Source organism: Phacochoerus africanus, chromosome 2 (genome assembly GCF_016906955.1).
Source record: "Phacochoerus africanus isolate WHEZ1 chromosome 2, ROS_Pafr_v1, whole genome shotgun sequence".
In the NCBI taxonomy this organism is placed as follows: domain Eukaryota; kingdom Metazoa; phylum Chordata; class Mammalia; order Artiodactyla; family Suidae; genus Phacochoerus; species Phacochoerus africanus.
Genome location: NC_062545.1, coordinates 188,526,500 through 188,638,046, shown reverse-complemented (window position 1 = coordinate 188,638,046; position 111,547 = coordinate 188,526,500). Strand labels below are relative to the sequence as shown.

The 111,547-nt window shown below is 39.9% G+C and overlaps 3 long non-coding RNA genes across 3 annotated transcripts; all 3 read left to right on the top strand.

Annotated features, from left to right (window-relative positions):
• The first annotated feature begins 21,939 nt into the window (after window positions 1-21,939).
• Window positions 21,940-88,001, top strand: LOC125119867 (uncharacterized). Its single transcript, XR_007133194.1, has 5 exons — window positions 21,940-22,011; window positions 81,987-82,084; window positions 82,953-83,047; window positions 86,996-87,179; window positions 87,948-88,001. It is a non-coding gene; the product is annotated as an uncharacterized LOC125119867 (long non-coding RNA).
• A 3,631-nt stretch (window positions 88,002-91,632) lies between these two features.
• Window positions 91,633-102,261, top strand: LOC125121240 (uncharacterized). Its single transcript, XR_007133412.1, has 3 exons — window positions 91,633-91,990; window positions 96,405-96,464; window positions 101,874-102,261. It is a non-coding gene; the product is annotated as an uncharacterized LOC125121240 (long non-coding RNA).
• A 2,726-nt stretch (window positions 102,262-104,987) lies between these two features.
• On the top strand, window positions 104,988-111,305 carry LOC125119866 (uncharacterized). The gene is made up of 3 exons (XR_007133193.1): window positions 104,988-105,644; window positions 106,936-106,972; window positions 111,149-111,305. It is a non-coding gene; the product is annotated as an uncharacterized LOC125119866 (long non-coding RNA).
• Window positions 111,306-111,547: the final 242 nt, after the last annotated feature.

Here is a 111,547-nt window from a genome sequence, read left to right as displayed (position 1 = left end):
GGTAGTACTGAGGAGAGAGCTCAAGAGCCTAGATTTTGGGATATTGTTTTATTTCTTGATCTGGGCACAGATAAAGGAATGTGTTCACTTTGTAATAATTCATAGAGAAGTATATTTACAACGTGCACTTTTCTGAATTTGTATTCTAATAAAGAGATTGTTTAAAGTAATTGAATGAAACAAATACTTTGGTTTTGTATTCATAATCATTAATGGCTCTATTAATAAATAATGCAAAATCTAGGGCACATTTTCTAGAACTTTCTGAATATACTATACCTCCTGACTTGTGCATTTGTTGAATAATTTACATCATATGACCTCAGAGGATAAGACCTACTGCAGTAGTTCCTGTGTACATGGATTAAAACTCATGCACAGGAGTTCCCATTGTGGCTCAGCTGCAGTTGTATCCATGAGAATGCAGGTTCAATCCCTGGCCTTGCTCAGTGGGTAGAGGATCTGGCATTGCCATGAGCTTTGGTGTAGGTTGTAGATGTGGCTCGGATCTGGCATTGCTGTGGCTGTGGTGTAGGCCGGCAGCTGTAGCTCCAATTCAACTCCTAGCCTGGAAACTTGCATATGCCCTGGGTGCGGGCCTAAAAAAGAAAAAAAAAATGTGTATGTATATATATTTTTTTCTTCTCATTTTTAAAGTAATGTATACATGCTGTAGATAATTCAGACATTACAGAAATATACAGTGTAATATAACCAGAAAGGCATAATGTAGTGTACCACTCCTTTATTGACGTGATCTACAAAAGGTCAACTTTAAAAAAATATAAAAACTCTAACAATTCAAATTCAACTTCTTGAATTCTCTTCAAACCTAAGGGTTGTATTGGTTAATAAAGCTTAACTGCATGCTTGGGATAACCAAAGAACAGCTCCAAAAGTGATTTACTCTGCCATTGGCAGTGATTTTTCTCAGGTTCATGAGCCCCAAATTCAATAGAGACCCTGTGGAGTTTCTGTCAGGCTCCCAGACGTTGAGGCTAATTTAATGCCCATCAACAAAACTCTTCAAGAACTTTCATGCTTCAAATCCAGACTCAAAGAGGCTCTTTCTGCTCCACCCCATACTCCTGATTCCAGGGCCCATTCATTTTTCTGCTTTAAAATGATTGAGAGAGGGACTAGAAGGTCAGTCACAGTAGAGTGGATTTCTCAAAGCCCGCATTAGTTCATTTTAATAACACCACAGAGGACACCGAGAGTCCTATCTGAATATCCACATAGGAAAGCATTTCTTCAGTGCTTCAAGAGCCCAGCACAGCCAACACCATATCTAGTTGCTAAACAGAACGTCTCATGGTGATTGCTAATACTTATGGAACATTTACTTTATGCCAGATGTCATTTTAACAATTTTACCTTTAATCTACATGGAGACTCTATGAGGTAGATACTAATATTGTCATTTTATGGATGAAAGAGTTGAGGAATGGAGTGAAAAAGCAAATTCACCCACGTTGGAGAAGGTAGAACCAGGACTGAACATGGGTGGTTAGCCATTGGTACCTGTACTCTTAACCACCATGTTAACAATTCTTGGGAAATCAGCTGCTCAGATGATAGTATCTGGATTTGGACTTTTTTTTTTTTTTTTTGTCTTTTTGCTATTTCTTGGGCCGCTCCTGCGGCATATGGAGATTCCCAGGCTAGGGGTCTAATCGGAGCTGTAGCCACCAGCCTACACCAGGGCCACAGCAACGTGTGATCCGAGCCGCGTCTGCAACCTGCACCACAGCTCACGGCAACGCCGGATTGTCAACCCACTGAGCAAGGGCAGGGACTGAACCCGCAACCTCATGGTTCCCAGTCGGATTCATTAACCACTGCGCCACGACGGGAACTCCTGGATTTGGACTTCTGATGACTTCACATCTTTCTCCAAGAACAACTAATGAACTATTAATTTCATGTAATGAGAAACCAGAATAATTTTCCCCAAAGGGTACATCTTAGAGTAGAATGGATTTATCTACTACCAGAAACCCAAGCTATCCAGCAACCCCCAAAAGCCAGATCATTTCACAAAACAAATAAATCCCAATAATCCTGCTCAGAGCTCAACTCTTGTTAGTAGTCGTGCTATGAATTTTGATTGGGGTAGCTTCTCAAACTTGTTCTTAAGAAGAAGTTCATACTTTTCACACTTGAATATGCAGCCAGTTGAACATGGGTGTGGCCCTTCATTGCATGAGCAAAGGTTGAAAATACCTGAACCAGCAGGAATTTAAGGAGTGAGGTTTTTTTGTTATTTAGAGCAGCGGGTGAGAATTTATAGGCCAGCTGGTAATAATGTTGCCTAAATGGTGGGCTAGTCCAGACCCAAATCTTCATCCAGGTTCAGAGATGGGCAATAAAAATGACTTGAACAATTTTAAGGTTACTTTGACCCAATTAACAAACCTGCAAATGAACAGCAATACAAGTGTGTGAATGGAGAGGCCTCAGTATCTCCTTTGTTCTTGATGAAAGAGTACCCAAAGTCCAGAAGTCAACATGGCATGTTTCCAGTGATGAATCACCACATAACTCTACCTCCTAGAGTCTTATTAGCCTAGGAAAAAGGTCCTATCAGCACGCAAGGGTTTATTTTATTATTCACCTGATACAATAACTATTTACTGAACACATGTGCTAGGAGTTGTTCTAGGCACATGGAATACTTCTGCAAACAAAAGTCCTAGATGTTGTTGAGCATACTTTCTAGCAGTAGAAGCCAATCAATACAACTAATAAGTAAATTCTACATTATATTAGAAGGTGGCTGCTAAGTGCTTTGGCAGAAAAAATAGATGAGAGTGTAGAGAAAAAGAAGAGTTGGCAGGGAAGAGTTTCTGTTTTAAATATGGTGGTCAGGGTGGCAGAATTAGTTTAAGTTGTGTGCAGTCTGTAGTTGCACAAGGTCCATACTCAGAAGGGATTGTACTGGATTAGATGCTTTGCTAACATCATCTTGAGATTCTCAGTAATTTTATTTTTGAACTCATGTTTTTAAAGTGAAGTCTGATGGGACAATGCAGTATGTATAAGCAGAGGAGATGTGCACACTTTTCGTATCTGGTATGTCTGTTGAGATTCTAATTGAAACTGCAATATATTGGTATTAATTTGAGGAAAATTCAGAATTTTCTATTAAGTTCTTTCCATTCAAGAAGATGGTATGCTTTTCTGTCTGGTTTTATGTCTTCCAATGATATTTTATAAATCTTTTCTGTTTAGAGTCAGCACATTTCTTTTGTAATTTATTTAAATTCTGTTTTAATTCATAGCACTTTTTTGAGGGAATGGGGAACAGTCATTTTGATTCAAGGCACATCTTTTTTATATTAAAAAAGTCAGAATTTTTGGAGTTCCTAACAGCTCAGTGAGTTAAGGATCCGGTGTTGTCACTGCAGTGGCTTGAGTCACTGTTGTGGGCGGGTTTGGTCCCTGGCCTAGGGACTTCTGGATGCTGTGGACACAGCTCCCTTCCCCCCCCCCAAAAAAAAAAAAAACCCAGTATTTTTGTCTTTTGACTTAAAATCATAGGAGAAGAGAGAAAGTTTTGGAGTAGGGAAATATACTACTAGAAACAAAAGAGTCTTTTTGTTTCCTGGCATGTTGTATTCCTGGCCATCCTTTGCTTGCAAATGTATTCTCTTTGAGATGCATTGAAATTTGATAAATAACTCCTTTCAGAGGAATCAGTGAGTCTCAAAGTTAGAGAAGTAGTGGGTAAGGAAAAGCCATGAGAACAGACTGCTCTGTGTGGTTACTTACTGGGATAGTCATGGCTATCAGCAAGACCAAAGGGAAGTAGCCAGAGAGGTCTGTGACCCCATGGCCTCTTGTGTTGGTTCTACATATGTACCTTTGACACCAATGGCCACTGAGAACTAAATGTGAACAGCAGCACAAGCAGGGACCACAGGGGCTGATGTGATGTGTGGCCCAGGCCTGATAAATATAAACCAAGGAAAAAGAAGCTCATCCCAGATCAAGAAGGCTGTAAAATTTTATTATAAACCTCAATGGACACATTTAGTCAGCAGAAATATTTTCAGCGGCAGTGTAGAGTGTGCAGATGCACAGAGATGAAGCAGCTAGATGAAAACGGGAAAATCTGAAAAGCAGCAATGGCATCAGGGCAGAAAGAGGTGAACATTCTATACTAACCTAACAAATTAGCTGTGCACCAAATGCACCACTTTAGTGGACACCCGCATGTTATTTACTCTTATGGATGTAGTTTCTTACCAATAAGGAATTGATAAATGGCCAATTCCTTGTAAACTTTCATTTGCAGTATTCAAGAGAGATCTTCATTCAGGTGTTAGAACAGGGAAAAAAAAAAAAAAAAAAAGGAATCGTTTGCATCCAACTAAAGTTCAAGCCATGACACTGATTTCTATTAGAACCCTTAAATGTCAGGCCCTGGTTTCATTGATCACTGCTGTTTTTAGGGTCTGGGAAGCTAGAGTGGAAGGCTGCTATTTGGCAACACTATCCAGAATGGCAGCGGCACTCTTGAGCATTCAGTTTTCAGCTGAGCATTGTGAGAACCACAGGCAGGTCAGGAGTTAAGCATGTCAAATTGCATACACAAAGTAAAAAAGAGGGAGAAAGAAATGTTACCAGCATATTTTTAAACAATAGACATGAAAATGTTGGCTCTTCTGGGTATGGAAAAAAATTTCCTTTTCATACATATTGACAGCCAGAGAGGGTTATTATTGAGAATATGGGTAAAGTTACTGCCAGTTTCTACTGGTACTCATATTTAAAAAGAAACTATGGAAACCAGGAGAAGGAATATTAATTAAGTTCAAATGTCTCTGCCAGGAGTGGATGAATGAATTCAATGAAGCAACCTGTTGGGTTGTAATTCAGTGTTTTGTTAGCAATTTAATAGAATGCAGAACTTGTCATAAGTTAACACTTTGTTTTAATAATCTTATTAAAAGGTTATTTCTTGGTAAGATTAGCTCCAGAATGTGATATTGTTTTGAATTTAAAGAACCATTATATATTTTCTTTCTTTTTCACAATTTTAAATAGCCACTGTCTTGGTTATTAATAAAAATATGTAACACATTTATGTGTTAAAAAGCACAAAATAATATAGACAAATGTGTCTTTTTCACTCTAGAATGTCTCCCTGCAGCCCCTAAATAACTAAAGAAACCTGTTATTAGTTTCTTGTATATAGTTTAGAGATATTATTTGCACATCTCTAATACACATTCACAAAATCTGTTGTTATAACTCTTCAAAAGTTCCCTATTATACTTATATTCAAGGCCCTCTGATGATCACATCTTTGGGGTATTATTCACCTAGAACACATGCCTTCAAAAAATATTTTCCAATAATGAAAGTAATATGGATGTCTGGAGAGGGTAACGCTAATAAGAAAATACAAAATGAGAAAACTTATTCACCTGAATAAACCCAGAGAGTTTACAAGTAAGGCTTCACTGGTCACTGCAGAGTTTAAAGGAAGTTTCCACTTCACAGTGTGAATATGTTGTGGTTGCCTGGGTCCTTAGACTAATTTGCTTCTTTCTGGTGGGGAGGATAGCAGTGTTGAGCAAACACTGACTCAACCGAAAATCAGTTCTATTTAAATGTGAAGCTGTGTTCTAAACACAAGCAGAGTCTGCTGAAGGGCTCTAAACATTAAGCTGCATGCCTTGCTGAGTTTTATTCCAAATAGACAACAGCAGATGGTAACAATGCACTTCTCATAGATGGTAGGAGGGAGGCAGTCTTGTTTCAAGTAATACTATTTCTGGGCGATAATCCAAAATGCGCAGTAGGCAGAAGTTAAAAGGAAGCGCTTGCTTTTAGGTTTTTAAAATATATCCCTTAATCCTGGGTGATGATTGACAATCATGATTTAGAGTATGAGGGGCCTCTCTTTAATCTGGCAAGTTTGATGTTATTTGCGTATCTAGTAGGGCTTTTATTCAACTAAAACTAAGTGGAAGCCTGTGCAATTGATGCCGCATTTCAGAATTGATTCCTGGCCTGGTACTCTATTTACAGATTAGTAAGTACACAGGATCTGTCCTCCTCCTCATCTTTTTGAAATTTAAAGGCTCTAAAAGGCACATTTACAATTAAAATGTTTCTTGCTGTGTACAACTATGACCAGGAGATGACTTTTTTCCCTAGAATTTAATTTCTTGAGAAAAGAAGCAGTCTGTGAGATTATAATTCTGATTTGATTCTTAAAATATAGTATTAGCCATTGGCATTTACAAATGATAACAAATGTTGTTATTCCTGCCTTCGTGTTGTTTTTCAAGAGTTCTTGGGAGAAATTTTAGTGAATTATCTCCAAGACTTCTGTTCCTATTAAAGGGTTTCTAGGGAATCTTTTGTAACAAAAAGATCAGTGTTCAGCCTGTGTATTCCTGTTATTTTATCATTTTTGACGATAAATTTATTTAAAAGTGCACATTATTAAAATATAATTAAGTTATAAACTCCAAAAGCAAGATATAGCTAAGGAAAGGAAGTGTATGGGAATAAAATTTAACAGATGAATTTGACAGCAGTAACAATAACAAGTGGTCTTCACGGAGGCACTTAAGCTCTGATGTTAATGTCTTTGTCACAATTGCATTAAACAAAGCAAAATGGCTTATGAGAAGGAAGAGAGAGCTATACGTGAAGCCCAAGTGATTTAGTATTTGACCTGTGTTCTCATTATGATGTTTTTAGTTATATAATTTGGTGAGATTTTTTAAGAAGTAAAACATTCATTACAGAAAATTTGGAGAATACAGGAAAGTATAAAAAGAAAATAAACATTACCCTCAACCCTAATTTTTTCACAGGCAGTCACTGGCTTGTGAAGTCGTCAGTTTTCTCCCCTTATCTTGCTTTAATCCATATTTAAGGGCTAAAATATACCTCTCACACTCATCCTGGCTGCTGGGAGGGTGTGGAAGTGTTCAGGAAGGGTCCCTTGCAGCTTCTGGAGTGGGAGTACGTGACGCAAATTGCTACAGGTTTGGTCTGTTTTGTAGCTGCATTAGCAGAGCTTTCTTCCCATAGAAGCCCCAGTAATGGGAACCTTTGTGTTTAGAATATATTCTAACCTAATAGGTGAATGTTGATAATACTTCTTTCTATTAACATTTCAAAAGCTCATTTTTGCTGTGGAATCATGTGTTTGATATTTAAAGGCTAATAAAATAAATCCAAGTGATAGAAAAATAGTATGAAAATCATATGGAATATCCATTGCAAACAGTTATTAAACCCAAATTTCCTTTTTTCCTTTGGGCCTTCAGTTTCTTGCCAGTAAATGATTGAGTGATTGGGAAAATGAAAACAGTACTTGCCTACAGCTTTGCTCAGTTTATTCATAAGAATTGCATAGGTTAACTCATCTTAATAAGAGTTTTCTGGGGAAGAATAGTAGGTTGACAGAAGTCTACAGGCTCCAAAATGAAATCCCAACCCCTCCAAATGCCAAATCCAGATAAGAGTCAAGGACCTGCCTCTCCAATCAGCAATGGCCATCAATCCCAGAAATCTATCCTGTCCCATGGTTTTCGGTCTCCTTGGCATGCTCTTCCCCTCCCTCCTTCTCACCCTCTCATCCCTGGCTGCATTCTTCCTTGGAGATGCTGCTCAGATGTCTCCCCTGAAACCTTTGCTCCTGCTCCTGGCAGGGTCCCTGGCACCTCCCTCCACACTTCCAGGGCTCTTCACACACACACACACACACACACACACACACACACACACACACACACTTCCAGGGCTCTTCACACACACACACACACCCTCCACTGCAGTTCTCCACTGCAGTTCTCATCTCCTGGCAGGGTCCCTGGCACCTCCCTCCACACTTCCAGGGCTCTTCTCACACACACACCCTCCACTGCAGTTCTCATCCCCTCTGGTTTCTACCATTTATTTACTAACTGTCTCTTCCTTACCTGTGAGCTCCCACAGCTTAGCAGTGTTAAATGATTTGTTGACTGACTGACTTACTAAATAGATGAATAAATAAATGGATGAATGAACTTACTCATAAGATAAAGGTGTCTAGTGCCCAGCCTAGCAGCACAGTGCAGATAGTAGCAGTATTAACAGTAGTATTGCTGTTACTCTTACTGAATAGTTATCAGATATTGTGTTCAGTGCTTTAATGAATTACTCATTTATGGTGATATTATTATCCTTATTTTACAGAGGAGGAAACTCTGAGGCTAAGAAGGAGTAAATTCTTATCCAAAGGTATACAACCAATAGCTCAAAGAGAGGGGCTCAGATTCATGCTGTGTCATTCCAAAGCCTGTGTACTTCCCCTTTATTAAATAGTGCCTTTTTCTGCAGCAGGCAGTCAATACTTGTTGAATGAATCAATGGAAAAAACAAATAGGCCCTCTTCCTATATGTGAGAAGTTTTGGTAAAAAGTAAGTAAAACTTAGCACAGGTATAAGTGCTCAAGAAATGGCAGTGCCATTGGTTTTGTTATTTAATCATACGTTTTGTCTGGAAGCATCCAATCTAAACAGCATCAGTGAAAATCTGACTTGAAATTAGGGCTGGATTGACCTGTATGAGCACCGTGTATGTCGAATATACTTGTTCAATATTTATTTAGTGGGGAGGGGTCAACACTGGCAAGAATGCTTTCTTTTCTCTCTTTTAATTTCTTCTAAAAGCTTATCTACTTTACTAAAAATGGGGCCATGTTACAGTTTACCCTTTATGTTAGGAGGCATGTAGAGAGACCCGAGTTCACTGGCAACACATTTTGTGGTACTTTTAGCACTTCTAATATATTGGTACCACAGGCATTAGTCTGATTGGTACACTCCATAATCTGGCTCTGGTTAAAGAGGGCTATTATTATGGCAAGTGCCAAAAGATGTCACAAGTTCCAGGTGATATACATGACTCAGCAAATCTCAACCCTAGTTTTGAATCAGCTAATTTGAGGAGTTTAAAAAAATCTTCGGAGTTCCTGTCGTGGCTCAGTGGTTAACGAATTCCAACTAGGAACCATAAGGTTGCGGGTTCGATCCCTGGCCTTGCTCAGTGGGTTAAGGATCTGGCATTGCTGTGAGCTGTGGTGTCGGTCGCAGACAGCTCAGATCCCGTGTTGCTGTGGCTGTGGCTTAGGCTGGCGGCTGCAGCTCCAATTGGACCCCTAACCTGGGAACCTCCATATGCCACAGGAGCAGCCCTAGAAAAGGCAAAAAGACCAAAAAAAACAAAACAAACGAACAACTTCAGATTCCTCACACCCGATCTCAGAGTTTCTGATTAAGGAGACCTAGGGAGGGTTGTGGTTGACACATGTATTTTTAGGAAGCTTAGCACTGTGAATTGAGATTTGCAGCCCATGTCCAGAACTGATGACTTTGGTATATAGCTGTAAACTTTCCTTACCCTGAATCTTTGAAAGCAGGATGGCAGACAAAAAGGGAGTAGGGATTTTTTCCCAGCCCTGAGGGTGAAAGGATTCTGACTGTGGGTATGCTGATTGGTTTAACAGATATAGTGTGGTGGTTCTCCAAGTTGACTTTTCTTTGGACTCACCCTGGGGCAGTTAAAAAGAAAAAAACCTGAGTTCATGGGCAACACAGTTCTGTAGTATTTTCAAAGCTCCTAATATATTGATGCCATGGGCTCTCACCCCTAAGGGCACTGATCTGTTGGTCTGAGGAGTGCCCTAGATCTCAGGATTTTTTAAAGCTCCCAGGTGATTCAGAGTTGGCCAGCCAACAGTCTAGTTGAAGAGACTACATCATATGTCGGGTAATTGACTCTTTGCAGTACCCCTTCAATAAAGGTATCCTCTTGGACTGATCCTTCTGCCACTCCCAGAGTCTAACCCTCATATGTTTCAAAAGCAAGGGGAAGGAGAGGCAGTAAGAATGGCTAAAATGAAGGAATCTCTGGATTTCTAGAATTTCTAGGTAGGATCTTAGGAAGCCTATTGTGGAGACACTTCTTTGTTGTGTACCTTTATTCTCATTAAGAAGCTCTTGACTTTAATTTAACTCCCTAAACTAAGGTGTAGGCTAGCCAATAGGAGTAGTTCATTTGGCAATCAATTATCTCCATAAAAATGAATATGTTGGCATTTTGTTTTGTGTATGAGCCAACTCACGAAGTCCTGATCACAGTGATAAAACTGTGGTGCAGAGCTCACCAAGCTGAGAGCCAGACCCAGCTTTCTGGATGATCCTACCACACTGTCCCCAAGTGAGGCTTGTGCAGAAAGAGACATTGATTTCATTTTAAACCCATCTCTTTACAGGAAGACCCAGGGATCATCCCACGGCATTTACCATGTTAAATAAACCCAGGCCTCTTACTCCCTTAGCTGAATGCTGGAAATCATGGACAGGTTTTTGATTCAGGCCTAAGAGGGAAAATAATCTGACAGTTTGAAGGGAAAATAGAGATAACTGAAGTGTCCAAGTGCAGGCATGAACACCAAATAAAGGGCAGTGTCTCTGATGATAGCACAATCCTAAGCCTAATGCACCTGTTTGAAGGCCCCTGCAGTGTCCAGTCCCATGAAGCTTACTAGTGGAAATGAGAGCCTTAGGATACCAACGGTGGTTTTAACACAGGGTCTTCTCTCTCCAATCTTCCCTCTACTCTGCATCAATCTTCTGGCTGGCCTGCCTGAAAATCTCACCATTTAGGCTTTGTTATTTGTTATAAAATACAATTACTATCTCTAGGAAGGGTAATAAGCCTTCCCATTAATGTCTGTACAATGGTTCTCGCCCCCGGCTACATGTTAGAATCACTTGGAGGGATTTTTGTTTTGTTTTAAATACTGAAGCCAGAGTTTCATTGTCAGAGATTCTGATTCAGTTGGTCTAGGGTAGGGCCTACACATTGGGGTGTGTGTGTGTGTGTGTGTGTGTGTGTGTGTGCGTGTGTGTATTATTTTTTTTTTTTAATGAAAGGTGATTTTAATGTGCGGCCAAAGTTGAGAATCACTGGTCTAGAGTGTGAAAAATTTGATCATATCCTTTCCGGAGGGCAGATTTTGATTGGGAAGAAATGAAAACTGAGTCCTTGGGCAAAGAGAGGTAGGGAGAAATACCTGGGGTTTTTATAGGAAGATGGGGAGAGTAAAGATTAGGAATGAGGAGGTGGTGCTGAAAATAAACTTCTATTTTTCAGTTTTGCCTAGGGCTGGCTCTGACCCAGGACATAAGAGAGATAAGAAGCGAGGAGGAGAATGAGCTTATGAGAAAAGTGCATCTTCATGAATACATATTTAAAAACTGTCTCAACAAGCATTCTCAACATCACTGGGTTTCAGAAATTGACCACTTCTAACAAAGCACTTTTAATTCCTGTAGCACTGATTCTTCCTGAAAAATCCTAAAATAAAAACTAGTACAGAATTGAATATTAAAATATGTCTATGGGGGTAGTGGTGAGTGAGGTGTTTGCTCAAGGATCTCTCAAGACTGTTTATGTAAGAACCTTGAAGTGTGTCCTCAGAGAAATGTCTTATTTTGTTATTGTGAAATCACTGTCGATGTCTTTAAAAAAAAGATCCAGTTTTATCTTGTTTTAGTTTGCTTCTTCATCGTTTGCTAGCCAAATAGCTTGCCCCTTGCCCCATTCACTTGTCTCTTTGCCTGACACGAAGAATTTTAATTAGTTTTGTTGATTGTCCTTCTGGCTTGTGTGTGTGTAGAACATTTTTCAGGGCTGCTGTGGTGCATCTGGTCCACGGCCTCTGAGAGGCAGTGTGGCATCATGAACTGAGCTTCTGCTTTGGGGGTTTTAATCTCAAGTCTTTGATCTGCGGCAAACCTTATTTGATTTCCATCTCCTCATCTGTAAAATGGGACCACTGCTAATACACTGGCAGAATTATGAGCATTGAATGGCAATGTTTGTGAAAATTGCCTTGTAAACTATAAAACATGCTGTGCAAGGGATTTTTATTTTCCCCTACCAGAGCCCTCCCACAGGGAAGACCTATTAAAGCTCTTCAGGATAGCATGAAAGGGGGCCAGATTATTTGAGGATATTTTTAAGACATCTGCTCTTGGTTTATGAATCACTTCAGAACAAGTGGTCTGAGAACACCCTCTGGCCTTCCTGAAGCCACAGTTGGGTAGTCATCATCACCGGCCCCTGTACACTTCATTTATGAGGTGCTCTGCCCCAGAATCTGACTTCAGAGAGATATGTATGGACTGGTGGGTAGGGCTCTAGCTTAGGCCACTTCAGTTTGTGATAAGCAGAGTGAGCCTTATGGCTCTGAAAATACAGGACCAGAGTTTCCTTTCAAGATCATCATCTTAGCTTTGGGTCCACCAGTCTCTCAGCCCTTGAAAGGCCCTTTCCAGTCTGTAATTACTTGGGGATTTGAGTGTCTCCAAAACATCAATCCAAAACAATCTCTGAGCAAGAGCTTTATAGGTCAGACTTGTGGTTCATCAGTGTTGTATGATGGACTCTGCTATGCAAATGCAAATCAGTAGGAAATATTGAGGTTTGCTTATTCGTTCCTTTCTAGCTGTCGTCTTGATCTAGGACACTGGTTCTCAGAATGTGATCCCCAGACCACCACCAGCAGCATCACCAAGGGAACTTATTAAAAATGCAAATAAATCATCAGCTCCATCCTACATCTTCTGCATTAGAAACTCTGGGGTGGAGCAAGCAATCTGTGGTAGAAGAAGCCCTCCAGGTGATTCTGATTCACTATTAAGTTTGAGAACCACTGATGGAGAAGTCAGTTACACAGCTGTGACCACCTGTGTTCTCTCCTGGGTTCACTGGAGGTAGAAAGGATCATCTTCAAGTGCTTCTCTTTGGTATCTTCATTGTAGTCACCCCGTGAAGGAACATTAGCAATGGCCCTGTGCTATCACAGTAGCCTGGCTGGCTGGCACTGGGTTCTCCATCCAGCTAACTGCTCTCTCAGAGCTTTGCTTCATCCACTTCCTGGATTCAGCTGCCTTTACTTTCAGACCTAACAATTTTTGGAAGAAAAGCGTATGAGTTCTCTTCCTTGGTAAATGTGCATTTTGTTATCTGACCTCAAGAAATAGCATGAAATTAACTTATTTCCCCTACCCTTGGTTAAAAGAAATGTAATTTTGTTCTGTGGCTCTTCACACATTTGGTAATATCTGACCATAAATAGTTTTAGGACTAGAGAGGGTCAAGCAAATAAAACAGCCTTGCCCATAGGCTGGGGAAAAAAATTCTGCCCAACAAATTTAAATTGCCTCTCCTTTGATCGTAACGCATATTGGTGGCCTGAAGGAGGATAGTACCAGTGTGCTGAAGGCTAAAATTTCCATTTATATCACTTTTACTTTACCCACCAGAGTGGCTATCTAAGGGGCTGTTGGTCATACTCTCTAAGTAGGGTTGTGTGTCAGTTTCTGCTTTCAAAATGTGCTGGAGATCTGTATAAATTTTCTGCCAATCGCCAGTGTCATGTATTTTCTTCTTTTGCATATGATCACCACTGTGATATTAATATCTGAGTAGTAACATAAGGGAGATATGGGAACAATATTTTCCTTACCTTGTTTTTGGTCTTGAGCCCTAAACAGTTGTTTCGCAGAAGGTTATAATTGAAAAGGCCCATTCAGGACATACAAATTTAATGGTGGCTTCTGACTGTTATTCAACTCCAAGATTCACTGAGATAGGCCTCATTAAATAAGATCCCCTCTTAATTTGGTCACACATTCAAGATTCTACTATGTGGCAATGAGCCCTTCACCAGAGCTTTACCAGTAAAGCAAATATACTAGATTCTTTCATTTTCTCACCACCAGTTACCTTCAAGGGAGAGCCAGTGATCTTTGACTTTCACCCCAATTTTATTAATCCAATTTTTGTCTTCATTAATGATCATAATGTGACAAGTGAGGGCTGAAAAAATTAACTGGCTTGAGTCACAGTATTACAAGGAAATGGCCAAGGCAGGCCTGTTCAACTACCTGCTGGGTTCTGGGTAAAAATGAACCATCCAAACCCTTCTTTTTCCCACCTGTGGGCAATATTTCACCCTAGCTTATATATCAACTGGGAATAATTCTGGGTCTTGTGGCTCTCCAGGCCTGATAAGACTACGATAGCAGTTCTAAAAGTCTCCCAGATAATTATCTCTCTTTGCATTGACTGAACAGAAGGGACTGGGCTGGGGGATATAGGATTGTGAGACCCCATCCTCTGCTTCCCAGCTTCCCAGTGTTCTTCCATGAAGCCTCACCCTCTCCCCACAAAACCTTAGACATGGAGTTCCCTTGTGTTGCAGTGGTTAAGGCATTGTCACTGCAACAGTTCGAGTTGTTGCTGTGGCCAGTTTCAATCCCTAACCTGGACACTTCCCCCCGCCCCCCCAAAAGTTGTAATATTAACCAGCCCTGTTTGAGAATGAGGGCTGGAAGAAGACAGGAGTCGATTGCAAGTCTTGGTACATCCAAACTGACTGGGGTTTTCTGTATAAGATTGTCAGTACTTTCGAGGTCAAAAGATGCTCAATTTATGTTTGATAACTTGAATTGAAAATATAGGTAGCATACCCCCAGGAGAATAAGTTAATCTTTATTAAACCCTTAACTTTTAAAGAGTTATTCTTTATCTTCTACCTCATTTTATTCCTGCAGTTTTGCATTCTGGTAGGTTAGGACCTCTTTCATGGCCTCCACTTTTCAGATGAGGAACTTGAGGCACAGGGTAGACAGGTGGTCTAAAATCACACAGCTGGACAGAAGTGGGGATGAGACCCAAATCAGTGCTCATGATTTCTAGCACAAAGCCTTTGCTCCTCCCTTGAAGCAATCAGTTACATACATAGTGTGCCAGTTCCATACCTGGGATGCTGCAAACTTTGTCCTCCTTCCCCTCAACCAAAAGAATAATCCAAACAGTATTCCAGCATCAATAAAAAAGAAATACCTGTTGAGGGAGTTCCCTTTGTGGCTCAGTAGTTAATGAACTTGGCTAGGATCCATGAGGATGTGGGTTTGATCCCTGGCCTTGTTGAGTGGGTTAAGGATCCAGCGTTGCCGTGAGATGTGCTGTAGGTTGCAGATGCAGCTCTGATCCTGTGTTGCTGTGGCTGTGGTGTAGGCCAGCAGCTGTAGCTCTAATTCAACCCCTAGCCTGGGAACTTCCATATGCCACAGATTTGGTCCTAAAAACAAAACAAAACAAAAACTTGTTGAAAGAGAGTCAAATGAACAAAATGAAAATTGGACTCAAAAGAGGAGAGTTTTTTTGTTTGTTTGTTTTGTTTTGTTTTTCCTTAAAGGAGGACAGTCTTAGGGGTTCTGTAATACAGCATGTTAAGGATTTGGCGTAGTCACTGCAGTGGCTTGGGTTGCTGCTGTGGCATGGGTTTTTTTGTTTGTTTGTTTGTTTTTTGTCATTTTTGCTATTTCTTTGGGCCGCTTCCTTGGCGTATGGAGGTTCCCAGGTTAGGGGTCTAATTGGAGCTGTAGCCGCCGGCCTACGCCAGAGCCACAGCAACACAGGATCCGAGCCACATCTGCAACCTACACGACAGCTCACGGCAACGCCGGATCGTTAACCCACTGAGCAAGGGCAGGGACCGAACCCGCAATCTCACGGTTCCTAGTCGGATTCGTTAACCACTGCGTGTGGCATGGATTTGATCCCTGGACTGGGAACTTCCATATGCCATGAATGGGGGGGGGGGGACAATTTTAAGTTTTTGGCAATGGTTTTATTCCTAGTCATGAACCCAGCAATGCTTTATTAACTTCCCATGCTCTGTTCCTTCATTGTGGGCTTGGGAAGCTCCCTTCACATTCTCCTTGAGTTCACAGGTAAAAATGTATATATTTGGTTCGTTGTGCATGCTTTAGAATTATTTTCTGTGTCTAGAAGAGATTTTACAGGGCAGAAGCCACTCGCTTATGTACTTATTTCATTATTACACGGCCAAATGTTATTTAAAAATACTTAAATATTTGGAAGAAGTATTTTTTTCCTCTAATGAGAAAGAACATTTTGTCACTGTTTTCTCATCTTTTTTTTTAACCTCCAAAGAAATAGAGATCTTGTATTAACTCTATGAGTTGCCTTTTTAAAAATTATTCATTATTTAAGTCAACCAGGCAAGTACGTATTGTTGCTAGTCTGAGATTGTGTGAATAAAGAATGATGATTTTATTTTATAACTGGAGTACTCCCTGGAGAAAGTAACTGGCAAAAATGTCTTGGTATTTAAGTTCAAGGTTGGGTTTTTAATGATTTGACTGTGAAGTGTATAAATTAAAAAATCAGATCTTTGGAACAGTCTGTCCTGAATTCAGCCATCAGATGTGGTGTTTTTGTTAGTCTTAGAGTAGACCTAACAAGAGGCTTCTTTCTGGTTGCCACAAAGCTATTCAATAAGCTGCTATTCAATAAGTTGACCTGTGTTATTCATCTAGGTCAGGGGGTCATCAAAATTTTTCTGTAAAGGGCCAGGTAATAAATATCATAGGTCCTGCAGGCATGGTATAATGAGAAATATATTTGATCCTTATACCCGTTCCTGGCACAGAGCTCCTACAACCTGTGTAATTTCCTGAGTTATAGGGGTGCTAGGAGCATCTTTTGTTCTAAAATTTGGTCTTTGACTCAAGTTCCTGATAAAAGAGACCTTCTAAGACCTTTGGAATCTCTGGAGTGGCATGAATGTCGTTTTTTTTTTTACTTTTTTTGGGTCTTTTTTTGTTTGTTTTTGTCTTTTCTAGGGCCACACGCTCGGTATATGGAGGTTCCCAGGCTAGGGGTCTAATTGGAGCTGTAGCCGCTGGCCTACACCACAGTCACAGCAACGCGGGATCTGCGTCGCGTCTGCGACCTAGACCAATGCCGGATCCCCAACCCACTCAGCCACGATGGGAACTCCTGAATGTTGTTTTGTATACTAGTGAGAGCGATGGCATCTGGGGAGCCTCTATAGATAGATTCAGGATGGGGGCTGATCACAAGAAAGACCAAATCATACTTAGAGGCTTGGAACTTGCAGCCCCACCCTCCATCCTCTGGGGCTGGAAATCGAGTTCATAATCGATCATGCCTCATGATGGAAACTCCATAAAAATCTCTAAACTATGGGGTTTGGAGAGCTTCTGTGTTGGTGAACATATCCACATGCTGGGAGGGTGGCGCACCCCAACTTCATGAGGAAAGAAGCTCCTCTGCTTAGGACCCTTTCAGACCTCATCCCATGTATCTCTTCACCTGGCTGCTCATCTGTATCCTTTATTATATAATAAACTAATAGATCTAAGCGTTCCTCTGAGTTTCATGAGCCAGTATAGCAAACTGTCAGACCTTAGGAAGGGTTTATAGAAACTCCCAATTTGTAACCTGTTGGTCAGGAGCGTAGGTAACAACCTGGGACTTATGATTGGCTTCTGAAGTGATGGAAATCCTCTGGTACTGAGCCTGTAACTTGCATTAACTGGCCAGTTAGTGTCAGAATTGAATTGTGGGACACCCAGTTGGTGTTTGGAGAGTTAGAGAATTAGTTGGTGTGTGGAAAACACCCACATATTTGGGGTGGGAAGTGTTATAAGTAGAAAAGGGAAATACAGTTTTTCCTTTAGTGGGTCATATGATTTCTGTCACAAGTATTTAACTCGGCCATTGTAGAGTAAAAGTATCTGTAGAAAATATGTAAACAAATGTGTTTGGATGCGTTACAATAAAACTTTATTTACAAAAATGGCCAGTGGGCTAGAATTTGGCCCCTGGGCTATGGTTTGCTGACCTCTGATATAGGAGCTTCTTGGAATAATTTTTAAAATTTCGAACTGTAGAAAATTATATCGAGTAAAAATAAAAAGGTCAATCATAAGAAGCTTTATGATTCTGACTCCTGTGAGCAGAACTATTCCTTAATTTTTTATTTTTAAATTTAATTTTACTGGAGTATAGTTGATTTACAATGTTGTATTAGTTTCAGGTATACAGCAAAGTGAATCAGTCATACATATATACATTTTTTTGCCCATATAGGTTTTTATGAACAATTTAGTAAATTTTCCTGTGCTATATAGCAGGTTCTTGGCAATCATCTGTTTTATACAGTAGTGTGCATATGTTATTCTCAGCCTCCCAATTCTTTCCTCTCTCCAGTAATTTCATCTAGGGTAACCATAAGATTGGTTTTGGAATCTGTGTTTTATATATAAAGTTCTTTTGTGTCATTTTTCGGAACTGTTCCTTTAAATGAGGGACTTCCTGCCCTCACATTGGAAATTAGGGTGCTTCATTTTGAAATACAACTTTTAAATGAGGGATATTCCTCATGAAAACATGTATTATATATGTATATATTTGCATATATATTCATATGTTGTATCTATATATCTAATCTATATTAGATAATATGTTGTATGTATATATATTAGATAATATATTGTATCTGTATATCTGATATATTTATACTACAACAACTTCTTTGAACTTTATTTTTAGTAGCTACTTTCACAAAGACCGAGACTGGGTCCCTCTTTGTCCTTCTCTAAACTCATAGTGGAGCAAGCATCCCAGATCCACCATATGTCTGTTAATAATTCTAGAGTTGGTCTATTCCAGGTGAGAGCTGTCCCATGGGGAAGTGTGTGGGTATCTATGGCTGTCAGGCTATTCTGTGCCAAAGTGGTCATTTGCCAGGTTGTTTGATCAAGGTAAAGAGTGATAGGGAGTTCTCACTGTGGCTCAGTGGGTTATGAACCCAACTAGTATCTGTGAGGATGTGGGTTCAATCCCTGGCCTTGCTCAATGGGTTAAGGATCCAGTGTTGGTGTAGGTCATGGATGCAGCTTGGATCCCGAGTTGCTGTAACTGCTGTGTAGGCCGGCAGCTGCAGCTCTGATTCAACCTCTGGCCTAGAAACTTACTCATGCAGCAGATGAGGCCTTAAAAAGCCAAAAAAAAAAAAAAAAATGGTAAAGAGGGATAGTAATCAGAGCCCAGGTCACAAAGGCAAAGGCTGGAATCGGCAGGCTAGGTAGATAGGCTAAGTTTAGAGCACTGAAAGAGAGAAAGTGTAGAACAGTTTAGGAGGCAGTTTGGAGGCAAATTCTATGCACCCTGGGCATCTACTGGGATGTCCTTTCTCAAGGGCAGCTTGGCACCTTTTGCTGGTTGGAGGCTGATTTTTACAGTGAATGAACTCTGTGGGCTATGATAGTGACCCATTCTAGGGATTTGCAGAGTCCTGAGGGGTCAGTTCCTTTGGATCCACAGCATGATGTTGACTAGCCAGAAAGAAGACAAGTAAAATCTATCATCAAACTGATATTAAGCACTTTCATTGTTTGTTTAGTGGCATTTCCAACATGAGTTAGGGCTTTAGATATTCTTGGAGACAGTCAAGGTTAAAAACAAGCTCTCTGAAGTTCAACTGTCAGGGTTCAAACATCAGCCTCACCATTTATTAGCTGGTAATGGTGTTGTGTAAAATAACCTAATCTGTCTAAAATTATTGACTCTGTAAAATAATCCATTCTTCTTTATGAAATGGTGTGAGCTCCTGCCTGCCTCCTCCACTGCCCCACCCCCAACTCCACAAATTTTTCTCGGGCTGCCACAAATTGCTGGATGGAATCATATGAATTCTAAATTACTTTTTTAAATTGACATTACTTGCTGCAAGCCAACTACTTCATAAGCTGTGTCAGCTAAAGGTCTCCCCACCACTTAGTCTGAAGTTTTTGCTGTCATATCTGTCCTGTTAATTTAAGCAGAAACTGTAATTAGATGTAAGTGGTCCTGTTCCCACAGAAATGAATGGCAGCATCTGTAGAGAGACAACCGTTCCAAACCCTTTTGGCTACCAGTGCTCTACAAGTTAGCAGTATGGAGTGAGGCCCAGATCCAGACTTCTGTCGGCCTAATTTTATATCTGTGGACGCACAACACTAAATCCAATATTTCTAATGCCTTGCTGTGATGGGTGCAAAGCCAAGCACATTCCAAACTTTTGTGTTGATGACTCCTCCTGAGAAGGACACTATGTATATGTGTGTGTGTGTTTTCTATTTTCCTAGATCACTAGCATAGATAGCAAAAAATAAATAGCAATTTGATAAGTAGCTCTGTGCAAAACCAGCAACAGTAAAAAAGTTGTGTTTATAACTGAGCAGTGGAATCCAGAGATATTTTGAATAAATATGTTTAGTTCTTTTGTTTACTTCTCTGATAAAGGAACGAACTGCTTATATCCTGAAAGTTTGGACGATGATAGAGTCAAGTGCCAGGGCCTCCTGTGTGTGTGGGGATATGTTTGCCAGAAGAGTTATTTATGGTATACAAGTTTATATCTAGGGAGTCCAAGAAATCTATATTGAGACAATTCATACTGTCCTTAAACTTCAGTACAACAAAACTGGCAGTTGTTGAATATCTACCCCTTATCTACACCACACTAGACACTGTAGGGTACACAAGAGTGATAGAAAACGTGAGCTTTCAGTTTGGCCGGGGGTTCAAATACACGGACTCAAAGTTAACTGTCTAAAATTGAGTATAATAATAAGACTAAAATCCTCTTCATGGTAAGAGAATCATGCTCCAATAAATTCATTTGCTTAAAACCTGGCATCATATTGCAAGATTAATGAAATGGCCAGAATGAGGTTGCCCAAGTAGCCATTTGGGAGTTCCAGGGGTCTTTGCCATCTAAATCCACTCTAGTCCTGGCCACAATTTGGTGCCACCTGGTGGCAGTTGTCCACTCCAGCTTAAATGTACATGGAATGATTCTGGGCCCTGTGGTTGATGGGATTTCCAGGAAAGAGGCAGTGATTCCAGGAGTCTCCCAGTAAGTTGGCACCCATTTGGTTAGCTCAATCCAGGGAAATTGGGGATGTAGAGACTACACTTGGCTTCCCCGATTCCTGATGGGGTTACCTGCTTTCTTGCTTCCTGATGGGGTTACCTTCTTCCCTGCTTCTTGATGGGGCTCATTTCTAAGCAGCCCGCCTTCCCACCCACCAGTAACTTTGAGAACAGGACTGGGAAGGCAATGGCAGCTACTCATTATTTTGTTATTGTTTTGTAAAACAAATTTTAATTTTTTTATTTTAAAAACTTGGAGAGTAGTTATTTCCAATGTAGGTAGGTGGTAGCAGCAACAGTTTCTTGAAAGAAGTTAGACTTGTGTCTTCACAAAAATGTGAAATACAGTTTGTCAGGAAAGACAAACTTTATAATATCAAGTAAAGATATTATTCTGGTTGATTTTGCAGTCTTTCTAGAAAACAGGTACCTAACTTAGCATGTATTTGATCAAATAAGATACATTTGGGGAACTTGGGGACCTTTTAGGGTTATAGTAAGGGTAAGAGTCTGTATTGGTATCTGATGGTGTTTGCTGTTTTTAAAATATTTGATGGCCTTTAAGCACTTTTGGCACTAGAGAAAATGCTTTTCTTCACAGATAGATAGTTGGCTGTACTAATGCATGGCAAAACACCATCCCCTGTGACAGGTTTGAATATAAAAGCTCAAGGAGAAGGGTGGGGGAGGGCGAAGATAAAGAGAAAGAGAAAAAGTGCCCCAATGCGTGCCTAAGAATTAAATATTAAGTTACCCTGGATTTTTCTAATTTAAAAAATGGGCTTGCCCTTTATGTAAACGGAGCAGGTTTGCCTGGAAATTTGATTTTAGTTGGGTCTCAATCAGGCAAATTACAGATACTCCAGGGATCAGACAGGAAATTTAAGTTTATATCATTTGTGTAACTCATTCTTAGCAAAGGTTTACTTTCTGGTTGATTCACTTGCTGTTACCTCTTCCCTTGGTGATTTTCCTATTTTTCCCTATGGTTAATGCTTTGATTTTTTTTTTTTTTTATGTACTGCTTTTTAATCTTTAAAGTGCCATGCAGGCAAGAATTAATCTCTGGTGGAATTTTTCCATTTTGTAGATGGAAGAGATAGCAGAGGAGATGTAGATGGATTGTCTGGGACTCCAAAGTGGAATGTTTTCAGAGCTGGGATTTGGTGAGCAGTCCAACCCCTAGAAATTCTGAGGCAACTTTAAATGTTTGTTTGTTCCCGGACTGTAGCTCCTCTTGAACCACATCTGTGAGTATATGTGTTTGTATGATGATAGGGGAAAAGGATGAAGGGTGACAAATGGGTAGAGTTAAATGGTATGTTTTCAACTGGTGCAATTATAAATATATATATTCAAACAAGAAACCTGCTGATGGTCTTAGATATAATAGAAAGTTCTCTGAGCAATTGCTTTATCCCTTTGGGGCACAGTGCCCTCATCTATAAAAACAGAAACAAAGACAAAAATATTTACAGAGCAGCTGTACATTACCATATGCCTGAAATTGAATTAGGTACATTCATGATGGTCACTGAATTTCCCAAAGCCCAGTGTGTTAGATAAAGGATACTCAGATGCCGTGACTTGTTTAAGATTTGTCTGGTTCGTTTAACTGTGAACAGAAGAGTCTTATCCCTGGGCCTAGATCCAGTGCTCTTTCTGTCACAACATAGCTCCCTCATAGAGGGCAAGAACAACTGATCTTGCAGGTGCTAGATGACTCTAATGTAACATGGTCCCATGATGATGGAGAGGATATAATTCGGTGAGTCTAAGTAGAATATAAGAAATAATTCACGAGCAGTCATCATTGTGATGGTTCATTGAGTCTAGAGGAGTGGTTCTCTACCTTGACTTTACATCAGCATCATCTTGTGAACATAAAAAAAAAAGCTAATACTTAGGTCTGTCCTCAGAAACATTAAGTCATGAGAGAGGATCCAGACATCAGTCTTTTCAGGTCTCTCCCAGCAATTCCAATATGCATCCAAGGTGGAGTACAACAGCTTTAGACTTAGAAATTCATACCAGTGTACTTCCTTTCTTGAGGTTGGTTGACCTACTCTCTCTCTCCTGCACCTCATTTTCCTTTGCTCTTAGCCGGTGAAAGGACAGCAGCCTTCATCTTCCTTGCTCATTCTCCTTCCCATTTGCAACAGAGCATGATTGCTGTAGGGGAGGGAAGAAGGAAAATTAATAACAACAGGCATAAACAACAAACACTGGCAACAGGTCTGTTTCTGACAAAGACTTAGCGGTGCATAATCATGACATGCCAAAACATTAGCAAGGAAGCTACTCACGCGTGACTGGCTCTGGTGGCTTTGGCAGCAGATAGTAACAGGCTCTAGGGAGTGGCTTTTCCACCCAGAGCAGCCCCTCACTTAGAGAGGGGGGTGTTGTGGCTTTCCTTTAGGGGGAGAAACAAAAGGGACATGCAGTGTCAAAGTATTCCCATGCTCAAAATGACCCAACACCATATGGGATTCTATGAGCTAGAAAAGAGTTGATTAAAATTTCAACCCTCTTCACAGACCAAAAGGGATTTTATCCCCCAATCTGGCATATTTAGACTGTGACTGCTTCTAGAGCTGGATTATGCCCTCATGAAAATGAGTCTTAATAATTTCCATGGGTTCTTGTTCAGAGTTAGGCCTGTCTAGGAATCTGAATTTAAACTCTGACCGTTGGAAATCCACACTTCTTGTAATAATAAATATGGCAGAATTATAAGCAAAGATGCAGGTCACCTTTTTAAGTTAAAAATATATGTGCATTTCATAAATAAAGTGACAACAGTGGGGCTGGGTAGTATTTGGAAAAGGATTTCTCACATTTTTTCAACATTAAATGTGTAAAGAGTAGTTTTAAATGACTCAGTTTTTTTCTGGGGCTCTCAGTTGGGTGAGTGAGGAACAGTGAAAGTGAAAATCTAGGTGTTTCCAAATTTAAGAGTGGTTTCCCCCAACTCTCAGATTGTCAGAGAGAATAAAAGTGCTCTTTCATTTTTCCCAGCACTTGGAGTTGTTTCAATTATTAGTGACCGACAAGCAGTAAGAAATGCTTTTAATAGTTTTTAGCCTTTTTGTGGTGAAATACACACACACACACCAGAAAACTGCAAAAAATAATAATAATGTTTAGCCCAATGATCTATCACAATTAACATTTGTGGATCTGCCACCAGGCCAAAGAATAGAATGTGGCAAGCCCTCCTGTAGCAAATTTTCTCAGGTAGAAGAAGGCCATCATTTTGAAATTCTATATTTCTTCCTGGAAAAGTAAGAACATAAACATTTGAAGCTAGTTTTTGAAAGACTCCTAAGGGGTCGGGGAAGGAAAGTTAGTGGGAAATGTCGAGTTCATCTCTGTGCCAACTAGAACTTTCCTTGGTGCCCGAACATATTTTTGTGCCTTTGCCCCTGCTCTTCGTCTGTGTGGAGAGCCTTCACCCTGTGGACTGTAAAAAGGAGCTGAAAATACCTTTTTAACCAAAGAATTACAATTATGTAAGTTAAATGTTAACTAAGGCCCAAGTACCCTAGTCCTTGTGAAGACTTATGTTCTGAGAAGCCCAGCAATCACAAGAAATGAAAACAATTCTAATTCTTACCTAAATCACTTAAAGAACATTTTAGGAGGGATATGACATATCCCATAGTGGCCAAAATCCTCTGTCCCCTTCTCACTTCTTCCATATCCTGTAGCAGTTCCAGAGACTCTCACTTACCAACACCCCCAGAAATGTATTTCCAGATACTTCATACTGTGGTGTTTTCTCCCTTTGTATTCTTCCTCTTTTTCTCTGTACTGTCTTGTGTAGACCGATTAAACTATCTCATGTTTCTAAAGAAATTCCTTTTAGCTTTTCCCATCCCCTAGATTTTTTACAACAAAGGAAAGCAATGGAAATAGTCCTATTGTAAGATTCTTAACCCCCTTTCCTCTTTCTTTTCTTCTTCTGTCTACTTATTCTTCAAATTCCATCTCGCAAAGAGCCCAAACTGGTTTGGCAAATGCCTGAGTACACTTAGAGGATGAGAGAGTGGGGAGAAGTGGACGACATTCTTTTAGCTGGTGGGGGGTGATATGTTTGTGTGTGCATGTATGTGTGGGTGTGAATGGGAGACTGGGGCTTATCTCAGAAATGATTAATTGACTTGAACTGAATTAAAAAAAAATTGAATGAGGGTAAAGGTTAGGGGTACAACATCTTAACCTCTAAAAAGTGAGTAGGACAGTCTATTAAAGGGTTAAAAGTATTGAAAGACTATCCTACATGGATCAAAGGTTGACTCTGGGAGGTTCCTGAAGACTTGGGTGTTGGGTGTTAGGAGTGAGGTAGGGAGGGAGGATCTGAAAGAAAGGAAAAGGCCAAGTTATATGTTTGGGTAGGGGTAGTCTTCCTCATGGTTCTTTTTTTTCCCCCACTGAAATCTGTGGCTGATCATATCCACATCTGCCTCATGTAAGACAAAGTTGGAGGAGCTCAAATCAATCAGACCAGTAGGATGGAGGACATGGAAACAAACCTGTCCATGAGCAGCCATCATAGCCATGGGCTGTGACCACCTGGGTAGTGAATGTGATGAGAAATAAAAAGTGGCCAGTCAAGTCATGGACATGAGGCCAAGTAGACGGTGGATGATTCCTTTTTCTAAAGCATTAGATGACCTAAGAGAAAAATGCAGCCTTGGTATCAAATATAGGAACATGAAGATAAGAGCAACAGAGCCCACGTAATGTAAGACAATGCCCAGATGCCTAGGCTACTTAAGAGAAAAAGAAGTGATTTTCAGAGTACAGTCACAAAAAAAGATCTCAATGTTTTATTCAGTAAAATTAGCTCTAAAAACCCCATGGTGTGATTCAGACATTCTGAAATAATGCCTGTGTTTCTGAAATTTCAATTAAAGACCCCTTCTGGAATTATCCATAGTAGAAAGACCTAAATCTAATTCCACCCAGTAGAACGTCTCTTTGGTCCAAACATCGCCCAGTAGGGACTGCTGTACAAGTGATGTCCTGATGGGGTTGATGCCTCAGACAGCCCCCTGGAATTCCTAAGGGTACTGATTCTGACTTTGTAGCTCCTCAGTTCACGACTTCAGGTTTATGACTAATTGCAACTACTCATACTCACCAGGCTTTATGGAAGGACACGTAGAGTCAAGTCACCCTCTTTAGCTTCCCTCTTCTTGTCAGTGGGACCACCAGATTCATAAGCTTTTTTTATCCCTAACGTCTTCATTTCCTTTGCTCCCCCTAACCTGTGTCCTATATGCATGCTTCTTGTATCTTTTAAAAAGATTGTCTCTGAAATCTAGGCCTGCCCCTATTATTTGATGGACACAGAGCAAGAATAAACTAACAGTGGCCCATATACCCTGTGTCTAAACACTTAAAAGTTATAAAAAAAAAAAATTTAGCTTACAAGCTGTTGTCCTTTTGCCTGAACAAATGATACCTTCATAATGGCATGATAGCAAGGTGTGAGTGAAGCTATATGGTTTATATGTGACTGAAAGTTGGCAAAATATCAAAAACAATGGAATTTAATTATAATTGCACATGTCTGAGTGTATTGTTAGATGAGTGGTAAAATAAAGGTATACATGTTTCATAAATTATTATACGTATTTAATATAATTTTTGTCTTTTCATCAAAATCATTGATTATAATTGAGATTTTTTACATAATTTGTCTTCTATGAACAGGGGTGACCTAAAAGATTAAAAAAATAAAGTGTACATATTTTGACTATATTTTCACCAAAAATGTGAAGTAAAAATAAGCATTAAAGCATTTTGAATTTATTTTTAAAGTGTTTTCCAAAAAATTATTTTCTTCAAAATATTTAAATTTATGTATTAGAGTTTAAAAGGCAAAATACAAATAATAATGAATTTCAGTGTTTTAACGCAAAATTATTTGTATAAAGCTAACCTTTTAACTTAATTTTTTAAAATGGATTCAATTTCAATACTCTTGTCAAAATGAAACTATTAGCAATGGTGAAAGATCTTTAATACATACATGTTATATTTAGATCCTCAAATTTAAGAGTAAATGAATTGTTTAATATAGCAAAATGTTCTTCAGCTTCCACATGCAATTATTTTAAATATACAGTAATCTATGAGGATTCTAAAACCACAGCTGGAATACAAAGAGAAGCAGGAAAATGGACACTGAAAACTCCTATTAAAAGATATCTTTTATGCAAGCATCTGTCATTCATGCTAGGAGGAGGCTTTATAAGTTACTGTCTTTTCTTGAATCTAAGCACTCCTGCTGCTCAAGTCTTCCTGTACTCCAAAGCTGTGTCTGTCTCTGATGCAGCGGCACAACTTACAACCTTCATGGTATTGGATACTGGACAGCGTTGCGTTCTGTTTTAAGGGCATAGAGCAAGAAAGGTGGAAAAGCATCTGGGTCTAAGAGGTGTTAGTTGTCAGAGTGAATGTTTAGAGCTGTGGATTGTGCTGAGCTGGTGCGAAGCATTGGACCCAGGAAGACATGTCCATGTACTCTTTACTAAATTTAATTTTTTTGAATATTGTGATATGTAGGTCCATCTCATGTTTGGGATCCCAGCCCTCTTGCCTGGATCTAAGGGTGGAACTGTCTTGATAAGTCTCTTCCTCTCCATTTCTTAATTCTGGTTCTAGTTATCTTATGTCATGATATTGAAACAGCGTTAACCACCTATGGGTTTTTCTCTTACCAAGCTATCTGAATCATGTATAAAATGAGTTTTCTAATGTTCTTTGACCTACCATATCATTTCTTACCTTAGAGCTTAGTGGTTACCTGATGCCTGCTGGATTAAAGCCTAAATATTAACAAACTGTCTTATCTCATCAAATTCATCTCTACTGTTTACTAATGAATGCCCTTTGCTTAACCAAGCTGCTCTCTTTGTACCGCTGCCCCAAACTTTTAGTTGTCATTCTTTGATGAGTAATTTTGCTCACAAACATCCCCACTTTTTTTTAACCCATATAATCTTGGCTAAAATAATAGCAAACATCTTTTGGCTTATATACATGAACTTCTGTTAGATGTCTTGTGCATTTTTTCCAGCTAGATTATGTTTTGTCTTCCTAAGTGTTAGTTGTATAAAAGGAGGGTGATTTTATTCTTCTTTGTTCTTCTAAGACTGTATTTCAATTACAAGAGTAAATATTTATATTTTAAATAAAAGTTTAGAAATGTATGAAGAAAAATGTGAAACTCTCTACCACTTCCACTCTCATTTCCCAATAGAAATATCCATCAATAATTTAGTTTGTTGTTTCAGAAGTTTTCATGTATAAATGCTTACAAATATTTTTATATACAGTTTGAAATTTTTGTTGTATGTATTTATTTATTTATTTTTGGCTGTGCCTGTGGCAAGTGGAAATTCCCAGGCCGGGAACTGAACCCATGTCACAGCAGTGACAGTGTTGGATCCCTAACCTACTAGGCCACTAGGGAACTCCTGTATACACTTTTTTAAAAAGCAAAGATGGTAGTAATCATCTCAAATATATTTTTTATGATCTTCTTTATTTGCATAACACTATGTCCTGGATGACTTTCCAGGTCAACCCATCAGACTATCTCACTCTTTAAAAGCTTCATATAAGAACTATTAAATGAATATAAAATCCCAACTATAAATGAGGATAAGAATAGTATATATTTCAAAGGGTTATGGTGGGAATTAAAAATATTAAGACATTTGAAGTGCTTAGAATGTTTCTTGCACATAGTAAGGACAAATACATGTTACCTGTGTAATAGTAAACAATTTAATAATTATTAATTTATTGCCTTTTTTGCCAATTTTTACAAATAATTCTTCAATGAACATCCTTACATGTGCTGTTGCACACTAAACAATACTAATACATCTTTTCATCAACAGAGTATGAGAATCCAGTATGGAAATTTCTAAACATTTGTTGTATTTCTGATTATAAAAGTGATATATGCTCATTGGAGAGAATTTGGAAAATATAAAATATCTCAAAGCCCTGCCATTCCAAGATAAAATCACTATTAATATTTTAATGTATTTCATTGGGAATCATTTTGTTGATAAGTGTATGTACTTGTCCAACATGTTATAGAGAAAGCACTTTCCCATGATATGTAATATTTTATCACATAAATATACTATCATTTACTTAACTATTCTCAATTTGTTGGAATTCCAGATTTTTCAACATATAAATAGGTCTTAGCTTTTGGACTAAGTTTTTGTTCATGTTTCAGTTTACTTAAAACATGAAGGATATAAACTTTAAAAAATTTTTTTGTCTTTTTTTTTGATCCTCAAAATTTCTTTTAATTTTTTAAAATTATGGTTGATGTACAATGTTGTTATTTTTGCTGTACTGCAAAGTGACTCATATATATATATATACATACACACACACAAAGAATTTTTTCCATTCCTTATTCATCAACAGCTCTAATTATTGAAATAATCATTTTTTATTTAATGATTTTTATTTTTTTCTATTATAGCTGGTTTACATGTGTTCTGTCAATTTTCTACTGTACAGCAAGGTGTCCCAGTCACACATAAACATAAATATTTCTTTTTCTCACATTATCATGCTCCATCATAAGTGACTAGATATAGTTTCCACTGCAATTTTTTTGTCTTTTTAGGGCTGCACCCACAGCATATGGAAGTTCCCAGGTTAGGGGTCGAATTGGAGCTGCAGTAGCAGTGGAAGATCCAAGCTGTGTCTGTGACCTACACTGGAGCCCACGACAATGCTGGATCCTTGACCCACTGAGCAAGGCCAGGGATCGAACTGCGTCCTCATAGAGGCTAGTCTGGTTCGTTACTGCTGCAAGCCATAATGGGAACTCCAAGGATACAAACTTCTGATTGCCAGGAACGTTCTCAACAACATCAGCATGTTCCTGTTCCAGGAATCACATGGAGAAGTCAGCTTCTACTTTTCTAGTTTGGAAACATTTACCAGATCCCTCTTTCCCCATCTTTCCCAGGGCTAGCCTATAGCAGCAATCTCATCTGCAGACAACATGCTAGCTATTCTTTTCTGTCATTAAGACTCTGGTGGTCTGCAGGCTGGACTCACTCTGTATTTAGTGCTTATCTAATAATATCACTCTTCGTAATCCTTCGCTCACATTCTTTGTGCCAACACATCATCCTCTTTTTGGATATCACTTTAGTGAACCATAGAAGATTGAAATCTCAGCAAATCTAAATTCTGTTTTCTGCTCAGGTAGGGACTAGAGGTGTGACATTGGGAAGTGATTTATCCCTTCTGTGCTCAGTGTCCTAATCAACAAACCAGAGGTGTATGTAATGGGCCTTTTTGCAGTATAATATTTATGGTATTTTTGTAGTAAGTCACATCACTACAAGTGGTTAGGAAGTTAGAAATTCACATGCATGCTTATAATGACAACATATGGTTCATGATTTTTTTTGCCCTGCCAAAGGAAAGGTCTAATTTGTAGATCAAGCTGCCGATTTTAGCATTTCTTTGGGCTCTGAAGCTAGCACTATCTTTATGGTGTAACCATGTCATGAGGTAGGCAGTGAGAAGGGTGTGAAAGAAGAGAGGGGCCTGGCAGATTATGACAAGGAGCTTGAAGCACAGTGTACCTGTCAAGTGTGTTGATAGCTCTGGTCAAGGATTCACATACCAGGAAGTCAGGTACAAAATAACACAATTTCTTTAGCCATAGGCAGAGAGTTTGTCGGCTCCTTTCTTCCTGCTTTCATCCATATGCAAGCAAGTGATAACATGTACTAAGTTAAATAATGCATGGTACTTCAACTATTCTTACTTCCTATCCTTTGGTTATTGTAATTACATGTAATTTTGTGACGGATTTTCTATTTTTTAAGAAATCGCACTTTTGTACTTGATCCAGCTAACAGGATTTTCTTACATTACTTCATAAAGAGACCATCTTTTAAACTTCTAATGTTATTTCTTATTCATTAGTACATTTGCCTGTGGGGTATGTTCATAAATGGGTTAAAGTTACAAAGTTATGCTTATAAAAGCTCATGGTAATTTGGAGTATCAGGAGGATTTATTAATTTTGAAATCTTAAAAGAGCAAAAGCTAAAATGAGATTGGATTAAGTATATTCTTGCATGCAGTTATTCTAAACACCCTTAAGGACCAAAGACTAACTTACAGAGGACATTATGCAAATGTGAATATATCTCTAAGTGCCTCATAGGCTTGCTGATGTAATATTTTACATGGTTAGTTAAGTACATCAAGTAAAAGGTTTGACCTTGATAGAGTAAAAAGGTGCTTATTTCAAAATAACTCAGTTGTTTTCCAGGCCATTGCAGAGCAGTCAACATAAGGTGAATATAATCTAGAATTTCATCATTAGTATCTTAGTCAGCTAAGTATCTGCTTCACAGGAAACCAAATATATGCTTTATGGTACCCCCATATCTCCTGTATTCATCTAAATACCACATGTGCTTGAATGCTTCCTAGGGACTGTTCTGTGGCAATGTGAAGAAATCATTCTCAGTCATGACTGACACCAAGAAAGGAAGTTAAAAAATTTTTAAGATTCCCAGGTTTCACTTAATCAGATTATTTATTTATTTATTTATTTATTTATTTATTTATTTGAAGGGTGGCCCAAAGAATCATGAGCTTTTAAAACTTTTTCATATGAATCCCATGGTTTGGTTTAGGAAACAACAAGGGCCTCCTCAACTGCAATTTTCTGGTCTGATGTGGTATTTTTGCATCTTTCCTTTTGCTACGTTATCACCTCAATATGATAAATAGATATGCTTTTCTGGGATTTATAGTTTCTATGTTAATATAAGAAGAAGAAAGTGTTAATGGGGGTCCTGTGCCTTAGGCTCTAGAAACTTGGAACAAAGGGACCATTCTGGGACACTTTGGCTCATCCATTATTAATTGTCATCTACTTGCTGTGCCCACATCTGGAGTTGGCTGAAAGTAAGGAAGAAGTTTAGGGTGGAGGAGGCAGGAGAATGTTACAAAGACACCTAAACATTCATGACTTTGCCTCTGGTAGACTTTTTCCCAAAAAGAACTTAAAGAAATCCATTCATTGATCATTAATCACTAATTAATCACTACCTTATATAAGCATTTACTTTTTAAAATTTATTCAACAAATATCTACAACACATTTGTAGGGTACATAGTTCTGTGCTTGCCAAAGGGTTGGTGGTTTTAGAAACTTTCTAAATATTCTTTACCCTGTTCATTAGCAATGGGCAAGGAGAAAGCAATAAAAATCTCATTGACAAACTTATTTTAAAAATTATTTCCAGGAGTTCCCGCCCTGGCTCAGTGGTTACGAATCCGACTAGGAACCATGAGGTTGAGGGTTCAATCCCTGACCTTGCTCAGTGGGTTAAGGATCCGGCGTTGCCGTGGGCTGTGGTGTAGGTCCCAGACGAGGATCGGATGCCGAGTTGCTGTGGCTCTGGCGCAGGCTGGCTACAGCTCCGATTAGACCCCTAGCCTGGGAACCTCCATGTGCCTCGGGAGCGGCCCCAGAAAAAAAAGCAAAAAGGCAAAAATAAATAAATAAAATAAAATAAAATAAATTATTCCAGTTGTGTGTGGACCATGAGAGATGCAAATTTCTCATTTTAACCTAATTGCCGTCTTCCTCATCTTAATAAGAAATGTTGGTATTTCTTTTTTTCTTTTTCTTTTTCTTTTTTTTTGTCTTTTTGCCATTTCTTGGGCCACTCCTGTGGCATATGGAGGTTCCCAGGCTAGGGGTCTAATCGGAGCTGTAGCTGCCAGACTATGCCAGAGCCATAGCAACATGGGATCTGAGCCGCGTCTGCAACCTACACCACAGCTCATGACAACGCCAGATCCTTAATCCACTGAGCAAGGCCAGGGATCAAACCTGCAACCTTATGGTTCCTAGTCGGATTCGTTAACCACTAACACACGATGGGAACTCTGAAATGTTGGTATTTCTTTCTGATCATTTTAAGCATCACTAATGCCCCAACAGACTGAAATTGGGACAATTGGCAGGTGAAAAAAACGGTTGATGGTAGAAGCAAAATGCAATTTCTTCCACTATAATTCTCCACAAGCTGTGTAAACTCTCCTCAGTTAAACAAACATTTTTTAAAGACAAAGATTTTACATTTTTATCCAAACACTGCTGGTAGCAACTGCTCACTTTCACTCTTTTGGAGCCTTCCCAAACAGCCAGGAGATTTGCATTTTCTTTATTAGTCTCAGCAGTATGCTTCCTTCCAAAAAAGAGAGAAAATGAAAACCTTGCATTTCCCTGAATGCTGAGTAGAATAACATGACTATATTCCAGGTGGCCTAGTGAATAAATATGCAATTATTATTATTATTATTATTGATTTATGTAGCAGACCTCCCAAGCATTTGAACTCCACACACCACCATTTAAAATGTGTCATACCTGCATACCAAGAGGAGAGACCTTGAGTTGAACCTTCACAGTAGTCAATGGATCACCGAACGTGTTCTCAAATTGGAGTCAGTGGGGCAAATCCTGTAGTTGGAGCCAGTGAAAATTTGAAAGAAATATACACTCATAGATTATAGATGTTTATTTCTGTGGAGGGCTGTGGGTTTCTAAATTTCACACTTTTTCAGGAATGTAGATGTTTAATTTCTCCTTGGGAAATATCAGTCACATATGTAAAATGAAGGCCCAAAGTGAGCAAAATGCAAAGGAGAAGAATGTATTATGAGTGACAAGGTGGGTAATGAGCTGTGGTTCAATATGGGCTTCTGTTATCAACTGGCTGTGTGTCCTTGGACATGTCACTTAACTTTGTGCCTCATTTTCCCCATCTAAAAATGGGGATTAGTATGTGAGAATGTGATAAGTGAATGTGTGTACACTGTTTAGAATAGTGCAGAACAACATTGTAAATGCTCAATAAATCCTCGTGATTAATTGCTATCATATATAACCTAGCGTTAGGACATTTTCAAGAAACCACTAAAATGTAACTCTTTTTTTTTTTTTTTTAAGGTGGGGCATATGGAAATTCCCAGGCTAGGGATCAAATCAGAGCTACAGCTGCCATCCACAGGCACAGCCACAACCACAGCCACTCCAGATCCGAGCTGCCTCTGAGACCCATACCATGGCTTGTGGCACTCAGGATCCTTAGCCTACTGAGCAGGGCCAGGGATTGAACCTGCATCCTTATGGATGTTAGTTGGGTTTGTTTCCACTGAGCCACAATGGGAACTTTGAATGTAACCATTCTGATTGGCCTGCCCAGTTACCTTATTCCCACCCACCATTCTCACTCCCCGGAGACGTTCGGCAGGTAGCCCTCCACATTCCCAGGGTAAGAAGATGCATGGCTTTGGGCTTGCCATGAGGTTGATCCCATATGGTTCTTTTATTCACTCTGAGAGTCACCCACTTGAGGTGCATGCAAGCTGCCACCCTTGGGAGTATCTGTATTCCCACAAATACCACCCTTCCTGCCCATGCCTTTTCCACTTAAATTGTTCCTTATCCCTTACCTGCAGGTCTACCAGACCATGATACTGGATACATAGGAGCTTCCCAGTCCATACTTACTGACTGGTTGGCTGATAGATATGATTAAGAAAAATTAAGGCAAAATAAACATTGGGTGAAACTTTGAGAATAATTTTTTAAAACAATTTTTATTTTATTTTATTTTATTTTTTGCTTTTTAGGGCTGCATCTGCAGCATATGGAGGTTCCTAGGCTACGGGTCGAATTGGAGCTATAGATGCCAGCTTATACCACAGCCACAGCAACACCAGATCCAAGCCACCTCTGCAACCTACACCACAGCTCACGGCAATGCCAGATCCTTAACCCACTGAGCAAGGCCAGGGATCGAATCCGCAACCTCATGGTTCCTAGTTGGTTTTGTTTCCACTGTGCCACAATGGGAACTCCTTTGAGAACAATTTTAAAGAAAAAGTGCAGTGAGGAATGCCTAGAAAGATGAGAAGTGCCTCCAGAATTGTTTTTCATTAGTTGGATTGTGTCTGTATGTTCTTTATATATGGGTGTGCCTTAGGCTACAGGTGTCCACAGCATCAAAATTCAGACTAAATCTTGAGGCCACCCTACAAAGATATGATTATGAGGGGAATCCCTTGTCTGGTTCACAACACACCCCAATTCAAAGTTCTTTACTCATTGGAATTATGTTTTTACTTTGGTGATTATTTTCATGTCAGTGAAGAGCGAAGAGTAATGAGACCCTCAGTTTGACTCCATAGTATCCCTCATGAGCTTATTGGAACATCCAATGGCATGTTCACTTTTATTTGAAGGGTAACTAAAAGTCTTTTTTAAAAAAAGAATTTAGGAAAATTAGGGGAATAGGGGTCACACAGCGGAGGGTAATTTGTTTAAGATCACAGTGGCAGTCAGTGGCAGAATCTAGATATACTCCTAGCTCCTAGAGAGTGGGCCTGCACACATCAGTTCCTAAGGAGAGACTTCAGTTGGTCTTACTGTAGCACATGTATATCTCTTGGACCAGTCCATATGGTCAGTGCCAAAGGACACCATAATTGGGCAAGTCTGAGTCACATGTTTGGCTCTATGGCCCAAAGTGAAGTGACTTGCCATGGTTGAAAACTCTTCAAAAAAATCTCTTAAAATAGGGAGTTCTCATGTTGCGCAGTGGGTGAAGAATCCGACTGCAGTGGCTTGGGTTGCTGCAGAGGTGTGGGTTTGATCCCTGGCACAGGACTTCCATATGTTGTGGGTGTGGCTGTAAGATAACAAGTTTTTAAAAATCATTTAAAATAAACAAGTAAGTAGGGGAGTTCCCCTTGTGGCTCAGCAGTAACAAACCCAACTAGTATCCATGAGGATGTGGATTCAATCCCTGGCCTCACTTAGCTGGTTAAGGATCCAGTGTTGCTGTGAGCTGTGGTGTAGGTCGCAGACGCAGGTCAGATCTGGCATTGCTGTGGTTGTGGCATAGACCAGCTCCGATTTGACCCCTAGCCTGGGACCTTCCATGTGCTGTGGGTGAGGCCCTAAAAAGACCAAAATAAATAAATAAATAAATAAACAAGGAAATAGGGATGATTTTCCAAGAAAGGAAGAGGAAGAAAGAAACATACCAAGCATACCAAAACGAGGGTTCCACTAGCCACTCTAGAATGTTTTATAATAGTGCAGTGTTGGTGATACAGTGGTGAGCAGAGCTGCCTTCCAGAATGTTTTGGAATAAAACTTGGCAGCTTGCGGAGGTGGGGGTGGAGGTGGGGGAGGCAGGTGGATGCCAGGATCATCTGACATGCAGTAAAGCAGCTCTGTAGCATGCACCTTTACTCAGTGACTCATACTGGATCTGGTTCTGGGCATTCAACGGCACTAACTGCTGTCTTTTCTAGCCCAGCACAACTTACAAAGTTGATTGCTTCTCCCCACACATGTGAGGCTACTGAGGCATGTGAGCTAGTGAGGTGAGCTACATGTAAGAAGTAGCAGGCAGGTTGGCTTCCTTATGGGCATGTTTGGGAATGCCACTGGCTGGACCCATGGCACAAATTCCATCTCTCAGAATGGAAGGTATTCTGGACTGTGATAAGCTGTAAAACCAACAAACACCCTTGCCTTTGCATGGGCTGGTTTTGGCTCAGAATTCTATTCATTCATTCAGTAATTGTTTCTTGAGGTCCTACCATATGTCTGGCATTTTGATATGAGTAGTTACATTGCTCTTGCACTGTGGTGATTGCAGTCTATTATAGAGGATAGACACTAACCAAAGAATTAACTGGTTACCTTCTCAGTTTGGTCATTTCAACCCTTGCTCCTTTACCTATACTCCATGCAGTAGCCAAACTGCCTTTTAACAACCTATATCAAATCACACAATTCTCCTGTTTAAAAATCCTTCAATGACTTTCATTTCTCCATAAATAAAATCCCTCTTTTTATTATGATCATTTTTTCCAGCTTTATTGGGATGTAATTGGCATATAACATTGTGTACATTTAAGGTGTACAAGGTGTTGACTTGATACATATATTTTGCAAAATGATTACCACTGTAGTGTTGGTTAACACCTCCATCATGCCACATAATCACCCTTTCTTTTTTGTGGTGAGAATATTTAAGATCTATTCTCTTTATACAATAAATAATATAAATGTGTATGTTATAAGTATATAATACAGCATTATTAACAACAATCACCATGCTGTACATTAGATCCCCAGAACTTATTCATATGACACCTGGAAATTTGTACTCTTTGACCAACATTTCCCCATATCCAGCCCCTGGTAGCCACCATTCTATTCTGTTTTTTCAGGTCAGCTTTTTTAGGTTCCACATGTGAGATCATACAGTATTTATCTTAAGATTTCTTTTACTTAGAATAATGCCTGTGTTGTTTGTAAATGGCTGAATAATATTCTTTATATATATATGTATCACATATATTCACACATACATATATACATATATGTGTACACACGCACACACACACACATCTTCTTTGGCCATTCATCTGTTGATGAATGTTTAAGTTGTTTTCATATCTTGGCTATTGCAAATAATGCTGTAGTGAGCAATGGAGGGCATATATCTTTTTGAGATCCTGTTCTCTTTCCTTTGGATGCATGCCCAGAAGTAGGATTCCTGGATCATATGATAGTTCTATTTTTAATTTTTTGAGGAACCTCAAAAATTATCCATGAATTATTCATAGTGGCTGCACTAATTTTCATTTCCACTAACAGTACACAAGGGTTCCTCTTTCTTCACATTCTCTCCAAATTTTGTTGTCCTTTTCTTTTTGGTAACAGCCATTCTAACAGGTGTGAGATGATATCTCATTGTGGTTTCGATTTGCATCTCTGGGAGTAAAATCCTAACATTTACCACCACGACCTTGAAGGCCCTCTGGGACATGGCTCCATCTGAGCACCCACTTTCTCTGCCTTCCTGCACTGGCAACACTGCATCCTCCCTGCTCCTTGCCTGCTCCGTCCCTGTCTTGCCTAGCACTGGCTCTTCCTGTGGTTCTGCACATGACTAGCTCTTTGTCACCCTTTGTGTCTCAACTCAAATGCTACCTCCTCAGAGAGGCCTTCCCTGATCAGCCATATAAGAGTTCTCTTTCCACACGTGCACCTGCATGTTCATTGCAGCACTATTCACAATAGCCAGGACATGGAAACAACCCAAATGTCCATCCACAGATGATTGGATTCAGAAGATGTGGTATATATACACAATGGAATACTACTCATCCATAAAAAAGAATGCCATAAGGCCATTTGCAGCAACATGGATGGAACTAGAGAATCTCATCCTGAGTGAAATGAGCCAGAAAGACAAAGACAAATACCATATGATATCACTTATAACTGGAATCTACTATCCAGCACAAATGAACATCTCCTCAGAAAAGAAAATCATGGACTTGGAGAAGAGACTTGTGGCTGCCTGATGGGAGGGGGAGGGAGTGGGAGGGATCGGGAGCTTGGGCTTATCAGACACAAGTTAGAATAGATTTACAAGGAGATCCTGCTGAATAGCATTGAGAACTTTGTCTAGATACTCATGTTGCAACAGAAGAAAGGGTGGGGGAAAAAATGTAATTGTAATGTATACATGTAAGGATAACCTGACCCCCTTGCTGTACAGTGGGAAAATAAAAAAAATTATTAAAAAAAAAAGAGTTCTCTTTCCTATGTCTTCTCCATCATTAGTCCCTTCACAACACTTATCACAATTATCTGCTATTATCTTTTTTCATTCTCTTCCTTAATTCTGTTCCCTCCTAGAAGATAGAATTCAGGGTCCTCATTGGTCTTATTCGGGACTTCATTTCTGGTCTGGGTAGCTGGTGAGCTCTCATGTCTGTGAGGTGATCTCTTTAACAGCCACCTCCAGAGCCACCTCCTCCTCCATGAAGCCTTCCTTGAGCAGCATTGATTTCTGCCTCCATGGTGCATCACCATGCCTCCTGCACACCTCAGTTACAGCACTTGCCATTACTAGGCTGTAATTGCTTCTCTCCATGCCTGGCTTCTCTGCTAGCACACAGCTCAATGCAATCAGGGACTAAGACTTATCTCTGGATACCCGAAGCTAAGTAGTGGTCCTCTGCACATAGCAGGGGCTCTGCTGCTTAGTGATGGAATGAAAGCAACTCCAATTAATCAGCAGTCTGTATCTGCGTGTTTGTGTATTCATTAGGGAAAGGAGGGGTGGAGAACTACAGAAAGGACTGTCGTTCTTTCAGCTTTATTTGCTGTATTGATGGGGTAGGAGTCCTGTGAGGGCAAAGCTTTATGAACAGAAGACTGGCAAGAAGCAGACTTGCAAAGAAAGAAAACCTATTTTCAAGCATTTTGGATTCAGTTAATAACCTCTGGTGGGTTAAAAAAGAAAAAAACTATGACGGGAGAACCAGGAGACAGGTACTTGACAGTATTCCTTTAATACTGTCCCTATTCCTTGATACATTGTCTTCTTGCTGAAGTATCAATGTTGTGAGAGACAAGGGGGAAAACATCATCTTCAAACTGTAATGAATCTAAAATGAAAACAAGCCACACAGTTGGCCAACACTGCTTTAAAATTGCACATCAAGAACACTCCCAGTGACAAACACTTTCAAGGCAAACAAACCAAACAGAAATTAAAAAATCTCTGTGGGGTATAAATATGTAATTACACTCACACAGGGAGCATTTTATCAGGTAAACCATCCCACTTTGTTAATTGAAATGCTCCAGCACTGGGCTTTTTTGACAAAGCCTCTGAATCTGTATGGATAGTGTGTTAGACCTGCTGCTTCACCGGGCTCTTCCTAGCTGGGGTTAACTGCCTCCAAGCCATTTCCCATGCAGCTGGGAGGTCATTTCTTAAGCCTCTCTTTTGTTTGTTTGCTTCTGTTTCCATCTAGCTGAATGTCACCAGGATGCAGACTGGTTTGGAATTCTAAATATCTGAAACACAGTTATTTTCAAAATCAAGACTAATAGTTTACTTTTATATAGCTCATTTGAAATACATAGATAAGTAATCCTCTGTGGTAATTTCGAAACCTTAAGACAACAAAAAAGAGAAGTTCCAGGATAATACATTAGTATAGTGAGGAGTGTTGAGCTAGTAATTCCTTTTCCTGGGTTCTGCTTCAGGCTCTGCTCCAACTAGGTGTATAGCCATAGGCCATCATCAGAAATAAAGGCTGGTTTGAGTGTTAAAAATTCCTTTCCACCCCAAGGACTATGATTTGTTATCTAACAGTACTGCCTCTTCTTGAGGTTGATTTTGTTTTGTTGAGAAGTTAGATTATTAATTCAGTGAAATCCTTATCAAGCTGTGGAAAAGTCACCCCACTGAGGCTCCCTGTCCCTTCTCTGGGGTGTCTGGTGCTCTGGCCTTTCTTTAGACCCTGCTTGGCCAATGCTGTGCCACAGGTGCCAGGGGCACTGCTGCAGATTTATTGGGTGACCTCAGTGCCTTCACTATGACCATGCCACCAAGGTGTAATGGGGGGCTGGGAATGCAGGGAGGTGTCTGGGAGAGGCTGGAATAGAAATCCAAGTCCAAACACAGGTCTATATGGTATAGGTAGAACCTCTCTGGATTTTCCAGTTCCCAGGACCATATTAGTTTTCCAGTTCTACTAAAATAAATTACAGGCTCAGTGGCATAAAACTACAAATTTATTCTCTCACAGTTCTGGAGGCCAGAGGTCTGAAATCAAAGGCAGTACTTCTGTTAAAGGCTCTAGGGAGATTCTGTTCCTTGCCTTTTCCAGCTTTGGGTGGCCCCAAGAATCTTTGGGTTAGAATTTTATCATTTTGATCTCTTCCCTCTCCCCCTTATATTGCCTCCTCCTCTGCTGTCTCTGTGTCTTCCCTCTCTCTCTTTTTTGTGTGTGTGTGTGTGTGTCTGAGCACACTTGTCATTAGATTTAGGGCCCACCCTGGTAATCCAGGATCATCTCATCTCTCAAGGTCTTTACTTTAATTATATCTGCACAAATCCTTTTTCAAAATAAGATAACATTCATAGGTTTTGGGAATTTGGATGTGGGCATAGCTGTTTAGGGCCACCAGCCAACCTACTGCCCATTAGTCTCTGTCCCAAGATTTCTAAATCAGTAGCGTAGAAAGTCTGGGTCTAGTGATTAAATGCATACATAAATGATTATTATATAATTCATCCCCAAATCTCCTTAGCCTGTAATTTATTTATAATGAATTGCTGGAAAGTGGCAGGAATAAGACATGAATGCATTTGGGGTTTCATGAGGAAGAAAGGAGAGGACAGACATTAGGTCTGGTGTGGGGCACTTTATGATCTCTGCAAGGCACCATTGGTGCCGCAAAGATAGACAGAGAGTACCCTACCCTTGAGCAACTCATAGTACAGTACGTCAAAAAGGTAGGAGAACCAGGGACATGGAAAAAAAGGAGAGTGAGATATGGTTCCTAATGAGATAGGCTAGCAATTAGGTTTTTCTCCAGCTCTCAAATATTTCTTCTGAAGCACGCTTTAGAAATGCACCACTTTTCTTGGGAGGTGAATGACTAGAGAGGCACCTAGAGCATGTCTTCTCTTCTCCAAAGATGATCTGGTCACAAGTGAAGGTACCTGGGAAGCTGAATCTGAAATGGAGATTAGCACGCAGGATGTTAGGAGTGCTCTTGAGATTAACTGAGGAAGGGAAGGGCAAGGGTTGCACAGAGGGCAAAGCTGAGCTGGAATACAGACTCAGTCAAGGTCTCAATAGATGTCCAAGATGCTCAGGAGCTCAGATGATCCTTCAGAGTTGCCCCTGGATGGACAGGGCCTTTGAACCACACATTGGTCAGTCATTGGATATGTGCCCATGTAAAGAAGTTCTCTTCAGCCAGGATTCCCAGAGAGGGCTGACAGCTAAGGGCTATGTCCCAGCAACTGAGGGACTCAGTTCTTCAGTCCTGAAGGAGGACGTGGGCCGGCATGTCATGGTGTCCACTACAAATCCTTGCTCAGATTTTAGCATCCCCAGACTCCATGGCACCATTCCGTATAACCTTTACAAATTTTTGAAGATGAATCTTACCCAAAAGGTTGGTGCTATCCACATAAATTCTTCTGTCTGGTTACATTCATAAGTTTGCTATTGAAGGGGAGAGGGGGACCAGTGCTGCAGAACAGAGCTGAGGTCAGCCACAGGGACTCAGAGAAAAGCAAGCTTGGTCCTCAAACTTCTCATTGCACATGTGCTGGCTCTGCCATGCCCAGGAGATGGGACAGTGCCTCTGGCGGCTCCACAATTTTACATTACTTTCTTGGTGTTACTTTCTCTCTCTAGATAAATCAGCATATAATTGAGAAATTTCCTCAACCTGGAGGGAAAGAGGGGAATTCTAATATGAAGTTCTATCTCTATGCCCCTGTTTTCTGGGAGCATCTTGTCCTGTTTCTCCCAGCTTCCCAATACAGTTTCCAGTTTTAATTTTGCAACACAGCTGGCTTCAGAGTCTGCACTCTCTCAGGACAATCTGTATATTCCTTTGCCAGGGTGCCTGGGTCCTGGGTCCTGGGTCCATAACCTCGTCTCCTGGTTCTGCCATTTTTATGCCGAGTGAGCATAGGCAAATTAGCTCACCCCTCTGACACAGCTCCTTCTTGTAAAATGGTGATAATAATAGTTGTATTTTATACATGTTTATATACACATGTACATGTAGGTATAGTATATATTAATAGATGTTAATATATTGTCAGATATGATGCAATTCCTTGCTCAAAGCAAATGCCCCATGTTAGCCCTTATTAATGTCATTGTCATCAAGTTGTCCTTGGGTGTCATCTTCTGTGAGGCTGACAGTTGAGGGTCCCTGTTTCCTCATCTTTTCTTGCTCTTTATCATTACCTCTTCTTGGGCTAGCTTTTCCACCCTCCATTGTGGAGGATCCCTGGTCCTCTCCAGCATACAGCCCTCTTCCCCACCTCTGTATGCCTACAGGGCTTTCCTCCTGGATTCCAGAGTTTATCTCCTGTGTTGTGTCATTAGTCATCAGGCTACATTTGCAACTTTAGTCTCTCCAAGATCAAGGAACACCATCATCAGCAGTTTTGGAGGGAAAATCAAACTCTAGCCATGATGAACTGAAACCTATGAAACTGAGATGCCTCTAAAGAACAGGTCACTCTTTGCAGTAAAGCAAAGATGAATTACATACCAACAGCTCTGCTCTCTGGGTCACTCCCTTCCTTCCTTTTTCTACCAGAGCACCCCACCTCCTGGACAAAATTTCCCAGGGACTTTTTGTTGCTTTCCTCCCTCTCTTCTCACTCTAGGTCCCTTTCTCCACCAGCCCTCTCCCTCCTCCCCTCATTTCTTTCTTTCACAGATAATTTATTAAGCAACTTCCATGTGTAGGGCACTGGAGACCATTGGTGAGCAGGATGAGTAAGGCACTTAACAGTTCAACAGGAAAGACAAAAATAGGCGACTGAAATGAGCTAGGAAGTGTGCTGTGAAGGGGGATTGGGGGATGCATGGGAGTACCTGGCTGGGAGAATTTCTTTTCTAAAAAGAAAATGGAATTACTGAAAGGGAAATCCACAGGTCCTGTGAACCTTCTCTCTAGGCCTGCTAGATACATGGCTAAAACACAAATGCAGGTGCAGGACTCATCATAAAATCAGAATGGAAACTATGTTTTGTCTTTACCAAAGGATGGGTCATAGATGTGTAGAGTTGTCTCAGAAAAGATTCTAAAGATCTGGGTCTGTTTCAGCTGGAAAGAGGATCAAGATTGATCAATACCACCTGTCCTGGGCAGATTCAGGAATAGTAGCAATGATTTCTCTGACTATTTGGTATCCTTGGACATGATTCTTCTTTCAGATAATTGCAGCATAAGACATTTGGGTAACTGAGTGAAGTTGTTGTAGAGGAGATCCCTTCCAGAGATTCCTCAGTGTCAGTACATGACCTTCTACCTACCTCTCATGGTAGAAGTTTCCTTCCAGCTTTAAGAGTTGTAAGTCTAAATATTTCAGGCCCTCAAGGAATTAGCAAGGGATATGTTTAAGGGCAACTGGGAGCATAAAGTTTCACAGCCCCTCAAAAACACACAAGTGCTTTCTTTATAGACCTGGTTGGTCCACCAGCTACCCAAACAGAATACCATGATTACTGATTTCTCATTCCGCCCACCATCCCAAAAGAAAAGTAGATTAAAGCCATTTCACACCAGAGTTCTGAAGAGGCAATTTGCTTGTAAAGACTATGCCTGGAGTCTATCAAATTGCAGGTGTACTTGTATATCGGGTTTCACTGCCTCCTGACCAGGCAGTAATCAGCCTGTACACTTGACCCAACCTGAGAGTTTCTAAAAGGAAAACATAGAGCCCTCCAGCATCACTCAGATTATTCGCATGTCAAAGATATTCTCACCGCTCTAGTCAGCATCTAGTTACTCAACTGAGTATACATTTTCCCCTCTAAGTTCAGTCAAAGGTTAACTTCTACAAAGGAAACTGTCAAAACCTGACATCATGTGCGGTTTGCAATGTGGTGGTAACATTAAACGGACAAACATGCTCCCCTCTCTCAGTCTTCGGGTTATGGTGGAACCAACACATGTTTGAGTTCTGAGCAAAAGCTGGCCTGTGGCAACTTGCTTGGGAAGCAAGGCTCACCCCAGCAGGCAAAACACAACAAACAAATGTGGCTTAAAATAATGAGTTCCCATGCAGAGCAATCCATGCAGTGTTTTCCTAGACAAGCTGTTTGAAGCTTTCTTTTTACATAAAGAAATGGGCTGATGGACAGGGAGAGGAGGCTGGAGAGATAGGTTGAGAAAGGAGGCTGGAATTTTTCAACATATTATAAAGCAAAGCTAAGAAAGCAGGTATTGGTCTCAAAGTCCCAGAAAGGCCATATGAAGCCAAAATTTCCTGTGAACAATTAAAAGTTTTGCTCTATCCAAGTGTCTTTTAATGGTCCAATCATATTCCATTTCCATTGAAAAATATGTTTTATTTGATAGTGCTCTCCCATTAGGAAAGCTTGCTGTAATTTTTTTTTTTTTTTTTTACTAAAGCCAGCATGTATTCTGATACTAAGGACAGGTAAAGTTTTGGCAGAAGTCTCCACAAGCCAGGAGGAGCTTTTGGAAGATGTTAGCTTTTGCCCAATGAGCATATTGCCAGAAACATTTGGATGGGTGGGACAGCCAAAGTAGCCAAAAGTATTTTTGCCTGAGAATAGATTTTAACCAAGAGCTGTCAATCCTAAACACATTTAAAATTAGAATATGGGAGTTCCCATTGTGGGTCAGCGGTAACAAACCTGACTAGTATCCATGAGGATGTTGGTTCTATCCCTGGCCCTGCTCAGTGGGTTAAAGATCTGGCATTGCAGTGAACTGTGGTATAGGTCGCAGATGAGGCTCCGATCTGGTGTTGCTGTGGCTGTGGTATAGGCCGGCAGCTGCACCTCAGATTCGACCTCTAGCCTGGAAACTTCCATGTGCCACGGGTGTTGCCCTAAATAGAATAAATAAATAAATAAAATCAGAATATTACATGCAAGTGTATCTGGAGAATTGTAATAATCCAAATACGTTTCAGGTTTTTGTAAGATACTTATTGTAAAGGCAATGATGTCAGTTTAATTTCAGTTTCCCTAAAAAACAAGGTCTCAAGGCACTTTTTTCTTTTACTATTTTACAAAATAGTCATCTCTGAAGGGAGGGTTACCATTCTTTCATGCATCCCAACCTGAATCTATTTTATGATCATGTTGAAAATTGTTAGCTTTCCAACATACTTATTGTATAGAAACAGAATTAATCTAGGTCTTGCTTCATTTAATAGAGCTTGGGAGCCCTGATGCCCATTCAATTAATTAATAATGGAAGAAGAGTCCAAATATCAGCCATTCCTAAAAGCTCTTCAGCATGAACAGAGGAAGATAAGCATTTCATTAGTGCAATGACCACTTGCATCTAATTCTTTGATGTGCCCTAGATAAGCAACTTGAAATGTAATTACAAGGGCATTCTTGGGAGGTGGTTGCCAGCTGTCATAAAGAGAAATGACTCTTGTGGGTTTTTTAATTCTAATAACTTAATTCAAATAGATTCCCATTGAATTGACTACATTTTCATCTATAAAAATATTTAGAAACCAATTAGCAACAATTATGCATCAGATAAATTTCTTAAACCACTCTACTGTCCAAAGGTTAAAGTATTTAGAATTCCATGTATCAAAACTGCCCTTGGGGAATTTCTTCCATGGTAACAGAAAATTTCACCAAACTTGGAATGGGGAACGTATAAGCCCATTCTCTATTCCAATTCATCTGCCTCCCACAAGAGTTTCTAGCTTTAAAACACCTCCAATAGTGAGCAGCTTTAAAAACAACCTATTCTCTTTTGGAGAGTTGTAATTTTAAAAAAAAATTTACATATGTTATATCCAAATCTTCTTCCTTGTAATTTCTACCAATTAATTTATGCACTATCTTCTGGAGTCACACTGAAGGAGCCTATTAAAATTCATGTTTTCCCAGGATAATCATCCACAATATCTTCTTTTCTCACAGTTTCTCTTTTTAAGACCCCCTACTCCCATAACTCTCTCTTGCGTTCAAACCCCAGCTTCCTTACTCTCTTAGCTGGCTGATCTTGGAACCATAACCAGCATCATTTAAAGTAACAGATTGCTCATCGATTTTTTCAAGTGGGAACCATAATATCAACAATTTAAAAGGTTGTCATATGTACTAAGTAAAGAATCAAATGTAGTATATGCTCAAGAATGTGTATTTTCCTTTCCATCTTAAAGGTACCTATAACCAAATGAGATGAAATAAGGTGTTTGGGAGCACTATCCTTCTATTAATGTAATGTGTAGGTTGGTGTCTTCCTCAGCTCTGTCATACTGATGACTAACTAATATTGCATCCTATGGACTGAATCGTCTCCATCCAAAATTCATATATTGAAACTCTCACCTCAAATTTGACTGTATTTGAAGAGATGATTAATAGTAAATGAGGTCAAAGGACTTGGACCCTAGTGTGATAGAATTGGTGTCTTTATGGGAAGAGGAAGACAGACCATCTCTCTCTTGCTCTCTCACTCTCTCTCCATGCTACAGAGAAAAGGTGAAGTGAGGTTGCAATGAGAAGGTGCCATATGCAGGCCAGAAAGAAAGACCTTATCAGAAACTGAGTTTGCTGGCACTTTGATTATGGATCAGAACTGTAAGAAAATAATTATCTGCCATTTAAGCCACCCAGTCTGTGGTATTTTATGATGGCAGCCTGAGCAGATTAATACATGATACTTACTGTCAGTCAAAGTCTCTGCATTTCCCCTTCATATGCTGCTGTCAAGTCATGTCTAACTAACACACCTAATGCTATGTGATAGAGGGGTGCTCAACACTATTTTTAAAATAATGCAGAAATAATTCTTCCAGCCAAAAGTAATGGAACCTTACCCAGAACCTATGTCATCTTATCAGGTTACACTGACAGAATTATAAAAATTATGAAAATATGGAACCACATTTTGCTTCTCTCCAGACTTCTTTTTTTTTTTTTTCTTTTTTAGGGCCACACCTGTGGTACATGGAAGTTCCCAGGCTAGGGGTTGAATTAGCGCTGCAGCTGCCGGCCACAGCCACAGCAACACAGGATCCAAGCCACATCTGCGACCTACAAAACAGCTTACAGCAATGCCATATCCTTAACCCACTGAGCAAGGCCCCAAATTGAACCCACATCCTCACAGACACTGTATTGTGTTCTTAACCTGCTACACCACAATGGGAATGCCCAGTGTTTTTTTTGACTAGAGTTTTGTTTCTTTTTTATATAGTCATCATCATAATATATGCACTAGTTTTGTGTCCTGTTTTTACTTATTATGAAAAATACATTAATTTTATTATAAACACTCAATGTGCATGTGAAGTGAATGCATAATATTTTATATAATTGGTATTATGATTTTATAACTGTCTCCTTATGTTGAACATTACTTTCCTTCCAGTGCTTTTCTCTTATGATATGGATATGACAGAATTAATTTTTACATATATAGATCTTGCCATATTTTGGATTATTTCCTTAGGTTTTCAGAAGTGGATTATTGGGTCATGAGAATTTTAAGACACTTGATAGATTACCCAACTGCTTTCCAATGGATTATATCCATTTACACTCTCAAATACTATTTTACCTACCCCCTGCCAATTTTTCATAAATTTTAAAATTTATAGGGAGCACTGTTCATAGTATTTAAGTTGCTTTTCCTGGCATCTGCTTTGTGGTATGGTGTGCTTATTACTCTGTTGCCATGCTCTGTCTTCTGCTAGGAGACTGTCAAAGTTGCCCACGTCTTTGGGATATTTATAGCTCTACCCAAGTTCTCCAGGCATTAGCCTGTGAATTCCCTTGTTGAGTGGGCCAGAGACTATAGTTCTCTTGACAGTATTTGTAATTAACAGCTTGATTCTCTGCTCCCAGCCACCTCCATTCTAACGCCTAATAGTAAGTGCAACTACTCTGCTGTTACTGTTGTTGTTTTTGAGCAGTAGTTATGCACTGTGCGTGAGTGTAAGCACTCCACATGTCACATTTCGTTTGGTCCTTACTGCAACCCACTGGGATGCGTGTTACCATCCCCAATGTACAAATGAGTGCTTAGCTGAAAGTTAGCAAGCTCAGTGACTTCCTTAAGGACAGTTAAATACTAAGTAACTGAGATTAGAACAATGGCTATATCTTATTTCCCATTCCAGGTTTTTAGGCATTCTGTGTAATGCCTCTCAGCCCCTGAGCTGCTCACCTCTAGGTTCACTCCATCCTTAGGTTCTAGAACCATTCTGAGTCAAGGGTAATGAAGGCACTCTAGCCCTGCATCTGAAGTCACTCTTGCTCTAGACCAGCTCTTATCTTGTACTTGATTTACACCAAATGGACTTCTGCTCAGTGATAGAGCTGAAAAGATGTCCAGGGGTTGCGGGGGCAGCAGGGGGATTGGACTAAGGAGAACATTCACTAAAAGTGAGACTTGGCAAACACTGAAAGAAGGTCGTCTCAGGGTGGTGACCTATTTTAGATGTTCCCTACCCAGATGGTAAAATCTGACCACACTTCAGCTTCTGCTTCTATCTTTTCCTTGTGACCAAATCTCTACTTTGTTTTTAATTCCAAGGACTATGCTCTTGCCTCAGTTTCTTGGAGCTGATTCCTGGTCTTGATAAATTTCCCATTAGCTTAGCTTCTCTAAGATTTGCAAAGGAACAGTAAGTTCTGACTATTTATGTATTGGCAGGAAATGGGAGAATACAAGTAAAAAAGCTATTGAGTTTTGGAACAGGGGTGGAATATAAGGCTAAATTCACTGACATGAGGATTTTCATCCCATTACTCAAGACTCAATATTATGCCAAGTACTTGTGGAGCTAGTCTAAATATTTTCTGGAATAGTTCTTGTATTTCAAGATGTCTTCTGAAATAAGATGGAGATGTCAGAACTTCTGTAGCCAAAAGGACTCAGAAGGCTCAGGGATGTAAGGTTTTAGAATAGACTTATGACATATAAACTCACAACCTATCAGCTGACTATATTCCCTGGGAGAGTCCAGAAGACCCTGTCTTTGTTTTAGTAATAAATTCACTGGTAAGGAAGACACTCTCACTTCTGAAAAGCTTGTTAGTGGCTATATTGTATGGCTGTGCTGATGTTTAGAGAGGAGGCTTCAGCTTTAGAACTGAGTTCCCTACTGTCATTGGGGATAATAGGATTGGGGAATAGCAGGAATCAGGTAGAAACTCTTAACTGTGGGTAGTAGATACTATAGTCCTCTGCTCAGATCCCATTTCTGGGACCGGTGTACACTGCTGCTGGGAATATTCGTGGCTAACAGGTCACCAAGAAATGCCTCCCCCAGGGCTATGACCCTCCCCCAGTCACCTCTGGCTAATAACTGAAGATGCAGAAGTACAAAGGCCTGGCTTCCTTGCCTCAATTCTTAGCAAGTCTCAAGGGCTGTCCTGGTTCTAGAGCTCTCTGTCCAATCAGCTGAGACCTCAGTGACAGTTGCATTGTGGAACAGCTTCATCCTCTGCCCAGCCCTTTCCTCTTAATTCCCTTCAGATGTAGCTCCAGAAGGGACTCCCCAGTAAACCTTCTGCATGCAGCTTTTCACTTAGTGTGTGTTTCCAGGGATCCCAGTCTAACACAGTTGGTATCACAAGTGTTCTAGGAACCAGACTCTAAAAGCAAACTTTCGTGCTGGACCACTCAGCAGCCAGCTAGCAATAACTCTATCACAGATAGTTGGTGGAACATGGTTAGCCCCTGGCAGCATTCTGTCACAGTGCAATTGCTAAAACTTCCACCAGTGATAAATTAAGATGGAAGACCAGTGAAAGGGGATGCACTATCTGATGCAAGCTCTATTGTGCAAGAAGTGTGAGAAAAATTATTCTATGAAAACAATGGAATTGTGTGGCTATTGTTGAGTGCCACTGATTACTTGAAGAGAGAAAAAGTTAGATTTTAGTGATTAATAGCCAATGCAAGGCAAAATGTGAAAGCTAGAGGGCCTGCTTGGTAACATTTAAGTGGACCCTAATGTTTTGCAGACAGATGAAGAACCAGACTCAGAACTTAATCATAAAAGTAGTGGAGAGTCACACCAAGCTTAGGGTGGACCCTGCAATTCGAGATGGGGCCACCTAGATATAAGTATTTAAAAACTTGGAAACTTCCATATTCCCTGAAGCCACTGGGCTTGCAGAAAGGGGCCCTTCCCCTTATCAGGAGGGACCCCCTTGAAGAACATATAGAAGACTCAAATCATACAAATGCCTTAAAAGAACATGCTATCTCCCTCTTGCCTCCCTTCCTGTGCTCCATTTCCCTTCCAAATAACCAGACTGATAGCAAAGATCAAATCTCAGCATAGCCTGGCTAAGGATATGCTAGGCTGGGTAGGGAGGAGAAACTAAATACAGAAGGAGCTCTGACCAGGGGATGCATCGGACTGGCTCCTGGAGGTGCTAAATAAAGAAGGTAGCACCTAAAGTTGATTAAGGGAGAGTTTATGACATGGGATTTGATAGACTGTGAAGGATTCCAAAGACCATGCTAATATAGTATTAGGAATGCTCTTGGAAGCTTGGGAAAAGTGATGGCTACAGTAAGTGAAGAGAAGGTACCAGAACTTCCATGGCAGGTACAGGAAAGTATCAAAATATACAAAAAAGTGGCTATGCTAAAGTAGATATACTGCATAAGTCTAAAGACTCTTACTAAGTAGTCTACCTTCAGCAGGAAAGTAAGGAGTACCAGTGTCATTGAGAAGCTCAGTGGTAGCTGTCCTCAGCTCAGGCCAGGAATGGTGGTGGAGATGCCGTTAAAGAACTGTGTTCTCTGAAAACAGAAAGGATTATAGCCATCAGTCGCTAAACATCAGAAGCAAGGTAGGTGCAATTACTGCTGTTAACAGTAAGGTCAGAGTGGTACCAGGAAAGATCTGCCTTATAGGGGTCTATAAGATGGTTAATTGCCAGGATCAGGCAGGGCTACTGCTATACAGTGGCGTCAGGGGAGACTGTAGTTGGTGTTCATATACCCATTGGTGTGTCTCTTGGTGCTTCTATGTCCAATTTTAACAATATGTACAGTAGTACAGTAGCCATGGCCTGAGAAGGGCATGATAGCCAGAGATTCCAGTGTCTTAGAAATGAATACGAATCACCCCACTAGGCAAGCCACCCAGACCAGTAGAAATTGAAAATGGGTGGTAGAGGAGGAGGATGATGAGCATTAGTTATGGCCTCCTATTTACACATGAATTGTCCACTCTATGTGGAGGGAGAATTGTCCATGGTATGTACATATGCTCCTGGTCAATGGCAATAGTTTGGTCAACGTGGGGTCTAGAAGGAACAGAACTGGAAGACTGGTGACAAGGAAGTCTGGAGAAGGGATATGTAGATACCTTGTGAGAATAGCCCAAATTATGCATATCTTGAGGCTCATGTGAATGACCTCCAGAAGAGGCTCTTAATAAACAGGTGAAGAGTTAGACCTGCCCTGTGGATGTCAGCCAGCCTATCTCCATAGCCATCCTGATGCTTGCTTAATGACCCATGAATATCATAATCATGGTAGAAGGGATTGAGGCTTTGTGTGGACCCAATACCATGGACTCCTCTCATTAAGTCTGAGCTAGCACCTGCCACTGCTGCCAGCAGCAGAGATGCACACTGAGCTCTCAATGTGCCACCATTTCTTCATGAAACCAGCCGGCCACCTGGTGGTAGGTCAACTCACCTAACCCCTTTCACCTGGGAGGGGTAGCAGTTCCTCCTTACTGGAGCTTGCCTTGCCTGCTTACAGTGCCTCCACTAACACTATCTTCTGATCCTTTGACATTGTGTCTCCCACAAATTGTCTCAGGCCAAGGGACCCATTTTATGGAGGAAAAAAAGAGCTGTGAAAATAGCCTCATCACCAAAGGATTACCATGTGCTTCATCACTCAGCAGTAGCCTACTGTATTAAGTGGTAGAACAGCCTGTTGAAGTCTTGGCTAAGGTGTTAGTTGGCTGGGGGCAACATCTTGCATGGTTGGGGCACTGTCTTCTGGAAAGTGGTATATGCATTAGACCACTGGCTGACATATGGTACTTTATCTCCAATATCTAGAATATTTGGGTCCACAAAGCAAGGTTAAAAAGGGCATCTCTACTGACTGTCACACTCAATGACCCATTTGTGAAATCTGTGCTTCCTGTTATCATAGTATATGTAGACTCGATATAATATGTATGTGTTTATATGTGTGTGTGGGCATGCATACATAATAAATATAATGACCATGTTGTAATTCGTACATTCGAGACCCTGGAGATAGCGAACATGCCTTCCATTTAAAGCAGTGCGTTACATTTATGCCGATTTAATCATTAACATTAGTAAGAGGCCAATTATACTGTTCAAGAGTAAGATGTTTTATGAGCAAATGACAAAAAGATACATGTAATCATTGCAATGCCAGTTTACCATCAGATAGGATGTGCAATAATCCCTTTAGCAAGCTTAAGCTTTTACATATTAATGGCAATATCGGAGAGCAGGAAGGCTCCTTTTACAGCATTGCTGAGGTCCTTACAATAGAGAAATGCCTTTGCTTCTTGGCCTGATTGCTGGTATGTGCTGGGAAAATAATGCTGTTTCATGGGCTCTTCCCTCCCCACTACTGGGGCCTGGAGTGGTTTTTTTAAAAGCCATGTGGTATAACGATGAATAATGAGGAGGGGAAAAATTCATTTAGACATTTGGCAACATCTTTGTGGCACTCAGTATGGGTCTCATATAGAGTAGATTTGCCCTGCAGAGAAACGCTGGCAACGCTTTATTCTTAAACATGCGATTAACCAGCTGCCAGAGACAATAGAACATTTAAAATTCCCTTTCCAATGACCATGTTACCATCTATAGGTCTCAGAGCTACTAAAATGTATTTAAAATTGAGCTGCAGGGCGCAAAAGCGTGTTTCCTCACAAGTAAAACAAAGGGTTTGAGTTAGATTATAGCTTCAACAATCCTACTCTGGACAATACTTCACAATGTAAAGGCAAATTAAAGTAGCAAAGAAAAGCAACCTGTTGACTTAGAGAAGTGAAGAAGAAATGAAAGAAAACAAATCAATAATAAATCCAAAGGAAAATATCTTTCTTGGTTAAACAATAAAGGCTACCCTCATCCTTTCTGAGGATGAGCTGAGGAAAAATTTGAAGATATTCATTCTTGGGTATCTGGTGGACAAAACATCTGCCTTTTCTTTTGAGCTTGCAAATTATAGAGAAGACAACCCAAACATGGACCAAGAGTGAGTAGGATAACAAAGTGTGGAGGTCTATCCAACAACAATGAATAAGGAACAACACAGATAAATCTCACAAATACAACACCAAGAAAGAGAAAGCCATGAAAAAATACATACTTCATGATTCCACTTGTAGTTCAGAAACGAGGACAACTGGAGTGTTGTTTAGGATACAGACATAGGTGGTGGAGTTGTAGGGGAGAAATAAGGCAATGAGCATCACAGAGCTCTGGATGGAGGTTCCCTCTTGGTCGGGGGTGGCAGATACTGATGGGGCTATGATGGCAAATCAGTCCATAGGGCTGCTATAGAGCCCTTACACTCATTTTTTTGACCTGATAGTAGTCACATGACTTTTGCTTAATAATATTTGTGAAACTGTATAAATGTATTTTTATGTCCCTTGCTCCTTTTTTTAGCCATGCCTGTGGTATGTGGAAGTTCCTGGGCCAGGAATCAAACCTGTGCCACAGTGGTGACCCAAGCTGCTACAGTGACATGCCAGGTCTTTAACCCACTGCACCACAGAGGAACTCCTTTGTGTCCTTTTCTTTCTTTCTTTTTTTTTTAACTTTATTTTTTTTATTACTCAAATGAATTTATCATATCTGTAGTTATATAATTATCATAACAATCTGATTTCACAGGATTTCCATCTCACAGTCCAAGCACATCCTCCCACCCCCCAAACTGTCTCCTCCGGAGACCATAAGTTTTTCAATGTCCGTGAGCCAGCATCTCTTCTGCAAAGAGTGTCCTTTTCTGTATATACCTTGTTTCACAGAAAACACAAGAGGTAGAGGAAAATACACTTTAAAACATTATCTGCATTACCCAGAGCAATCTAATTTTAACATATCCTTTTAAAAATTAAATAGGAATTCCTGCAGTTTAGCATATCCTTTTAAAAATTAAATAGGAGTTCCTGCAGACCATCAGGCTCAGTGGTCAAGAATCTGATGGTGGTGGCTTGGGTCACTGTGGAGACACCAGTTCAGTCCCAGCCCCGCACAGGGGGTTAAAAGGATCCAGCATTGCCACAGCTGCATTGTAGGTTGCAGCTGTGGCTCCCATTCAGTCTCCTGGCATGGGAACTTCCATGTGCCATGGATGTAGCCATTAAAAAAAAAATTAAATTAATTAATTTACTCTACAGGTAAAAGTAGTATCTCCCTTGTGCGCTTCTCAGTCCCAACCTCCTTCCTCCCATTTGAAGCAACTACAACATGAACTTGGGGTCTGTTCCTTCACTCCTTCTTTGTATAATTTTCTATTCATAGTGTTCCCATAAATAGCATGTTCCCTTGTGTATTTTTGAACTTTATATCAATCCTTTGATGCATGTATTATTCTGCCAACTTGTTATTTACACTTGACCTTGTCTGTGAGATCCATCTTTGTTCATATGTATTATAGATAAGGGGCTCTGCTTCTCCATGCCTCAGTTTCCTCATCAGCAAATACGGAAATAATAATGTTATCCACCACACTGGGTTGTTATGAGGCTGAAGTGATGTATTTTTTATAATGTATAAAAATCATCTGACATATAGTTAGGGCTGTATCTGTATCTGTATTTATCTTACATAAATAATCTAATTCACTAAGCTAATTAATTAATCTAATTAATTTTACCTGCTACATACAGTGCCATCATTTCCTCATCCATTTATCTGTCTATTCCTCACTGATGGATATTTAGAGATTTCCATAATACTAAAGTTATAAACAAGGCTGTAGTAAACCACTGTATGTTCTTGTCTTTAAAAGATATCCATTTGGCATCTCCCCCAGACCCTCAGGAGCCAATGTGTTTTCTTTTTTTTTTTTTTTAACATTTTATTTTTATTTTTATTTTGTTTTGCCAGTGTGTTTTCTGATTCTGACTTTGATAAGAATGAGAAAGAAACCTCAAAACAAAGCAAGTTCCTTTGGAACTTGGAATTCAAGGGCTGTCATTAAAATCTAGGGCTTCTAAGGATGCCAGAGCAGCTGAGGGGAGGAAGAGAATCGCTAACATACACTGGCACTCAGTGTTAAATATTTTACCTATGTTATCTTATTGGTATAGGTGGCAAATATTATCTCCATTTGTCAGATGAGAAAACTGAGGCTTGAATAGTTAAAGAACATGGTTAAGATCACACAAGCTGGTTGGGGAGGAGGTGACATTCAGAATAGAAAATAGAAGGAATAAAGGTAGGGAAAAAAATAGGTTAAGAGTCTACCTCGGGGGGGGGGGGGGAATAAAAAGGATAATTGGCTGTATCCCAAAGGCCTACATCTTATAAAATCCTATCATATTTCAGCCAAGGCCCAGGCAGGATTTCACCCTCCAGATGACCATGCTCCTTGTTCAGCATCTCTGCCTTACTCTGCCCTTCTCAAAGGCCCAAATGGTGCTGGAGGCTTTTAAGGGGGCTATAGAAGGAGAAAGAACTGGGGTGGGAGACTAGAAGGAGATACGCTACAGAGATGATTATTGAAAGTTGACAGCTGCCAAACACACTGTGTCCCTGGCAACACCTGTTGAGTCGGCCGCCGTGATGGAGAGTCAGATGAAGAAAGACAGCTGTATACATGCCAACAGCAGCAGGATGCTGTGCTGGGCTCGTGCTCTGCCAGCAGAAGATGTGCCAAACTCGCTGGCCCAGATTCAAATGGCTGGGTGTCGACTCGGTTTGCCAGCAAATAAGCCCAGGGAATACATTTGCATTAACACCGCTCAGCCACCTCCCCCAGCTCCCACCTCCCCATCCCTCCCCTGCCGCACAGAACATAGTTCCTCTTTCCAGAATGTCATCTTCAGGCTGCTTTTCAGAACCTGTATTTCAGTGGAACATGAGGTAAGCCAGATGCTGTCCTGAATTGCCTTGAAGGAAGCCAGCATCAGCAGTCGAGAGCAAGACAAAAAACTCCATTTCAGGTTTTTGGCACTTGGCTAGAAAAATATGCTGGGTAATTTTAATTTTTTGTGTGTGAAAAGAAAGAATAGATGAGGTTTTACATTTTATCTCATGCAAACATTATGCTCACCCAGACCCTTCCTTTATTTGAACACCTTGAAATTTTGGGGAGTCTCAGCTAAGCTGAAAGAGTTTCACAATTGCAGCGGGATGTTATAGGAAAGTTAGGTTCTGCCTACAAAATTGCTTCCTGAGATGGAGAAGCGTCAGATAGTGTCTAGTTTCTTCTTATCTTTTCTCAAGACTCCAGGGTTACCCTGGAGGAATAAGAAGTCTCAGATCTGTATGAGGGAGTTTTTCTCTGCACAGACCACTGTGATTTAGAAAAGAGATCTAGCTATATATATATTATAGCATATATCATTTCAGCCACTTCATGCCAGCATGCAGTAGAGGTGTTGAGAGAGATAAAGCCTTAAGGAAGAGAGAAGCTTTGTGGATTACTGTTTTTGATAGGCTTTCTCCCAGAGGTCTTAATGAGTAACTAGACCTCAAATGATAGAAATTACCCCGTTCTTCTTCTTTCTGACCTTCTAACATTGTGAGAGCATGAGCGTGCACCACGCGCACGTGCACAACACACACCACTCCTTGATAAAAACTTTCACTTCATTTTGGTGTAGGGTTTATGAAAGAAGATCATTAACACTCTTGATTCTTTTCTCTCTCAACAATGTTACATTTTTCTGAGTAGCTTTCAGTTAAAATAATTAAGTAATGTCAGAGATTCCCAGTTAAGTAGCGTGGTTTGTTTGTTTTTTGTTTTTTTTTTGTTTTTTTTTTGTTTTTGTTTTTTGTTTTTTTTTTTGTTTTTTTTTTGTCTTTCTGCTATTTCTTTGGGCCACTTCCATGGCATATGGAGGTTCCCAGGCTAGGGGTCTAATCAGAACTGTAGCCGCCGGCCTACGCCAGAGCCACAGCAACGCAGGATCCGAGCCGCGTCTGCAACCTACACCACAGCTCACGGCGACGCCGGATTGCTAACCCACTGAGCAAGGGCAGGGATCGAACCCGCAACCTCATGGTTCCTAGTCGGATTCGTTAATCACTGCGCCACGACGGGAACTCCAAGTAGCGTGTTTTGAGTAAAAAATTTGTCTTAGCAATTAATCTCCCACATATACTTATATGTACATAAAGGAGATTGTCTCAAATAATAGTCAAAGACTGGGAAGACCCTAAAGGCCCATGGGTAGAGCATATCTCCTTGATAGTACATCCATAAAAAGAGCATTATGCAACTGTTGAGAAGCATGAATTAGCTCCATGTGTGTAGACATAGGCTAACCTTTGAGACATATAGAAGGTAAGAAGTGAGGTGAAGAATAATGTATATAATGTACTATCATTTGTGTAAAAATAGAAAAGAAATGCACGTATATGCATGTATATGTTTATATGTAGGCTATGTCTGGAGAAAAGCAAGAAGCATTTAACAGTGGTTAACTCTGGGAATGGGAGTCAAGTGATCTGACACTTGGGTTTTACTGGGTATTGTTTCATACTGTTTGAATATTTCTGTTATTGTGTACATGTGCCAAATTTTCAATAGGGTAAAAAAGTAAATTAGTAAAATAAACTAATTTCTCACTGTGGTCTAAAGTTGACTACCAGAGATTTAATATCTCTTTGTGTTAGTTTGATGTCACACACAACTAGTTTGACCATTATTACAGATTAGTAACTTGATTAGTTGATTCAACTGTCTAGTGACTAATTAGAAAATATGAGTCAATGTAGTCAAAAGATCTATTATAAGTTTAAATTGTGATGAGATTCTTTTTCTTCCACAGCCACATAAATTAGCTCAGATGAATTGTTGCTCACCGTGAATGAAATAAGATTGCTTTTAATGACTTAATTGCCATAATTCTGAAAAAGCATTTGCACCCCAGTCCCTTGAATTGCATTTTGAAAGCATTTTGATGCCTTCAGCACTATTCTTGTATATTCATATTCACATGACTCCCATTTGTAATAAATAATGGGAAGAACTAGTGAAAATTTTCATGTGTCCAAGAATATATTTGAAATGTCCATCTATCTTCACATCAAAATGCTCTCTCTCTCTTCCATAGACCATATGTCATCATTGAGAGGGAATTTTTGCCTGCAGAGATCATAAGATATCAAAATTCTGATATTTCCTTTGAATCAAGGAATGTCAAACTTTTATTTTTTTATTTTTTTGTCTTTTTGCTGTTTCTTCGGCCGCTCCTGCAGCATATGGAGGTTCCCAGGCTAGGGGTCTAATTGGAGCTGTAGCTCCCGGCCTACGCCAGAGCCACAGCAACGTGGGAACTGAGCCGCATCTGCAACCTACACCACAGCTCACGGCAACGCCGGATCGCTAACCCACTGAGCAAGGGCAGGGATCAAACCCGCAACCTCATGGTTCCTAGTCAGATTCGTTCACCACTGCACCACGACGGGAACTCCAGAATGTCAAACTTTTAATCAGAGGTGAATTTGTTCCCTTCAGGGAACATGGAGTCAGAAAATATGAGTTTCTGTCAAATTAACCTCCCATTTCTCCTAGTTTCAATACAATATAAACTGAGCAAAATAGTCCCCACATTGTAGGACCATTCAGAGAACCACATGAGCTCATGGGTAATGAAAGACCACTTTGAAAGTGTGATGCTCTAGTAATTTTTATTGGATATCACATTCATTTAGGGTAAGAATAAAGTGAATTTTATTTCAAATTTCTTTGCTGAATCTTATTTCTCTACAGTTGTCAGTGTTTTCAAGTAAATTTATGTGTCTGCCATTTCCAAGGGCAGCTTGCTCCAAGAGAACAATGCTGTGGCAGCACCCAGTCAGAGTGAGCCTAAGATGAACCACCAGGTACACGTGCCAGATAGATAACTCTGAGGCCACTGGACTTAGCCCATTCTTGTGGGTTTATGTGTGTACAAGGGCAGAATCCTGGACAGTGCAAATGCATTTTATGAGAGTACAGTTTTACGCTTACATAATCTTAAATTCATGCAAAAAATTTTGATTTAGATACCTTGAGTAAGATATAAGTGGAGTTCCTTGATCATGTTTTGACCCCTTAAGCCCTGCCCTTTAATTTCACTTGCTTTTTTTTGGCTTTTTGTCTTTTTAGAGCATATGAAGGTTCCCAGGCTAGGGGTCAAATTGGAGCAACAGCTGCCGGCCTATGCCAGAGCCACAGCAACGCCAGATCCGAGCCATGTCTTTGACCTGCACCATAGCTCATGGCAATGCCAGATCCTTAACCCACTGAGTGAGGCCAGGGATCGAACCCGCAACCTCATGGTTCCTAATTGGATTTGTTTCTGCTGCACCCTGACGGGAACTCCTTCACTTGTTGTTGTTGTTGTTGTTGTTTTAGGGCTGCACTCACAGCATATGGATGTCCACAGGTGAGGGGTCGAATCACAGAGCTACAGCTGCCGGCCTATGCCACAGCCACAACAATGCCAGATCCAAGTCACGTCTGCAGCCTGCACCACAGCTCATGGCAACGCAGGATCCCTGACCCACTGAACGAGGCCAAGGATCACACCCACATCCTCATGGATACTGGTCCGATTCGTTTCTGCTGCGCCACAATGGGAACTCCAATTGCACTTGTTTTAACTGTATTTTATTTGATAAACTAATTACTTCTCTGTATTTCTCTTTATTGATAGACAGTATTTCCTATTGAGAATTTGCCTCTAATTATAGTGGTTTTAAGTTGGAAGACAGTACTGAGGCATTATATCTCATCTTCCGGGACAAGAGTTTTAAAACACATGTGTTTTTAAAGTGGCAGAACATTTTGTTCAAAAGAAATAGTAGGCAGATATCCAGTATGTTTTTGTTGTTTTTTTAAAGGGCAAAGTGGAGCTGAAGTAAGTGTGTGTGTATGTGTGTGTGTGTGTGTGTGTGTGTGTGTGTGTGTATGAAACGATATGGAGTCCAACTTATAGAACCACCCCTTCGCCAATGCTCTCTTGTGACAATTTCCATTAGTGGTCAGTGGAATGGAATGAGTATACCCACGATGTTCGATCCTTTTGCTGAGGCTGAGCTGAAATAATGCATTAGATCATGTTCAGCTATATATCTTGTACAGATATAAAAAAGAGCTGAGTGTAAGTTCAGAGATGGAAATGGTTCCCCTGGGATTTCTTTTACAGCTCTCTGGTCATTATGAGTCATGCCAGGATTACAGAGTTTGGGATTTGAAGACATTTATAATAGAAAATATGATAAGAGAACTTTCAATGGCAGGCTTCAGAGACAGGCTCACAGCAAAAAATGCAGGTTGTTAGGTGAAATAGTTTCTAAACTTCTGTGTACAAAGGTGAAGTTAAAGTCATTCTATATTAAAAAGTACCATGAAATGTTCATTTTCTTCTGGGACTAGAATAATCCCTTTTATACCATATATTTCAGTTTTATCTGTGTGTCATTGTATAGTGACGTTTTCCTTATTGACTATGAGTCATCCAGCTGCTCACCTTGGCATAAGATAATCGAACTAATAGTTATTTATCTTGAAATGTATATTAAATTAAGACTTTTATGTCCATGCTCCTCTGCTCAAATAAATTCAAAAGTGAATGGAGTGAAAGGCAATTTACATCTGACATTGTTAGCCTCTAATATCTAAGAAAAGCATTGAAATTTTTATTTCACAAAGAGAAACCAAAAGAACTATTGAAAATCTTGTTAAAGGAAAAGCAGAGTTCACTTTAAAACTCTACTGATAGAGGACCATGCATGTCTCTTGGCATATTTAACATGAAAAACACTCTATCAAGTATCAACTTTTTGTGCAATTTAGACTAGGTATTGGGTTTTTAAAAATTTTTTTATTTTTTTGCTTTGTACGGCCACACCCACGGCATATGGAGGTTCCCAGGCCAAGGGTCCAATCGGAGCTACAGCTGCCAGCCTACACCACAGCCACAGCAACACAGGATCCAAGCCGCATCTGTGACCTACACCACAGCTCATGGCAACGCCAGATCCTTAACCCACTGAACGAGGCCAGAGATTGAACCCGAAACTTCAAGGTTCCTAGTCGGATTCATTTTCGCTGAGCCACAACAGGAACTCCAGGGATTATTTTTTATAAGCTTTTCATCCTAGGAAGGCTTCATATAAACTCAGTTTAAAAATCTCCACTTGCTAATTATATCTTTGTTCTAATCATGTTACTCTTTGCATAGCCTTAGAACTTTTGTATTTCATTATATTTTACATCTTGTCTTTTTTGCTTTTGTTAATGTACTGCTTCAAAAATTTAAGGTGTCTTATATGTGAACACTTTATCTCTGCAACTAGACTATAAACTCCATGAAGGCATGTACTTCTTCAATGTCGTCGAAGATTAACAAGTTTAGTCTTCTGCATCACAAAATCTGTGCACCATGCAGAAAATGCATGCTTACTACCACTTGGAACCCTCTTCTTCTTCTTCTTCTTTTTTGCTTTTTTGGGGCTGCACTCCTGGCGTATGGAGGTTCCCAGGCTAGGGGTCTAATTGGAACTACAGCTGCCGGCCTACACCACAACCACAGAAACACCAGATTTGAGCCATGTCTGCAACCTACACCATGCTCATGGCGATGCCAGATCCTTAACCCACTGAGCAAAGCCAAGGATCAAACCTGAAACATCATGGTTCCTAGTCGGATTCATTTCCGCTGCGCCACTATGGGAACTCCCTTCTTCCTTTTAACATGAGAACACTCCTCAGCTTACTCAGTTGGTTTACATTCGGAGAAAACAAACTGATTTACCACTCTGAGTAAGCAACATTCAGTAAGAAGGTAAATCCGTTGCTGCAGAAATAATATAAATTGCAAATCAAAGTGAAATACAAGTGGTTTTTGTATTATCCACTCTCTGTGGTCCTTAAATAGAAATCATTATCATCCGATTAAAATTACATACATTATAAAGAAGTAATATTTTAAATAGGCTCTAAATACCTGTGACTTTAGAACTGTTGAATGATCTTGCCTCAGGACAAATTGGCTGGTTCGTTATACCTTTATGCATTTCTTTCTGTAAAGTGCATTTATTACTCTTTTATTTGTATTCTGATAAATCCATAGGGTTTTTAAGTGGCTGTGTGGTTTTATTTTTTTAATTTTTTAAAATTATTGGATTTATAATGTTCTGTCAATTTTTGCTGCACAGCAAAGTGACCCAGCTATACATCCACATACATTCTTTTTTTCACATTATCCTCCATCATGTTCCATCACACATGACCAGATATAGTTCCTTGTGCTATGCGGCAGAATCTCATTACTTATCCATTCCAAATCAATAGTTTGCATCTACTAACCCCAGACTCCCAGTATCTCCCAGTCCCTCCCCCTCCCTCTTGGCAACCACAAGTCTGTTCTTCATGCCCATAAGTTTATTTCTTTTCTGTAGATAGGTTCATTTGTGCCATATATTAGATTCCAGTTATAAGTGATATCATGTGGTATTTGTCTTTTTCCTTCTGACTTACTTCACTTACTATGAGAATCTCTAATTCCATGCATGTTGCTACAAATGGCATTATTTTGTCCTTTTTTATGGCTGAGTAGTATTCCACTATGTATATGTACCACATCTTCTTAATCCATTCTTCTGTCAGGGGACATTTAGGTTGTTTCCATGTCTTGGCTATTGTGAACAGTGCTGCAGTGAACATAGGGGTACATGTATCTTTTTCAGTGAAAACTTTGTCTGGATATATGCCTAGGAGTGGGATTGCTGGATCATATGGTAGTTCTATATTTAGTTTTCTGAGGAACCTCCATACTGTTTTCCATAGTAGTTGTACCTAATTGTGGTTTTAGAATAGGCATTATCTATATTGTTATTTTCAATTTATGTCTTGGTATTGTTTCATTTGGCTGTACTGTATAAAGGAAATTGTACTCTGGTTTAAAATCAAGAGGGATATTTCTTCCTTCCTGTGTTGAAATTTTGTCTCATCCTGTGGTTATCATCAGTCTTTCTAAGCCTCCTTATTGGTAGCAGATTATCAACAAGGACATACAATGGGATCTTAGTTTGGATCCTATAATACCCAGCTGTGTGATCACATAACCTAGGGTAAGTTTCTTAACTTCTGCAATCGTCAATTTCCTCATCTATAAAATGAAGATAATAGAGATCATAAAGACTAAATAAGATACTTAGTATTTTATTATGTCACATGCTTAGTACGATTGCAGATCCACATTAAGCATTTGATGTGTTTTAGCTGTTCTGATTAGCAGATGCTCCTCTAAGTTTTTATTTGATTCCCAGAAAAGTCAGCTCAGCTGTCCAATTCCAGCCCACTTCTCTGGACACAGTCATGGAAAGTGTGCTTCACAGTAATACCAACTGTATTGGGTCAAGTCCCCAGCTTTCTCTCCCTTCATTTAGGTGGGATAACCTACACAAATCTGCAAATAAGTGAGCCAGTGTCAAAGTAGGAGCTTTGGAAGTACTTGTGAATAGTAAATCTTACAGTAGATTGTCTTTAAGTAGCAGTAGCACTTACTTGTAGCATTGACTTATAGCATTTACTTGTTCCACACCTTGTTGCCTATCTCCCAATTTCAGAGTGCCTTTCATTTGGCTGTGAGAACCGTCCAGTCCTTTCCCAGGGCACCAAATGAAATCATGTGAACCGAAGCACTCACAGATAGCCCTTCAAATCAATGGAGTTGAGAAGCTCTAGCACCACATCTTTTGTTGAAAACCCAGATCACTAAGATAGTGGGCACACTGTTAATTGGCTAGCATGACTATAAATAAATAAAAATCTGACTATAAATAAATTGAAAAATGTTAAGTGATTTAGAGCAGTGCAGAGAAAGAACCTAAAAATGGAGCCATTGTTTCTTGATCCTTCTGTCCTCCTGAGCTGTTGTTTTTTTAATCTAACCTTAATCTCAACAGTAAATTTCAGATATTGGCAAAGTGTCCCTCAGCTGCTCAGGTTTCCACTCATCTTTTTTTTTTTAATTAGAATTTTATTATTTCTAAAAATTAAGAAATATTAAAGTACAAACAAAAAAAATTTAATAAATATGCCACCATGAAATGACAACTGTTGATGTATTTTCTAATATTGTTCTGTGGCATATTTCATATCTATTTTTAAATAAGAAAAAACACTATTTTACTAAAAATGAAACATACACATAGAAAAGAATCAGACATTGACAAATAATTTTGAATATTTTAAAATCACCCCTCCCTAATAAGGTAAAATAAAAGGAGCTCCCTGGTGGTCTAGTAGTTATGATTCAGCACTTTCACTGCTATGGCCCAGGTTCGTCCCTGGTCTGGGAACTGAGATCCCACATCAAGCCTCTGCATGCCATGGCTAAAAATAAATAAATAAATAAAATTTATAATTTTTCTAAAATTAAAAAAATAAAGTCACCTCAAATTCAATCACTTAGAAATAATATTATTACTTTAGATGAGCATATTTTCAGATACTTCTATGTGTATACACTTGCAAGTAGAGAGAAGGTGGAGGGAGAGAGAAAATGCTTTTATAAAATGGAGACCATTATGTAGAAGTTTTTTTAGGTTTTATTGAATTATAGTTGATTTACAATGTTGTGATAATTTCTACTGTACAACAAAATGATTCAGTTATACATATACACACATCCATTCTTTTTCAGATTCTTTTCCTGTATAGATTATCACAGAATATTGGATAGAGTTCCCAGCAGGTCCCTATTGGCCAATCATTCCATGTACCACAGTCTGCATATGCCAATGCCACACCTCAAATCCATCCCTCCCCCACCCCAAAACCTGTCTCCTTTGTTTTCAAAGTCAGTGAGTAATAACACAAAAACAAAATACATATAATTTTGGAGAAAGACTTTAGAAATTGTGAAACAGGAGTTCCCGTTATGGAGCAGTGGTTAGCGAATCCAATTAGGAACCATGAAGTTTTGGGTTCAATCCCTGGCCTTGCTCAGTGGGTTAAGGATCCGGTGTTGCCATGAGCTGTGGTGTAGTTTGCAGATGCGGCTAGGATTCCTTGTTGCTGTGGCTCTGGTGTAGGCCAGCAACTACAGCTCCTATTAGACCCCTAGCCTGGGAATCTCCATGTGCTGTGGGAGTGGCCCTAGAAAAGGCAAAAAGACAAAAAGAAAAAAAAAAGGAATTGTGAAACGAACTAAATATGTTTTCATGGTAAGAATTAACATTTTCCACATGATCTAAGTTGAAAAAAAAAAGATTATAACAAACTTAAAATTGAAGTTGCATTATATTTCAATATTAGACATCACCAATTAAGCTTTTCTGTAAAATAAGAGGCTATTTGCATTCTTACATGCTCTCTTATCCTCTATGCTCATGTCCCAATTTTTGTGTTATTATTTGTACAATGCCCGGTCTGTAATATTGAGATTCTGTTCTTTTTTTTTTTTTTAATTTTCCCAATACATGTTTTTTTCTGCTGTACAGCATGGTGACCCAGTTACACATACATATATATGTTCTTTTTTCTCACATTATCATGCTCCATCACAGGTGACTAGACATAGTTCCCAGTGCTACACTGCAGGATCTCATTGCTTATCCATTCCAAAGGCAATAGTCTACATCTATTAACCCCAAGCTCCCAATCCATCCTACTCCCTCCCCCTCCCCCTTGGCAACTGCAAGTCTATTCTCCAAGTCCATGATTTTCTTTTCTGTGGAAAGGTTCATTTGTGCCATATGTTAGATTCCAGATATAAGTGATATCATATGGTATTTGTCTTTCTCTTTCTGACTTATTTCACTCAGTATGAGAGTCTCTAGTTCCATCCATGCTGCTGCAGATGGCATTATTTTGTTCTTTTTATGGCTAAGTAGTATTCCATTGTATATATACATTCTGTTCTTTAAAAATGTGTCATAATGTCATTTAATAGATTTATATAACTATAATGCTCATTGCCAGTCCTCTTACAACAGCGTCCATTCTAAGTTATAAATTTTGACTAATCTCAGAATAAGATGAATTTAATCATCAAGTAGTGTTTTTCCAGATGAGATCAGGCATGTTCAGGGTGGTATGTCCATAGACAAGTATTTTTTTCCAGAAGGGTATATGGATGCTTTATTTCTGAGGGTTCCTCCCCTCCTTAGTATGAATATATTTACCTGTAGCTTTCATGTAAGAATAACATTTGCCTCATTGGATAAGAGTTGGATCACATATTCTTTTCTTCAGAACTCTGATCTGCGTATATTTGTGCAACCACCACCACAATCAATATATAGAACTATTTCATCACCGTTTATAGTCATACCCACTTTTCATCTCCACCATCAATCTTAACCCCTGTCAATCACTCATCTCTTCTCCATCTCTATACTTTTGTCATGTTGAGACTGTTATTTAAATAGAATCAGCCTTAAGATGGACTTTTTCCTCTTTGAAATGCCTTTGAGGTCCACGGATGGTGTTTTCTTTACTGTGCAGTAGCCATTCACTGGTTTTCTTTCTCCTTCTGATAAACCTTGCTAATTTTCCTTTGGAAGATCAATTGTCTTCTATTCTTAGTACTCTCACCACCATACTCCCAACCCTAAGCTCCTGAGATGGTTGCATAACCAAAACCCATTCTCAGATTGCTCCTGGTGTGAGGGGAAAGGATAGTAATGGAGATAGGTATTATACTCCCTACAGTACACTATGTTAAATCTTCTAGTAGTGACAGTACAGAGAAAGAGGGTAAAAATAATAAAATTCCGACAGGAAATTTGGATAACCTTCTCAGAGGAGGTTTTGGATTGAGTCTTGAAGGCTAAGTAATATCTTTCTGGTAGAGAAAGTGGAGAGGGTGAAAAAAACATCATCATTGACAGTGAAAGAGTAAGAACAGATACACATACCCATATGTTAAAAGACATATAAAAAATATATGAAGATTATGTGTACCGTTCTCTGAAAATACCGCTGCAGGTGAGAACTCAGAAGAAATGTATGAACTAAGCATATTTGCTGCTATTTAATTTAGAATGATAATTATTTAGCTAAAACTACTTGCTTTGATTAAAGACTATAAACAAATCAAATTATGTATGGATTTGAGAAGAGTGTTCAAATTTCATTAAACATGCATATTAAGAACTTCAAATTATTAAAAAATATATCTCATTAAAAGATTTATTTGAACAAGTTGAAGTTTAAAGAGAAGGATAATTGATAAATTTACCAACTCTTTTTTTCTGGCTTGTTTGGTTTTTAGACATATTTCATCCACGCACTTCTTTCTCTCTGTCAGCCTTGGTATATGAATAGAAACTCTGCAGAGAGGGTTTACAACAATCATTTGGCAGAATAGTAATAGAAATCTGTCTGCATATTAACTGACATTCTTCTACTCAGTTGCTGAAGCATATATTTTGGATTGACCCATCAACATTTAATCTCCTTTTTGTGTGCTTTCCTATACTGCAGAAACTAGAAATCTAAGAACTACATTTCCTAGACTCCTTTGCAGCTAGGGACTCAAATGTACTTTGGTTTTTATAAGATATGTTTACTAAAAACTGAGTTAAGAAGAAATAACAGATCTACTGCTTTGGGCTGTTTCTGGAATCTGTTTGTTTGACCATCTCACCCATTCCATTGGCCATGCTTATATAATGTAATAATTCCATTTCTGCCTCAGTGAACCAGAGTAGATTCTGTTCTCTGTAACTGAACCCTCATTAATAGTGCTACCTTTGGTCAAAGTTTCTGGATTTGCTTTTTAAAAAATATATAATAATAATCACTTCGGTATGAGTTTATGTATTAAAGTAGAATTTGGTGCTGAGCACCCAAAAAAGTTTTTATTTTAAAATAAAATGCATTGCTTTTTTATTTGTTAAAATGGAAACAGTTTTATAGCTTTAGTTTTAAATGAACATGTGAACATAATGTTAGACAACAGTAAAAAGAGTAAGAAAAATAGCAAAAGTTCATTTACATTTTACCTGAGATAATCACCATTCTTCTTCTGTGCTTGGAGATACATAAAACACATATTTTATGAAATCAAAAACATGCCAAAATTTTGCTCTGTAATATGATTTTCACCTGATATGTTGTGAACATATTTTCATATCAAATCTGCATATTAATATCAAAGGCTGATATTAAATTCTTGTAGACATTGTATATTTTCTATATATATTTATAACCCACCCCCTATTTTTGAATATTCATTTTGTTTTAAATTTTCTGCTGTTAGGAACAAAGCCAAAATGAACATTTTTTTTCATTTCTTTTTATTTATTTCCTCAGTGTAAATTCATAGAGGAGAAATTTCTAAGTCTACTTTAAAGATTTTTGATATGCATTGCCAGATTGCCCTCTACAAAGATTGTATCAATTTCCAAGGTCACCAGCAACCTTGCTAGTGCCCATTATTTTGCATGTCACCAGTGTTAGATGTAAATGGTCTGAGGGTCTAACAGGAAAGCCAGAATCTCATTTTGTTGTTTCTTCCTCTCCTTCTCATCATAAATGAAAAAAAAAAAAAGCCCTATTTCTTTAGTTGTACATACATATATTTTTTCTTCCCCCTGAAGATCACTATTTTATGTTTTTGCCTCCTTTAGTTCGGGATTATTATCCAGACATCTTCCTTATCGTGATGCTGAATGTAGCTATAGGTTGAAAAACTGCAGTTTTTCTTCAAGTGTTTTGAAACAGTATGTCTGAAGCTGAAGCTGAATCAGATGGCACATTTCATGTGCTTTCTGACTTTGTAGTTTCTGTAGCATTCTCTACAGTGACACTCTAGGATGTAGAGGGGCCAGTGTCATAGCTTTAAACATTCAGCCTCCTGGAGGAGAGCCCCCTGGCAATCTGTGTATGGTTCTGTGGTATAAGTTATCAGGGCTTATTTGATGGCTACCTCTGGATACACAGAGTCTCTCTTCAAACAGCCACAGGGCTCATTGCTATTATTAATCTGTCTCTGTTGCCAGATTCATAGCTTCAGAGTAAGAAAATATTATCTGAGCAAATATTTAAGCAGAATTCTCTACACTGTTATGCTTCATTAAAGAACAGTTTTCATTCGGTTTGTTCTGGAGTAAAATGAAATGCTCCAAATCAATATACTCTCAGTTTTTCCCAGCATTTTTTTTTTCCCCCACAGTCAGAAGACAAGGGTTTCTCAGGAAGAAAGGCTTTATGATGAACCTCCCCTTCTCTTATCCATGGCCCTCTGCCAAAATTTGGTCTGTGGCAGGAAAACACTGTGACAGGAATGGATGAAATAAAGGATGTTTATGAGCACCCTTGTGCGAAGTAGTTACATATGAGTGAGTGACACCCATCTACCAGCGGCTGAAGCATATGCTTTGAATTGGCTCACTCAGTGTTCAGCCTCCTTCTTGTGTGCTTTCTAGTGTTGCAAAATTTTTGCATATTTGACTGGATTGGAAAGTGTAATTGTGTCCTCTGTTCAGGATCCTATGGTGATATCGGGCCAGCACTCCTGTCCTTAAACATTATCTTGCCTTCCGTCTTCTGCTTCGATTGTCCCCTCCTTATTTCTCTTTTGAAGATACATGCTATAGAAAGCACTAGGGCAAAGTGACTGCAAAAACAAAAACCAAAACCTTGATATTAAAATTATTGATTTGGGCAGACCTTCCGTGCCTGCCTGTTTGCACCTCTCACAAGCATTCTATCTTAATAAATCTATTTCTTGTGTAAAATAAAATAAACTAAAATTGATTTGGATGACTCGTGTTAAATAAACAAACGAGTGTGATTTATCAGGGGGAAAAAACCAACCCCAGAAATCTGTGTTCTTAAAATATCTAATCACTAATTTTTTTTTTTTTCTTTTTAGGGCCACACCCATGGCATATGGAAGTTCCTAGACTAGGGGTCAAAACGGAGCTGCAGCTGCTGGCCTACACCACAGCCACAGCAACTGAGCCGGATCTGAGCTGTGTCTGCAACCTATACCACAGCTCATGGCAATGCTGGATGCTTAACCCACTGAGTGAGGCCAGGGATCAAACCTGCATCCTTATGAATATTACTGGGATTTTTAACCTGCTGAGCCACAGTGGGAACTCCTAATAACTAACATTTTTGAGGGTATTGGGGAGTGTGTCTTTCTGGTGTGGTTCACATTGGCATAGATGATTTGAGGAAATTTTTGAGTTTGTAAAACTGCTGTTTGAAGAGCAGTGTCTTCTTTTGTTGTCCATGTCTCTTAATGTTATTGTTGATAATAACCTTATTGCTGATGAACTTATGGAAAGTCTCAGAATGGCAAACCCTTCAAACTCCTTTTCTGTTCATCTTGGGTAAGGGAAATTCAGAGCCAGTAAACCAGATCCCTTTTCTCTTAAGAATTTTCCCCCTTATATTTTTACATTCATGCCCACTGAAAAATGCCTGTTGCTAATTCCTCCTACCTTCTGAGTTTTCAGAAGGGCCACACTATCAGTATCTTCAGGCAGATGAATCAATTCTGTTATTTAGTAACTTCAGTAAAAGTTGTGGTGTATTTTTGTAATAAATTGCTTAGAATCTATCAGAATTTGGTCATATGGATACTTTTTCAACACACATAAGGAAGGAAAACCACAATTTATTATTTTGGATCATAGAATTGTATTTAGAATAACAGATAAAATATCTAACTTTTATCTTATATTTTAAAATAGACATTTTATTATATTAAGAAAAACATCTGGCTCTATCTTGTTATTTCTTTATCACAAAGAAGAGAGAAGTGAAATCCGTATTTAAAAGGCTATGGAACATTGTGCATTTAAAGTACTCAGCAAGTTATTCCCTAAAGCACTCCATATGATATGTAAATCTTTTGATCTTTCACAAAATGCATGAATACTATAAAGAATAATGAGTACCAGCTTGGAAAATACAATATTGACTGTCAATGTAGTGCACTTAGCCACAATTATTATTTGCATGGCTTCTGCAACATAACTGGAGGGGATACTTCTGTGAATATGTTAAGTACATGCCAGTGTCTGCTAAAGAAGATCTAATTTTATAAGAAAGACTTCTTTTTCCCTTTCTCTTTCCATGAGTTATTCTTTTTTTCAAAACCATTTTCTCAATATAGAAAGAATCTTTTGGAAAGGGTGGAATTGACTAGAATTTAAAAGGAGAAGCTCTGCTACCCTGTTGTTATTAATTACCATATGATGGATAAAATAACTTGGCTTTGGAGAGTATCACTCTATGATACCCTGCAGAAAGAATATTTAAGTCATTGTAAGCTGTATTTTTATAGAAATCTTTATTTAAAACTCACCCAGCAATCAGAATGATTTTTCTTCTTCAAATTTAGTTTGGAGAATAGTTTAATTCACATTCCTAAACATTTTAGAAATTACAAATGTTTCAACTTGTTCAATAGGATTGATTTGAAATAAGGCAATTTTTTAATATTTCAGTTAAAAATTTGATATTTGAATTTACTTGGTTTAGTCAAGGTAATGAACTATTTTGTTATTGTGGCTGATTGTGTTTATGATGTGATAGGACCTGGTTAGTTAATCCAGTCCTAAAAATGCAATGCTGCTCTCTAAAGACAAATGGTTCACTGGTAGGGGCAATATACCATGTGATTTGACAGTAGCTGATATACAAATGGGAAGAAAAATTGATTCCCATGATGAAGCATGTGATCCTAAGATGTGTTAGTGTCTCAATCTATACAGAGAACATAAATTCATAAAACTCTTCTTGGATGCATGGAACTCTATTTGGATGCATGGCCATATTAAACACTTTAAACTTTCATTTTTAAGAGTATGTGAATAAGAGTTCCCGCTGTGGCATAGCACTGGGATTAGTGGCGTCTGGGGAGTGCTGGGACACAGGTTCCATCTCCCGCCCAGCACAGCGGGTTAAGGATCCAGTGTTGCCACAGCTGCAGTTTAGGTCGTGACTGCAGCTCAGATCTGATCGCTGGCTCAGGACCTCTACATACTGCAGAGAGACCAAAACTGAAAAAAAAAAAAAAGTATCTGAATAGATTTTGATTCTAAAATGTATATGGAAATGCAAAGGACCTGTAATATCTTGTAAGATCTTTAAAAATAAGTGCAAAGTTGGAGAACTTTGCTATCTGATTTTATGATTTATTATGAAGCAAACAATATTCAAAATATGTAGTATTGGCATACAGACAGATAAATAAGCAATGAGGCTGAATCGAGCCCACACTTACTGCCATTTGATTTTTGATAAAAGTACCAAAATAATCGAATTTGGAAAGAAAGTATTTTCAACAGCGGGTGCTGAAACAACTGGATATCCATATGGGAACATTTAAAAAGAATATTGATCTTACATCACATCATACGGAAATATCAATTCAAGATGGATCATAGACTTAAATGTAAAAGATAGAACACTAATGATTTTTAAAGTAAAAGATAATATTTTTGCAACTCGAGGGTAGGCAAATGCTTCTTAGGCAGGACACAGAGAACATAGACAATAAAAGAGAAAAATCTGTTAAATTAGATTTCACCAGATTTATTTCCTTCCTTCCTTCTTTCCTTCCTTCGTTCTTTTAGGGCAATACCCATGGCATATGGAAGTTCTCAGGCTAAGGGTTGAATCGGAGCTGCAGCTGCCAGCCCATGCCACAGACACAGTAATGCCAGATCTGAGCCACATTTGTGACCTACACCACAGCTCACGGCAACGCCAAATCCCCAAATGACTGAGCGAGGCCAGGAATCAAACCCACATCCTCATGAATTCTAGTCAGATTTGTTTCCACTGCACCACGAAGGGAAATCCCTAGATTTCACCAAATTTAAACCTCTGCTCATCAAAAGACATTATTAAGAAACAGAACAGACAAATCACAGATCAGGAGAAGATATTTCCAAAATATATGTCTGACAAAGAATAAACATCCAGAATGTATAAAGAACTCATAAAACTCAAAATATAAACAACCCAATTTAAAAATTAGAAACTGATTTGAATGGTAACCTGAAAAATAGAGATACACAAATGGCTAATGAGTACACAAAAATGTGCTTATCATCATTATTTATAAAGAAAATGCAAATTTAAGACACAACAGAATACCATTACACACCTACCAGAATGGTTAAAATTTAGGAATTCTTATTGTGGCTCAGCAGTAATGAACCCGACTAGTATCCATGAGGACACAGGTTCGGTCCCTGGCCACACTCAGCAGATTAAGGATCTGGTGTTGCTGTGAGCTGTGGTGTAGGTCACAGACACAGCTTGGGTCCCACATGGCTATGGCTGTTGCATAGGCCAGCAGCTGTGGCTCCGATTTGAACCCTAGTCTGGGAACTTCCATATGACACAGGAGTGGCCCTAAAAATTAAAAAAAAATTAAAAGACTGATATAAGCAAATATTAGTGAGAATGTAGAATAAGTGAAACTCTCATCCATTCTTGGTGCGAATGTAAAATGGTATAGCCTCTTTGGAAAACAGCCTAACAATTTCTTCTAAAACTAAATATACACATGTCTTATGTCCCAACAATTCCATTCCTGGATATTTGCCTAAGAGAAGTGAAAACATATATTTTTAAAAACTTACAAGAATAAAAGCTTTTATTCAATACAGCCTCAAACTGGAAACTGCCCTGGTGTCCATCAACAAGAGAATTTTGGTAATTTATTGAATGGTATGCTACTCAACAGTAAAAAAGGAGCAAATTATTAAACTGTGCAGTATGTGAGAATTTCAAAAGCATTATGCAGAGTAAAAGAAGCCAGGCATAAAAGAATGTATACTGTACAATTCTGTATACAGGAAGTTCTAGAACACACAAAACTGGTCTGTGGTGCTTCTGGTCTGGAGAAGATTGATGATGTTCTCTATCTAATGGGGGTTTAGGCTATACAGGGGTATGCATTTGGCAAAATTAATTAAATCACACTATGATCATTTAATTGTAAGAAAAATTTTACCTCAAAAGTTAAAAATTCAAGAACAAATATTTAACTCTGTAATATTCATGCTCTGTTCTTTAGGAGTAACGCATAATGATATCTGCTGCTTACCTTGAAATGCATCCAAAGAATTAGATTAATGGATAGACTCATGTGTGATAAAGCAAGTAGAGTGACATGTTCATAATGGAATCTAGGTGGAGGGTGCATAACTACTCACTGTATAATCCTTTCAGTTTTCCTGTATGTTTGAAAATAGTTGTAATAAAATGTTGGGGAAAAGTATATGAGTAGCTTTCACTACTGTAGACTACACTTTATTTTGTATTCGCTTAATGTTTCAGAGAAAGATTATGCAGATTGAGCTGTTTTCTCATTTATCTCACTTAGCTGGTGAGTAAAACATTTAAAGTGCAATGACAACTAAGCTTGCCAATAATAACAATATAATCTAGTAAATTTAAACACATAGGAAAGGTTCAGCCCTCTATGCCAGTGGTTTCAAACTTGGCCAGTTTCTGGATTGCATGAGGGAATTTATGAAAATATAGATTCCATGGCCTCACCCAGATTATGGAATATCTGAGAGTAAGGACAGAATTCTCATAGCACCTGGATGATTCTGCTGCAGCTCAGGTGTTGAGAAGCAGTTGTGAACAGTGGCTCAAACAAGGGCATGTTTCACCATGCATTTCCCTTGCATTTCCCAGAGCAGGCAACTTCAGGGTTTTGGAAATTCCAGAAAGGACTCATCTGCTTCATGATCTGGCAACCTGAACATTGCTAACGTGGCACACTATGAAAATCAAGCTGGAGGTCTGGCATCACAAGGCATTTCAAAAAAACAAAAAACAAAAACACTCTAGAGACCATTCAACAGTGAGGAACCAGGTGCTCAGAGAGGCCCTGAGCACCCAGAAGTTCATGGACGAGCTGGGCTTGAAAGCCAAGTTCACTTCTACCAAGCAGTGCTGTTTCTCTCTGCCACCTAATCTCTAAGTTTCTCATTAAGGAGAAATTACCAAAGCCCTTTTTATTTTACCCTTCTGTCCTTACAAAAGAATATAATGTTTTAAAATGCACCATATAAATAACTGCTCAAATTATCCCATTACCCCCTAAATTTTTAACCTTTTAGAATTTGAGAAATAATTGATGTATATATAACGTTGTATTTGTTTCAGGTGTACAATATAATTCAATATTTGTGTATATACTGTGAAATGATCACCACCATAAGTATAGTTGACTGAATTTTTAACTTTTAAAGAAACGGACAATCTGCTGTTGGTGTATGTGGTTTAATTATGAAATAATCCAGATGATTATTTTATACTAGGTTACACCTCCACTTACTACTTAAACTGTCAAATCCTTCCTTTCTCTCCATATTCACCAGATTTTTGATCCATCATGGACCATTCATTTCCTTCAGCATACAAACACTTTGTTTAATAATGTCTCTCTCTTATTCTCACTTTTCTCCTTCTCTTGACAGCAAAACTTCTTGAAAGAGGTATGTATACTCATCACGTATTTCTCTCTTTCCATTTTCTTTGAACCCACTCCCATTAGGCATTTTGCTCCCAACTGTCCACTAGAACTACTTCTAGCCAAGTCATTACTTTTAGACTGTCAATTACTATCATAAATGAAAAGATTTCCCCAAAAGCTAAGAGTAAATTTTCTCAGTTCTTATATCTATTGTTTGTCCTAGGCTTGTAGATGTAAAAAGATGGATAAGACTGATTCTGTCTTCATGTGAACTTATGGCATAATTGCCCTTTATTTCATAGAATTAACCTAAAAAGCTAATGGTGAAAAGGGTTCATGAAAGTTTCCAAATGGGACATTTTTTAAACAAATGAGACTTTGTAAATAGCATTGATACATTTATAACTTAGATTATAAACTTGTTCTATAAATGTGGCTGCTGAAGTAATTGATTTGTTTGTCATTCCCCGGTGAGTTTGCATAATCTTCAAAGAATGCCATCAGCTCCCCTGGTTTTCAGGCCTTTGCACTTGGACTGAAATTGCACCACTGGCTCGCTTTCTTTTTCTTTCTTTCTTTCTTTCTTTCTTTCTTTCTTTCTTTCTTTCTTTCTTTCTTTCTTTCTTTCTTTCTTTCTTTCTTTCTTTCTCTCTCTCTCTCTCTCTCTCTCTCTCTCTCTCTCTCTCTCTCTTTCTTTCTTTCTTTTTACTTTTTGTCTTTTTAGGGCCGCACCTTCAACATATGGAAGTTCCCAGGCTAGGGGTCAAATTGGAGCTGTAGCTGCTGGCCTACACCACAGCCACATCAACGCAGAATCCGAGCCACATCTGTGACCTATACCACAGCTCACAATAATGCTGGATCCTTAACCCACTGAGCAAGGCCAGGGGTTGAACCTGCATCCTCATGGATTCTAGTCAGATTGGTTTCCACTGAGCCATGGCAGGAACTCTGCACCATTGGCTTTCCTAGGTCTCCGCATGCAATTGGCAGATTGTGGGTCTTCTCAGCCTCCATAATCATGTGAGCTGATTCCTAGAATCAATATCCTTTTAAGTATATCTATATTATTTGTGTGTGTGTGTTTGTGTACGCTGTTGGTTCTGTTTCTCTGAAGAACCTGGACTAACATAGCAACTCAGTAAGCATGTCTTCAGCAAGCATGTTCATTCATTCGTTCAATAAACATGCATGGAGCTCATTATGTGTTAGGTTCTTTAGTAGATCTGTGATACTAAGATGACTAAAAACAACAATCCCACACTCAAGGAATTTTCAGTTAATTTTCAGTTAATCAGGAGAAACAGAAAACTTTGTAAACAAACCATTGCTCTGCAGTAAGATAACTCTGAAGGCAGATGCAAAGCACCAGGGTGGTGTGAGGGAGGGTGTGGTCAACCCCACGGAGAGAGATGCAGGCAGGATAGCCAAGAGGAGGGCGTGAGCCAGTTCCTAAATGAACAGAGCAGAGGTGGCATTCCTAGTGATGCTGATAATGTGAGCAAAGTCACCTACACTTGAGACACTGAGACAAGCAGCTCACTTTATCTGAAGCAAGGCTGGAGGTGGGAACTGCTTCGGGGCAATGACTGGAGATGAGGGGCCAGGAGTTGCATGTACCTTGCTGAGAGCTTTGAGCTCTGCTCCCTTGGAAGCTCCTGGGTTTTTTTAAGTGGGGGACCATCAGAGAGGGAGAATTTCATATTAGAAATATTATGTGGGTGGCAATATGAGAGTGAACAGAAAGTCAGAAACTGATGAACCAGGATCTAGGGAGTCCAGTTTGGAAACTTTTAAGTGACTGGATGTGTGGACATAAGGGCAGACAAACAGTCATAAGGAGGAAGGGACACAGTTTACACTTAAAAAGTAGAATCAGGAGTTCCCGTGGTGGTGCAGGCAGTAACGAACCCAACTAGTATCCATGAGGACATGGGCTCGATCCCTGGTCTCGCTCAGTGGGTTAGGATCTTGCATTGCCGTGAGATGTGGTGTAGGTCACTGATGAAGCTCATATCCCATGTTGCTGTGACTGTGGTGTAGGTTGGCAGGTGAATCTCCAATTTGACCCCTAGCCTGGGAACCTCCATATGCTGCAGGTACAGCCGTAAAAAAACAAACAAAAAAGTAGAATCAGCAAGATTTAGCTTAGGAGGAGATTTAGAGGGAGGGGCTGGTGGAAAAGGAGGAGTGAAGGCTACCCCTAGGTCTCTTCACTAAATAGGAACTGGAGGGATTTTTGAAGAGAGCTTTCAAAGCTGTCTTGCTTATTTTGAGTTTGAGATTTCTAGGGGAGGTACAGCTGAAAATAACCAACTGAGAGTTCTCTATGTAAGTCACAAGCATGTATAAAATCCCTCAGAATGTATACATTAACTTAAAAAAAAGTAAAGGTCAGCGTCCTCAGTAACACCAACATTTAAAACTCAGATCCGGGGAGTTACCGTTGTAGCGCAGTGGAAACGAATCCGACTAGGAACCATGAGGTTGCAGGTTTCTGTCCCTAGCCTCACTCAATGGGTTAAGGATCCAGCGTTGCCGTGAGCTGTGGTGTAGGTCGCAGACACAGCTCAGATCTGGCATTGCTTGGGTCTGGAGTAGGCCGGCAGCAACAGCTTCGATTCAACCCCTAGCCCAGGAACCTCCATATGCCACGGGTGCGACCCTTGAAGGACAAAAGACAAAATAATAATAATAATAATAAAACTCAGGTCCATGGAAGGAAGTGTAGAAAATGGTTTGATTCTGGAGAAGCTGATTAGAAATGAGCAGTGCTGCAGAAACAAGGGAGGCCCTGCCCAGCGCTTCCGTGTTTGTGGCTGGGTCCTTGTTGTATTTCCAGCCTCTTTCACTTGCTTTCCTTGAACCTAGGAGCACAGAGAGAACTCAAATATTAAACTTCAAGGCAAGGGTCACATGGCTGGGGTTTAGCATCCTAGTTTAGTTGCCACAATCGAGTAATCCCTGCTCTTTAAAATGTCCAGTCACAAGACCCTGAAGCTGGATCCCCTACCGGGAACACAAGGTCAGTGGCGTACACTAGTCTCTTGAGTGTGAGTTTCTGTTTGTGTATGGTTTTGCACTTATGTGCTGTCCTAAGCTTGAAATCAGAAAGGAAGAGGGACAATTTAAAGGGTATTTATAGCAAATCACTTGAATATTTAAAAGATAAAAAGTGGATCTATTACTTAGCCTCAGGGCATGAGAAAGCTTTTGTGCGGATTTGTTGTTCTTTTAAAAATGCCTCATTATTGCACCAAATGCCATCTCATAAGCTCTTTCTTGCATTAGCAAGATGCAGAACACTTTCTTGAAGAAAAGAAAGAAATCATGTGCATTTCTGTATATCACAATGTTTCCAGGAGTCAACTTTCTTTGAGAAAACGTCTTCTTGTTTTGAGTGACAACTCATAATTACACCAACAAATACTATTCACTGTAGCAACCAACAGATGGATACCCAGAAACACCCACTGGAAAATCAAAAAGACCAAGATACAAATTTCTCTGTGTTTTTGTTTTTTAGGGAGTTTTTTGTTTGTTTGAGTCTATTTGTTTTATTATTATTATCATTTGCTGCTGTTGGTGACTCTAATTCCATTTGAACCTGAATTTGGAAATCCTCAATAAAAAAGTACATATAAAAAGACACATGATTGTTTCTGGATCATTGATCCTATTTTTAATTTAGTCAGTGGTTACAGTGTTATTTAGAAACAATTTTTTCAGATTTTTTTTAGCCACACCCATGGCATGTGGGATCCAATGGGAGTGAACTACACTCCACTGAGTATAGACTGAGCCACTGCAGTCGGATTCTTAACCCACTGTGCCACAGCAGGAACTCCTTTTTTTTCAAATCCTAATTTGAATGAACAACATTTGAAAGACTAAATGTTGAGAGTAAGATTTGTAATTTGGACTTCATCCTCAAGGTTAGGAAAGAAAATATTCTGGATCAATCCAAGTTTTGCATAGATTTCCACAGCACTTAAGGAAAGTGATACTTTCCTTGAGAGTAGTTAAGCTTTGATCTAATCTCACCTCTTCTGATATATTTGAAAAGTTCAGCCCATTTGATAATGGTTGTAAAGTAGAGGTTAAGCTGCTTTGACAAAGCAATTTTAAATACAATGGTTTAAAGAAGATGGTTCTAGGGAGAATAGTGCATGGTCTTAGGAAAGTTCTACTCCACATGGTTATTCAGGAATCCACCTTGCAGTATTGTCAAGCCTTAGGGCATTGTCATTGTCTGAATAATCAAAGCTAGCTTTGCTTAATCAAAGCATGGACATAGTCACATCCATATTCCAGCTATGGGATTAGGAAAGAGAGGTGCATTGGGACAAGTGGCATGTCTTTAAACCTGAAGGTCCCCAAAGTTGCACACATCCCATTGGCCTGAACTTAGTCGCATAACCATACTTGGATGCAAAGGATGTCTACCTGGGCATCCATCTACCTCGTTTAAATTCTGGTGCTCTGGAAAGAAGGGAGAACAGATTTTGGTGGACAGTCAGGAGTTTTCTGGTCTTTCTGAGACATGCTGATAGAAACGTTATAATGCTGAGCTTGGAAACACTAACTTCAAAAGGCAGGGCTTGTGGTTCAAACAACGGTTAATATGTGCTAAAGCTCATATTGCAGAATAAGGGAAATAAAATGCAATCTATTCCAAATGGGTATTTTTGGGAGAAGCAGTAATGCAGAAAGATAGTAAAAGAGCTTAAATAAACACATTTGAATAGGAGGTGATGTGTGGCAAGACAAATGAAAATCAGCTGATTTACCATGCCTCTATCCAAATGAAAATAAGGTCACCCCTGATTCTGAGAAGTTCATAGAGGAAAGGGAAAGAATTCTAATTAGGATTAAGAACATTATCTCTCTCCAAATGTCTGCAAGCATAGAATACCGGTTCTGTCTATGGCTATACCTATAATTTTGCAGTATGACTTTTTTAAAAGGAGGAGACAATTTGGTAAACTGATAACTAATTTAGATAATGCTAATTGTATTGGGTGGGAGATGATTAGGAGAGTTATGAAAGAAACCTCAAGTGTGCTGTGCATGGGATATTGTTGAAAACATGAATATTGTTAAAGCTGTTATCCATTCCACAAAAAAAGCGATGATTCCTGGATGTGTTTGTATTACACAAAATCAGAAGGGGAGGAGCAGGGGGCAGGGATAGAGGGCATAGTGGTTGTACTAATTTTGATATACTCTGGAACCCCTCTTAAGTCCCTCCTGTGCATGGAGCATGTGTGCATGCATGCACACATATGACCTAGTTGTATTGCCTCATCACCTGGCTTTATAACACAAACTATGCTTTGCAAGTGGATTCCTAATACACATTTACGTCCTTTTCAGTTAAATACAAAGAGCCCTAGATATTAAGTGAGCCTTCCTTATTTTAGCTATGCACACAATTTGCTGCCTTAGAACATTGCGGGGCTTATATATCCCTTCCTGTGGAATGGTTGCTACCATTGAATCAGTTTGGGGAGGGGTAGTCAAGTATTTGTTTCCCGTCTTAAGTAAACGTAATTTGCTAAGCTCCACAAGTATGGTGTCTTTACAGAACCCACGTAGTGTTATTAGGAGTAATCATACTTTTTTCTTCACATCATGTGAACGTCAACAGGAGTGATTTGGTAACTATCCCATGAGCACTCAATCAAGCAAAAGACTTCTTTGTGAGATGGAGCAAACATCCTTCTACTTCTGAAATCCAAGTCAAGGAACCCATCTGAGCTTGTTATTTTCTGCCCTTTCCCCTCCTCACCTTCTGATCCATTCTCTACTCTTTTCAGCCTTTCTTTGTGCCATGGGAAGGTGACCCTTATGGACCATATCTCCTGAGCTCCATTGCTGGTGGACTTAGATTCAATCCATCTTTGAAGATCAGAAGGTGAGAGTAAACGTTTGGGCAGTTTTTCTTGACTTCCTCCTTCGTTCCACACCCTACCTGAGGCACAGCTTATTATTCCCTATATGACCACAGCACCCATTGGGTGACTCTTCTCTGCCCTTTCATCTCTCATTGTGTTCCAGTAACCTGATTTCTTCTTCTGTCCCTTCAGTTTGGAGATGATAATGGCTTCCTACTATAGCTAATGCCTGGGACTTCATCTGTTGTTTATTTCCTTAACCCAGCCCTCACCTCCTTAAGTAATAATTTCCTTAACGTTGCTTCATTTAAACCACTGGGGTGAATCTGGTTTGTGCCGCAACCATAACAAGAAGAGAGCTGATAAACCTTTGTGGTGATATACATTCAACAGCTTCCATAAAGAATTATCTATGCCTACTCTGTCCAATTTCCTTTCTTTATTTCTCCCTTGAATTCATTCCAACAAGTCAGTGCCCCTGTCACGCTACCATTTCTGCCATTGTCAAAGTCACCAACAAGGTTAATAATAATCCAGTGGTCAGTTCTCAACCCTCATCTTACTTAATCTCTCAGTAGCACTGGGCACAGTTGACCCTTCTCTCCTCTTTGAAATCTTTTCTTCACTTGGATATCATGCTCTACTGACTTTTCTAATACCTCATTGGCCACTTTTTCTCTGCCGCCTTTGCTGGTTCCTCCTTTTGGCAGAGCCTGGATAGCTACTTATGCAACATGCTTTCTGTTTCCCGTGAGCACTTATTTAGACTGCATTTCTGAATCTCCCTTGCAATTTGAAGGGCCCACAGGTACCACTTCTAAGCATGGTTCCTAAAATTTTATCATACACCATCCTCCATGTTCCTTCTTTCCTCCTTGCATGATGCAGATACAGCGAGCTCAGAAACCATGTGTTAAAGATTGAGGAGCCACAGAATGGAAGAAGAGTCACTCATTAATCAGGACACCCATTTTGGTCTTTATGTGAGTGAGAAATATACTTCTATTAAGTTTGAACTATATTCATTTCTGGTGATGCTGGTTACAGCGAGTAGTAATATCTGGATAGATTTGCATCTTCTCCCCCAGACCCCTCAACCCTGAGTGCCCAGGGCTCAGTCCTTGGATCTCTTCTCTTCCACCCTCTCTCCCTTGTGGCCTCATCCAGTCTCACACCTTTATTTTATTTCTATTTTATTTTATTTTGCTTTTTAGGGCCACACAGCATATGGAAGTTCCCAGGCTAGGGATCGAATTGGAGCAGCCGCTGCTGGCCTACGCCACAGCCACACAGGATCTGAGCCACGTCTGCAACTTACACTACAGCTCACAGCAATGCCAGATTGTTAACCCACTAAGCAAGGCCAGGGATTGAACCCACATCCTCATGGATACTAGTCAGGTTCGTTACCACTGAGCCACAGTGAGAACTCCCAGTCTCACACCTTTAAATACCACCTCTGTTTTTGGAAACTTCTTTCTTCAAATACCCAGACTAAAAACAAGTCGAGTGTCACATCTGATCATTCATTAAATCCATTTAGACCCAGGATCTTTCCCTTTCTCATCATCTCCACAGGGTCACGTGGGTCAAAAATCTGCACCTAGAATACTATGACAGCCTCTTATTGGTCTTCCTGCTTCTGCCTTTGCCCTTTGCAGGCTGTCCTTAACCTAGTCACTAAAACGAGTTGTTTAGAATAAAAATCAGCTCATGGTCCTCCTCTGCTCAAAACCTTTTTAACCTTGCAACCCACTCTTTACAGTGGCTTCCAAGATCCTGCCTAAGCAGCCGTTGTTACCTCTTTGCCTCACTTCCTACAGCTCTCCACTTGAACACCCTTGCCCTGCTGGCCTCCTTACACATGTCCACCTCAGAGCCTCTTTTCTTCCTGTTTCTCCCCCCGGATGGTCCCATGGCCTCCACCCATCACCTCCTTGAGGCAAATAGTATTTTGTCAGTGAAATTCCATGACCACCCATTTCAATTGCAACCCTTCAACACACATTCATTTCTCTCCCTCCCTTTTCAGTTCTTCTCCATAGCAGTTATTGCCAATATGCATAACATTTATTTGATTGTCTTGTCCCTTTGGTCTTCTCTCTTCAGGATTTAGCTCAGCGCAGGGAGGGATTATGGTTGGGTTTTTTTTTTTTTTCCTGCTGTATTTCAGCACCTAGAACAGGGCCTGGCACACATAATAGTACTCAAGAAATATTAGTGGAATGAATGAACAAATGAATGCACTCTTCTGCTTTCCTTTTTAAACTAGACAGAAAGAAAAAAAAAAAAGTTTTAAAGTGCTTCTTAAAAAATAGGGAGTTCCGGAGTTCCTGTCCTGGCTCAGTGGTTAACGAATCCCACTAGGAACCATGAGACTGCAGGTTTGATCCCTGGACTCGCTCAGTGGGTTAAGGATCTGGCATTGCCGTGAGCTATGGTGTAGGTCAAAGATGTGGCTCATATCTGGCGTTGCTGTGGCTGTGGTATAGGCCAGCGGCTGTAGTTCCGATTTGACCCCTAGCCTGGAAATTTCTCTAGGCTGTGGGTTCGGCCCTAAAAAGCAAAAAAAAAGGGGGGGGGGGAGTTCCCGTTGTGGCTAGGCAAGTTAAGAACACAACATAGTAAAAAAAAAAAAAAAAAAAGACTTCCCATTGTGGCTCAGTGGTTAACGAATCTGACTAGGAACCACGCAGTTGCAGGTTCGATCCCTGGCCTTACTCAGTGGGTCAAGTATCTGGCGTTGCCGTGAGCTGTGGTGTAGGTTGAAGACGTGGCTCAGATCCTGTGTTGCTGTGGCTGTGGCATAGGCCGGCAGCTACAGCTCCAATTAGACCCCTAGCCTGGAAACCTCCATATGCCGCGGGAACGGCCCAAGAAATGGCAAAAAGACAAAAAAAAAAAAAAAAAGAACACAACATAGTGTCCCTGAAGATGCAGATTTGATCTCTGGCCTCCCTTGGTTGATTAAGGACTTGGTGTTGCCACAAGCTTCTGTGTAGGTCGAAAATGTGGCTCGGATCGGCATTGCTGTGGCTGTGGCGTAGGCCTCAGCTGCAGCTCTGATTCAACCCCTAGCCTGAGAACTTCCATATGCCGTGGGTGCAGCTGTGAAAAGAAAAGAAAAAAAAGGCTATGGAAGGAAAGGGACAGGGAGAAAGGAAGAAGGAAAGAAAAAAGAAAAATCTGTGGTTTCACACTCTTGACAAAATACATCGCACCATTATCAGCCAGCATTTTCACAGCCCTCAAAATTGAATCCATCCCAGTAATCATGCTGACAGAGCCATTTGTAGAAGACTGGGGTCCTATGGCCAGCATTCCAAGAACCCAGGGCAAGTAGGCTCTTGAAGCTGGTGTTGTTAGGGTGAACATAACAATATGTTAAACCATGTATATCTTAAATTCATGTAACATTATGAAATGGTTATTGTTTTAGCATGTTTTTAAATGTATTTATATTTCTGTAAAAAATATTATATACACTGTGTACAAAATTTGGAAAATATAGGAAAGGATACAGGAAAAAAGAACGGTGAAAGAGAAAGGAAAAAAGTTAGAAACTCCCATCGGCACAAAGACATAAACAATTAACGCATTGTTTCATGACCTACAATCTTTTCTTTACATTTAAAAAGTCTTCTTTCAATGACCTTAATAAGTTAAATACATTAGCATGAACCTCAATGCACATAACACAAAGCACTTATCAAATACTAAACCAGAGCTGCTCTTATTTCTTCCTGCACACACTTGGCAATCAGCTCACATGATCGTAATTATCCTGTCATCAGCAGCATTTAATGACAGACAGGGCCATTCAAACCTGATAGACAGCCCAATGTGCAGATTCGAGTAGCCCGTTTTCTCAATGTGAAATAGCAATTTCATTTATGTAGCAGTAATGAAACATTTCTTAGTGAAAAACCATAAGAGATTAAACATGGTTTTGGCCTTGCCTATGAGTAATGATGTCGAATGATGTAGTGGGGTAATTATTGTGAAGACTTAATTCCTGTGTCATCAGGTATTTATAGATATACAAAGCATTCTACTGATTAAACAGCATTCAAGGTGACTAAACATTAACTGTGATTGACAGTTTACAGCTCAGACAGACTAAAAAGATTAAATGACATTAGGAAGTGGCAGGTGACTTCTCTTCCCTCAGGGCATTTTGCCCTGTGAGAAAATGGTTGACACGTCTAGTAATATTGCTAACAAGTAAGTTCTGAACTATTTGCTTGCAGCGGTCATAGTCTGAGAAGGAATGCAAATCCTGTTATGCATCTTTTTCATCTTGGTGAGGTTGCAATGGCTATAAAAGTTAGATATAAGGTAAAGGAAAAGTATAAGTTCCCTTGAGACTTAAAATACCCTGAAACATGTCCAACTTCTATGGGCAGATAATATTTCAAAGCTGTTGGCCGAGATCAATTTGTGTTATATCTGATACATTCTCTTTCAGAAATAGAGCCAAGATTACCCCAAATTCAGTTATTCAGAATTTCAGGTAATCAACATTACTTCTCTATAAAATTTCCCCGTAGCTGAGCCTTCAGTTCTGTTACATGATTCCTAATTACATACCTAGGCCTGCCTTACCGCAGCCTCTATCCTTTTTTCTTTCCAGAAGGTTCAGAAGAGATTTTTTTTATTTAAACCATCTTCTTCTCTTTAAGCTGGATAATACTACTTCCTACAAAATCATAATCATAAAACCTTACATGGTTATCATTCTTTGAACTTTATGAAATGTTTCTTTTTTCTCTTTTATCTCAGAGAAATAATAGTACCTATGCAAAAGGTTAATATGAGAGCTAGGTTAAAGAAGGCATGTGAAGTCTTTAGCACAGTGCTGACCCCATAGCATTTGCCAAATAACTGTAAACCGTTCAAATGAACTAATTTACTATACTTCATCCTTACAGGAGCCTCATAAAGTGGATAAGATTATTTTTATTGAGTGCCTTTGAATCTAAGGCACAAAGGTTGAGTGGATTTCCTAAAGTCAAGACATTCGGAGGGATCTGAGTCAAAAGTAGAATCCATACCTGCTGGTTTCCAACCTTAGATATGTCACGAGGATCTTCTGGACCACATGATTGCTCTGGGGTGAGAGACGGCCCAAGACTCCTGCATGTGTTATCCCTTAAGGCGTCATAACTGTCAGTAATGCTCCCCAGCTATACTCCCATCAACATCTTTAGTCCCCATCTCATTTCTCTTCTATTAAGACTACTTTGTGCTCATTGAGGCTTTGCTCCCTGACAGATCTGGGTTTGAATCCTGATTCTTAAAAGCTGTGTATAAAGTGGACATAGGTTTGTAAAGTGAGCTATTGCCTGTGTAGTACCTGACAAGTGGAAACACTCAGTAATTTATTTGCACTGTTATTACTATTATTCCTAAATAAACCCCAGCGCTCCACTGCTGTACCTGCCACCACAGCCACATCTCTACACCAATACTCCTTGGGCTCCATCCAACCTGACTCATGGCCTCAACACTCCATCCAGAGTACCCTCTCCCCACCAATGCATACCTTCTTCTGACCTCTCCTGTGGGGGGTCCTGTGGACTCTTTCCTCCCCACTGGGTGCTTTCGGTTTGGGCATCAGGGCACCCACCCTGGTGCTTTTCCTACACATGGCTCCCTCCTCTTCCGGTGGCACCACTTCCCACTCTTCATCCCACCCTTCAGAGCTCTGTCTGTCTCTGAAGACAAAGTCTTATATTTACTATTCTTCTCTTCAGCTGTGCCCAGCAAGGATCATGGTTTTATTTAACTCCCCATATTCACCACCTTGCATTCACTGTTTCTGCTTCGGGAGCAATTAATTTGTTTATTCCTATATCTATATCTATAATTTTTTCTCTAAAGCTTGGTGAGAACAATCGAAGGAATGTGAATAATATTATTGACAGGAAGTGAAAGGGATTCTTCATCTGCATCCCTTTAGCCACCCTTTTCAAGCCTTTCAGAGGTGAGTCAAGGAACCCCCATAGGTCTTATCCCTTCAGTGAAGGCAGAATGTAAGGGAGCAGTTCTCCCACCACTTCCTTCCCTGCAAGGTCTTAGCCATCTTTTAAAAGGTTAGAAACTTATGAATAATCAAAGCACATCTCCAGGACTGGGGTCCCTTTTGGACTCACATTAAGGTGGCAGTAAATTCAAACTCAGACAAGTGCTCTGGCCCAGCTGGGCATCCCAGAGAAAGTGAGGCTCAGGCATCCTGTCTGAATAACCACTTCTGCTGCCACTATCTCAACACACCAGAAATAGTTATCACAACCAGCTGTCTGCAATCACAGAGTGCCGGAAACCCCTCTAAAATCCCCAAAAAGTCTTCCCATTCTTATAGTCTCCTTCACACCCAAGTGCCGTGGTGTATATCTCATTGTATAATTGTAACTGCTCTACCATGTGTGTTTGATTAGGGTGTCGTGTTGGCCCCAGGCATTCCTTGTTACAGAGGCACAGGTACAGCAAAACTAGGGCCACTCACCCAAAGTGGTTCTAACGAGAAAGAAATTTGGGGGTAAAGGGTAGGAACTCAGCAACCTCTTTCTCTTTCTCCAGTTTGGTGCCTGGAGACACCCCAAGTATGGTATAGACATGCGTGTCAGTGCCCTTTTACACAGAAAATAGGAAATGAATTCCAAACAATACTGGAAACAGCTGACCCTTTTAGCACAATGCTTAAATATGCTAGTGCTGAGCCAAGGCAGCATGTGCAGAGTAAATATTTTAATCCCTAATTAATCACTTTGGTTAGATTGGTAAAACACAAGTCTAATGAAAATAATTTGAAATTTCCTTCATGAATAATTGCCTTGTTCGGGGAATTGTGGGAAGAGTCAACTGACTGACCTTCCATTCTTACTCAGCTGTACTGCTCTGAGACTTAATTTGTGTCCTTCAACCTCTTCCAGTCATCGTCATGAGATTAGAAATACCTTTCGTGCAGTTCAGCAGCAACTATGCAATATGACAGTTAAGTCAGCAGAGAGGTAAGGAACCAAGCAACTCCTTGCTTTCTCGCCGTGCAGCCGTACAGTACACTGTAGAGGGGAGAGTGTCTTTGCAACCCTGCATTCTTTTATCAGGTTGTGAGCATGATGGATTGCTCCAGGTTATTGAACTGTTCCTGTTCCTTTTTAATTAAAAACTTGAATAATAAGGTGCCCAGGGTTTGGGCATTTACAAAGGGGAGAGAAAGAATTTTCCAGCTCTGGGTGCTGATGAATGCTATCCTTATTAGCACTGTGCCACCAGATTTAATTACTTCTTTGAGTAAATCAAATCTTTCTTACAGGGCAATGTTCCCGGGTGTGCAGAGACCAAAGGTTAAGCCACCTTACTAGTTACCTGCTCAGACATGTTGGAACCTTTTAGATGTGGGTTGCGAGCGTGCTCTATTCCATTCCTGTTCCTTCCTGCTTGCCTGCCTGTTCTCCTTAACTTCCTCCCTGCCCCTCAACCCCCTTCCAGCAATGAATGTATTGCTTATCTGGTTGGAATGTCACTAGGAGTGATGCCTGGCAATGTGCCATATGGCTGGTGCACTCTGGCTCACACTGCAGTCATTGCTAAAAATTGCCTGGTCCACCAGTCAGTTTGGCCAGTTCTATGGACTGTCAAGGTCCACCTGGTGGACCATCTGCCACCTCCCCCTGGAGGTTCCTCCTCTCTTTTGTTTTCCAGTCTGGTCCTCCTTCTCAATCTTGCTCTTTTATTTGGAAGATACAAATATTTGGGAGAATTTTGCTTTTGCTTCTCATCATTGAGGAGCACATGATGTACTGGGGTTGCTGGAATTCATTCGGATAATAGCACCTTAACTCTTTTTTTTCCTCCAGTTGCTTTGCACAGTGGCCAACAAATGGCTTAAGACGCTTGGTTACAGGGCAGAAAAATACCATTCAAATGGAGAAGCATAGAGGCAGGCAACTCGTAACCCAGGCGATAATTGAACCAAATTTTGGAGCAGATTTGGTGACTCTATTCACAAATGGAATTAACCACATCCCATGCCAAAAGGGCCATGGAAGCCCTTCCATTTTACAGGGTCAGAGGCATAGAGAATTGAAAGCCAGACCTTTGGTTTTCAGTATATTTTGACCATTGTGGGTGTGTGAAGAGTAATTCTGCATCCTGTAGCATGATGTATGGTGAAACATGAGCATACTGTTGTCCTAAAGACCATCTTTAAAAATAACTCCAAAGGATTCCTCCCCAGAGCTCTTGCTGCCGGACCTCTGAATCAAAGGGTCGCCAACAGTGAGTCTAGTTCAAGGGGAAAGGGCAGAAAGAGCACAGGGGGCTGCAGGAGTGAACACGGACTGCTTTATCATTGTGCCCAGGTCGGGGCCTGCTGCTGCCATCTAAAGAGTGCTTGCCCTTCCTCACCAGGTAACCTGTGCTAGAAAGGAGCAACGTGATTGCTCTTTCAGGGCTCAGCTCTACTCAGGGCTCAGCTCTACAGCTGGACCACCTTTGATCTGAGCTGTACCACCCCATGCTCTCCACAAAGCAGACCTGGAACTCTTTTTGGAATTTTCTGTCTGTACTCATGCTTTTTGCAGCTTTTCTGATTTAAATAAGTCAGTTCAGAACACTCATAGACCCTGTGGTATGAATACAAAAAGGTCCTTTGTGGTTGTGTATTTCTGGAGTCACTGGATAGAATTTGAACTCTGATAGTGTCCACGTTACAAGTTATCCCTATGCTGGAGCATGTTCTATCCATTACCTGAGAGTCTTTGTTTCAGTGTTTCATGCATTCATCGTTAACTAAGCACCCACTAGATATCAAGTGCCGTGCTGAGAAATGCCCTAATCAAATGTAGCTCTCACTCTAGAGTTTTTCTCAATGCTGCCATTTAATTCTGTCTTCCCACCTCTTCAGTTGGTTTTTGTTTTTGTTTTTTCTCTTTTTGCAGCCACACCTGTGGCAGGTGGAAGTTCCTAAGCCAGGGGTCAAATAGGAGCTGCAGCTGCTGGCCTATGCCACAGCCACAGCAACACCAGTCCTAGCCACGTCTGTGACCTACAACACAGCTCAAAGCAATGCTGGATCCTTAACCCACTGAGCGAGACTAGGGATCAAATCTGCATCCTCATAGGGACAATGCCATGTCCTTAACCTCTGAGCCACAGCAGGAGCTCTTCTTCAGTCGTTTTAAGATCTACCATTGACTTACCATTCCTTTGGCCATTCATATAGTTTTGCTTTCCCTCCAACTTTGCTTATTTTAGTCTTAAATCCCTCTTATAACTAAACCCAGAAGTAGTTAAACTGAGACGACTGGGCCATTTGCAGAGAGATGGATATGGAAATATGAAAAGATGGGTAGATAGGTGGATAGACAGATAAATGCTAGATAGAGATAGCTTTTTGGGTGAGCTGTTATGTGGCACAGAAACATTAAAATGGAAGAAATATAAGACGTTCTCTGAGAGTCCTCCTCTCATAGAGGTTCACAGCTCCCTGACTTGCTCAAGGTCATAGCTAACTATTTTAGAGTTGAAACTGGAAAACCGGCTTCTGACTTTACTCCTTGCTGTTTCCAACACAGTGATCCTTAACCCAATATAATTTAGGCTCCATGCTTTGATTCTTCTGCTACCTAATCAGTAAGAAATGGATGAAATACCAAAAAGATTCAAGCATCTTAATAATAGTAAATTTTACAGGTCCAGAATATATTCACAAAACATTGGAATTTTCACCTGTTGTTTCCTTGGGATAGATATTCCAGGCAATAGTCCAGAACTCGGCTACCATCAACACTGGAGAGATGGCAGACTTCCTGTCCCTTCTCATACCCTGTTTGAATGACTTTGGTGGTGTTTCTTCATCGGCCAAGTTTCTACATTAAGGCTGAATATGTGGCTGGCACAGGAGCTGCCTCCTGGACAAGGTAAACTCTAGGTCTGAGTATGGAGACCAAGAGGCGAGTCCCCTCATCCTTCATAATGACAGTTCTAGAAAGTACCTAGACCTTTTTCCTTTTTTTAAAAAAAAAAAAATCTGGTTTCCAGAAATTAGCTCCTCAAACCTGAAGCAAATTAGACTCGCTTTTTGTGGGCAGACATCTCATTTACAGAGGCTTCCTTTTCTTTATTCCAGTTTTATAGTTTCTTATTGATTTGTTGCTTGTTTATCTTATATAGCTCCATGAGTTCAGGAAAGAATCACATATTGAAAACCTCAAATAGTTTGAGTCTGTGAAAGCAGGTTGCCATTAACAAAAAGAAGCACACGGCCCAGACTTTCAGGGCACACACCTCCCTTTTCTTTGCTTTTAGGGTGAGCTGTTATGTGACACAGAAACATTAAAATGGAAGAAATATAAGACGTTCTCAGGATTGGGGGGCTGAGGTCAAGAGGTGGATATGCTATCAAGGTCATGGAAATTTGGACCCTAGATTGGGGAATGAGGGCAGATCAGATGTCAGGTGGTTTATGGAGATTGAAGATTGCTCCCAGAGTTTGTTTCCCTAGCTATGTCCATGCTATGGGAAGTGGTAGAACTTAGCTTCTTTGTCCTTAGAGCTGCTGCTGGTAGAGCTGAGCTCATGGGCTTTCAAATCCTGGGCCCACATATGTCTCCTCTGGTCTATGACAGTGCCCTTGGGAATATCATTTTACCTGGAAAGGGCTGAGGACAGAAGGAAAGTGGTGCCCTATACCTGTATCACCCTAAATGCAAACTAGGACTTATAGGGAGACGGTTTGCACTCCATTTGAATAAGAATATAAAACAATTAGGGACGATTGTCAGTTGACACAATGAGCTCTCTGGCATTGGAAGCAAGAGGCTTAAAAGCTATCTTTCAAGGATTCAGAATGGAGGGAGCTGTTTGGGATGGAAAGTTGGGTAGATGACTTTTAAGATTTGTGTAACTGAAAAGGTTGTGATTCCCTGAATATCTTCAATATAAATCTATGTCATAGGCTTATGAATATCCTTTAATTCCATTTCCACATTGGCTCATTAGTGTATGAAGGCCAATGGCAGGACGAGAAAAGGCAAATGCTCCTAGGATCAGGTTTCAGGGGCCTCAGGAAGGCTCCACTGATTAGAAACAGACACAATTACAGCCTCAGTCTTTTACTTAAGGCTATGTCCTCTAGGCAAATGCAGCCTATCTGGGAAAAGCAATGCACTAAATGTTCCTAGTCTAACCCCAGTGCACTGAGGCACAATGATTGCAGAGTCGTGTGTTTAAGAGAACAAGCTTTGCAATGAGTCTTCTGGTTGGAATCCCTGTGTGAGTTTCAGCAAACCCTTATTCCCATCTGTAAAATGGGGATAAGAATAATACCTATCTTCTAGGGTTGCTGGGAGAATTAAATAACAATACATGTCAAATGCTTAGACCAGAGCCTGGAAGAAGTGAGAGATCAGGAAATACCAGCGATTATTTTCTCCTTGGTTTGAAGGGTTTGATCAGACTCTTTCTTGAGAGTAAGTTCAGTTACGTGTAGGTGAAGGGCAAGGAGGGATTTTTGCATTAGGGAAGGCAGTTCTTTGGAAGGCTGGAGATGGGAACCAAGGGGCTGGAATTTAAAGAAAGCAGAAACACAGAGTGCAGGGGCAACACCTTCTATTTTGAAATGTTGCCCAATGAAGTCCTGTCCTGCCTGGTTTTCTGAGTTTCTTCTTTGATGAGTAAACCCCGGATAAAAAGTTTTGAGGACTCAGTGGCCTATCAACTCATCAGACTTGAAGTCCAGAGGAGACCCACCAGTCTTTTCAGCTTTCCCCACCCCCACCGCCCCCATCTCAAGTAAGACAAGTCCAGAGAGAAGCAAAGCCCTCAAACAGAATGCGTTTGCTATGAGAGCCTAATCTACCTCCGGGAAAATTGTCCGCGGATTTTAATTAAGTTCCTCTAAAGACCAGTGAACCTCCCGGGCTACGGACAAAGGGGGAGAAGTAGCCTGCCAGGTGGTGGGCCTCACCAGCTTCTCAGAGAAGGTAGGGTGAGCATTCACAACTTTTGTCTTTCTCATGACGGCGCCCAGCTTTATCACAACGTAAAAGAAAATCTATGTCATCGTACAAAGGGAGTCTTTGAAACCTCCTTCAGTGGTTTTAACAACACGGATGGCTGCCTTGCTGTTAGTTCTTCCTTCTCCCCCGCTTTCTCCCGCTTATGTGAGGTTTAAAAATTAATTTAGAATACACGAGATCAGCGAAACAAGGGCATTAGATGGTGTCCCCCAGAAGTAGACTTCTTGTACTCCAAAAATGTTCTTAGAAACACATGTGAGTTTCTTTGCTCTCAAATTAAGGAGGATTAAAGCCGCCAGACAGTTGTTGCTCAGTTCCTTTGGATCATGTGGCCAAGGCTGAAAGCCTTAAGTTGCTGGCGTGAACCTAAGTCAGTTGCCTGATCTCCAAATTAATTTTTGAATTAAATGATTGTCCCCCCCTCCCTTTTTCCCTTCTAATTGAGACTTCCATTGAAAAATGCTTAGCAAACAGATGGAAAAACCCAGAACAAAAGGCTGTTGTGAAATGATGAAAGGGGGGTCATTTGAAACAGTTTTAGGTTAGTACTAAAGGTGCAATCAAATCTTTCTTTTAATCTTATTTTTATTAACTATAAAATATTTTAAAAAGTTATAAGCATTGTATACAGGTGGAACATTAAGAATGTCTGAAAGAGCTTAGATCATTTCATAGGCCGCTTGTATGAGCTTCTTCTCAGTGACACAGCAGAGACTTTAAGGCAGAATAGCTTCATGTTTAATTCTGCAATAACAATAACATTATCTTATAAATCTTAAGCAGTGTTTTAATGACCTGAACACTTGTAAAAAGTTTCTGAAAGGTAAAATAAAAAGAGAGACAGTGTTTAAACCCCCAAATGAGAAAGAGCAATGTACTGAAGAACAGTGATGACAGACAAGTGTTTCAATAAGGAAGTGATATTCAGAAAGTAAAGGTTTATTTGAAGGGAAAAAAAAAGGCAAAATGATAACATTGGGGATGCGCAAAAATTTCAGTTGTGTCAAAGGCTTAGATTCGAAATGTTCAGTAAGAAACTTCATGCTGAAAAAAATGCAGTATTGTATAGTGATGCATATGTCAAAATCCTAAAAAGTCAACTTGATCATTAAAAACAGTCTTAAAGCCAATCATTATTGGCTGACAGTGAAATAAAATGTTTGCCCAATCAATTTTATTTAGACCAGCCGCCATTTAGTCATGAGATCCATGGCAAGACTTTTCTTTATGTGTGAAAAGTGCAGGGTTTCTCAATTCTATCACCTTGAAGACCTCTTTATGGATTGAGAAAAGGTAAAGGAATAGGTGAGAACAGATACTATTTGTGTTGTTTTTATTGTTGTTGTTGTTGTTGTTGTTGTTGTTGTTAGGGCTGCACCCCTGGCATATGGAAGTTCCCAAGCTAGGGGTTGAATTGGAGCTGCAGCTGCTGACCCACACACAGCTCATGGCAATGCCGGATCCTTAACCCACTAAGTGAGACCAAGGGTTGAACCTGGATCCTCATGGATACTAGTCGAATTCCCAACCCACTGAGCCACAGTGGGAACTCCAAGAACACTGTTTATGATTCAAGTGCTGGAAAGGTGTCCTATGGCTCAATGAGTTAAAATTCTTAGAACTCTTAGGACATGGTTGTTACAATCATGTAGGGTTAAGTCAGAACAACTTTATTAAAGGAGAATCATGCATGTGTGAGAAGGGACAAGTCCTTGGAAGAGCAGTTAAAAACCAGAGTTCCAGAGTTCCAGAGTTCCCATCATGGTTCAGTGGTTAACGAATCCAACTAGGAACCATGAGGTTGCGGGTTCGATCCCTGGCCTTGCTCAGTGGGTTAAGGATCCGGCACTGCCGTGAGCTGTGGTGTAGGTTGCAGACGCAGCTCCGATCCCGAGTTGCTGTGGCTCTGGTGTAGGCCAGCGGTGATGGCTCCGATTCAACCCCTAGCCTGGGAACCTCCATATGCCTCGGGAGCAGCCCAAGAAATGGCAAAAAGACAAAAACAAAACAAAACAAAAACAGAGTTCCCTGGTGGCTCAGCAGATTAAATGATCTATCATTGTCATTGCTGTGGTGCAGGTTTGATCCTTGGCCTGGGAACTTCTGCATGCAATGGGTGTAGCCAAAACAATACCAACAAAAACAAAAACAGAGCTGCTAACTAGACTTGGCACTTTCAAGATTTTTTAATCTTGAGTTTTAAAATGTTGACGGCAGACCCCTTAATGAGTAACTTGTACCCAAACCCTAATGATCCTTAATGGTTTACTTTTCTCTGTCTTGCCACCTCAGAGTTCTCTCCTTTCTTGTCCAGCTGCAGGGAAGATACTTTACCTGCTGTCTCTGCAGAAGATGATGCAAAAGAGAACCCAAGGTGGGTGGAGTAACAGTGAGTAGCCAGTTGCTCTAAATGAGTTTGTTAGTGTCCTGACTGTCATTCATTCACTCCAAAAATATTTATTATGTACCTGGCACTGTTCTAGAGGCTAGGAGCACATCAGTGAACAAACCAGGCAAAAGTCTGGCCTCCTGTGAACAGGGCTGAAGGGTGGAGAAGTAAGGTGGGGGGCGGGGAGAAGTAAGGCGGGTTGTCTGTAAAGGGTCTCATAGGCCATTGTGGGGATATTTTAGGTCCTCTCAAGAGAAAGGACAAAGATTGATCAACCACTGTTGACTTTCTAACAGGTGAAATAGAAAATGGAAGCGAAGTGAAAAGGCTAAAGATGGGAGATGACAGATGTTTAGGAGGTGGAAGTAGTTGGAGTCAGCAAATTATAGACCAAGGTTTGGCATTTCAAGTAAAGAATCAGATAGTGTTTTAGGTGTTGAGGACCCTCTGGTCTTTGTCACAACAACTCAAGTCTGCCTTTATTGCATGAAAGCAACCATGAACAATGCATAAATGAATAAGCATGGCTGTGTTCAGAAAAAACTTTATTTGCAGTAACAGATGATGGGCTGGATTTGGTTTGTAGGCTGTAGTTTGCTAACTTATACATACAGACCAATAATTTGTGAGGACTTGAATGAGAAAGAGAAAGATCACCAAAAATAAGTTATGGCAAAATCATCTTATTTCTTCATTTAGTGGGACTATCAGAGTATTAGGCTAAGTCAAATGGGGTCAGGATTATGGATCTGGGCTTCACCAGGACACAGGAAATTCTTTCCTTATTTTCTTGTGAGCAAGATGGAGAAATTGTCTTGGACTCAAGAATGCTTCTCTGCTCTATGTCACAGAGGCTGACCTAAGCCAGCTGTGTTTCTTAAGCTCCTGCATCAGCTGGTTTCCAGCTGAGTTAGGCCAAAGGCAGGAAGGGCAGGGTGGGCTATTTTATCTGCCTTGGATGGCAGCTCCAGCAGTGGCTGCATCTCCTCCCTGGCTCCACTTTTCACAGCTCTGTAGGTTCTACTAATCCAGCCCCCATGAGTACCCCAGCCTATGATTGACAGTGATTTCCTGTCGTTACTGATCTTGGTTGCCTGACTGTCCCTTAGTTGACTTCTCAGATCTCCTATTGTCTGTGAAACAACTCCCCTGTATTAAATTCTCTCTGTTTTAAATACTGTTTCTGTTTTCCTGGTTGGACATACAGGGGCTAATTTATAAATGTCACCCAAGAGGGAGATTTAGACTTTAGTATTGCCAAGCTCTCATGCCTGTTTTCATCATTTTTATTAATAACGTGGATGATGATATAGTGGGTATTATGCTAATCACATTTGCAAATGGCCTGGAGCTGGTGGGATGAGCTATTTGCTAGACGGCAAGATCAGAATCTAAAAATCTCTCAATGGACCAAATCTGACCAAAAGTGATGTAATAAGAAAAAAAAATGTGAAATTTTGCACAGTTGCAGAGCACAAAGCCATTAGTCTATTTTTTTAATGAAATATATGACTCTCAGTCTATATACTTTTTTTTTTTTTTTAGAGACTCACACGCAGCATATGAAAGTTCCCAGGCTAGGGGTTGAATAGGAGCTGCAGCTGCCAGCCTACACCACAGCTTACAGGAATGCCAGATCCTTAACCCCCTGAGCAAGGCCAGGGATCGAACCTACACCCTCATGGATAATAGTTGCTGAGCCACAACGGGAACTCCCTGGGGCACAGCAATTTAAAGTGCTATTAATATATATAAAATACTATTGGAGTTCCCGTTGTGGCGCAGTGGTTAACGAATCCGACTAGGAACCATGAGGTTGCGGGTTTGATCCCTGGCCTTGCTCAGTGGGTTAAGGATCTGGCGTTGCTGTGAGCTATGTTGTGGGTCGAAGACGCGGCTCGGATCCTGCATTGCTGTGGCTCTGGCGTAGGCCGGTGGCTACAGCTCCAGTTGAACCCCTAGCCTGGGAACCTCCATATGCCATGGCAGCGGCCCAAGAAATGGCAAAAAGACAAAAAAAAAAATACTAAAGTAGCTTGAGACACAGGAGAATTACAAAATATTAAAGGAAGTGTAAGTTATTGAAAGACTCTAGAAAGAAGCAGGCAGAGAAGTGGGTAGGAATCAAACATTTCCACGTCTAAAAGGATACCAGGGCAGTAGGGCTTGTATAGAACACATTTACTGGTGCCTCTTTTTTGAACAGGCGGAGGGTACACATTCTGCCTCCTTGGCATACTCTACTATCTTACATAGTCATATTAGGAAAATGGTCCTTTTATGTCTTTCCCTAAATTTTCTTGCTCTAGTGAAATCCTGATGCAGTCATTGTAGACATGAGAGCTCAAGTTTGCATATAATCAATGACACAGGAATCAGGCTTATTCTACTCCCAGGCACTGATTCCTCTTGTGACCCTGGATAATTCACACTTTAATTGCTTTCATTTCCTCACCAAAAAACCAAACCAAACCAAAAATCTGCCAAGGAGTCTCTAGTGCACACTTAGCAAATATTGGACTTCCAGAGCTTAGTAAAGCTTCCCCCCAACCCTGCCACTTTCCCTTCTTCTTGCTGTTTACATGTCTTGCAGAAATCAGAAGCAGCAACATCCTGAGGTTTCTAAGCAGATTTGATGAAAAGAGTGAATAACACTATCACTATGACAAAGTAAAGAATGGCTGTCTTGATATTCTATACAGGATTTGACACCCAGCCTCATTAGAAAGGCTGTCACTGTCATTAGGGAGCCATACATTATCACATGTTCTCTCTCTCTCTCTCTTTTTTTTTTTTTTTCTCTTTTTAGGGCCACATCCATGGCATATGGAAGTTCTCAGGCTAGGGGTCGAATCAAAGCTACAGCTGATGACCTACACCACAGCTCATGGCAATGCTGGATCCTTAACTGAGCAAGGCCAGGAATCGAACCTGCATCCTCACTTCACATGTTCTCTTCTTGCCTGGTAAGACTTTTTTGCAAACTTGAGTATTGGTCGGCATTTTGCTCTAATAGAAACTTCACATAATTCTGAACTCCAGGTTGTTTTGTCTTTGCACTCTGATACTTAGCTGTGGGGTGTCTTCAGTCTGGCCTGTTTGCCTGGTGACCATTTCCTCCTCTTGATTCTTTAGAAAGAGATTAAGAAATTGGCACTTTTTCTGCACATACATAATCAACCTGCAGAACAAATCACTTAGAGTCAGGAATTCATGTTTCCTGATGTTACCTAATAACATTAAACTCATGAGCACTTACATGGGATATTTTGGTATGTTTATCATGGTCAGGTTAAAAGGAAAATAATGCTTTACCCAATATTTTGTGTTATTTCGATGGACCTAGGCAAAACTGTGGGTATTGCTAATAGGTGATAGGAATTATTACTAAACTTTCTTTGTGATGTAGTTGTCATGCTCAACAAATTCTAAAATAATCATTGTAGTCCTAAGATAAGAACACCAGGTTTATATAGCTTATGTCACTACTAACTTAAATGTTTTATAACCAGAAGAGACCATAGTGATGATGCAATTTCTATACAAATAAGGAAATTGAGGCTTAGAGAGGTGAGGTGAGTCACCTAGGTTTGCTGATGAAAATAAAGCTTGAATTTAGAATACTGAGCTCCTTTCTAATAGGCAAGGACCCTCTCCACTCTACCAGCCTGAGGAATCTCTGCATCTCTCTTTCTGTGATCTCATGTGTAGATATAAAATGCAGAGTGAGTGGGTGTTAACTGACTATAGTGGTTATTGTCTTGCAATACATACAAATATCAAGTGATTATGTTGTATATCTTAATATAGTATGTCAATTATACCTCAATGAAAAAAATTAATGCAGATCAGAAATGGTATTATAATGCCATAGAATAACACTTTTATCAGCTCAGGTTTGAGACTTGTCCATAATCCTATTCTTGTGAGAAGAAAATGCACATGGATTTGTAGACCTATTTTATTTGCACTAAGGTGCCTTTGTTTTTAAATTGCATAACTATAAAATTTCACTTTATGTTTATTGGAAGAACTCTTTCTGACCTAATTAGATACTGATTTCTATGATGTCTTACTCTTGTGTATAAATAAAAAGAAGATATAAACAAGTCGGATGGTATTTCTAAAACTTCTTTATATTCAGTGTTCAATATTTCTGAATCATTTTTGGACTTGAAGTTGTTGGCATTCATGTTTTTTCACCTCGTGTTCTTTGTGCCATCAAAAATATCAGTGATGTGATATTTACAGAAAGAGTGCTCTATTACAGTCTCAGGATTTTTTTCCCAAGACATGGACACCCATTCTGCAAATTTTGATGCATATGTCCAAGTAAAGACAGCTATGTTTCAACTGCCACCTGGTGACAGCAAGTTTAAGATACATTCTGATTTCAGAAGTGTTAAAATGATGAACAAAATTAGAGAAGAAAGGAAAGAAGGAGAAAGATGGAAGAAAGGGAAAATGGTAGAGGTCTTAGAACTGATGAAGTGTATTGTGTCATTTGGCGTTTGCCTCTAGCGTTCTTTCTCTGTTTAGTGTATGACTCTGTATGTATGTGTGTTTGGGAACTGCTGGCAACCATCTTCCCCAGGCCCCTGGGGAAGGACATTTGCAAAACAATAGAATTAATGAAGTTCATAATTGGTGGAAGACATATCTGAGAGACAGAAAGTTTGGATGACATTTGCTTCTGGATTCAGCCATACCTGAAGCTAGTTTTGAACTTCTCATTTAAGTGAGCCAATCAAATACCTTTTAAGGTCTAAACTATCTTGAACTGGCTTTCCTTTACTAGCACCCACAAAGAGTCTTAACTAATACATGGGGCAACCCAATGCATATTTGAGGACTATTCTGTAGATTTAAACATTTACAGGACAGTAAAAAGAAAAAAATCCAGTGAAGACTATTCTGTAGATTTAAACATTTACAGGACAGTAAAAAGAAAAAAATCCAGTGCATTGCTAGATGATTTTCTTCACGAGTATGGACCAAAAGAATATTGAGGAAACAGAAAAACAAAGGACCTAGACAATTGACAGAGTTTGTTAAATAAAACTCAGGTTTTGAAATTGAGCCTGTAAAGTACACTCAGAAATCAAAACTGGGAGTTCCCGGCCTCCTCCTGGTACAGCGGAAACAAATCCAATTAGGAACCATGAGGTTGCGGTTCAATCCCTGGCTTTTCTCAGTAGGTTAAGGATCCCGCGTTGCCATGAGCTATGGTGTAGGTTGCAGAGGCGGCTTGGATCCTGTGTTGCTGTGGCAAAGGCCTGCAGCTGTAGCTCCCATTCGACCTCTAGCCTGGGAACCTCCATATGCCACGTGGCCCTAAAAAGCAAAAAAATAAAATTTAAATTTAAAAAAACCCACCAAAACTGTGTTTTCCAGTCGAACAAATCCAGAGGTTCTTCTGCAAATACTGCGGACATAGCTGTCTCCTGGCTCACGACGCTTTCTGCCACACTCAACATTCACGGAACACCCGCATCGCTCTACTGCCCTAAGAACCTGAAGATCTGAATATTGTCCTCATGGGGGCTCATGGTTTAGTAGATGACAGTGAGTTTGACCAACAAGCAGAAGCTCTCTTACTTAAGGAGTCACTGGACACACTTACAGGTGCACGTTCATGGTTGTTAACTGTCCTGTCACTGGGCATATGTGGGATCACGACTTACACAAGACTTAAGCATGGTCAAATCCAGCAGAAGGGGGTTAAATAAAGCAGGAATTGCTTGAGACAAGTCTGTGGGGACCTACGCCCAGGAGCAGAGCGGGGAGGGGAAAAGGGGTGCGTGTAGTTTCCCGGCAATGCTGCGGCCTCGACCTCCTCCGCGTCCCTCGGAGGTCCTTCACTGAAAGAACGCGGAAGCACAGGTTCAGGGATCCCAGGCGTCACAGCCACCACACAGGGAGGGACAAGAGAAGCGTAGCTGACCCATTCCTATCATGTCCTTGGCAGGGAGGGACTTGGGCCCCGGAGCGTCCCTCCTCCCCTTTTCTTCAAAGTTCCTCCCCTTAGTCCCTGGGCCCCTGGGTTATTTCCTACTCTAGCAAGATTATTTTGATATATTCTCTCCTTTTTCCTCCGTTTTTCTTTCCTTCATTAAGGAGATGAAAGGTGAAGTAGAAAGGAGCAGGAATAGACAGCATGGTGGAAGTTTTGGGGAGGGCACACACTGACCCAGCCTTGCTGCCTGAGCAACTGGGGGTGGGGGGGCAACAGGAAAGGTCAACTCACGTTCACAGTGTTCACACAAAAGTCACTTTTGCCTAATTCTCAGCAGGGTTTCCTTAGCTGGGGTGTAGCGGGGCGAGGAGTCCTCAACACAGAAAGAGAGAGTGTGAGAGGTGGATAAGAGAGTGGGCTCTAGGCCATCAGGGCAGGAGGTGGGCAGGAGGGAGGCTTGCTAACTGAGGCTCATAGGGGACCCCTGAACTGAAGGTGAACAAAGCAGCATTGGCAGAGGACCACTGATGGGCTGGAGAGGGGTGGGGGTGGACGTGGATGTCCCAGAACCATGATTTTGGAGCCGGTGAAAAGGGGATTTGAGGCTCTGCTAAGAGGCAGAGAGGAGAGTCTGGGTCTTGGACCCTGGCTGCTGTGTGCTTTTCCTCTACAAGCCGGGAGGATGGCTTGGTTTTTAGGCCAGCTTTGAACAGACAGCATTGAAACCAACGGGGGAGGAGAAGGAGGAAGCAGAGTTTAGAAGGTGATGTTCTTTCTTGAAGCCTTCACCTCCACTTATTCAGAGATGCCTTTATCAGGTTTCTAGGTATCCATTACCATAGGCATTAAATGCTTCCAAGTCCTACCTAAGCCTGCCCTTCTAGGTTGGCGTCTTGCTCAAACCCCTGTCTCTCCTTCCACCCCTTCCTTCAGTCAATGTCACATGCTGGTGGCAAAGGTGTATTCAAGTTCATTTGTTTACTGTTCAGTGTTTTTAGCTTATGAACATTTAACTCTCAAAATAATATTATCTGAAACATAGATATTTGGTACTGAAAAACACTGTGAGTATTGGAGACCGGTTGACCTGGGTTCAAATCCCCATTCATGCTTGCTGAATGGCCCCAGGCACCTTATCTAACTTCCCAGATTCTGCATCTGTACACCTGGCAAACTTGTGTCTCTTTCACTTAGGATTGTATCTAAATTGCTTAGCTGGTGCCTGGGTACCAAGTAGATGCTAAGTAATCATCCTTCTCTTTACTCCTTTCAAATTCCTCAAAATCATAGATGAGTATTCCCACTTTAATGATTGGTAGATAGTTGTTTTCATTTGGCTGGGGTCCACTGAAAGGAATGAGGTCAAGTAATCTTGAACATTAAATTAATCTTAAAAATTAACTTATTGCCTGGGAGATCCCCCGTGGCTCAGCAGTAACAAACCCAACTAGTATCCATGAGGATGCAGTTTCGATCCCTGGCCTTACTCAGTGTGTTAAGGATCTGGCATTGCCATGAGCTGTGGTGTAGGTCACAGATGCAGCTCGGACCCGAGTTGCTGTGGCTGTGGTGTAGGCTGGCAGCCATGGCTCTGATTCAGCCCCTAGCCTGGGAACTTCCATATGCCACAGGTGCAGCCCTAAAAAGACAAAAAAATTAAAAAATTAACTTACTGTCAATTCTACTTCAAATTACATTATTTAACAGTTAATATCTAGACTTTCACTTTTAGAATGAGATATTTTATCTGTTTCTAATAATTTTTAATAGTAAAAGCAGTAATTAACTATGCCTTACATTACAGAAGGGCCATCTGGCGGCTGCAACCAAGAAAATTAGGACAGAGTGGATTTTTATGACATTGTCCTTTATAGAAAAGAAGAAGATTGTGAATGGTTCTGGTTCACAGTTTAAGATGTTTAGAAAATTGAAGGAAGAATTTGATGAAGGTAGTCAAAAGGTACAAACTTGCAGCTATAGTATAAATAAAGACTAGGCATGTAATTACAACATGAAGACTATTGTTGCACTGCTGTACAGTATATTTGAAAGTTGTTGAGAGTAAATTCTAAGGGTTCTCATCACAATGAATAAACGCTTTTTTGGGGGGAGTGGTTGGTATCTATTCAAGATGATGGCTGTTAACTAAACTTATTGTGGTAGTCGTTTCTCAATATTTGTAAGTCAATTCATTAAACTTACACAGTGCTATATGTCAACTATATCTCAATAACCCTGGGGAAAAAAAGAGATTTAAGGTATTTACTCACAAATGGAAAATCAAAATTCTTTTTTTTTCAGTGTTATTTATTTATTTTTTTAGTGATTTCTATTTTTTCCATCATAGCTGGTTTACAATGTTCTGTCAATTTTCTGTTGTATAGCAAGGTGACCCAGTCACACATACACATATACATTCTTTTTCTCACATTATCATGCTCCATGGTAAGTGACTAGGTATAGTTCCCAGTGCTATACAGCAGGATCTCATTGCTTATCCTTTCCAAAGGCAATAGTTTTCTATTAACCCCAAGCTCCCAATGAATCCCACTCCCTTCCCCTCCTCCTTGGAAACCACAGGAAAATCAAAATTCTTTAGGCAAATGGTAACAAACATAGACCTGTGAGATCTGAACCTACAGGCCAAGGGCATCTTTCTTGTAGTTTGGCAGAACTTGATTTTGTTCATTTTCCTTCTATAAAGACGCCATGTCAATAGGTATATAAATTCATTGTACTTATAAAAGCAGGGGTAAATAATCATCCCCCTAGGGAATTGTTCAGGTTTTTGTTGTTGTTGTTCCTATCTGAGAGTTGAAGGGACAAGGAAAGAAAGAATATGGAAACGGTTCTAGAGGGTTGTAAGGGAGAAGCCTTTCTTCTTGCCTTTCAGCCTCAGCCCTCCCCAGATGGGGGGCAGAGAAAAGCCAATTCAGTGACGAGGAAATGTTTAATGAACTTCTTAGAATACCCCACCAACTGCCTGAATTAACCAAATGTGCACCAAGCTGATAATAGAGAAACTACCGGCCTTAGCTTTGAGTGGCCTTGGTTCTCCCCACCCCCACCCCCATGTAAAACAGTTTCTTTCTCCCTGTAACACAATTTCTTTCCCCAGGACATTTTCAGTGGAAGATAATGCACAGAAGGTGTACAATACCACTGGTTGTCAAAGAAGCGAAGCCGGGGTCCCCTCTAGTGGGTGGTAGGTAAGAATTACTAATCCAATCTGCTTGAGTTAACTCAAAACAAGGATTAGTGTAAAGTTCCAGAATATGTTAATCTTCCTTTATAGAAGTAAACTTCAGCTCTGCCACCAACCCCATGGTTTATAGTTCCTGGGAACAATGAGCCAATTAAACTTGAGAGGGAAAAAGGATCTTGCCCAAGTTTACTGATTGTTACCTAATACTTTGAGTTGCTTTGATTCTTGATTATTTGGCTTTGTGTCTCAGATACAGGAAATAAAACATCATTTATTATTCATTAGAATGTCCCTGAGTACAGTATACCTCCTAATTAAACACATACTCTTGTGAGCTGGTATTTTTCATCTCCTACCTTATTAAAGAGGTTGTTTAAAATGGCTTTTGTGTATAGCTGATATTGCTTTGCCAAATATGCCTGTCAATATTAATATACTTTTCTCAAAAACATATTTAGAGCTTACATGATTAATGAGTGGAACAAATAGTAAGTTATTTGGATTCAGACCCACTTGGTAGAGATTTTCAAATAGACTCTTATTTTCAGATTAGAAACATCATATGAAAGACCAGAAAAACATTACTCCTTCTTCCTGCCAATCTGGCACTGCTATTTGGAGGAAATTTTTACACCTTTCCTAAAATTGTTATCATTAACTTAATTTTCAGGTCTTGGTATCTGAAAACATTTTGGAAATTATTTACTTTTATTTATTTCTTTGTCTTCTATAAGTAATGTTTGGCTTACTTTTTTGAAATATAGGATCAGAAATAGAAGTTGTAGAATATTAATTACTTTGATCATTAGTAGTCAGATATTTGTCTAGAAACTACTCTAATAACAAAGTAACAACAACCAACATTTGCTAGACACTTACTAGGTACAAATCACTTTCCATATGTGTTTCCTTACTTAAAAGACTTACACAAATTTTAAGGTTTAAAATTACTTTAGGGTTTGAACTTTATAAAACTACTAGGAATGTACTCACATAATAAATATCTCAAGTGATCCTGAGTTAGGAGAATGTGTTAATGTTATTTTATGACAATTTTTTTTAAAAAAAGCTTAAAACTCTAGTTTCTTAATACAATTCACAAGCAGATAAATATACTTTGGAATCTTCTACCTTTCAAATATATTTTCATCATGAGTCTAAATTTTAGAGTCAGAATCATTTAAAGCTCATTGTATTTACACTGATTTATATTATTTAGGTTGTGTAATGTCTTGATATCATTACCTGAATTTTATTTTCTATAACCAGGTTTCTTGTTTTGCTTTGATTTTTAGCATCAGAAGTTAGAGAGATGAAAATCCAAAAAATCCTGTAAGTTTAAAAATCTCGATTCTCTTTCCTGTCAGTGCCTGTGTGTGTACTCTTTCCACGTCAGCAGCAGCAGAGTCTCCCACGAATAGGCTGACATGAATGTGTGTCAAGAACTTGGGCTTTGTGGTTCAGACAGCCCAGCAAAATTCAATGGAAATTGTTTACATTTCAAGTGCATGAAAACATGTGTGGAGTTTTTTTTTTTAATTTTTGGATTTTATTTGCAGTATCAATATGCAGATTTATTTATTATAAACAGAATCTCATTGAAATGAAAATGAAAAGGCAATACTCTTTCTTTAATATGGTTCACTAACCCTGTTCACACCGAGTTACTGACGCTCAGTAGGAGTTTGCCAACAGCAGTTCTCCTCAACCCTGATGATTATGGAGGATTTAATTATAATTTAAAATGTTAAAAAAAAGACAAAATCTAATCCAAAAATCAATTTTGTGTAGAATTTAGTAACAGATAAAACTCAAAATTCTGTAACTAATAAATGAAAAATATCAGCACTAGGAAATAAGACTTTCGTTCCCAGCATCAATCCCACACCTGTGTAGATGCTTCCTGACCTGGCTTCTTTCATCCACTCATGACAAAGGAATTGGTCTCACACTGAGGCATGGTAAATACATTATGAAATAAAGGCAGGCATTATAAACAGTACAAACCATGGGAGACAAAGGCAAAAATAGGGCTGCAAACACGGTTTCTTCCTCTCTTGCAACCAGAGCTTGCCCGCATCTGCAGCCTCTAGTTTTCAGATTCCTCATCCTGGGCCTGCTGTGAAATATATGGGGAATAGCCTTCTCTGGTTGTCCACAAAGTTAAAAGAGCTGGGTAATGGTTTCTCCCTCGGATGATTATTCTGAATCTGCCATCACACCAGCAGAAAAGTCTCAGGAAAGAGTAAATGACGTTCCCTTGTGTGGCTTGAAGGCCCCCAGGAAGGGCTAAGGAGGGTGGGCCTGCTCTGATACATAATATAAACCCTGTGATGCATTACCATAAAAAGTTAGCATGTATTATTTAAGGTGCGGTGTGGGTTTCTGTTTTCTTGAGGCAGTAAATAATCCACGCTCTGAGAAAGTTGATTGGTTGTTTTTGTAAAAGTGGACAGTGATAAAATATGGAGGTTTACAAAACTGTGTCCATTCAAAGAAAAAAGCCTCCACTAAAATCTGAAAGGAGTGATTTCAAATTGTAGGTGTGTCCTACGTATGGAACCCAGTTTTCCCATTAGGAATCCATTTGGATTTTGTTGTGAAGGAACAACTTGATTGTTTCCCAGCCAGGCCCCCTCACTTTGTTCTACTGCAAATAAATAAACTGTCCCCTTCCCCAGTGTCCTGGCTGTGCCCAGGGGAGGGACCAGGGCCCATGTGCCTGGGCCGCCGACTCACCACTTGGGATAAGACTAGTAATAATGTAACTGTATTATGGTGCTGGATTGAGGGAAGCAGCAGATTATTTGCTTGAAAACATGACCTTTTAATTTAAACAAAAGGCTTGAAAAAATAAAAGTGGGCCTTAAACGCAGTTTAATCAGTCAGGCGAGAGATGTCTAATGAAGCTGCCAGACGGATTTGTAGCCAGGCTGTCACTTCGGCCATCATGTTTACGGCTCCAGGAGTAAGATTAGCTCCGGGTGAAGGCACCAACTCGGTCAAAATTTCTTGTGTCTGGGGTGGCTGTAAATTTTGAGAATTTGACAGATTATTTTGTTGCCATGATGATGGTTTGGAAAACCTGACATGTAAGAATTTAGTTCCTTGAGACTTTCTCCTTTCTTTCTACTGGCCTGAGAGAGCATTACGTCAATGCAACAAAGGTAGCAAAGTTGGTAGAAAAAACCTTATGTGTCTATGTAGATAAATGTGTATATCTACCTATATTATACAAATAGATGTATACATATAAGATAGATATAGATAGGGAGAATATGTGCCTGTATATCTATGTATTGGTAAACCAAACATCAGTAAGTGGATTTCACATTTTCTTCATATATGAGTTATTTTACCCCATACTTTCAAGGAAAAAATGCCATTTTGGCGTCTTCTGCAGCCAGAAGTTCTTTCCAAAGATTTTTTAATTGAGGGAAAGTCTCCCATGTGTCAGTGTGACCATATGATGTCATAGTTGATAATTAGACCCCTACACTTTGAATTTCCATTGCATGGTGACTTTTGCCACCAGGGAAGATTGGAGTGTAAGTTTTGAAAAGTCCTTCCTCTGTTGAATGTATTTGCTAAATACTGGGGAATTTCAGTAAGTCAGTTTTATACTGTACTGGTATTCCTTCTTAGCCCTGTTAGAGGTGCCAGATCTTAATTCTCTTTTGAAACAAATCTTCCCTGAGTGTTTAGTTGAAGATGTGCAATATAAACTTAATACTGTTTTTCAATAATCCTTTTTTTTTTAATGGAAAATTAACAAAAATGGAATCATCGCCCTGGAAAAAAAAATGTTTCAGTTTTTTTTTTTAATTTGTTGTATGTATTTACTGAAAACAGCACGCAGTTGTGCATAAACACTACTATTATCCACTTTGTTTCCTGTTAATAATCTAGGGAAGCCTCAGCTTAATCTCTCACTCATTTCATGCCGAAAGCACAAATGTATTGCTTTTGTCTTTACTCCATGTTTCATTCCATCTGTTGGAAGCTAGTAAGTCAATGTTTATCACATTTATAAATTGTGAATCACTAGGGGGAAAACATTACGTGGGGGAAAATATGCACGTCATTCTTTCTTGGCTGTTTTAAAGTTTTAGAGTGTCATCTCTGTGATGTTCATTTATCTCTTTCAAGGTAAAATAATGCCGCTTGCATGATTTTTCATAAAAAAATTTTTTTAACGAAGTGTTTTTCAAAGTTTTTCATTTCCCCCAAACCTCTCCATAATTGCCTTGTCATGATTATCATTTTCCTTTCACTGTTGCTTTCTATAGAAGCCCCAGGAAAGAGTTCCTAAAAATTAAATTTCATGCTTGCATGTGTTTCTGTGATCTGCAGCGTGTATGATCTCTGAGTGGAAAACTTCTCTAAAAATAAATGGATTACCCTTTTTACTACACTGTCTGATGTGTCTTCAACAGATAGCACCGCTTCCTGTGATCTCTAACCCATCACAATTGAAATGACAAGCGTTGAAATGGGAGCCTCATGGTGGCGCCCTCTGCCTTTGCCGGCCTCTTCTGCAGCAGGGAGCGGCTCTCGCTGCCCAGTGCCAGTTCTCAAACTTGAATGATGCCTGGACCCCTTTAAAAAAAGATGGAATCATCTTCACACACCCTACCACACATCAGAGGAGACTTCTCTGGGAAACACTGACTTAAAAATTAGGATCTTATATTCAACATCAATATCTTTCAATTGAGATTTATAACTGCAAAGAAAAAGTTCTGTCTTTATAACTGTTAAGTGGTTGATTTTTAAGAATCTTTATACTGTTGTTGAAAGAAAATAATTAAAAATACTTTCAACTTCCTAAAAGTCTCAGGATCCTGAACACATGTCCATGGGCTGCTGTTTGAAAACCTACTTTGCCTTTTGCAAGGACACTCCTCACTTGCTGGCAATGGGCATTTGACCTTTTATAAACTGCTCTGTAAATATCATCACTGCTTAGTTTATGAAAGACTAATGTGTTTCCACTAACAAAACTGTCTTTCCAAGGGTGCTGCTCCCTATAATAATGCTTGTTTTCTATTGCTGGTGGTTTGTGTTCTTTTTAGGAAACTACATTTGTCTAGGGGATTGCACTTCTAGGCAATCCAAAGAATTTTAATCAGGAACCAATGAGAAAGCCAAAGTCCCTAATGGAAAAAAATATGACAAAGTAGCAGAGTTCAAAAATAATAGCCAAAAGATTTTTCTAATATTTGATACTGTTTTTTGGCTACACATCGGTGTGCACAAGTTCCCAGGCCAGAGATAAAAACCCCTCTACAGCAGTAACCAGAGCCACATCAGTGACAATGCTGGATCCACTGAGCCACCAGGGAACTCCTAATATTTGATACCTTAGCTGGAGGTGAACTGTTTCTAAGGAATATTTTTAACCAAATGTTAAAAATAATTATTTTTATGGGATAACAGCATATTAAGTATATCAACAAGTAATTAAGTAATATCAACAAATAATAGTTGACTTTTCTCTCTTCACAGCTATCCACAAGTTGGACTTTCTTACACCAGAATAAATGATATCTCTGAAGGATCTATTCTGTCATAAATGTTGAATACAAGGGAATGATGAAGGGATGAAGATTAGACATTGGCATCTCCATAACCTAACTAATCTGTTCCTTCTTTTTTTTTTGGTCTTTTTAGGGCTGCACCCACGGCATATGGAGTTTCCCAGGCTAGGGGTCTAATCGGAGCTGTAACTGCCAGCCTACACCACAGCAACGCCAGATCCGAGCCGTGTCTACAACCTACACTGCAACTCAGGGCAATGCCAGATTCTTGACCTGCTGAGCTGGGCCAGGGATTGAACCCAAAACCTCATGGTTCCTAGTCGGATTCGTTTCTGCTGCACCACGATGGGAACTCAATCTGTTCTTG